The 141564-nt window shown below is 34.7% G+C and overlaps 18 protein-coding genes, 2 long non-coding RNA genes, 1 other non-coding gene and 3 pseudogenes across 21 annotated transcripts in view; 12 read left to right on the top strand and 12 right to left on the bottom strand.

The window, feature by feature from the left end:
• Positions 1-6211: 6211 nt before the first annotated feature.
• Positions 6212-11308, bottom strand: LOC107642806 (methyl jasmonate esterase 1). Its single transcript, XM_016346282.3, has 3 exons — positions 10820-11308; positions 6701-6841; positions 6212-6591 (listed from the first exon to the last, which is right to left on the bottom strand). Exons 1-3 carry the CDS (start codon positions 11207-11209, stop codon positions 6304-6306), a joined length of 819 nt encoding a protein of 272 aa, XP_016201768.1. The 5' UTR covers positions 11210-11308; the 3' UTR covers positions 6212-6303.
• Positions 11309-12723: 1415 nt separating this feature from the next.
• On the top strand, positions 12724-16773 carry LOC148563331 (uncharacterized). Its single transcript, XM_088489042.1, has 6 exons — positions 12724-12926; positions 13846-13998; positions 14640-14846; positions 15473-15625; positions 15712-15939; positions 16375-16773. Exons 3-6 carry the CDS (start codon positions 14652-14654, stop codon positions 16771-16773), a joined length of 975 nt encoding a protein of 324 aa, XP_088345168.1. The 5' UTR covers positions 12724-12926; positions 13846-13998; positions 14640-14651.
• Positions 16774-28827: 12054 nt separating this feature from the next.
• Positions 28828-30297, bottom strand: LOC107640084 (uncharacterized). Its single transcript, XM_016343640.1, has 2 exons — positions 29559-30297; positions 28828-29480 (listed from the first exon to the last, which is right to left on the bottom strand). Exons 1-2 carry the CDS (start codon positions 30295-30297, stop codon positions 28828-28830), a joined length of 1392 nt encoding a protein of 463 aa, XP_016199126.1.
• Positions 30298-32309: 2012 nt separating this feature from the next.
• On the top strand, positions 32310-33358 carry LOC107640085 (norfluorocurarine synthase 1). Its single transcript, XM_021123583.2, has 3 exons — positions 32310-32736; positions 32816-32938; positions 33006-33358. Exons 1-3 carry the CDS (start codon positions 32371-32373, stop codon positions 33303-33305), a joined length of 789 nt encoding a protein of 262 aa, XP_020979242.2. The 5' UTR covers positions 32310-32370; the 3' UTR covers positions 33306-33358.
• A 2123-nt stretch (positions 33359-35481) lies between these two features.
• LOC148563332 (putative GPI-anchored protein At4g28100) lies at positions 35482-36207 on the top strand (annotated as a pseudogene).
• Positions 36208-36504: 297 nt separating this feature from the next.
• On the top strand, positions 36505-37239 carry LOC148563333 (formin-like protein 8 pseudogene; annotated as a pseudogene).
• Positions 37240-37780: 541 nt separating this feature from the next.
• On the top strand, positions 37781-41777 carry LOC148563334 (Pentatricopeptide repeat (PPR) superfamily protein). Its single transcript, XM_088487660.1, has 3 exons — positions 37781-38441; positions 38875-39011; positions 39361-41777. Exon 3 carries the CDS (start codon positions 39381-39383, stop codon positions 41514-41516), a length of 2136 nt encoding a protein of 711 aa, XP_088343786.1. The 5' UTR covers positions 37781-38441; positions 38875-39011; positions 39361-39380; the 3' UTR covers positions 41517-41777.
• Positions 41778-41989: 212 nt separating this feature from the next.
• On the bottom strand, positions 41990-46892 carry LOC107640086 (hydroxyproline-rich glycoprotein family protein). The gene is made up of 6 exons (XM_088487661.1): positions 46231-46892; positions 46015-46129; positions 44251-44721; positions 43369-43897; positions 42617-42654; positions 41990-42424 (listed from the first exon to the last, which is right to left on the bottom strand). Exons 1-6 carry the CDS (start codon positions 46509-46511, stop codon positions 42386-42388), a joined length of 1473 nt encoding a protein of 490 aa, XP_088343787.1. The 5' UTR covers positions 46512-46892; the 3' UTR covers positions 41990-42385.
• Positions 46893-48050: 1158 nt separating this feature from the next.
• Positions 48051-49685, bottom strand: LOC107642807 (dof zinc finger protein DOF3.4). Its single transcript, XM_016346283.3, has one exon. The coding sequence runs from the start codon at positions 49192-49194 to the stop codon at positions 48442-48444; it is 753 nt and encodes a 250-aa protein (XP_016201769.2). The 5' UTR covers positions 49195-49685; the 3' UTR covers positions 48051-48441.
• Positions 49686-51953: 2268 nt separating this feature from the next.
• Positions 51954-53783, bottom strand: LOC107641677 (GDSL esterase/lipase At2g23540). Its single transcript, XM_016345151.3, has 5 exons — positions 53385-53783; positions 53173-53303; positions 52839-53087; positions 52504-52759; positions 51954-52364 (listed from the first exon to the last, which is right to left on the bottom strand). The coding sequence occupies exons 1-5, from the start codon at positions 53683-53685 to the stop codon at positions 52135-52137; spliced, it is 1167 nt and encodes a 388-aa protein (XP_016200637.1). The 5' UTR covers positions 53686-53783; the 3' UTR covers positions 51954-52134.
• Positions 53784-55761: 1978 nt separating this feature from the next.
• Positions 55762-58275, top strand: LOC107642808 (Zinc-finger domain of monoamine-oxidase A repressor R1). The gene is made up of 5 exons (XM_016346284.3): positions 55762-56201; positions 56340-56573; positions 56984-57067; positions 57423-57552; positions 57642-58275. The coding sequence occupies exons 1-5, from the start codon at positions 55789-55791 to the stop codon at positions 58104-58106; spliced, it is 1326 nt and encodes a 441-aa protein (XP_016201770.2). The 5' UTR covers positions 55762-55788; the 3' UTR covers positions 58107-58275.
• Positions 58276-58501: 226 nt separating this feature from the next.
• On the top strand, positions 58502-60996 carry LOC107642809 (cytochrome P450 CYP82D47). Its single transcript, XM_016346285.3, has 2 exons — positions 58502-59752; positions 59959-60996. The coding sequence occupies exons 1-2, from the start codon at positions 58799-58801 to the stop codon at positions 60577-60579; spliced, it is 1575 nt and encodes a 524-aa protein (XP_016201771.1). The 5' UTR covers positions 58502-58798; the 3' UTR covers positions 60580-60996.
• A 7655-nt stretch (positions 60997-68651) lies between these two features.
• On the bottom strand, positions 68652-71069 carry LOC110271742 (uncharacterized). The gene is made up of 3 exons (XR_015883236.1): positions 70930-71069; positions 70778-70832; positions 68652-68741 (listed from the first exon to the last, which is right to left on the bottom strand). It is a non-coding gene; the product is annotated as an uncharacterized LOC110271742 (long non-coding RNA).
• A 2163-nt stretch (positions 71070-73232) lies between these two features.
• On the top strand, positions 73233-75336 carry LOC107642811 (cytochrome P450 CYP82D47). The gene is made up of 2 exons (XM_016346287.3): positions 73233-74220; positions 74553-75336. The coding sequence occupies exons 1-2, from the start codon at positions 73288-73290 to the stop codon at positions 75180-75182; spliced, it is 1563 nt and encodes a 520-aa protein (XP_016201773.1). The 5' UTR covers positions 73233-73287; the 3' UTR covers positions 75183-75336.
• LOC148563335 (uncharacterized) lies at positions 74485-75578 on the bottom strand. The gene is made up of 2 exons (XR_015883328.1): positions 75349-75578; positions 74485-75266 (listed from the first exon to the last, which is right to left on the bottom strand). It is a non-coding gene; the product is annotated as an uncharacterized LOC148563335 (long non-coding RNA).
• Positions 75579-75635: 57 nt separating this feature from the next.
• Positions 75636-75832, top strand: LOC148563336 (U2 spliceosomal RNA). Its single transcript, XR_015885313.1, has one exon. It is a non-coding gene; the product is annotated as a U2 spliceosomal RNA (small nuclear RNA).
• Positions 75833-76253: 421 nt separating this feature from the next.
• LOC107642810 (extra-large guanine nucleotide-binding protein 1) lies at positions 76254-81621 on the bottom strand. The gene is made up of 8 exons (XM_016346286.3): positions 79730-81621; positions 79485-79622; positions 79273-79377; positions 78998-79183; positions 78707-78884; positions 78152-78393; positions 77855-78018; positions 76254-77174 (listed from the first exon to the last, which is right to left on the bottom strand). The coding sequence occupies exons 1-8, from the start codon at positions 80900-80902 to the stop codon at positions 76583-76585; spliced, it is 2778 nt and encodes a 925-aa protein (XP_016201772.3). The 5' UTR covers positions 80903-81621; the 3' UTR covers positions 76254-76582.
• An 8582-nt stretch (positions 81622-90203) lies between these two features.
• Positions 90204-91126, top strand: LOC110262733 (uncharacterized). The gene is made up of 2 exons (XM_021103456.2): positions 90204-90425; positions 90854-91126. Exons 1-2 carry the CDS (start codon positions 90204-90206, stop codon positions 91124-91126), a joined length of 495 nt encoding a protein of 164 aa, XP_020959115.1.
• Positions 91127-97843: 6717 nt separating this feature from the next.
• On the bottom strand, positions 97844-100039 carry LOC110271907 (protein FAR1-RELATED SEQUENCE 5-like). The gene is given in 1 exon segment (XM_021123584.2): positions 97844-100039. A coding segment is annotated over 1 exon segment (2196 nt).
• A 1759-nt stretch (positions 100040-101798) lies between these two features.
• Positions 101799-103094, bottom strand: LOC107640088 (protein JINGUBANG pseudogene; annotated as a pseudogene).
• Positions 103095-110746: 7652 nt separating this feature from the next.
• LOC148563337 (uncharacterized) lies at positions 110747-112157 on the bottom strand. Its single transcript, XM_088486744.1, has 4 exons — positions 111878-112157; positions 111508-111772; positions 110983-111239; positions 110747-110937 (listed from the first exon to the last, which is right to left on the bottom strand). The coding sequence occupies exons 1-4, from the start codon at positions 112155-112157 to the stop codon at positions 110747-110749; spliced, it is 993 nt and encodes a 330-aa protein (XP_088342870.1).
• Positions 112158-114589: 2432 nt separating this feature from the next.
• Positions 114590-115219, top strand: LOC107642814 (uncharacterized). Its single transcript, XM_016346289.3, has one exon. It carries the CDS (start codon positions 114727-114729, stop codon positions 115036-115038), a length of 312 nt encoding a protein of 103 aa, XP_016201775.1. The 5' UTR covers positions 114590-114726; the 3' UTR covers positions 115039-115219.
• A 20-nt stretch (positions 115220-115239) lies between these two features.
• LOC107642813 (uncharacterized) lies at positions 115240-116821 on the bottom strand. The gene is made up of 5 exons (XM_016346288.3): positions 116663-116821; positions 116500-116552; positions 115905-116096; positions 115721-115816; positions 115240-115618 (listed from the first exon to the last, which is right to left on the bottom strand). Exons 1-5 carry the CDS (start codon positions 116717-116719, stop codon positions 115450-115452), a joined length of 567 nt encoding a protein of 188 aa, XP_016201774.1. The 5' UTR covers positions 116720-116821; the 3' UTR covers positions 115240-115449.
• A 24677-nt stretch (positions 116822-141498) lies between these two features.
• Positions 141499-141564, top strand: part of LOC107642815 (wall-associated receptor kinase-like 14) — a 5002-nt gene continuing 4936 nt past the window's right edge. The window contains exon 1 of the mRNA XM_016346290.3: positions 141499-141564. This exon is cut by the window's right edge and continues 350 nt beyond it. The gene's annotated coding sequence lies outside the window, so the exon portion shown is untranslated.

Genomic DNA, 141564 nt, shown 5'->3' on the forward strand with positions numbered 1-141564 from the left:
TAATAGTAATTGGCTTAATTTTATAGGGACCAAATTGAAAAAAAAAAGAATTGGTATAGGGATCTAAATAAAAGGAAAAAAAAGTATAAGACCTAATTAAAAAAAAAAATTGGTGCAAGGACTCAATTAAAAAAAAAGGTATAAGGACCTAATTGAAAATTTCACAAAACTATAGGGATCAACAGAGTAATTAAACTTAATTATATCTCTAAGTAACCGGTGATATCGTCTATGGCTATGTAAAAATCCATCGGAATTGATGGATCAGAAGCATTTACAATCTAGGTATCGATATGGTGGGCCTCAACTTGTTCATATATACTATAGCTAGAGAATAATCCAAATTACTTTTTGTGTTCTTACACTATTTCTCCATTACGAAATGTTCTCATTTGACACCTGTTCTTATAAATTTTGACAAAGTTTATTATTATACATGTTCATTGTCATTGTACACAAAAATTATTACAAAGCAGTTATGAACACGTTCATATTAGTCTTACTAAGCTTTACCGTTGAAGCAGTCTATATATGCATATATGCCACAATGTTGGTTGGTAATGACCAAAGCTAAAGATATGAAACCAAGCAAGCTGCAATAATTAAGAATAATATTATGCTAATGTGAATCTCGTGCATTTCGTTTTTCTATATTTATGAACCATCGAGGAAATTGCTGGTTACTGAATGAAATGTCTACACAGAATTAAATCAGATAGATTATATATATATAGTGCATGCATCGAAGAACTTATGAGATATGTTAAGTTTATTAAATTTAAAAAGTGAGGATAATTAAAGATAACCAACATTATCACAGTATATATATAATTGAGCAGTAGTGAAATGAAGATAGGTGAGATCCAATGAGAGAGAAGGAAAGGTAGGTTAGGAGCATCCCAATAAGAGTGAGACAGAGAGACATAGGGCATATCAAAGGAAAGAAAAAATGTTATATAAACTAATTTTGTGTATATATTTTTTATATTTTTTATTTTGATATTAAAAATAATTGATAAAAATAGAAAATAAAAATAATCTTATTTATTATATTTTTATGTTTAGCAACTCTAATAAAATCAATTTTAAGTATCACTTTTGATCTCTAAAATAATTTAAAATTAAAATTTATATTTAAAATTATATTTAAAATGATACTACTATCAGTAAGAAGAGACGGTATCATTTTAAAGAAAGCTCAATAGTATGTACTATTTGTATAATCCATTAAACTCATTAAATAAATATTATAATATTGTTATCGTAACAAAAATTCAATCAGAATATACTCAAATAAATTAGATGTATTGTATTCATGCACTTTATTACTTTTTATTTATTATCTTCTTATCAATTTGGTAGAAAAATAATATAAATCGTAAGTTTTTTTTCAATTATTTATAAAATTTTAATTTTTTTTTCAATTCAAATGCACAAAATTCTCAATCTTCACATCTATAAAATTCTAATTTTGTTAATTTTTGAAATAACTAAAAAATAATTAAGGTTTAAATTGAAATAAAACCAAGCACATTGGAGTGACAAATCTCACGTTAGATTTTAAATTAAATTTTATGATATATGGTCCTACAAATATTTATGTGATACTTTGTAGACTCAAAATGAAATAAAATTAAGGTTTGGTTTAGTAACTTTTTTTAGAGAGGTATTTGTACTTTTCAAAAGCAGAAATACTTCATTTTATGTTTGGTAAATAAAAAGTTTATGTACTTATGTTTGTAACTTTTAAAAGGCAGGAGTGCTTTTAAAAGTTTTTAAGAGAGAGCTTTTTAAAGTTGCATTATACTTATTAAAATTAAAAAATCTAATATAACCTCATATATTAATTAATATTTAAATTTAATTCTTACATTAATGACTATTATAATATTTTTAAATTTATTTTAACAAATGTACTTATTGCTACTTATGTTTATTAAAAGTCATTTTTTATTTAATTTACTAAATACATATACTACAATTTTTTAAAAATAAAAATTTTACCAAACTAAATCTAAAATTAAATATTAAAAATGCCCTAAGTTATTTGAGCTATAACTCTTTAAAAATAAAGTTAAACTTATTTTTTCTTAGATATACTTCAACAGGAAAAAATATAGAATATAAATACTTCGACATTCAAATGGCGTAGACTTTTTATACTCATTTAAGAGGTTGCAACTTCAAATTTCTTTATCATTAGTAAAAAAAAAAAAATACAGATTATTAATTTTGTAAAATATTTTACGATAAAAATTAAAAGCTGTTGAAATTTTGATATTTTTAAATTATGGGATGAGAAGGAAAGGAATAATAGGAGAAGGGAGCATGGAGGGGGCAGGAAAGCAGAAGAAGGAAGGTGGAAAAAATGAATTATTGGGATCGATAATTGTGAATGAAGGGTGATGTGATATATGTATGTTGGTACAAATATAATAGTAGGTAGGTGTGGTACCGTATGGAAAGTGAATGAGTAGCACCCTGAACGCGCGTGCCGTCCGGAGAGGGAAAGATATAGAATTGAGAGAGATGAGATATGAGAAGGACATAATAGCTTTAATTTATGAAATATATAAACAAATTAAATAGTTGAGTTACAGTAGTGAGTGGTGTCGCATTCATCACTAGTTAGGAGTGCTAATAACACAACATACCTTTATTCTTTCTGTGCTCTCCGGGCAGACTGGAAAACGACGCTACCTTCACATCTTGGGCAACGCGGGCATTGCGGGCACTTCTCTCTCTTCCTCCTCCTCCTTTCTATTCTCTCTCTTTTCAATCACACCAAATATCTTAGCTTAAATGTTTTATTAACTTATTTATAATTTATTATTTCAAATTATAAAATTTGACTTCAAAGTTTAAGGGTTCAAAAATAATAAGGTAAAGTATTTTTTTTTATTTTTGAAGTTTGTAAGAAATTAAAAAAATTAAATTTTATTTTATTTTAAAAAATTTTGATTTATATTAAATATTCCTTGACAGTTAATTTTTTAGAAATTTAAGATTAATTCATCAAAAAATTCACAATAACAATCTTTAATATAAGTAAATCAGATTTAGTTGTCAAGTATTATAACTAGATTGATCCTAAATTTCTTAAAAATTTATCTGTCAAAGGTATAATTGATAAAATTAAAAATTTAAAAACAAAATTAAAACAACATAAAATTAAGAATATTTTTAATTTTTTTTATAAACTTCAGAACAAAGAATACTTTATTTAACATAGCACGGTCTTATTATTACATTGTATTTAACTAAAAATAATAAATCCCAGTACAAATCAAAATTAAATAAAAAATTTTCTGTTTTAAAAAGGAGGGAAACTAATGAGATGAATAAATTTACAAGGGCCAAAATTAATTCCAATGATAGATAATAAATAAATTGAAATATGTAATTGGTATAGATAGCATTATTTATATATATTTGTACTTATTTTGTGGTTGTTTCACATAATAAGGAAAGAAAGATATTCGCATTTTTTTACCTTAAACTTGTTGAAAATAACATTTTTAACTTTTTTTTTTTTCTCATCTTCTCTGTCTTTCTCCTCCATGCATGGCTTTACACGTTCACTTTGTTGGCGCCCAAATCGTTATATATCATGTACAAAACATTTTCTTCAAATGAACTTTTCAAGTTAAAATTTGACTGAAAGATCTATAGGAAGAAGTTAATCAAAATATGAATGATGATAAAAATTTCATAAATAGAACTAAAAAGAAAGTTTGGTGAGATGGACCTTCCTTCATTACCTAATGACAATTAATAGGGGGTTAGAGTATAGATAATCAGAAATGTTTTATAACCAAAGAAAATCAGTCAAAAACAGCCATAACTTGCCGTATTTAGCATTCATTAATTATTGTGATAATTAATTAATGCTAAATAAGGTAAGTTCTGGCTGTTTTTTTTTTGTCTATCTAGTATTATCCAGTGATAATAAGTACTATCATAATTAGGATAAGCAAATGAGAAATTAATCACATGTCCGGTATTCTCTTAATTAGCATGGGACACAAACACTAGTACCAAGTACATATTTAAATTTGTAGTTCTATATCATTAACTAGGGTATCTATTTCTTTTGTTTTTAATTTGAATCTAACTACTTTATATACACAAATCATCAAATACAACACTATATGTACAAAACAGTAATACCTATATATCCTATCTGTCAAGATGTGTGTATATATATGTAGTTCACAGAGAAGTCATTTTTTCAGTCTATGGTTTATACATTTGTGTAGTTTCTTAGCCTCAAATGTATATAGGTACAAAGTAATAATGTTGAAAAGAAGTAAGATCCATGATGTTTTGAAAGAAATAGAGAGGGGGTGTGATGTATATGGATGGTTGTTAATTAATTTTGTATATGTATAGGGTGATTGTAGCTTTTTATTCCTCATCAATAATCCTCACATAACATAGGAATATAGGATGGACCCTACCGTAAAAGCAGCAAAACATGCATAGTATGGTCATCCACGTTCCACAACAAGATTGATTGAGGAGTGAGAATTCCAAAGAAACAAGAAAGAAAGAGAGAGAGAGAGAGAGTTCAAAGCTGACAAAAGCTATCGTTGTTGGGCATACAAGATTCTTTATATGGACCAATATAGGGATTTAATTTTCTGCTTTCCAAATTAGAACTCACAAAAATACATGACCAACAAAGCCATTATCAGAGTTTTCCCCTTTACCGTTACCCCCCCAAAATACATTAAGGCTTTATTATTATTATTTTTCGGTGCATTCTATGGTGTCACTATAGAGCTTGGAATGGCTATGCAATTGACAAGTCACAACTTCCATGAGTTTCCATCTGCATCGGAGAATTCACTCTTATTATCTTAGAATTAAATTATGAATTAATTACATCGTAAAGATTCTAATTATAAAAACAATTATATTTAGTATATACTAAAACCAATCACTGAAATATAAAATGTATATTAAAAATAAATTAATTTATACATATCATCATATGTTTGATATATAAAAATCTTCTATCATGTGTCATTTTCTGATCCATCAGTCAATTCATAGTTACTATATTCATACTAGAAGAATTGAAGAAACTATTGTTATTATTTTGTATATGGCATGTAGGCAAGCACATTGTATGTTGAGCGATTGAGAAATGGTCACAATAATATCTGATCCGAAAGCTCCACTATTCAACTCAAAAACAAATGGGAGGCTATCACAATCAAGCTATTCATAATTTGATTATTATATATTGTCCCATTAGAGCAATTATGGTTACAATAATAACAAGTATATGGGCTACGTTTCAGTTAGTGGTAGATGACGTCTACTAGATAATAATGGGGGTCTAAGTTACATCATTTCACATCCTACTATACACAGATAATACAAATTAAAGAAGCTAAGACAAGTGAAGCATAGCAAATATGTGTTTAGCTTCTGTTTTTGTCACTTACATGATATAAAATATAATAATGTTAACTATATAAGACAATATAATAAGCATATAGTTTTATTTAACAGTTATTTGATCACAACCTTAATTTATGAATTATGAACAGACTGTATAGTATACCTTGCAGGGTGATGGCAATTAACATGTTATATAGAAATCACATACACCAAAATGAATAACATACGCATGTTAGTCCTTTCTATATGTGATCCTTTAGGACCATTACAGTGCATATCTAGAAGCCCAAAATTATATTGAAAATAACACCTCAAACGAAAAGATCTAACATACATCTATTGTTTTTCCAACATTCAAACATGGCCTCTCTGTATACTTACTGATAAAGGAAAAACGAATTGAGATAAAGGAAAAAAGATTACAACAATGGGTAAGCATGTGTATGTCAGATTCAAGACCATAAATTAATATCACATGATGCGGCTTTTGGGACCTGAGGATATCGCTAAAGCAAATTTGAAATTTAAACAGTACAATCTTCAAAGGAATCAAAACTTTGATCTTATTTAGAATAATTTAATTTTATATACTATGTATGCCTCCAAACTAAATTAATTAACTTTTAAAGAGGATATATATATATATATATTGAAAAAGACGTATATGGACACTCCTAACATACACATCTAGATAAAAACTTTATCAAACCTACTCGGTCTTGTGGGTCTATATGAATCAATATTCAATACTTTTTAATAAATGGTAGAAGTTTAAAATAAATTAAAGAGTCAAATTGTATTAGAATATCCCCACAAGGTTTTATTTTATTTTATTTTATTTTATTTCATTCTAGTTTAAATAAAGGGAGACATGCATTATTCAGATGCTAATTAATAAAAGGTGTTTGCAATGTGGTGAAGGTAAGAGAAAAGCTCTTGAGGTTTAGAGAACATGGGCATATGATCAGCTTCAGCAATATTTTTCACTTCGCTTTCTGGGTTCCCTTCAATCATTGACAGTTGAAAATCCTTCTTCAACACTTGGTCTTGTTCGCACACTATGTATATTTTGGCCACACTCCCATACTTGTCCCTTGTAACTCTTGTTTGCTCTCGTAACATTTCTTGGTCTCCATAGACACGTGTTGGTCTAAGCAATGACATTGCGAGGGCCATATCCTGCTTATGTCAAGGTTAATTGATTTCATTAGCTTTGTTTTCATTAAAATGAATCAGCTAATTAATTAGGTTTACGTGTTTTAAAACGTTTGAAAAATCAAATACTTACCTCAACTGGAGACAGTTGATATAACTTGGATGCTAAGAATTGAGGCCCAAATATCACAGATCCATTTGGGTTAATAGTATCCTGGGCGTTCTCGTCAAACATAATCTTCGAGTCCATATTAGAGTCCCTTCTTTGGTTATACTGCGAATTTCGCGAATGAAATCATTTTAAGGTTCGGTGAATTGATTCATGTACAAGTTTTCTTTCGCATCAAATAACACCACTACTCAAATTCATCTAGTTTAGCACAACTGAATACCAATTTTATTGATTCGTGAATAAAAGGGATATCAATACAAGAATTTTCTTTTTTTGGGTAAGAAATAAAAAAGCGTTTCTTGCATAGTACGACTACAAAAGTACGAAGGGTCGTGTAGAAACTAGAAACCAGAAAGCCAGTTTTTTTCTGTGCTAAGCAGAAAGGTAGAATGGACAAACTTGGTTAAGAGGTTACATAAGACGAAAGGATAATATTGGGTTGGGCTTTTCTCTCTCAAGGAGAGGCCCAAAGTATTTGAAAACCTACATGTCATATCTAAAACAAGGTCAATTGTAAAAAAATGTAATTAGGCCTGTGGTCCAATAAAAAAAGAATATGGTCAGTTTGGGTTCATTAACCTTTGTTTAACATGTTAAGCACAATTACTTTTGGGTTTTTTACTGTGGGGTTGAATTGTAAATAGAGAGATTTTCTAAGACTAGCAATGACAATTGCTCGAACGGTTATGTTCTGCTAAGAAATGATTGTCATCGGAGCATTTGTCATCGTAATGTGTTGATGTTGTGTTGTAGAGTGGAGAGCGGAGTTAATAGTCGTTATTCAAAAATAGGTAGTTGAAGGGAGTAAATTTCGGAAGTATCTATGGTTGGTGGTTGGAGATGCGGTGTCAATGGAGGTCGTTGGTCTCTGAAATAGATTGCGAGCTCCCATGTGAGAACTAGAAGTCACTAATGTTGTCGTAGTTAAATATGGAAGTAATGACATTGCTGTAGTTAAATCATTCGATCTGTCTTCATCGGTCACCGCTATCCAATCGAAGTCTGATCTTCTTTGACCACAAGTACCTGCTTGCCATTACCACGCCAGCTGCTACCGACAATTTTGACGGTGGATTTCCTTCGACAAGTGCTCTTTCTTTGAGTTACCCGAAATGTGCTCCAAATGTCCAAGCCCTGGTGCGATGCGCCGTCAACAACAAACCAAAAACCCTAACTTAGTCATACCTCATCCTTCACGAATTCTAGAATAAGATTAATGTTTTTAAATTTTTAAATTTTCTAGCATAAATTAATCTAATTTTGTAATTAATAATCTTTCAAAGAGTTTACCTTTTCTCTTAGTGTTTTTTCACCATGATTAACAATCCCAATTTGAAAGTCAAAATCCAAGTGATCCGTCGCCTTATAACTCGATTTTCATTGTGCATTTTGAGTCATAACTCGAGCTTAATTATCATTCATTCTTTGCTTGTAACCAATACCTTCATTACGACTTAATGACCATCATTTTCATCTTAATGACCAAACGGTCATAATTTTATGCCTTTAAAGAAACTTTCTAGATCTAATCTAGGGGACATGATAAGTTCTATTTCATGTCTTACATTCTATATTCATAGAATTATTATATACCTCTTAAACACTGAGTACACAATACTAACTTAAGTATCGAAGTGCTTTTTGCAGGTACACTCCCCCTTTGTTCACACCCTCCACGACGTGATCTACCCCCGGATGAAGAGCTCGGACTCTCGAGACCTATAACTCAGTGTTGAGGACAACAACTCGGCATCGACTCTCCAGAATCGACTTACACCCAGGTTATTCACGCAAGAACACCAACCACTCTTATATGTAAAGACCAAGTTTCTTAAAATTGGTTCGAATTGATCGGTTAAACCGATCAAATCGGGAACCGGTGAGTCGGTGACAATAACGACTCGGGTAATAAGAGAAACCTTCTCTTCCAAAAATCGGGCCAAAACTTTTTTTTTTTTTTTTGAAAGAAAGATCTCAACACTCAAGTAGAGCAAAGTAACTAGTCTAAAACATGAAAATTAACTCTTATGTCATCTCCGGCATAGCCATCAACAACATTGAGTTATTAACCACACCACTCTGTAGCACATGAAAACGACTGATCCACACAGTCTACAACCCGTGTTGTCTTGCTCTGAAAAATGGCATTATTCCGTCGTAGCCAAATAATCCATAACACAGAAAAAACCCAACTAGCCAATGCTTCCGTTGCTCCTTTCTCACTGGCATGAATCTCTAACTCTCAAAGTGCTCTTTCAAGTTACCTGGTGCAGTCCACTTCTGTCCAAAAGCTAAGATTCATACACACCACACCTGCCAAGAGAACTCACAAGTAACAAATAAATGTTGTACATTCTCAACATCTTTCTTAATTACACAATACACATAAATTATCATTCTATTGTAGAATTCTCAATCTGTACAGTCGGTCCTTTGTGTTGACCCTCCCTACTAACACAAACCAAGTGAACATATTAAACTAGCCAGAAATTAGTCAGTCTGACCAAACTAAAAATCGGCCGATTTTTAAAAACTACTCCAAATGATGCTGTTTCACAAATTTGAAATCTCAAAACCCTAATTTTCATTATCCCTAAGCTCTCTCTCCCTCCCTGGCCTCTCCACAGCACATAGAAAAGAAGCACGCAGGCGCGCAACAGAGGGGAAGACTCTATCTCGTTGCCGTTCTTCAACACCCAGCCATCGCCGTCCGCACTGCGCCGTCGTCATCGCAACACGTCTAGTCGCCACACTTGCCCGTGAGTTTTGAGCTTTAGTGTCTGTTCTGAGCTTTCGCCACCTCTGTATCACTGTGCTTCTTCCGCTGTGCTCCTTCTCTGTCGCTTGTTCGAGCTTCAGGCCTTCAACCCTCGTTTCTGTTCTAGCCCGCTGCTATCGCCACGCTTTGACCTTTATTTTGGCCGAGCTTCCACTGCGGTATCGCTGTGCTTTTGCGACTGTTCAGCCCTCATCTGAGCTCCCTCTCCATCTCGTGTTCGAGGCTTCGAGTTCCAGTATCATCCGTTCGAGTTTCAAAATGTCTTTATTGTATTTGGGTTGCTGCCAGTACTTTATTGTTATTGTTTCTTAGTTTTAATTGTTTTAAATTTTATTGTGGTGTTGATATGAGTTCATATTATTGTTATTGTTAATTTGTAAAATTGTTGTTGAAATGTTGATCTTTGATTCTGATTGTTGGGTTGCTGTATTTTTGTGCAATTGTTAATTTAAATAATTATTTTTTATCTTAGTTTATGTTTTTTATTTTGTTAATTTGGTATTATGATAAATTGTTAGAGGTGTTGTGTTTTGGTACTCTGATAGTTTGATTGTTGTATTTTTGTTTCATTATTAATTTAAATAATTATTCATATCTGAGTTATGTTTTTGATCTTGTTATTTTGTTAATTTGATGAATTATTGTTCTTGTAGTATTATTTTTTATTTTGTAATTGTTAATTTGTATAATTGTTGTGATTTGCTATTCATTATTCTTGATATTGGGCTGCTGATAATTAAAATTTATTGTTAGATAAATGATTTCGACGAATTAAATTACAGTAAATTTTTTGTATTTTAATTATTGATGGCAAATTTTAATGTTGGTATTTTATATTTGGTTATTTTTTTTAATTTGACTTTTGATTTATATTTAGATGAAATTATAATATTGTGGTTGATATAATATTTTTAATTTAAATAATATTAAATTATAATTATGTTTTAGTATATTTATTTTATTATTTTATTATAAAATAATTATTTCAGTTAAACCAAAATTAAACTAATTAAATTAATAAACCAATAATTAAAATGATTTAATGACGGTTCAATTTCCGGAGCCTTGCTATATACTTATAATCGGAGAACACCTGATAGCTATTGTAGTCATAGAAATATTACAGCCACCACAGAACGCACCTTTGTATATTGTATCACTGTGTTCTTTAATTTACTGCTGGGATTATTGTAAATCTCGCGTACAAATTATAATGATGTGTATTTGAGGAGATATTGGATGATGAAGAAATAATATTTGTATTATGAATGAAGGAATAAGAAGAGGGCAGTTATTATCACCTCTTGGTGGAGAGTGAGAAAGCCTCGGTCAGGAGAAGGCATGAAAGCAGATAGAAAGACAGCAGCTGCAATCTTTTTTGGAAACATTTCCATGGCCATGGATATGCTGATACCGCCGAAGCTGTGACCCACCAATATCACTCTCTCCTCTGACTCTGAAGGCAGAGATTCCAGCAACTCCATCAGTGGCTCCACATACTCGGTTATGGAAGCCAGCTCTTGAACCTTCTTTGGATGGATCCCGGAGGCAGCCATGTCCGGGGCTGTCACTTTGTGACCACCAGATTTCAACAAAGCAGATATCTTATACCAGCACCAACCGCCATGGCAGGCACCATGAACCAACACAAAATGCCTTCTCTTCTTGTTGCTCTCCTTCTCCTTTTCCATATCCGTATTGGTTTTCTAGTTACTTCTCCTTGCTCCGTCACTGTTGTATGATGTAAACCTTCTAATGCGTGCTGCCAAAAGTTCTCTTACCAATTCAATTACGTAATGATATAGGCTAAGACTATTAAGTATGACAGCTATAAAATATGAATTTAATTTTCTAGTTTTACGCAAATAAAATTGTGTACTATTATATCCATAAGAAAAAATGACTTATGTTATTAATAATTAAGAGTTGATTTTTTATATTTAGGATAAGTGAAATTTGACAAAAATTTTAAAAATATGTCTAAGTTTTATTTTGTTTCAATTTTGTCCAAAAAGTTTTTAATTTGTATCAAATATATCCTTCATGGCTAAATTTTTAAAAAATTTAAGACTAATCTAACAATAATGCATAAAAATTATATTTGATTTGCTTGTGTTAAAGGGTTGTTCTTATGAAATTGCTGTTGAATCGGTCTTAAATTTTTTGAAAAATTAGTCGTTAAAAATATATTTGATACAAATCGAAAATTTTTGAAACAAAATTAAAATAAAATAAAACTTATGAATATTTTTAAAACTTTTGTCAAATTTTAAAGATAATCTAGCCTCTTGAAAACATTTTCTGTGTATATACAATTTTTTTTCCTCTTGATATATCCGGCATTCGGGTGTTGCCGGCCACACAGATTTCCAAAGACAATTAACTAGTAACACATAGGACAATATTGAATACATTTATTTATGGATATATCTTCTTCATCATTCATAAAAAAGCTAGTTAAATATTTGTCAATTGTCATACATATTAAGATGCATGCTAATAAGAGGTGGTTGCAATGTGGTGAAGGCAAGAGAAAAGCTCTTGTAGTTTAGATAACTAAAGATCCTTCTTGATCGCTTGGTCTTGTTCGCACATTATGTATATACTTTGGCCACGCTCCCATGCATACTTTTCCCTTGTAATAACTCTTGTTTGCTCTCGCACCATTGGGCTTACTAGATTTTTGGCACCTCATCAAACATAATCTTCGAGTCCATGTTAGAATATTGCTTGGAAAAACTTTCAAGTGTACATCACACTGATTTACAGTATTTTTAACCGTTAATTTTAATTATAATATATATATATATATATATATATATATAAAAGATTAACAATTAAAATTTACTGAAATACTAATATATTGTATACTTAAAAGCTTTTTTATAATTTTTTCCTGTGCTGAGAATTTTCCCAACCAGCTCAATTAATTGATAACTATGGGGGTGTGTGGTTGGAGGGAATGCAACTATATTCCCAGGAATTTTGATATGGGAATGATTTATTTCCATGTTTGGTTCAAGATCTAGAAAATCATTCCTAAGTACATTTTGTTCTAGGGAATTGAATTCCCACCAATTTAATTCCCATCTCTTCCCTGGTTATCTTTCATTCCAATCTCATTGGAATGTATATAATGAAACAAAAAGACTAAATTACCCCTGCTATTTAATACATATTTCAGCTTCTTCTTCATTTCTCTCTGAAGAAGGAAACGGCGAAACCCTAGCAGAGCTTTGTTTTTGTCCCCAAATCAGTGAGACTTCACCAACGCTACCGCCACCGGAGCTGCGCCGGCGCCACCGTTACCCTAAACGGAAGACTGGTCTCCTTCTCTTCTTCGAGTTCATGTTCGCATTGCTTCTCTCTACGAATTCTCTTTGAATTCTCTTCGAATCTCTCATTAAGGTTTGAGTTTTTTTTATGCTTTCTACATCATATTACACTAATTTTCTGCAATAGACTGCTAATTTGATTATTTATTTTCTATTTTGCTTGATTTCTTAGATGCTCTCTGTGATTATGTTGCATGCAAACATGGTGTTTGATGATTTGCCTCAAATAAAGAGTTTAAGCTTGTTGTCACCGATTTTGATGATTTGATGATTTGTTTTCTGCCTGATTTATTAACTGCTTCTGTTGTATAGTTTCAGCTCTTGAACAAAACTTGAAGATCACTTTCTGTTTGTTGCCGTTTTCTTTGAATCTTATATAATAATTGCTGAATTTTGATCTTTTGAATTTGTTAATGTTTCTTTCTGTCTTGTTCTGATGCCTAACTTCTTTGTTACTTTGATGTTTCAAGAACATTTGATTAGCCATGGCATTGCCATTAGTTTCATATTGAAAATTGGTTTCATGTTAAACATATTTATTTAGAGTCAATAATAATTTTAACTAAACATATTTGTTATTAGAGGTATTTTAGTACATATTTGTTATTAGGGGTATTTTAGTACATATTTATTTAGAGTCAATGCTGTGTATTACAAGATTTCCTTTAGTTTTGTTTGTTACTTTGATTTTTAAAAAATTCTGTTGCTATTATTTGTTTTTCAGGAAGAACAGTACAAGCTGAAATATGTATTTCATGTGTTAAATTTAGAGTCAATAATAAGCCAATTTTAACTAAATTTGAAGCTGAAATATGTATTAAATATGTATTAAATATTTCATGTGTAAAAGGTTATTGGTTGTGGTATTCTTTAGTTTTTTCATGAAACAAGAAGCTGAATCTGCATCTTATAAGCCAAGTAGCTGTCCGATCTATGTTTCTGCTTCACATTTGAAAAGATTCAGATACTGTGCTTATGGTTTTATATCACAGTGTATTACACTGGTAGATCCACTGTCTGCTCATAATGCTTTTGCTGATATCACTCTGTGGAAATGTGAGAAGGACACACAAACAGGACTTCATGCTTTTCTACTTCTCAAACAATTAAATCAAGTGAAGCATATCAAATTTGAGGGTTCTCAGGTAGGCTTCTTCTCAAAAACCTCTTTTAACTTAGTGTTGACAACTTGACATGAAGGCCATATTGCATGTTATATAGTATCTTTGTAGTTTCTTTTGTAAAATATTGTTTTGTTTGGAATTTATTTTGTGAACATGAGCTGGAGCAAAAGCTTGTTTTGTATTAGATTCTATGTTAAAAAACTTGCAATTGATTTTTGTTAATAAGTATCATGCATTTGAAAATTACCATGAAACTAGTTTTCCAAAATAGAGCTACATTTTATGGCCTCTTTACACTTCTCAAGCAGGGGTTTAGATGCAAATGTTTGATTGAAATTAATCAAAACAAAATTAGTTTAAGAATCGTGTCACCTACTCTAAATGGGAGTTTATGATTGATACCATAAAACCAATCAAGCAATAAAATATGCTTCAATTGAGAACTTCCTGATATTAAATTGTAGTTTCCTATACCAATTGTATTAGATACTAGATAGTAACACTTTACTGATTAATTAGAAATCAATTATGTTATTATTTATAAAATAGTAACATGCATGAGTATTAATTCAGCTTGCTAGCATTAGGAGAAATATATGCTTTTATACATTTGTTTGTTTCTAGACAGAAATTTATTATTCCATCTTATTTTTATATCAAAGCTTTTATAGAAAATGGAAGAGAATACTCGACTTAATTCAAAACAAACTAAGCGTCAATGGACGCCACACGAAGATGCAAAATTAGTTGAGTGTTTGGTAGAGCTTGCAACTACTTCTTGGAAGTGTGACAATGGTACGTTTAAATCCGGTTATGGAAAATATTTGGAAAAAATGCTGCATGAAAAGATCCCTGGATGTGATCTTAAGGTACAGTTTTTTTACATAATACTTGTTTTCTTTGTTTATAATTCTATATTTGTGTTATAATTGTATAGTTTACAAAATATTTATGCTTCTATATTGAGATGCTTTACTACTGTGCTCTCATTTTATTTTAAGATGATGATGGGATAGAGATGAAAGGACCAGAAAGAATTTAGTTTGAATATATAAAAATTATAATTTAGACAAAATTGAAAAATCAAGGATATGTTAAGAAGGATGCCTTCAGATTTAGATACCATGCATGATCTATGAATGCGACTATATTATATTATCATCATTGATTTAGATTCAAATTATATGATCGTCAACTTTTTTATAAATGCATAATTTTAATTCATAGATGCACTTTGGTGATCTTTATGTTGTTGGGTTGTTGTGTTATTACGAATTGGTTCATATATATAGTCTTAAAATTGCAGTGTTAAATTAAATAAAGAAACTTTATATTCAACTTACATATAAACTTTACCTTATTCATAATAAGTTGGTTATTCAAAAACTGAATGATTATTACTGCTCCATACATTCACTATATTTAGTTATGCTTGGATGAATTGTGGTGTCATATACAGAGTAGTAATAATTCTAAATTGTTTTGCTATGTTTAGGCTAATCCACACATTGAATCAAGGGTGAAATTGCTAAAAAGACAATATTTTGCAATAGTTGAGATGATGGGCACGGCTGGGAGTGGATTTGGTTGGAACGACAAAGATAAAATGATTGTGGTGGAGCGACAAATTTTCAATGAATGGAAGAGTGTAAATTCTAAATAACTTTCTTAATACAAGTTTATTTATCTTAGCTTTTTAATATTAATTGCTTATTTATTTTCTTTTAATTTCAGTCTCATCCTAATGCTAATGGCCTCTATAATAAACCATTTCCACATTTTGAGGAGTTGGGAATAGCATTTGATAGAGATAGGGCTCAAGGAGGCAATGCAGAAAATGTAACTCAAGCAGTTGCAACAATGGAGGCTGAGCGCGAAGCAACCTTGAGTGATCAGCAAGTGAATGAAAACACCCAAGTAAATTTGGAAGAGACCGAAATGGAATATGAAGCTGATTCTCAAGTACGTAAGCAATTGACTCTAATTTATATACATAGATTTACTTATTGTTGATCCTATTGCTGTGTATTTTCTTGGATTTTAGTGTGATTCTTCATTAGTTCATTTACTTTAACCTGTGCCTGTGACTAGCCTTAACTATTCCCATCATGTTGATCATTTAGATAGAAATACTGGTCTTCATTTCTGTGGAGTATAATAATAAAGAAAAAAAGGATATGAATGTAATTATGCAAACATAATTAGAATCAAGGTAGTTAATATTCTATTAGGTTCTGTTTAGTTAGTTAATGTTGTTAGTCTTGCTGGCCAAGGCAGAGATAATGCTTGTATATACAAGTGTAGAGCATGTATAATCAGTTAGGCTACTTGTTCTTCATTTCTATAAATATTGAATAATCTTCTGATGTTCTTGCTGGTGTTGCTTTCAATTTTTAGGAGCCTCCAATTCCTGGTGTTCCTGCTGCTTCCGGTGCTACTGCTGCTCCTAGTTCTTCTGCTGCTCCTAATGCTTCATATATAGAAAGGAATAAAAGAAAAAGAGGGAGCAAAAGTGAGGAAGTAATTGACATAGTAGTAGACTCAATGAGAGATATGAAAGGTGCTTATCAAGAACACACAGCTGTTTTAGTTGATATGGTTTCTTGTTTTAAGCATGAGAAAGAAGGAGCTGAGCGCAGAATGAAGCTAATGACACTGTTGAGAGATGTTCCTGGTTTGAGCGGTGATGATAGAATGAAGGCTGGCCTTAGCATTCTAAGGGACAAGAGTCTGATTGACATGGTGTTCCAACTTCAACCGGAGGAACTTTTGCCATTTTTGAAGAAATTGCTTTAAATATTGCTATTTTTGAATTTTTATTGAATATTATAGTGACTTGATAGGAAAACATTTGTGCCAATTGTTGCTGTTGTTTTGTGAGGAATATAAGTAGCTAAAACCCTAGTTCCTGATGCCATTATATCAGGTTTTAAGATCCATGGAAAACTAGTTAAAGTTCCTCTTGAACTAGAATGTGTAGCAACTGGTGATGGCTTGATTCCAAGAAATGTTTGTTGAAAATTGATGGTGGATTTTGAATTTTTGTTGCTTTGTGTATAATTGATCACAGATTTTACATCTTTGGAAGTAATTACAATGCTAGGAGAATAGATATGTCGCCATTCAGTTAGTTGAGGATCATCTGAGATGAACACTGCTCCTTTTACATTGTCATAGTCACTAATTTAATTTAATTAAACATTTGTTATTAAGGGTATTATAGTAAATTTATTAGTAGAGATAAAATTTAGAGTCAATAATAATTTAACTAAAGATATTTGTTATTAGAAATATTTTAGTAAATTTTAAAAAATTTAGAATCAATAATAATTTAACTAAAGATATTTGATATTAGGGGTATTTTAGTACATTTAAAAAATTTTTGAGTCAATAATAATTTTAACTAAACATATTTTTTATTAGGGGTATTTTAGTAAATTTAAAAAAATTAAAATCAATAATAATTTTAACTAAACATATTTGTTATTAGGGGTATTTTAGTAAATTTAAAAAATTTTAATTTTAGTAAATTTAAAAAAATTTAGAATCAATAATAATTTTAACTAAGATATTTGTTATTAGGGGTATTTTAGTAAATTTAAAAAATATTTAACTTTTAGTCATTAATATTTTAATTTGAATGATTAAGGGTAATTTTGACATATTACATAATATGACCAAGATATTTAAACTCAACCAAACAAAAATTTAGTCATTCCTAGAATTATTACATAATATTCCAATGTATTAAATTTTACAACCAAATATAGAAATCATATATTCTAAGTAATCTCATTCCTAGGAATATAATACCTAGGAATGAAATTACTTGATAATAAAATTTAATCTTTAAATCACACACACCCTATAAGTCGTCGACTTCCAAGTAAAAAAATTCTTTGTTATCAGAGATTCATAACTCATAAGCACAGGAATCATGCACCCATCATAGATGTCATAGTGAATAAGTGAATCATGGATTGAGATTACGGATTACCTGTTCCACACTTCCACTACCGGATTCTTATACGTTTACCAATAAAAACTGAATATTTATTTAAAGAAAAAAAAAGCTTATAACATTATTAAATTATTAATATATAAAAATGTAAATAAACGCATGTCTAATTCTTATTAATAAGATATGAAAAGAAACATAATAGTGTAACAGGTGTTCTCTTTCCTTCCTACACCATGCACCATAGTTAAGGAGGTCCACGATAAGTCAGTTGCATTCAACATGTTAGTGATAGTTAAGTGAACACCCGTAAAATTAGCAATTGATTAATCTGTTATGATATCTCAGCAAATTAGTTAGATTATTACTCTCTCTAATAAACCACAACCACACCTTTCTCACTCCTCTTTTTATATAAATTGTAACTCTGTAAAAACTTAATAAACAATTTTTTTTATTCTTGAATCATAATAAATTCGTTCACTTTCTACTTTTTCTCTTTCAATTCTGCTTTCTATTTGGTTCTCTAACATAGTATTAGAGTTTTGGTTCTGATCCATAGAAGGTTTCACATCTTCCGCTAACCAACACTCCACTGTTCAAACTTTACCGCTTCAGTCAACAACAACAACAATGGCTTCAATTGCCAATTTTTCAGCAACAATAAAGCTGGATGAAGACAACTTCAAGGCATGGAAACGCCAAGCACTAGCATGCATTAAGGCAAACAAGCTGCAGAATCACATCACCACAAGATCGTCAATTCCAAGAAAGTTCAACTCAAATCAAGATCTAGCAGAAAACAGAATTTCTCTAGAATTCGAAGAATGGGAACAATGATCGATGAGTGCTTGATAGCATGGATGCTCTCCGCCATGACTGAAATCTTTGTCAGTAAAGTAGTAGAATACGATTATGCGTTTCAGATCTGGAATGCTCTAGAGGATTACTTTGCAGCAAGACTCAAGTCAAGGATAAGATCACTAAAAGTGCAGTTGAAGACAATCAAAAAGCACGGATCCACAGTCTCTGAATACATTAGCAAGATGAATAAGGTAATTAACTCACTCTCAGCTCTTGGAGCTCCTCTCTCAAAAGAAGAATACTTCGGATGTGCTTTAGGAGGATTGGATGAAGAGTACAGTGCGTTTATCACCATGATTAATGGAAGAATGGATCACATGACAATTAGTAAATTTGAGTCACAGCTCCTAGCACAAGAGGAAGTGAATGACAGGTTTAGAAAAGTAGATCTAACCATGGCTCATGCGAACCTGGTGCAAAAAGAATTAGATGCAAGAAAAGAATCTGAATACTTAACACCAGATCCATATGAGAACTACACAAGAAACTCATACAGAGGCCAAAGCAACAAAAGGAGTAGAGGTAGAAGCTTCATAGGAGGCAGATCATGGTGGCATGGGAATAGACCTCAATGTCAGCTTTGTGGAAGAGTTGGTCATACTGTCTGGCAGTGTTACCATAGGTTCAACCAAAGATACCAAAATCAACAACTTCAACATTCCAATTAAGCGCCTCCACCACCCAATGGTGCTTTCCATCAACAAAAAAACCAGGTACAACCCTACTACCAGTGCACTCAACAACCAAACCAGCCTAACCAAGTTCCACAAGCTTTGCTGACAATTCCAGCGAGCAGTAGTGACACAGGATAGTATCCTGACTCTGGAGCATCTCACCACATCACTTTTGATCAAATGAACCTGATCAACAGTTCAGAATATGAGGGACCTGAGCAAGTGTTTGGAGGTAATGAAAAAGGTATGAACATTGCTAACATTGGAAGGACTATCGTGCATGCATTTATGTCAAACAAGTTTTTTAAACTTCAAAATTTGCTTCATGTCCCATCAATTTCAAAGAATTTAGTGAGTGTCTCCAAATTTGTACTTGATAATAGAGTATTCTTTGAATTCTGGCCTTATTTGTGTGCTGTAAAATGCCAGAAATCCAAGAAGATTCTGCTGCAAGGCAGGCTTAGAAATGGATTATATCGTTTTGATAACATTCAAATACAAAGGCTAATATAAAAAATTGATAAAGTTCAAGATTTCTCTGCTGAAAAGAAAAAGAAATTTTGTGCTAATATTGCTGCTAGTGTGGTGCTTGCTGATAGCCTGAAGAAAGAAAAAGAAGAGGAAAAGAAAAAGAATAACAACATCTCAACTAAAGAAAAAGAAGAAGGGATTAGTAGCTTCATCAATAATAGCAGCAGTACTAGCAGCTGTAGTAAGAAAGTTAGTAGCACAGTTCGAAAGGCAAAAAATAGTCACAGCTCAATAAAAGAAAAAAAAGAAGAATTTAGCAGCTATAATAGTGATAGACAATATACTAACAGTTGTAATAGTAGTAGTCAAGATAGTAGTGTAAAAAATAATGTACAAATTCATCATGTCATTCCCAATATAATAAATAAAATTGCTGCCAATATTGTTCATCTGTCTCTCCTATCACTGCTAATATTGCTGATTACAATAATGCTATTGTCACTAACATACCTGAAATCAGCAGCAAGCCCTTAGGCAATCAAGAACCAAACTCCAAATCCAATAATACTAACACATTTGACCTCTAGCACCGTAGACTAGGCCACCCCTCACACAACATCACCAAAACTGTTCTCACCAAGAATCGAATCTCATTTTTCCAAGAACACAGCAGCTCCAACACACACTGTGAGCCATGCCTCACCAACAAAATCCATCAACTCCTTTTCTCAAAATCACAAACCAAATACAACACACCCTTAGAACTAGTGTATTCTGATCTCTGGGGGCCTGCACCAACCATCAGCAGGTCTGGCTTCAAGTATTATGTTTGCTTCATCGATGCCTTTAGTAGATACACCTTCACCTACCTCCTCCAAACCAAATCACAAACTTTCACAGCTTTCTGTCAGTTTAAAACCATGATAGAGTCCAAAACAAACCATAAAATTAAAGCACTTCAAACAGATAACGGCAGAGAATACATGTCCAAATTTTTCACCCAATACTTCAGAGAACAAGGAATCCAGCATAGGCTTACCTGTCCTCACACACACCAACAGAACGGCTGTGTATAAAGGAAACACAGACACCTAACAGAGACCTCACTAACACTACTGTCCCAAGCCAACCTTCCCCACTCTTTCTGGGATGAAGCTATATTGACCTCCACCTACCTCATAAACAGACTGCCCACCCCAGTCCTTAACCTCAGAACACCACTAGAAACTCTCTTCCATACCTCTCCTGATTACAATGCTTTGAAGCCCTTTGGCTGCACCTGCTATCCCTGGCTAAGACCATATAACAGACACAATTTTGATCACAGGTCCGTCAAGTGCATCTTTATTGGTTATAGTTCTGACCACAGAGGCTACAAGTGCCTAGCTCCATCAGGCAGAGTGTATATTACCCGCCATGTCCTATTTTGTGAACACGAATTTCCTTTTCCTCTCCTCTTCGGTGACCATCAAACCACCCTCAATCTAGAAAAACCAAAAATCATACCACCCTCCACCTATACAATTCAACCAACTTGCATAGGTATTCATGATCCTCCTTTCAATTTTAGCAATTCCATATCTAATTCATTGCCAACAACATCTGTTCATGTAACTGTTGCTGCATCTGTTAATGATTCTACTAATGTAATTGTTGAAAATGCAGAATCTTCCATAACTGTGTCTTTACAGGTTGTCGTTGAACCCAACAGTCAGGTTGATCAACCCAATGGTACCTCTCTCACTGCTCAAAACACTCATGCTCAAAACACCCATGCTATGCAAACTCGAAGCAAGAGTAGAATTTTTAAGCCCAGAGTGTTTGCTGCCACTCTAGTTGCCAAAGAAGACACCAACAATAATCTTCCACACTCCATTGCTCAGGCACTTGCAATCCCACACTAGAGGAAGGCAATGAATGAGGAATACTCAGCCCTCATGAAGAATCATACCTGGAAGCTGGTTGATCCACCTGCTCATTTAGAATCAATAGGTTGTCGATGGGTTTTTAGAGTAAAAAGGAACCCTGATGGAACTGTTCAGAAGTATAAAGCAAGGCTTGTGGCCAAAGGCTTTCATCAAAAGCAAGGAATTGACTACGACAAGATTTTCAGCCCCGTAGTCAGACCTACAACAATTCGAATCATGTTCAGTGTGGCTCTTGCAAGAGAATGGAAAATTCACCAATTCGACTTCAACAACACTTTCTTGAATGGAGATCTCTTTGAGAATGTCTACATGCAACAGCCGGAGATTTGTGTCATCCAATCCTCATCAAGTGTGTAAGCTTCAAAGATCTCTCTATGGACTTAAGCAAGCCCCTCGTGCTTGGTTCACAAAATTGAGCTCTACTCTCCAACGTTTTGGCTTCTCCAGCACCAAATCTGATGTATCTCTCTTCACCAGGTTTACTCCCACTTCATCCATCTATATCCTTGTATATGTAGATGACATATTGGTTACTGGCAGTTCAGAAGCAGAAATCAAAAGCCTCATGGCCCAACTAAATGACACCTTTTCACTAAAAGAACTTGGTGAGATGAACTATTTTCTTGGTATTGAAGTTACAAGGAGTTTGAATGGCACAGTCACTCTCAAGCAAACCAAATACATCAAGGATCTACTGCAGAGAGCTGAGATGAGCAATGCAAAATCAGTCCCCACTCCCATGACCTCCTCTCTCAAACTTTCTGCCTCGGGTGATGAGGTCTTCTCCAATCCTACACTGTACAGATCTATGGTTAGTGGCTTGCAATATGCCACTATTACTCGACCAGAAATCTCCTTTTCAGTCAACAAGGTAGCACAATTTCTTCACAATCCTCTCAACTCTCACTGGAAATCTGTAAAACAGATTCTCAGGTGCCTGGCAAGGACAACACACCATGGCTTAAGGTTTAGTAAGTGTACAAACTTTAGGATTTATGGCTTTTGTGACTCAGACTAGGCTAGTGACATTGATGACAGAAAATCCACCAATGGATATGGAATTTATCTTGGCCCGAATCTAGTGTCTTGGGCAAGTCGCAAGCAGGCTGCAGTATCCAGGAGCAGCACCGAAGCAGAGTTTCAGGGTATCTCTGATGCAGTAACTGAAATTATTTGGCTTCAAAATCTAGTAACAGAGATTAGAGTGACTTGTGCAACAAAACCAATAGTTTATTATGACAACCTAAGTGCAGTTCTTCTCTCAGCTAATTAATCCAATCCTACACAACAAATCAAAACACTTTGCCCTGGACCAGTCTTTTGTAAGAGACTATGTAACAAGAAAAAAATCTTTGTTCAACACATTCCGGTCCAGGATAAACTGGTAGACATACTAACCAAACCTCTCTTAGCTTCATCCTTCCTCAAATTCAAAAATCCGCTCAGAGTCTTCAAAGCAGAACCTTAGATGGTCCTTGGTTTGAGGGGGCATGTTAGTGTTAGTTAAGTGAACACTCTTGAAATTAGCAACTGATTAATCTGTTATGACAGCTCAACAAGTTAGTTAGATTGTTACTCTCTCTAATAAACCATAACCATACCTTTCTTACCCCTCTTCTTTTATAAATTGTAACTCTGTAAAACTCTAATGAACAATTTTTCTCATTTTTGAATTACAACAAATTTGTTCATTCTCCACTTTCTCTCTTTCAACTCTGCTTTCTGTTCGGTTCTCTAACATAACATGTGACTACTCATTTTTATTAACTTTACAAATTTTTCACAAAACACATAAGAAAAAATAAATAATTAAATGAGTAATTGTAAAACTTTTATGTAATTGCTGGTCACTGTGAACGAGTTATTATACTATTCAGGTATCCAGCAGTCCAGCACTAACATATGGAACCTTTTCTTTTTCTCTAATTTATATAGCAGATTCTCATTTAATATCTCAAAACTCTCAAATTTATTCATTTATTTTATATATAATAAGGCAATATACTAATTAAGGAGACAATAATTTAATATAAAATTAGTTTATTTATCTTAATGTTTATAATTTTATATATAAAATATTTCTAATATATATTTATTATCTTTAATATTATTTAATTATTCTAACAATAATAAAAAATATAAAATAAATTAAACAATAATTAAAAAATATAAAATAAACTAATTTAAAGTGATTTAAATAATTTTTTTATTATTCTTCAAATATTATGGATATAATAAAAGCTGTTATCCACCCTATTATTAAATGTGATTGCCAAACTCAAATCAAGTTGCATTGGAATTGTAGTTTTTATGCATGGGTACTAAAGTTATTATTATGATAAAATAATTCAACTAAAATTTATAAATAAAAAACAGATGAAACAAAACTAATAATTTAGACATTAATTAAAATAATATAATTAAATAGTAAAAAAATATAATATTTTAAAATATATAAAAAATTATACTACTCTTATATATATATATATATATATATTATGAAAATTATATTTATATAGAAAAATTACATATATAAAAAATATTATATTTTTTTTAAAATAAATATTTTATTTATCAAAATAAATGTAAAAGATATATATATTTTGTAGCATTTGTTAGCAAAATACGTCGCATCTCTTATCTCGTTTACAGTGTAAATAAAATAAAATTGCATGTATCTCGTTTACACTGTAAACGAGAACGGTAGATGTGTATATTTCGTTTACAATGTAAATGAGTACGTGCAATCTTATTTCGTTTACATTGTAAATGAAATACGTGGAGAATTATGACGTTTATAGTGTAAACGATATACGTTACGACAAATTTTCACCCGTTATAAAAGGATGTGTAATCCTTTATATTTTTCATAAACATTTCTCTTCTTCTTCTCTACTTTTCTTCTTCCGAAATCTCTAGTAGTAGTGGATATTTGGTTGTAAGTGTGTATCCTAATTGCCATATAAGAAATAGTGACACTAGGGTGATATTTGAGTGTGAGAATCCCATACGAAAAAAAAATGGATATTTGATTGTAATTGGATATTTTTTTTTAAATAAATAAAACAAATTTTATTTATTACTAAAATATTTCTTCACCCACCATGTCTCAGGACCACTGATAGTTGGAGAGCAGTTTCATCTGCAGCGTCATCCTGTCATTGATACAGTCCAACTCATTCTTTAGCATTTTTGTCCTACAAGGTGCAGTAAGGCAAAACTATCACTTCAAACCCTCGTACAGAAAGGTCTGGATTACGAAGTAAAAGGCAATTGTCCAGATATACAGAGATTGAAAAGAGTCATACAATAAAGTGCCAAGATTGCTGCAAGCACTACAGAGTTGTTGTCCCAAAACGATGTGTGAGATCAGTGCTGTACCATACTACGATGGACACCTTATGGTGCATGATTGCAGCATGTTTGATAAGGCATTTTGGGCTTTCCCTGCCTGTGTGGAGGCTTCCAAGCATTGCAAGTCGTTCGCCTCCATCGATGTCACGCATCTGTATGGAAAATATGGTGGTGTTTTGCTTATTGCAGTGGCATAAGACGGTAACAACATCCTTCCTGTAGCGTATGCTATTGTTGAGTTTAAGACCATGCAGTTTTGGTCTTTTTTATCAACCTGAGGTGACACGTAACCCCACAATAAGACCTGTTGACTATTTTTTATAAATCTCAGGTAATTAAGACTGCACTAAGAGCTGATGAAATATTAAAAATATTTATTTTGGTAAATAAAACATTTATTTTGTTTATTTAAATAAAAATCTAAAAACATTACTAGTATTCTCTCTATTCCTATGATACACGGACACTGACACGGACACGTGACACGACACGATACGGGACACGCCAACATGCGAATTTTAAAATCTTATAAGACACGGAAACACACATACATATAAAATATAAAGTATTTTTTAGATAAATCTCAATAATATTTTAATATTTTATTGATATTAAAATATAAATTAATTTTTTATTTATTTTTAATATCTTATTTTAATTATATCAAGTATTTAAAATATTTTTTTGTTTTAATACATAATAATACATACTATATCTAAATTTATTTCAAGAATATATATTAAAAATAAGAGTGGACACGTTGACACGTAATGGTATTTAGGTGTGTTTAAGTGTGTCCAGAGAAGAATTTTTTATTAAGACACGATTGGACACAGCAGACAAGCATGTCAGACGAATGTCAGTGAGTATCGTATCCAAAATGTGTACGACACACAAACACGACAACTCATCGAAATATCCGTGCTTATTCATAGCTCTATTCTCTAATTCTGCCCTCACTAGTTTATCCAAAACTTACCACGCCAAAATAACAGAAATTAATTTAGTAATGGATCAAATAATGGTGATAATCATCAATATGGGTGCATGGTGTGTTGTCCACATGTGGACATGCGTTACTCAGTCTTCTGCAAAATGCAGGTAACATTTTGCTTGGGACGAAAATCAAAACACTGCCATCTACTACAAAATGCAGGTTGCAATTGGCAGGGAAGGGAATCCAGAAATCGAAACGTGTCCGTTGGCTCCCTGCATGCAGAAAGGAGCAGCCTTTGACCAGCCTGGGATTCCCAAAACGCAGATTACGTTTGGCAGGTGTAAAAGGAAAGTCGCAGGTTGCGATTGGCAGTCTCCAGCCTTACATGCGCGACACGTGTTGACATGGGTGATGAAACCAGTCTTTAAAAACCAAAACGCAGGCAAGCAAGAGTGAAACATTGTGCTGAGAGTGAAAGGAAGGGTAAGTGAAACATTGTGTCGAGAGTGAAAGAGAGGTTAAGGGAGTTAAACATTGTGCTGGTGTGGAGGAAGAATAAAACGGTGAAGGGGTAGGATTTTAGTGAAGGAAGAAGAAAAAATGGTGCGTGATTTGACTAGACCTGAAGAACACATCATTGAATATTTGGATCATTCTCAATGAGTAAGTTTTTTTTTTAAATTTTATGGTCAATAAATAAATATATTTATTTGTATTTTATGTATTTGTGTTTTAATTAGTAATTTTATTATTAGTAGTTATTATTATTGTTAGTGACATTGTTATTATTGTTAGCCATTATTATGCTTAAGTCTCCGAAAAAAAATTATTATCATGGTTAATATAATAGAATACTGTTTAGGATAATAATAATAAATTATTTTTTTAATAATAAATAAATAATATTATTTAATAAATAAATGTTTATTACTTTTTAATAATTTGTTAATATTTTTCTAATAATAAAAGATACTGTTTAATAGTAGAATTTAAATAATTATCATTTTTCTTTTTGCAGCCTATCAGGAATTTGTTGTCCAGGAAATTCGATCCGCCAAATACCTTTAACGAGGTAGCTGCAGCGTCACTGGCCTTTACTGGGTTTCAACACGTTTCGCGAGTAGGCGAAATGAGAGGCCATTCTGCACTGCTGAGTGCATTGGTGGAACGGTGAAGGTAAAAAACTCACACGTTCTACCTTTTAGTTGGGGAAGTAACGGTGACGTTGGAAGACATTACATATATACTTGGCCTCCCAGTTAATGGGGAGCCCGTCACGGGTAGAACAAATAGCAGTCACCAGTTTCTGGTGGAAAACTGCATTGCTTGTTTTGGTCGGAAACCAGGTCCGTGGGATTATGTCTTGGGTAAGGTGAATCTTGCATGGGTTCGGCAGTATGAGCACCACTATTAGGTCCCGGCATATGAGCACCAGTATCAGATGCTGGCATATGAGCAGCAGTTTCTGAATCCAGCATATGCCCAACAGTTTCAGGATTCGGCATATGCCCAGCAGTTTCAGGCACCGGCCTAGGCCAACAGCAACAGCAGTGGCCAACATATGAGCAGCAGGCACCATACATACCGGAACCACAAGCACATCAGGCACCTGAGCCTTACATACCACAGTTGGTAATTTCAGCTGATGGTTAGTTTAGTCCGTTGGGTGGATCTGACACCCTCTGCTTGTCTCAGGTCCTGAGAGATACAGATTATCTATTTCCGATGCCACCGAAGGAAGGGCATGCTCCATCTCAACAGTCTGGTGGTCGTCGTGCCACATCAGGTCATGACAGTGACTTCGGCTTTGATCGATCGACGGGTCATGTAGATCCTCTCGGTCCTTTCGCACCATCGCGTACCTAGTTGTTTGACTTGAATGAATACCCGCAGCAGGAAGATGGAGATTTGGGGCATGACTTGCAGCACTGGTATGATCTTGGTGGAGCGAGTGCTCCGGGAATGAGTGGTTCCGGTTTGTATGACACTGGTGGTGCGAGCATGCCAGATTTTAGTGATCCTGACGTTGGCAGTGGTCTGGATGTCGGTGTGTCTCAAGGTCATCCGTAAAACTTACAGACACAGACTGCGTCTCTGGACAAATACACCCCATCCTTGTATTCGAAGAAGGCGCCGAGAAAGTAGTCTGTTACCGTTGATCTTGTACTGCTTGAGTTTATATTTCTTTTCAGTGTTGTATCTTATATTTAGATGATTCTGTTTAGTATTATTATTATTATATATTTAGCTTTATTGTCGTATAACTCTGTTTGAGATGATCATATTGCACTTTTGTAACGAAATATTTATTTATTATTCAGTGTTTACCGCATACATACATAAACTGCGCAATAACATAAAAAGTTACATAACGAGGTTAAAAACTTTATTTATTATAAAGTGTTAACTAGGTTAAAATAAATGACGAGATTACATAAAAAGTTACATTTAATTGTGAAGTAGGTCATAACAAAGTTACATTAAAAAGCTTAACCACTAATGACCTCTAGAGGAGCTTGGACCTGTGCGTTGAGGACATCGGCTGCGGCTATGTCCCTCGCGTCCACATATAGTACACCGGCAAGGACCACGCATATCCCGCGAATCCATCTCATTCAAGTAGCGGGTTGACTTCGGTCTTCCTTTTGTCACACGTCTCAATGTTCAGTTGGCGATCACCTTCTCTCCTTCATATCTATCCCATGTAGATGGGTCACCCATCGGAACAAACTCGCCTTTGTACACCTTGCAAATTTCAGACATCTTGTACATGTCGTGCACATATACTTGCCAATCAAGACGCTGGTTAGCGCAACATGCAAGAACGTGGCGACATGAGAGTCGCTCGACCTGGAAATGGCCACAGTCGTAGTGTCGTTGCGCAAGGTTAACAGTGTAAATAGAATCATCTTGCATTTCATGAACCTCAAACATCTCATTGCGCCTATCGAACCAATTGACCACAATGTTTCCTGCACGTCGAAAGCTTTCTTCAACTCTCTTTATTGCAAATTCTGAATACGTGAATCCGTTGCGGACATGCTCATGAGCCTCGGCACTCTTCCGAGTAAACAATTTATTCAGCCGATAGAAAGTAGACCTAACAATGGCAGTCACAGGAAGGTTGCGTGCACCCTTCAGGACAGAATTTATGCACTCTATCAAGTTTGTCGTCATATGTCCCCCAACGATGACCCCATCGAATGCCAACACCCATCTCTCAACACCGATGTCATCGCACCATTGAGTATATGCCTCACCCCACTCTTTAAGCCTTTGGTAGTTTTTGTTGTACTCCTGTTCCGTCCTAGAGTAGCCTGTTTAACAAACCATTTAATCACAAGCAGATGCCACAAAATTACTATGAATAGAACCATAACAGCAAAATGAAATACCTGTGTTCACCACGAGTTTATGCAAATACGGAGCCTTGAACCTCCTTAAGAAGTTGGACCCGATGTGCCTGATGCAGTACATGTGCCACGCTCTTGGTGGTGACCATGCACCATTACTACGAGCTATTGCAGCGTCGATGGAGGTATGGCGGTCAGAAATAATACCCACACCATCAATGGTAACAACATATCTCTGCAAATTGGTTAGGAAAAACTCCCATGCGTCTGCTGTCTCGCCCTTGACTATCGCAAATGCAATAGGCACAATGTTTTGGTTCCCATCTTGTGCAACCGCAACCAGAAGTGCACCTTTATATTTTCCGTACAGGTGCATGCCATTAACCTGCACCAATGGCTTGCAGTGTCTGAATGCTACAATACACGGATAGAAGCTCCAAAAAATGCAGTGCAACACTCTTACACCTTGAACCTCCTCACTCTCACGGTAAACAGAAAGCATTTTTATTTGAACACGAGACCTTGGCAACTTCGCAGTCATTGCTTTCAACCATATTGGCAGATTCTGGTAAGAAACTTCCCAATCACCAAAAATTTTTGCGACAGATTTCTGCTTTGCCAGCCAAGCTTTGCGGTAACTTACAGTGTAGTTGGACCTGGATTGAACTTCTGCAATAATAGACTTCACCTTTATCGACGGGTCTGCTTCGACCAACGGCCTAATAGCCTCTGCAATTGTGTCTGAGTCCAACTTGGCATGATCTTGCAAAATCATACCCATGGTGCACGTGTGTTTGCCATTGTATCTTCTGATCTCTCAGCAACCCTTCTTTCGAATCAAACTCGCTCGGATAAGCCAATCACACCCCGCACCATAACCCTTGCATTTCGCACAGAATGTCTGTGGCTCAAACTCATACACAGTGTAATCAACTCCTCTAGAGATAGTATAACTTTTGATTGCAGATATCACCGACTCTCTGGAACCAAATTCCATTCTGACACTAAACTCGCCATCTTCCGCCGGAACATTGCCTCCACCTGCGACGAACGAACCATTGTTAGTACAATGCAAGTAAAATTAATGGTAGTGGTAACTTTAATTAATAACCATAAAATAATATACCGATATTCGCATACTCAAAAAATTCTGGGGCATGCATGCCTTCAAGATCCAGAGTCCGCATAAAAGACGGAACGCCAAAGGAATGCTGACTTACAATCGCATCCGCCTCATTTTGTATCGCCGGATTGCTTGCCAAGTCTCCGTCATCATTTTCGTCATCGACTTCATAGTTGGCTTCAAACTCCTTTTCACTGTCATCGTTATCTTCTTCCCAATCTATATCCCCAAGCTCATCAACATTGACCTCCTCCCCAACCGCGTCCAACCCCGAATGCTGTTCGAACTCAACATACAACTCTATCATTGGCATGTGAAACCGGGTTTGTTGATAAATACCTAACATCTGCTGCATATTGGCATCGTCAATGATGTGCATTATTTGAAACTGTATCAACCCACCAAATACTTGTACAGGATTCCTGTATAAAATGTTGCTCACTTTTCGAAATGTGGCTTTGTATGTTATTACAAATCCCATTTTACAACTCTACAAAACTCATGGTACATGGAATAGCAAATGACAACGGACATTCACAAACAAAAATCACTCCTTCATGTGTGTTTGTTATAATCTCACCATTATAATACACTCACAAATTTGCAATACTTTCCATAACTTCAACCTCACCTAATCCGACTTTTTTGACACACCTAACTGCCAAAAAAACTAAGAACTATGACATATGTGCAAGAAAGAAGAATAGGATGAGTAGAAGTGAAGTGAGGTAAGTTGAACAAATCTTGCTTCGTATTTATAGGCAGGACTCTTGATTAAAATATTTTTTTTAAACAAAACGCAACCTACGTTTTGCATCTTCCAAAAAAAAGCTGACACAAAAAGCAAAAAACAAAACACAAGCTGCGTTTTGTTGCTTCAAAAAAAAATGCTGCCCATCACTAAACGCAGGTTGCGTTTGGGCTTAAACCAAAATAAAAAAAAATTTGAAAACCTTATAACAAAACCCAGGCTGCGTTTGTTTTGTTTTCTGATAAAAAAAAAAGGAGAGAGTAAAATATAGGTTATGTTTTGAGCTAATACTGTAGCAGTGAAAATTTTGTCCATATACCCATTTTATTGCATAACACCAACATGTTTTCCAGGACAAAAAAAATCAGCCCCAAAATAAACATATCAGCACCCCCAATTTATATATATGTTATTGGCGATACAAAATAAGGCTAATTATGGTATTTTTTAATTTTTGTTTAATTTATTTTTAATAACAAATTTTAAATATTTTAAATTTATTAATTTTTATATTTTAAAATTAAATATTAATTATTTAATTATTTTTATAAGTTAGACATTAATTTTTAAATATCATAACAAACATATTTTTTTAAATATCATACCAAACATATCTTTTTAATTTCTAAAAATAAAATATCTTTTTGTAAAAAAATTAGGTAAACCAAGTTGAAATTTGGAACATGTTTTAATTATACAACTTGCTCGTAGTTTTGCATACTTCAAGAAGACTTAAGCAAGTTTTAGTTAAGGTGATGTAATTATTTTTAGGTAAAGTTAATAGATAAAACATATGAAAACAACTCATTTAGAACGTTAGCTAAAAATTCTTCTTACATTAAAAAAAGCTTAGATATGTCATCATTATCTACAATTGTGAAAACAAAGTAAGATTTTTATATAAAGTATTATTAGGCAACAACCATAAATGGCAAATTATTAAGACGTAACCTAAAGCGGGTGCAACGAGTGAAGAAAAGATGGAGAGTATAAAAAAGCATTTCGTTGTGGTGCACGGAGTGTGCCATGGAGCGTGGTGTTGGTACAAGGTGAAGTCGGCGTTGGAGTCTAAGGGGCACAAGGTGACAGCCCTAGACCTAGCCGCATGCGGCATCAACACAAAGCAAATAGAGCAAGTTGAAACCTTTTCGGAGTATTCAGAGCCGCTGTTAGAGCTTCTGGCCTCGCTTGCTCCCAAGGAAATGGTTGTTCTTGTGGGTCATAGCTTTGGAGGAATAAGCATAGCCATGGCAATGGACAAGTTTCCCCACAAGGTAGAATTTGCCGTTTTCGTTTCGGCTTTCATTCCCGATACCATCCACAACCCTTCATATGTCTTACAGAAGGTATGAACTAAATATGATCTCTGCTTGTTTAAAATTTCTTGTAAGAAAAATTGGTTTTGATTTGGATTATTGTGTATAGCACACTGAGAGATATGGAAATAGGGAATCAGACAATGAGAGATCATGGTGTGGAGGCAAAACATTGATGATGCTTGGCCCCAATACCTTGTCTACCATGTTCTATCAACACTCTTCTGCTGAGGTACTTTCATTTTTCTTAATTAGCTTACTTAAAATAACTTATGATGATATGAAAATAATACTTGTAGGATTTGGAGTTAGCAAAGAGCCTAGTAAGGCGAGGGTCACTGTTTTTTGAAGAATTGTCAAAGGCAGAAAATTTCTCCAAGGAGGGATATGGGTCGGTTGAGTGTGCTTATGTTGTGTGTAGCCATGATTTGGCAATTCCAGTGGAATTTCAGCAATGGATGATCCAAAATTCTGGGGTTTCTGAGGTGCGACAAATCAACGGAGCTGATCATATGGTTATGATTTCAAAGCCCCAAGAATTGTCTTCATGTCTCCTTGTCATAGCGGAAAAAGCACAACTCAAGAAGAATATTTTCTAAATGATGCTTCTCTCCATGTATCACCTTCATCTTTTAATGGAATAGTTATATTATTGATTGGCGATGGTATAGAGTAAATAGTCAAATTTATTTTTAAAATATTATTTATTTTTTAAATTAGTTTTTAAATTTTTTTTAATTAAATTTGTCTTTTAAAGATTTTAAATTAGTCAAATTAATTTTTTTTGTCACTTTCGTTGTTGACGACAACAAAATTTACTAATATGAACATTAAGTGACACTACAACACATATCTATAGCAGTCCTAATTAACTGTAATATAATATGTTTATAAAATTATATAAAATCAATTTTAGATTAAAAAATTTCAATACCTCAAAATTCTCTTCAATTTAAGATTCATTTGATATAATTTTAAAAATTTATTATATTAATAACTAATTAAAACCATCAAATATGTATTATTATCAATGTAGTATCATAATTAATGTATCACATTAATAAATTTTAATATGGTCAATAACAAAAATAATAAAAAAATTAATATGACTAATTTAAAATTTTTAAAAAATAAATTTAATTAACTTTTTTAAAAAATAAATTTAATTAATTTTTTTTAAAATTAATTTAAAAAACAGATGATATTTTAAAAATAAATTTAACCATTTATTCCTCCACTATACATTGCCAATAACTTTTTGATAGAGCGCTAATGCCTTCCTATATTAAATAACACTACCTTTTATCGAGCAACTAATGCGGCTCATTTTTTTTTTGTGTCTATAAAAATGAAAAAAAAAAAAAAAGGTAATCTACTCAAATACTATGATTTTTTGTATTTTTAAAATTGTGGAAGATACACAAATTAAAAAATTCAATTTTCGTATTTCGAATTTTTTAATATTTTTAATACAAAAAATCAAATAATCTGATTTTTTTTATCCTAAATTAAACAATATTATATTTAAAATTAACGCACCAACCATTTATAATTTAAAAAAATACCATTATCAACTTAATATAAAAAAATGAAAAGTAACCTAATACAAGTAAACAAATAGCAAATATTTAATTGGAGTGGGTATCTGTTACTTTCACACGTATATTAAATACATAGATAATTTTATCTCCTGGATTAATAATTTCTTAATTTAACAAGACATGTTTGGAACTTTTATTTTTATATATTGAATTATGAGTGAGAAATTCTTTAAAGATTTTTAAATTATGTGTTATATATTGTTATAAGTGTTTCACGTTTTATCTTTATATAATTAAAATAATATTTTTTTTTACAAAACGTCAATAACGTACGTCAATAACATTTTGTATTATTATTATAGTAATGTAAAATACTAAAATGATCAAATATTATTATGTTTCATATTGAAAATATCCATATCTAAAAATTTTAACCAAATGTTTACCTGAAATCTATCATGGATTTATGATTAACTAACACTCATAGTTTGAGATCATTATAAACATTTAAACTTTTAAAAATAATTGGATCACAATTTGTTTTATGAAAAAAGTTTAAAGATTATCAATTTTAATTTTAAAAATATTATTTGCATACTAAAATCAATCCTAATATATTTATATACAAATACATATATAATTTATTTTATTTTTAATATATATTTTATATTTCAATCTAATATTATATTTTTAGTAAACATTTGTAAATATTATTAGCCAAAAATAATAATTTGTACTAATCTTATAGTACTATTGTATTTTTATATATAACAATTAAGTAAAATGATGATGAAGAGTAAGTGTTTTGTTTAGTTTATTTTAATTTATTCCAATTGGAGTTAAGAAAAAAAAAGTTGAAAGACTAGCATTTTTTATAATCAATTTAATATTTTTAGTTTAACAATATATTTTTAATTTATATTTTTAAATATTATTAATTAATTACTAAATAAAAATAATAAGACTAAAAGACAAATAGGTCTCTGACCTTTTAAAACAGGGACATTTTCGTCCCTCAAGATTGGAAAATACATTTCGATCCCCCACGTTTTAAAACGGGAGACAATTATACCCTTCCATCCGTTTTGGGCCAAAAACGGCAATGGAGCCAGCTGACATGGAGGGGCAGTGAATGACGTGACCGTTACAGTTGGTGAGGTGGATTGGGACGAAATTTTAGTGGACAATTATACCCTTTCTTTCTTTTTCTCTCATAAACATTTCATCAAACACCATGTCAGCTCCACTACCACTAACCCTTTTCCTCTTCTGCATTATCATCTTCTTCTTCCATTGCTACATGTGCAATGACTCATCATCAACAACAACCCTTCAAACCCTTAAGCCCATCCTCCCAAACAAAAGCCCAGGCCCAGGCCCATCTCATCCATCAACAGCAACCATCCCTGCATTCCCTGAACAATCTGATGTCAAAGGTTGCCCCTTGACACTCTAAGATGAACTCTTTGACGGTATAAAGAATGCTTGTGGAGGCGGTGGTGGTGGTGGTTCTGACATGGAGCTCCACCGCACACGATGCTGCCCTGTTCTTGCATCATGGTTATACTCTGCATATTCTTCCACTGCATTAACCCATAGCCATACCCACATATCATCATTGTCATATGAGATGCCATTGTTACCAGATGACTCAAAAACATGTGTGAATGACTTAGAGAATGCACTGAAAGTGAGAGAGATTCAGCTGAAAAGACCCAATGAGACATGTGATGTTGTGTTCTGTTTCTGTGGGATAAGGCTTCACCCTCTGAGTTGCCCAGATGCATTTTCAATTAATAAAAATGGTGAATTTGTTGGGGATAAAACTGTGAGAAGGTTAGAGAAGAATTGCATCAGTAGAACCAACAATTTCAATGGCTTTCCTGGTCTTGGTGGCTGTTCCAAGTGCTTGAACACACTCTACAACAGTTTTCTATTAATCTTTTCCCAAAATAGATAAAAAAAAAAAGAAGTTTTTGTTTTGATTTGGGGTTGTTTGATTCGCTATTTTGACTTAGAATTTGATGGATCTTTGTTGAATATGATGAATTTGAGTTCATTTTATTGATGTTGATCTTCTTCATGATTTGGTGATTTGGTAAAGTTGTGTTTGTTTTATCTTTCTGTTTGAGAGTTTGGTTACTCTCTAAGTTATCTTGCAATGTCACCATCCTTCACACGCCTTTGGAGTTTGTACGCTTCACGGAAGTCATAAGAACCAATTGAAGCCAAAGTTCTTGAAAAGGGTTACAAGGAGATGAGGGCTAGTGGCCTATTACTGAAGTTTCTTGAGGCAATTCTCAAAGCTGGAAACCGGATGAATGCCGGAATTTCTAGGGGAAATGCACAAGGTTTCAACGTAAGTGCTCTTAGGAAGCTTCCTAATGTGAAAAGCATTGATGGGAAGACTAGTTTGCTACACTTCATTGTAGAGCAGGTGGCTCAGTCAGAAGGAAGAAGAGAAGTTATGAATCAAAAGCATAACATTCCCAAAATCAACGGTGATATAAGCAACTCCAATGAAAACAATAATAGCCTTGTGCAACACGAGACAGAGAAGGAGTATCTGATGCTTGGTTTACAAGTGTTATTGGGAGGTATAAATGATGAGTTATCTGAAGTAAAGAAAGCAGCAATATTTGATCATCAGAATTTCATTAGGATGTTATACATTCTCAATGCTCGTGTTAGCGAAATTCGAGAGATTGTAACCAAATGTTGTAGCGAGAACAATGAGAGAGGTGGATTTGTTAAGGAAATGAAAGGGTTTGTAGAGGAATGTGAGGATGAGCTTAAAGTTGTGAAAAATGAACACCTTAGGATCATGGAGCTTGTGAAGAAAACCAATGAGTATTATCTAGGAGGTGGAGGAGGATCAAATCCCTTTGAACTGTTTCTTATTGTGAGAGATCTTGTGCATGAAGAACCCCCCTCGCTCATCATGGACGATCGCACAAGCAGCGGCCATGACTTCCACCTTGCGTTTGGATGAAATAGGGCTCACTGGTGGAAACGGCGTCGTTTGGCACTTCAGGGATGAATTTGTCCAGTTAAATTTCGTCCCAATCCACCTCAGCGAGCGTAACAGCCACGTCATTCACTGCCCCTCCATGTCAGCTGGCTCCGTTGCTGTTTTTGGCCCAAAACGGACGGAAGGGTATAATTGTCTCCCGTTTTAAAACGTGGGGGATCGAAATGTATTTTCCAATCTTGAAGGACGAAAATGTCCCCATTTTAAAAGGTCAAAGACCTATTTGTTTTTTAGTCAAATAATAAATTTTATTGTCTTACTAGAAACAACATATAATACTCAAAACAAAAGTAGCACAATATAATGTTTATAGGAATCGGGTACTCTTTAAAGTTTAAATACCATCCATAGTTTTAAAAACGGAATCAGATCTACGATTAATTTTGGTTAACCGAAAATCAATCTAATTAATTCGGTTGAAATAAAAAAGCATCAGATAAAAATCGATGAAAAAACCAGTTAAACCGATTGATTAATTGGTGAATTATTTGAACCGAGCAGGTTTTTTTTAACATTTTCGGTTTTTAATAAAAAAAAAAAAAAAAAAAAAAAAAAAAAAAAAACAGAAAACCCCCCTTCTTCCTCTGTCTCACAGAACCCTAACCTAAACTAAACCCTATCAGAGGCTCAGAGTTGCAGCCACCACTATCGCCGCCGGCGGTGACAGCCAGCGGTTGCCGTCGTCGCTCTCGAAGGTCTGCTCGTGCTCGGAGCTGTTGGCCTCGCCGTCTTTGTCCTTGTCGTCATATCAGACTCATCATCAACAAAAGTTCAAAACTCATTACCCAGCCCCCACCATCGCCGAAGGCAGCAGCCCCCACCATCGCCGAACTCCTCTCCTCGGCCGTGGGTACCGTCGCCGCCGGCATTGTGACAAGTATAGGGTGTCATCTCGCCGCCGAACGTCTCTGCCACTCACCCTCTTCTCGCCGTGAAACCTTTGCTCGGAGATCTTCTCTTGCCGTCGCGAACAGTTCCTGCTCGGCCGTATTCTCCTCGTCGTCGCGAACTCTGCGCCCAGCGTCACTGTCTTCAAGCTCTCTGTTACCGCCATGTTCCTCCGAGCTCACACTCTCTTGGAGATCACTCTGTCACCGCCGTTCCTCCCTCGCCGCCATGAGGATGATGGCTCTGATTTGGTTGGTTGTGCTCGCTCCAGTCAGGTATATGCCCTTATTTCTTAGCTCACATGCTCTGATCTGTTATTAATATTCTATTTTGGTTTGCCTGATTGGTAATGCTTCTTCATAATTGCATTTGCACGTGTTTATGTTTGTTACCGAATATGTTGATTTACCGAATTTCTGGAGTTTGAGTTTCAATTCAGTTCTGGTATGATAGGATACAGAAATTAATTAACATATTGGGAATTAGTGCGGCCTAAGAAAACCATGTCTGAGTTATTTGAAGTAATTAATTCTTTGGTGAATGGAGTCTCAATTGTGGCCTCGTATATATGACTATTAAGAGAGGTGAAATAGTTCCGATGCTATGCAATTCGATTTGGTTGAGAATTGTGTTTTAAAATTTAAACCTTTCTTCTCGATTGTGGCTTCGTATATGACTATTATGTTTGTTTCTTTTGTTGTGGATTAGGTGTATGTTGACTTTGAAGTTTGTGGTGGGGCAATGAGATTGAGTTCTTGTTGTTTATAATGGGACTCCATACCAGACTCGAGAGCAAGCTTAGGAGAGGTGTTGATATTATTGTTGGCACTCCAGGTCTCGTGAAGGTATTGCCTTTATAATATTTGGTTTCATGTAATGGTTTTTCTTTTGCAATATGATTAATACCTATTGGGTTTTGATTTTTTTTTATATTTAATTAAACTGGTTTAACTACGATTTAACTTCGATTAGACCATTAAACCAGTCAGTCGATCTATTTATTGACTGGTTCAGTTCTCGCAACCTTGCTAAATAGTAAATACACATATTTGTAACTTTGTATTATTGGGTTTGGATGTATATGTCCCCGCCAACAAAATTTTGTTAAGAGTAAAATATACTGTGTCGTTTTTAAGATACTTCAAAAATATTTTTGACTTTTAATTTGATTCTATTTGCTTGCATTTCATCTAGGCGATTGTTAGAACAGGTAAATGAACAAGGCATGTTGTTGTGCAACAGAGGCTCTTGCACTCTCTGCGCTCCAAAAATGCAGCACCGTCACCTCACTCAGAGAGGCGCGTCAACTTCACGCCCTCATTGTCACCACCACCACCACCCTCTTAAGCTCCAAATCTCCCTTTCTCTACAACAACATCATCTCTATGTATGCACGATGCGGTTCTCTCAGCGACTCTCACATATTGTTCGACAAAATGCCTCACAAAACGCTTGTTTCTTACAATGCGCTTCTTTCTGCTTATTCTCGGGCCCCGGGCCATGCCGTTTCCGCCCTCAAACTTTATACCCAGATGGGTTTTATGGCCGTCAGGCCCAGCAGCAAGACCTTCACAAGCTTGCTGCAAGCTTCTTCCTTGCTTGAAGATTGGTGGGTTGGGTCTTTGCTTCATGCCCAGGGTATAAAGTTTGGTTTTTTGAGTAATATTTGTGTCCAAACTTCTCTGCTTAATATGTACTCAAATTGCGGGGATTTGGGTTCTGCTGAAATGGTCTTTGGGAACATTGGTGACAGAGACGATGTTGCATGGAATTCTTTGATTATTGGCTATCTGAAGAATAATAAGATCAAGGAAGGTCTTAGTCTTTTTTCTGCAATGCTGAGGGATGGTTTTGTCCCTACCCAGTTCACATATTCTATGATTTTGAGCGCATGTAGTCGTCTGAAGGGTTATCAATATGGGAGATTGATTCATGGCCATCTGATCGTTAGGAACGTCTCATGTGATTTGCATATGCAGAATGCTCTTCTTGACATGTACTGCAATGCTGGCGATACACAAACAGCAGATAAGTTTTTTTGTGGAATGGAAAACCCGGATTTAGTTTCTTGGAATTCGATGATTGCTGGTTATTCTGAGAATGAAGATGGGAAGAAGGCTATGAGTTTGTTTGTCCGGTTGCAGGAATTTTGTTTCCCTAAACCAGATGATTATACCTATGCCGGCATCATATCTGCAACCGGAGCATTTCCATGTTCCAGTTATGGAAAGCCTCTTCATGCTCAGGTTATCAAAGCAGGATTAGAGAGAAGTGTTTTTGTTGGAAGTACTTTAGTGTCTATGTATTTTAAAAATTGTGAAATCGAAGCTGCTCAAAGAGTATTTGATTCGATCTCCAGGAAGGATGTTGTTCTCTGGACTGAAATAATCATTGGTTATTCTAAGACGGATGGAATGAGCGCCATCAAATGCTTCTCTGAAATGTTTCACAAAGCCCAAGGCATCGATGATTATGTTCTCAGTGCAGTTTTGAGCGCCTGCGCTGATCTTGCCATTTTAAGACAAGGTGAAATGATTCATTGCTACACTGTTAAACTGGGCTATGGTGTTGAAATGTCTGTTTCTGGGAGTCTAATCGATATGTATGCCAAGAATGGTTGCCTTGAAGATGCATATTGTGTATTTTCTCATGTTTCAGATCCAGATTTGAAGTGTCGGAACTCAATGCTTGGAGGATATAGTCGCCATGGAATGGTGGAGGAAGCATTTAAATTATTTGAGGAGATTCTGGAACAAGGTCTCATCCCAGATCAAGTAACGTTCTTGTCTCTGTTGTCTGCATGCAGCCACTGTAGGTTGGTTGAGCAGGGAAAATTCCTCTGGAATTATATGAACAGCATTGCTTTAGTTCCAGGGCCTAAACACTACTCTTGCATGGTATCTCTGTTGAGCCGGGCAGCATTACTGGAAGAGGCAGAGGAAATTATCATTAAATCACCTTATGTTGAAGATAATCTTGAACTATGGAGAACTTTGCTAAGCGCCTGTGTTATCAATAAAAATTTGAAAGTAGGAGTTCATGCAGCTGAGGAAGTTTTGAAGTTGGATGCAAATGATGGTCCAACACTTGTCTTGCTTTCGAATCTATATGCCTCAGCAGGGCGGTGGGATAAAGTTGCAGAGACTAGAAGAAATATGAAGGGATTGCTGGTTGAGAAAAGTACAGGGTTAAGTTGGATTGAGGCCAAGAACAACATTCATGCATTCTCTTCAGGAGATCAATCACACCCCATGGCTGATGAGGTGCAGGCTGAACTGTACAGATTGAAAATAAATATGGTCGGAACAGAAATTGATGAACATGAGGCACAAAATGCATATGCTACATAAGTTGCAGCGGCTAAGCATGTTGTGGATGTGGAATTTAAGTAAAATAAAATAGTGTATAGAGAAACTGAACTTATAGTTATGGGGATAGAACGACAAGCTTCTACAGATAGGAACGATAGTTTGTTATTTTCCATCTCCCCTTTGCACTATAGAGTCTAGAGTCTAGAATATAGATGTTTCCTATATAGTGTCCAGCTGGAAAATTGTTACATGCTCCTCAGTTCACGAAGTATTATGCAAAATCTGAGTTTCTGACCCAAATATTAACTGAGTAATATTTCAATCATTAACTACCTAGAGTATTATTGTTCTCTCGTATGGAAAATGAAGTTATTCTTAACTGCACATTTTTTGTTACACTAATACATAACTGAGTTGTGGCACTTGGAAATTTGAGTATAATGAGTAATAAATTAATAATAATAATAACCAAAAGTATTCAAGGAAAAAGGAAAAGGGTCAACTACTCCACGTTGTGTCCAAACAAACTGCTTAGTTAATGGCAATTGATATCTTTTACAACAGCGAACCATTTATGATCGACAGGCTTGCTACAATTCATGAGAATTTGGCAATCAAAATCATCTAACCTACAATTAATCTACAACGTTAAATGAAATGGAGCCAACAGTGACTCACTGAAAGCCTAATGGAAGAACTCAATGAATCAAAACGACCAAGAATCCAGAAGTGAATACATCAACATCTACCAGCGCCCTCACAGCAGTATCCATTTTCCCACATCACCAGATTCAGAGATGACCATTTTAGGACCAGACCTAACAAGAAAAACCATGCTTCATGCAGAACATCGCATGCTTGGATGCAGTAAAGGGTATCATCAACTTTATGATCTCAGCTCGCTTTTATTAGCGGCGAGCAGGTCGGGTTTTCGGCCGCGGATTTTTCTACAAGATCACAGGGAAACAAAAAGAAAAGACTTAGAAGATTCAAGAAACTGCAAAACAGATAAATCGCAAATTTGGAAGAAAACTACAATACTTGACTCTGTCAACACAGAAAGTACCCGATATTAGGAATTTTTTAGATTCATAATCAGACTTAATCTAGAAAGAGTAGAAAGGATAAAATTTACTTACAGATCCTCCAAAGCTCGCACCGGATCCTGTTGCAGCACCTGAATAGGAAGGAATAAATGGTTAATGTTGTGTGAACACAGGAATGAGAAATCCGAATAAAACTTCACCCCAACACAAAGCATAAGAGAAGAAACAATGAAATGGGAAAAGAAAAAGCTTAAATTCAACAATGCTCCATTTCGTGATTTCAAAAACCTAATTGCAAGCAAGAAATGCTTCTCCAGAACTGGTACTATCACAATTATAGAAATTTTTAACCATAAGCATACAGTTGTTCCATTACATAAAAGAAAACTTGAGAAATGTATCCAAAACAGGCAGAAAACAATTCGCCAGCTTCAATGAAATCATTGAATGTACCAAACTGTCACTGATTCAAGTGATTTGACACTTATTCTCCGTAGTAGGCCACCTAAAAAAAGGTCCTTGAAAAGCTTTATCAAGTTATCTCCATAGTAGGCCACCTAACTTGAATCAAATGCGAAGAAATCCGAAAGATAATACTGGTGACATAAACTAAACAAAAACTATCCAAAATACAAAAGATTACAGATCCAAAAATGGCAATTATTATTTATTTGGTTGGAATGAACTACTAGGATGAATAATTTCCTTTTTACAGGTTTTGGTCAACTGGTGTTACTTTGGTTAAACATGTAAATTTCAGCTGTCTTTTGTTGTCTTGCAACAGCCCTCAAAATACAATTGTGATTGTTAAATAAATTTAAAAGAACAATAACTCAAGAAGGTACCTGACACGAATGAACTTGAGAAGAGCGAATTTCCAGCTGGAGTTGAACTAAACAAGGGAGCAGTATTACTAAACAAAGAAGGAGTTGAAGCAGGACCAGGTAAGGAGGATGTAGAACCAAAAAGTGAGGTTTGAGGTGTAGCAGTAGATGATCCAAACCAAGAAGACCCTAGGGCAGGAGTTGATGGGGTTGCAAACAAAGACGATGACATAGAAGATGATGGAGCAGAAGAAGGTGTACTAAAAAGAGAGAGTCCACTTCCTGATGATGATGTAGTTGCTGTGGATGTCTGTGGGGCAGCCAATGCTCCTTGAGTTCCTGAACTAGAAAACAACCCTGCAACTTGAGTTGAGGGCTGTGAATTTGCAGGTAAATGCAACGTCGGGTGAACTCTTTTTGAGGCGGCTTCTTGTCTTGCAGTTTCTCGCCGGTCAGCCTCTAAAAATGGATCATTCACCTCCCCCCGTCGGCGTTGATCAGCTAGATATGCTGATTTCATAGATTCAATATATTGATGAATGCTCTCGACCTAAGTAATTAAAACCTGTTATTACTAATGTAGAAGAGAACTGGACAATAACATCTAGCAGTGACAGCAGTAATTCTATGTAAGAAATTTTTTAGCAAAGGGGCATACATGAATAATACTCTCTAGTATACCAGTTACTGTCCTTTGTTCATTACAATAAGGGAAAAAAATAGCATGGGATTGAGTATAGAATCACCATGACACCATATGAAGAATGGACAGTTATTCCAAAAATAACAGATGATGAAATGTTTTGTTTATGCAACTTAGCCACAATGCCACATGATGAAAACTACATAGTATGTTGTAAAATCAGGTAAGAACTAAAAGGGCTATATTTTTTTTCTCTTTACCTTTGCAGCCACATGAACAAAAAAATCATGCACATTTGTCATGACTTTGGGAAGAGATTGCAACAACGAGGATCCATTAGAGGAACCATTTCTCTCAGAGTCCAAAAGAATAAGCTGCTCCAATTCTTCAATCCACTGATGACATTCACCAAGATACTTCTCAAATCTTAAAACTGTTTGCTGTAAAAAGGGTGACGGTTTCTTTGGAAGACCACTATAGAAGTCAAAAACAGGCACTATAGATGTAGCAGTTGGTTGGCTACTTGGACCAGATGATGCAGTTGCACCAGCAGTCTGTGATGGGGCAGTGGCACTTGATGCTCCCCCACTGGGATGAAGAAACCTTGGACGTAGCATCATAAAGGAACGAACAGCTACCTCAGTGTTGCGTAACATATCCTTGACAACAGACATCAATTCCAGCAGCACAGTTTTCTGTCTTTCCATACCAGTGCTGATTCCACCAAGTTCCTGTCAAATGACAAAGTAAATAGCTATTGTTTCAACTTTCAAGAATGCAGCAACAACAACTAAGTCATGTCCCGCTAAGCAGGTTCAAGTATATGGATCAAATGATGCCACAGTGTTTTATGATAAAACATATTTATATTCAACTATTATCATCTAAATATCTTTCAATAGTTGATCTGTGATTTTTCTAGATCTCCATATATCTCTTATATTGGACTATCCACTACTTGATCCAATCTCCTTGTTGGGTCCTCCTCAGGTCTTCCACACATTTCTAAGCTGCTAAGGGAAGATTACAGCATCTTCTTACAATAGATAGCACCCCAACTTCTCTCTTTTTCCCTCCAATACTCATTGCCTATCCTATATTCTTTCGAGAGTAGATCACTTTAAAGCCTGAGCATCAAAAGTAATCAAGAATAGGATACTTGGTGTTTGGATCTCAAAGTTACCTTCTAAGATCATAAAAATCCTGAATTCTTAATTCAGCACTGATAAAATAGGCTTGCGAATTTCCAGAAAAGCTTCAATAAGAATAAGATTATATGCTGAGTCTAAGATGAATTACGAACACTAATGACTTGACGCTGCTTTTAGGATCAAGAAAATACATTGAAAGTTCACAAACCACTTGTGTTATTCAAGTATATGCCCTGCCTACACAAACTAGACAAAATTTATATGCTTCCTTTATTATAGAAGAACAGAGCAAACCACATATTGGCAAGTCTCAATTGGTAACCAATTTTGCAACATTTTTCCTACTTTAAATCTAACTAACATAGCAGAGATATCTATATTTCCCGTAGAGTCTGTGTTAATTGTCAGCAGAACACCTAAATAGCGTCCTGTTTATTTTTGCACTCAAACCATCAAAATCTATTTGTTTTAACAGTTTGACCTTTGTTTTTCTAGGTCTTCCTCTACTTCTAGCTAATGGACTGCTCTTCATCTAATATACTCTCCTTACTGTGGCCTCTCAAGGCTTTCTGTACACTTGGTTAAAGCAGATAACACGAGACTCTACCATATTTGAAAGTATCCCTTGAATATTGTGTCTCATATAATGCAACATCACCATGTACCCGCAACATCTGTAACATATAAAATACTAGCAAACCAAGCATGCCTTAACTTAAAAACACTTAACATTAATCCATATTCAATACTCCTCCTTTCCCCTCTTCTTCGTAAGAAATGCACTGCCTTTCTAGAACAGCTAAAAGTATACAATAACAATAGGGGAATGGATAGGATAAAGAAGGAACATAAACGAGAAAGAAAAAAGAGAACCTGAACAATGTGGCTTGCATCAAGCTCAAACCCATCATTGGAAACAGAAGAATCATAAAGACGACTACATTGATCAAGCCTCTGGCTTTCGTCCCGATACTCCAATATCCGCTCCCTTAAGTAACAAATTACAGTTAATACTACTAAAATATTTCAAACAAGAAGCACATAGCAACCCGGAAAAGACTCCAGACTTGTAGGGAAAGTAGGACATACTCGATCTGAAGGAGAAACTTCTGGGAATCAGGGTGTAGATCGGACCAGTTGGTACTGTAAGTAGCGGGAGTTTTATCATTGGTGAACAGAAACAACTGCTGTTGCTGTTGCTGTTGCTGCTGCTGCTGCTGCAGTTGTAGTTGTTGTTGTTGTTGTTGCTGCTGCTGCTGCTGCTGCTGAAATTGAAGTTGGAGCTGCTGCTGTTGCGGCTGCTGAAACATGCTACTCTGCTGGAAAGGCGATTGCTGTTGCTGCGGCGTTGAAAACAAGGAAAATGACATTGTGGTAGGTGCTATCGAATTGCTGAGAAGCCCTGCTTAAACCCTAGAAAGAGGAATTAGATTGAGTGTTGAGGCCTTCAAAGTTAGAGAGCCTTGGTTCCGGAATTTTGAGAGGGGAGGGAAACTCTAATTGATTCTGAATTACTTCTCTTGTGTTATCAAACTTTTGAGTTTCAATTTGGGATTTGCTCATTTGCATACGCACCCTCAGTTGGGGCTCAACAGTCCTTTCCCTTTTGCATTCTCAGTTGTCGCGTCCCGCGCCCAGCACCCCACGCCCGGAGTCTTACACGGGTTTTCAAATTTAAATGCTACGGCGGCCCATCAAAATATCAAGCCCATTTACGCTCTCTCAGAAAGCAGGCCTTCTTCTTTCGGCCCTAAGTAGCCCATTTAAACTCATTTCTTTTTATTTCCTATTCTTCTCCTCTTTGTGTGCTTTATTTCCGAAAAAAAAAAAAAGAAATGCTAATTTATTCAGTAGATAATGTGATTGATTGATTGTGAAGACTAAATTTGACAAGGCAGGTGAGCCCCACAAAATGAACATTTTCATGTGCGAAACGATTATCGAAGCAATCACATCCCATCTTTGAGAAAAATGTAGTACAGTATGTAGAAACACAAGAAGAATGGCGGCCGAGTGGAATTAGCTCCATCCACTGTACAGTAAACAACACCAGTATTATGCAATTGCATGGAAAATCCAGTTGTCAATGTCAATATAACCATTTTTTATGTAAGCTAAGATTTTAACTTGTATATACAGTTGCTCTAATTCAATTTAAATAAATAAAATAAAGCACTTTGGGTAAATTATTCCAATTCTTCCAGAGTGTTCTGAAAATTGTACTAGTTGATCAATAATACCCTCCAAAGAGAAAGAGTGGACCTTGAGTCTTTGATATGTTTAGTTAAACTAAATGGTAAAGCTAAGTCTCGAATTCTCCAAATTGAATACAATATAACCAAAGTAAATATGATGCACAGCAAGAGTAAAGAGATTAAATTCAGGTTGCAACGTACAATGGTAACACATACTCCTACTGCCCTACATGTATGGAGAACCACGACTTTCCTCACATAGTCACATAACATACTATTCGTGTCTTTCCAATAGGGAACAAAAACACAGCTCTGAAATTATATTAAAGAGGGTAGAGACTCACCTGAAATTTATTTCCTACAACATTCTCATTCTGCCTAGCGCCAGAAATTTATTTCATAATTAGTACAAACAATTAAGCTCATGAATAATAATCTCTTTATAATGACTAGATGGATTATGAATACTAGTTTACTATAGAAGCAACTTGCCAATAATTAGATTAGCTAAAGCTTTTTAATGCATGGAGATCGCCCATTATCGCAAAATGTTTTTACAGTAAAAACAACCAAAATGAAAGGTCGGTCCTTTAACTATTTAATTAAGCACTTAAATTTGCCTTTGGTTAGCTACTTTTTCTAACTACTCTAGTAAAAGAGAAAATTCATTTTGTAGCATATTTTATAATATAAAATACACTTGTTAGGAAGAAGTGATTATAGGCATATATCTCTTAAAAATTAAAATAATGGTAGAAATCAAAGAGCAAAAGACATTAACTGAGAAGAGAAAGACTAGCAAAGCGTAATACACACGCCAAAGGGAATACACACACACAGGTCAGGTCATCCGAAAGCAAACCAATACAATCACACACCTCATTTTAACTATCTCTAATAAGTTTAACATAAAGAGAAACAGGAGAGGAGTTAAATACAAAAGATTTTTTTTGGGGGGATGGGGGAAAGAGTAGAGTCGTGATTCTAATTCGAAGTAGAAGATATACCATGATTCCCTTAAACATTAAGTACGTAACCCTAGATTTAAACCTGAAGGGAATCAAACCAAAACAAAATAAACCAAAAAAGAGGTTTTTGTTTATCTTTATTTGAGACCATTTCCGGGTGTGGAAATGGCTAGTCCCGGCCAAGGGAAGCAGTCTCCAGAAACAAAGCCACCTTGATCGCCGCCTTCAAACTGCCACGTGTGCCCAACACCGGATCCCGCAACACCGCCGCCAATGCTGCCTCCGTCCGCCACCACGCCCGGGAAAGCCCAACCGCCTCTCCCCATCCCCATCCCAAATCCAACATCTTCGAGGCCAGGCCCAAGACCAAGCCCAAACCCACCCAGAGCCAGAAACCCACCAGGACCCTGCTGTGTGTTGCTCAGCAACGAAGTGAAGCTCCCACCGCACAAGCTCACGTTATTACCCTTTGCTTCACCATCCACAACTACTCCACCGAACTGCACGGGTGCTCCGGGGTGGTTGTTCCCGGCCACGGGAACCATGGTGAGCGGGGTCACAGAAGAAACCGAGGTGACGGCCGCACCTCCGGAGGAGGAGGTTGTGGCGGTGGAGGCTGAAGGAACGGTGCGAGAGCGCTTGGCGTTTTTACGGCTTCCACCGCCGACGGGGATGTCACGGAGAGTGCCGCCGTGGGTCCAGTAGCGGCGGCAGGACTTGCAGAAGTGGCGAGGCTGGGAGAAGTTGTAGTTGTTGTAGTAGCAGAACTTGGTATTAGTAGAGTCGCAGCGAGGGCACGGCAGGTGCTCTTGCTCGGCCGGCGGTGGGGCTAGGGAGGTGTTGTGAGGCTTGGCTGATCGACGGCTTTCGCCGGAGTCGGAGGAGGGCATGGCGTTGTGAAATGGGATGAAGGTAGAAATAGTATGTAGTTGAAATTGAAATAGTATGTAGTCAGAAACAGTAGAAGAGAATGGAATGAGTGGTGTGGTTGGGCATATGGGGAAGGGTGGGGGTTTTTATGGGGAACAAGAGAGAGAAAAGAAATGAGGGTGGTTTGGAAGAATGTAATGAGAGACAAAATTTCTGAGGGTTATATGAGGCAGAGTGGAATGCAGCTTTAACAGTGTTGTTGTGTGAAGCACGACATGCATTTTCAGTCGCCTACAGATAGAGACTTATGCTTCCTTGGGTCGGCTAATAGCCCTGCACTGTGCACACACCTATCTCCTCACCTCATTTTATTTTTTTATTATTGTGAATTTCGTTATACGTTCAATCTTGTACAAACAAAAAAAAAAGTGTGTATAAATATCGTTACTCGGATGTTTCTTTCTTTCTTATTCTTACTACTATTCAAAATGAAATCATTAATTTTGCTTGGCTTTAATTTGTTTTCTTCCCCTTTATTCCTTTTCTTATAAAGGGGTTGGGCTTTTTGGTTTTGGATCATTAGCAATTATGCATGGTGCGTAAAGTGAAGTGGTGGAAGCATCATCTTGGCATTTGCCCTTTGAAGCAATTATGGCATGTAAATCTATGGCCAATTGAAACAAAAAGCAAATCCAACGAGACATTATGTGTTGTAGCTTGTACGTGCTGCCAATTCCAATTACCACCAAACCCCCCATGGTCAAGCTAATCATGAATACGGTTAATTTATACGCATATTATAATAATGTCATGTCTCCTCCTCCTGTCATTTTCCTTATCCAATCGTCTCTTCCCTGAAAAACAGCCCCTAACTAAGTCGTGTTTTCTAATGCGATGGGCTATTTATGCATGCATAGAAATTTGGCCTTTGTTGTCATCAAGAATTTAGGATAATAATTGCACTTTAGCCACTAGCTAGGTAGGCCTACGATTTGATTATTGCATTGTAGGTATAAGGGCACACATGAAATAATTCTTTCTAGTAAAGTATTATTATTTAGTATGATACTGTAACTAACCGCGAGCTGGTTGCATAATTAAAGAATGAAAAAGTAACCTAACTTTGATTTAAATGATTAGTGGAGAAAACACAAAAGAGAGAGTGGAGGGGGGGAATTAGAATAATGAATTGATCCGATCCGATTTGGATTGTTTTCCCAAAGCGTGCGCCTAAGGAAAGTGGGTGCATGGGTTAATGGTGGTGAGATAGAGCCAAAATTTGAAGGTGAGTAGGGCGGGTCTAATGAGTGGGTGGGGACAGTAGAGACAATATAATGAGTGTCGGGCAGCGTGGGGAGCAATAATTGGGTCTACCCTCTGATTTCGGACGCGTCATGTCCGCATCAGATTCCTCCTCCGTACTACTCTTACTATCTACATCTCTAATCTCTCACCGGATTTACCGCTACACTGTACCCATTACCAAACAAACTGTTTGCTCCCAACAGAACACGCATCACTTCCTCACCCTTGGATCCTCATCGGACGGAGCCCAATGGGTGTGTGCTTTAAGACCCAGTCGTTGTTGTTTTGTGGGGTTTAGGTGAAAATGGGTCCGTCAGCCATGATCACTGACCACTGACACTCCTTCCTCCCGGCCAATTCCATGGTGTACTATTCCCTCCTTCTTCCATGCTTGCTTCCCTTCCAGTCACACTCACACCTCTCTCGCTTTTCTTTGAGCTCCACAAACATCATTATTCATTCATCCCCTCATCCTCATCAATTCCCCTCCTCCCACCTCCCATGTGTTTCATTTTCGATTCTTTCTTTTCCATCTAATCATCTTCACACCACTACTTCTTAAAACCAGGCAGCTTTTCATAATAATAAAACCAAAAAAAAAAAACCTTCCATTCTAAAACTCAGTTATTACTTACTAAACCAAACATATTTAATTTAATGATTAATTTTTCATATAAATATAATACGGTTGTTTGTTCAATTTATTGAATTGAACTAAGTTTTTTATTAAAAATATTGCATGTTTTGAGTAGTTTTTTGTCTCATTCTCATAACAACCAATAATAGTATAAACTTGTCTGTGATAGACTTACTAACGGTGTTAATAGAAGAATTCTTTAAACAAATAGTAACAACGAAGTTTTTTTTTTTTTTTTTTAAAAAAGGCGAGTGTATTACTATTAAGTAACAAATTTACAGGATTAGAAATTAATTGGATGAAAAATAATAAACCTAAACTTAGAACCAGTAACAACTGGGTTGATTTTATTTGATCAGCGTATAATCCTAATTGTCATATTATCATTATTATCAAAAATAGGTGAATGGATCTTTCTCCTAACATAAGTATGCTTTTTTTTATAAATCATTTAATTATGCATGCATTCTCACACACAAAAGGAAGAAATCTTAGTGTATCATTATTTTATATAGTAATGTAAAAAGTCTTCACATATATTGTGTTAAAGTAGTTAATGCATTAAAATAAAAATCCTTAAATATTCAAATTGAATTGAAGTGACAAAGTGATAAGTGTATGTTAGACTTTTAAAAGTAGCAAGTCACAAAAGTTGTTGAACAAGATGCTTCTGCTTATGACAAAATCGTGAGCATGAACCTACTAGAAAATGAAATCATTCCCATATGTAACCCACTTGAAAGTTGGAACGAATCAGTAATCACTATCTCTGAAAAGCTGAGTCAAATGGAACAGAAAGCTAACACAAATTGAATTACTTAAAACAAGGCGGTTACATGATCAATATATTGAAATTACACAACAAATCACAGGCATACATCTTGTCCAGAGCTACTACACACTACATACTGTTTATAATTTGAGGTAGAAATGAATGAATGAAAGGAAACGAAATTGGTTGCGTGAAGTAACAAAGTAGAAATATTGTTACATTATTAGTAGAAGGAAAATGGAAAGATTAAAGAGCGGAGAGTTGTCTAACATTGAAGGGGGATACGTATCTATTGTCTCCATCAAGGAGCTGTTTGGCGAGGATTAGGTTGGCAGCTTCACTTGGATGGTATGCGTCCCAGAAGACGTGCTTGTACCTATCTGAGCACAAGCTAGATGTAGGCCCACATGGAATTATCCCTGCTAACTGCGACTGGCCCCCAAATCCACAGCATGCACTGCTTCCTGTCCTCAACCCTATTTCCATAACCATTTAGTTACATCGCCTATTATCCATTGGTATATATAATATATTACTCTCTAACTAATCACAATCTTCCATCAGTTAATTCAATTAATTAAGATTATTATATGAAACAACAAGTCACTTATTTACCATATTTGGCGTAGTTTGTTATGAGTTCCATGACTAGATCATAAACATTGGCAAGGACGAAATTGGCTCCGGGTAGGTTGTCGTTTAGCTCAGCAAGCAAGTCCTTCAATCGACCATTGTATTGGACTGCAAGCTTGTTAGCCAAATCCGAACACTCATCTTCATTCAGCTGATTTATGGCCCTTTGGTAAGGTATGCATCCTATTGGCCCAACATTACTCACCACAAACTTTCTCGCATCCATTTCATATAGTCTCTGCCACACAACCAAGCCCAATTAACAAGAAGGCATTAAAAATGTACGAAATAACACATCAATATATTAATGTGCGTACAGTTAGTTGGATCCTAAAGTGGTTGATCATTTCGTCGACAAAAGCGTCTGGACTTTGATTAACTCTGGCTCCAACTGACACAAGCGGGAGAAGGTAGTTGTTGAGGAAGTCATTGGACCCAACGCTGATGGAGAAAATGGATCTCTTCATTATTAACTCCCTACCATTCGATTTGCCTAATAACTTGTCTATCTCTTTTCTTGTTATGTTGAAGTAATCTATTTGAATATCCATTCCCAGCCTGTTCACCTAAAAAAGTTTTAATTATGAATAACTAACGAGTGACATACACAAACATGCATGGAAAAATTACACATTAAATTATTATACTCACAAATATATTTCCTGTTGCATTCAGAATACCTCCTCCTCCCGAAGCATAATTCACTCCAGAGAGTATAGCTTTCCCGGTAGCATTTGGTGCGAGAAAAGGGACAGCATAGTTTGGTTGTCCCAATTCCTCTCCTAAAAGGCATAATAGTTTGTTAAAAATTAGTTTCTAAAATTTATCATTAAGCATAATTAGAAAGTCTCAGCTAAACATACCTACGATATCTGAGATGGTTCTACCGTTGGTGAAGCGGCCGGTGGGGTTTCCACCGGAGGCCTTAAAATCAATTCCATTTGGTGTCATGTTTGCCCTGGAAAGAGTTGAAAGATAGTTGTTGTTTCCAGCATCCACTAATGAGTCTCCAAAGATGAAAGAAGCTCCTAAGCTCTGTTTCTGAGCAGCATAAGTTCCATAGCTACTAACAAGCAAGAATAATAAAGTGGCCAAGGTGTTATAGTAATTCAAAGCCATGATGGTTTTCGTCATGCTGCATGAGCTCATATTAAGCAGCACCATATATATATAAATAGCCCCAAGTGCAAGAGGAAATCAAGATTCTTCTCTAATTTCTTCACTAAATTAAAAAGAAACTGCAAACATCTTTACTTTGAATTGGCCTCTGATCAATTACGTGTGTGTATATGTATATTTTTAAAATACGGTGTGAAGGAGTACAAATTTGAATAGTTTCGGATTGTCATGTGGTAGGTCATCAGCATATGAATAAGTTCATATTTTTCAGCATGTTATAGCCTTGGATCGTATATGTTTTAGAGGCTGATGAGACCGTTAATTAGGTATTGTTTGGTAACCTTAACTATAACCAAATTCCTTTGCATGGAGAAACAATTAGAAAGGGGTGCCTATTTGACTATTTGCCAATTACAATATTATACTATATTGTAACTTCGTTGTTGAACTAGAACTCGTAAAATTAACATTCCTCTGTCTTCAATAGCTGAGGAAATAATTAAATATTCAATTATTTCTTCCCTTGTACTCGCTAGATTATTATGAGTCGTTCTTGCCTTAAGAGTTTAGATAGATGATGTCAAACCGTATATAAAACTTGACGTAGATTTTTGGAAAGAACATTTTTTTTTATAGGTAAAAAACTCAACAACATTTATTTGTCAGTCTGGGTAAAAAGCACATTGAAAATTTGCTTTTGGTAGCCACACATTATAAAATATGAATAACAACAATGAATTTGGGCCTTGGCCCGCTAATGCAGTCTTAAAAACAAAATAAAAACACCACATATCGGTCCAAAAAAAAAAGACCAAAACAAATTTTTTTGTATTTATTATGACCAAAAAAAAAAAAAAAACAAGTATGTATTTATCAAGATTACTCGTAATAAAAAAAACTATATTTTTTTCTTTAATAAATAAATTAAAAAACTATTAGAGATTTTAAACTTTTGTTTTTCATTTCAACTATATATATTTAGCTAATCTAAAAATAATATGACTAAAGAATGTTTTTAAAATATTGATTAAGAGAGTTAAAGTAAAAAAAAAAAAACACCAAATTCTTAACTCTTTAGATTATGACTATGATATGTATATATGAAAAATTAGTTATTAAATTAATAATTTATATAAAATATATTAAAATAAATTAAATAGTATATATTTATTACAAATACATGGTAATTAATTTTACAAATGTACATGAACTTTTTGTTTAACATGTTATCAATGGATTCCATTATTCTATATATATATATAGTTTTTGGTCAAGCCATTCTATATATTTAAAATTTCTAAAAAAACATTTTCAAAAACTTCCTCTAAGACAATAGCAAAGTTCTAGAAGATAGACACAAAAAAAAAGATTAATCTCTACGTACAAGTGTTTTGCGCTTACAAGCTTTACAAGCTTCAAGAGAATAAAACCCACTAAACGCGTTGCTTATATTACGTACCTCTTTAGCAGACTTTTAAATCAATTCAAATTAATTAACGCGCAAATATATATCTTCCATCTTTTAAAAGATTTCGTTTCTTTTTTCGAATTTCTTACTAAATTTGTTGGATCTCCTTCTTGCTTCGTATTTTTTTCGATTTTCATGGTTTTTGAAATTAAGTTTCGAAATTGTTTTGAAGATAATGGAACTTCAGAAATACACTCAAACGATTACAGAAATACACCAAAACGATTACAAAAATACACCTAAACAGTTACATAAAGAATTACAGAAATACACCCAAACGGTTACAGAAATACACCCAAAGGATTACAGAAATACACCCAAAGGATTTAAGAAATACACCCAAAATATGGGGGAGACAGTATATTTCTTCTTGAAATCTTTTAATATTTTGCTGGTTAAGGATGAGACACATGACAGAGACAATCTAGAAAAAAAACCTAGAAGAACAGTAAAATAGTATCTTGAATAATGTTTCTTCGTTTTTTCTGGTAATTTTTTATGGAGATAAGAGTACGGCATAATGAACGTGTTGTGGAAGGGTGATTAAGGCGCGTTGGACGCTCGATTTTGAAAGAGTGGTGCGCGTATTTTTTTTTATTTGGACCAATTTGTATAAGTTGTAAGTAAAAAAGACTTGTATAGGTACCAGGCCTAAAAAAAAAAGCCTTTAGAAAAAAAAAATGGAGGGCTCCAACCTCTCGGTACTTTTCTCTCTTTTACAGAGGACAGAGCCAACTCACCAAAATCGAACGTTAGAAAAAACTCAAATTCTGAAAAACACCCTTCCATCTTCCAAGTTCCAACTCTCGGCAATGCCCGCTCTCAGGAAGAGAAACCGCGAACCGGATTCGTCTCGTGCTTCCACTGTCACCAATAGTCCTGCGAGCCATGATCACCAACACCAAATGTTGGAGTATGAGCTCAGCAGGGAGCAAAGAATCCGAGAAAACCAAGAGAGATTGGGAAAGCTTGGTATCTTGGATCTCTCCCTCAAGCTCAAATCCTCTAACCTTCCTTCTAAGCGCACTCGATCCTACACCCCCAAAACCCCTCCTACTTTCCCCCTACCCGGTCCTGTTCGCCGTTCCTCCAGGTTCTCCTTCCCCGAAATGAAACATGGCTTTCAAGTTTTGTGATCTTTTGCATCTCCTTTTGGCATCAAAATCTGATCTTTCTTATATATGATTCGTCCTTTCTAGTTTTCCTGCATGTAACTTATTGTGTTTTACAGATTGCAGAATGTGACTCCTGTTAGTTACTCTGAGGAGCCTGTGAAGAAATCTGAGTTTCGGGATCGTCCGAAGGTTGTGATCCAGGAGGGTTCGAAGCCTGAGGTGTACACTGAAGAACACGAGAAGCTGTTGGGTAATACTGATAAGAGTTGGACTCTGTTCGTGGATGGTGTTGGGAAAGATGGAAAACGGATTTATGATTCCGTACAAGGGAAGACATGCCATCAGTGCAGGTTAGTTCATGACTTCATTCTCCATATGCAACTGAAATGGAGTAATTTGTTTCTATGAAATTGTTTAATGAGTTTCCAGTGGTTTTAAAGGTGCATTTTCTACCATGATGATGTGCTGCTTTTGCTAGTTATTGATTGTGTCAATAGTGTTATCCTTTTCTTTTATGTAGTGCACACTTGTTAGCTGTTTTTTTTTTTTTTTTTTTTTTTTGGTATGTAATGCTTGTTGCTTCATCTGGAATATCCAAGTGATGAATAAGTTATCAGGGTTTTACATGTTTTGCTATGAGTCCATGATAACATTGTTACCATGAATTTCGTTATCTGGTCCATCTATTTGTCTGATTTCTATTCTGTTGCTATTTTTTTCTTATGGAACTTGCTTGCTACATGAAATTACTGTTCTGCAGGCAAAAAACACTTGGTTATCGTACCCGCTGTAACACATGCAACTTGGTCCAGGGGCAGTTTTGTGGAGATTGCTTGTATATGAGGTATGCTTTCTAGTTGATCTAACATTGTTTTTGTTGGTCATCTTGTTTATTAACAATGAAACTGCCTATTTAGGATTTATGGTGCATGATTTATTATGATGGAACCTTATCTGACAAATCCTAAGATTATTCTTTGGAATCAATATGAAGTTACTTATATATAGGCCAAGAGAGTTTCTATATCTTGTAAATTTGCTGTATTATTATTGCATTAAATATTGTTAAAGCATTCCTCGTGATCTGTTTTGTTGCTTGGTTTGATTTGAACGAGACCTGCCCAGCAATTTATGATGCCCTATATGGGACTGTACCTTTAATCTAACCTGATGCTGGCTTTATCTTATACTTTTTGTAGATATGGCGAGCATGTACTTGAAGCATTGCAGAATCCAAATTGGAAATGCCCAGCTTGTCGTGGAATTTGCAATTGTAGCTTATGTCGTCAAGCAAAAGGATGGGCCCCCACTGGCTCTCTATATAGAAAGGTTGCTCCTAATTCTCAGGCAAAATTTGGTTTTAATTTGTTTTTCCAAGGGTTTAGTTGGAGCTAAGCTCAATTTTCTCCATATTTTAGATATCAGCATTGGGTTACAAATCAGTTGCACATTACCTCATCCAAACCCGGCGCGCTGATAAAGATGTGGAGAAAAGTGCAGATTCCAACTCGATTTCAGCAAAAAGGACACTACCGTTCTCTGATGTAGAGGTCAAAGAGATTCCTGTTGGATTAATGAAGCCTCTAGCTAATACTGAGAGCGATGGAGATGAAGTTTTGACAAAAAGATCGTTGCTGAATCATGTACCATTCAATGAGTCTCTTGAGGTCAAAGAGACTCGTGTTGAATCACTGAAGCCCGTAGCTGAAACTGAGAGTCATGTAGCTGAAGTTTCAGCAAAGAGATCATTGCTTTTCTCTGATGTACAAGATCAGGTTGAAAAAGTTGAGTGTTCATCTACCATGAAGCCACCTGGTTCTTCATCCAGGCCTTGCTCAGACAGCATTGCTGGAAGACTTAGGTCCAGGCTCAAGAAACCCTGATGCCCCCCCTCCCCTCCCTTTCTTTTTTGGAATGTAATATGTATGCTTGATTTCTAAGAAACAATATTTTGAAAATCAGGAATCTTGGAACATTGCTGAAATGGAAAAACATTTGTCATGGACTGACAATTTTACTTTTAAAAGGGTAGTATTGTTATGCGCCTTCAATTCTTAAGTACACAGGAGTGATTTTCAGAATTTATTAAATCCTTTCCCAAACTCTTCCCTTAAGTTAGATGATTTGATTTGAATTTATTTAAGATGCCGGGGAAACAAAGCTAAGAAATATATATATTATATATAACGCACTTGAGTGTTGCATTGACTGAATACTCTAATCTCACTTCCTGCAGGAGCCGCCTACATTTACTTAAACTTATAAGTTGCAGAAAGTCAACCAAAGAGACAAAATGAACTCCAATCATACTGATCCATATGAATATCTAAAGCAATAAAAATATTGGAGTGATCCTCCTACAAATAAAATATGGTGGCGTTCATAATGTTTCAATGAAGTTCAAATTTGTCAATTTGTTTAAAGAAAACCTAGTACAGATGCATACAACCTGCACCAGTTCTTTATAAGATAATGCAAAATTAGGATTCATCAATTCTCTTATACAAAGGATCTTATCATATGTTTAGTATATACTAATTTTAGTTGCTTGGTTGCTTCAGGCATAACAGCTGTGATGGAGGATGTGCTTCAATCTTCGTCAACCTCGATTATTTACATACTTGCCTTGCTGATCTGCATCTTCATTTATTATCTTGGAAGATCAGTTACTAAAAGTGAGAGCAAGACCTGTACTGCACCACAAGCAGGCGGGGCGTTGCCGATTATCGGCCATCTACACCTATTTGGTGGAAAGAAACTGCTCTTTGAAACACTTTGTACCATGGCAGAAAAATATGGACCAGCCTTTACCATAAAGATGGGTTCAAACAGGGTCCTAGTTTTGAGCAGTTGGGAAATGGCCAGAGAGTGTTTCACTGAACATGATAAAGCTTTCTCAGACAGACCCCTAGTTACTGCTTCAAGATTACTAGGCTATGATGGTGCAATGTTTGGTTTTGCGCCTTACGGTCCTTACTGGCGTGAGATGCGCAAGATTGTTACAATCCATCTTCTATCAAACCATAGGATTGACCTGCTTAAGCACATACGAGCTTCGGAGGTGGAGATGGCAATGAGAGAGCTGTATGGCTTATGGTCAAGCAAAGGCTGCCCAGAGAATGGAATATTGGTTGAAATGAAGCAATGGTTTGGTGATTTAGCATTTAACATTATCTTGAGAATGATATCATGTAAGAGATACTTTGGAGTAAGCTCAGAAGATGGCAAGGCACAATATTTCCAGAACATAATAAGGGACTTCATGAACCTATTTGGGGTGCCTGTGATCTCTGATTCAATTCCAGCTCTTTGGTGGTGGGACATACATGGTTACAAGAAGAAGATGAAGGAGACGGCTCAAAAACTTGACCAACTAATTGGGGAGTGGTTAGAGGAACACAAGCAGAGAAGACTATTAGGTAAGGATGGAGAAGAAGAGCTAGATTTCATGGATGTGATGCTGAGAGTCCTACAAGAAAACCCTATTGCTTCTTTTGACACAGATACCATTATCAAATCTACTGTCCTGGTGAGTTCTTGAGACATCTTTGAACTTCAATGTATTTTATTCATTTGACTGAGTTTGAGACAACTTATAAACTTGGCGTTATTTCAAGATTCTAGCTACAAGATATACTGTGTTAGTTCATAGGAATCATGTCTGTATTTTGTAAGTCATAACTTGTTTTTTAATACTGCATTGGAATAGTTTTGAGTAGATTTTTGTCTCTGCAGAATATGTTGGCAGGAAGTGACTCCATTATGGTAGCTATAACATGGATCTTGTCTCTGATGCTTAATAATCCACAAGTACTGAAGAAGGCTCAAGATGAGTTGGACAACAAAATTGGGAGGAATAGACAAGTGGAGGAATCCGACATCAAGGATTTGGTGTATCTTCAAGCCATTGTGAAGGAATCTTTGCGGCTAAGTTCTCCGAGTGGTGTCATTTTTCCTCGTGCAGCAATGAAGGACTGCACGCTTTCAACTGGCTATCACATCCCAGCAGGCACCAAGTTGATGATAAACATATGGAAAATAATGCATGATGAGAACTTGTGGCCTGATCCATATAGCTTTCAACCTGAGAGATTCTTGTGCAGCAGCCACAAGGACATAGATGTGAGGGGCCAACACTATGAGCTTCTTCCATTTGGCTCTGGAAGGCGTTCGTGCCCCGGAATTTCACTATCTCTCAATGTTATCCATCTTATTCTGGCTGCACTGCTACATAGCTTTGAAATTACTACTCCATCCAATGAACCTGTAGACATGACAAAGAGCATTGGTTTGACAAATGTGAAAGCAACTCCACTTGAGGTTCTTCTTGTTCCACGCCTCAACTGTGTTTTATGATGGGGAAGGCTAAGGGCGCTCTATTTTTCTGCTGTTTGTGTTGTGCCTTTTATTTTTGTACTTAGATGTATTATTAGAAAATAGTTATTATCATCGTACTAAGATGTGTTGGAAGAAGATTGACAGAACATCTAGTTAGAAGGATGGATCAGATAAAAGATAAACAGGTGGTAAAACTTAGGAGAAGACCTAAGAGATCAGTATGAGATAGTTAAAGGATATCTAAATATAAATGGTCTTATTATAGACATGATATATAATAGGACTTAATGGTGTTGTTTCATTCATGTATCCGACTCTACCTAGCGGTATAAGATGATAAGACTTTGTTGTTGTTGTTGTATCGTACTAATGTGTAGACATACCATTTATCTTATAGTAAATGAGTGGTATGTATAATCGAAGCCATGTTTAACAGACATCTCTCTTTAGCATTTGTTATAGGCTGTTAGTGCTTCTTGCTAGGTTTGTCATGTCAAGTCTCCTCATTGCTTCCTAAGTGATTCATTATCACAATCAAATTATCAAGTTTTCAAAACAACAGATGCAGCTGTTATTGAGGTCAAAAGCAGAAATGATACAATTCAATTTAATCACACCTCACTTCACTTATAATTTTAGCTATGAATAGAGCATCATAGAAGAACCATATAGTAGAATAAAAAAAAAGGACTTCTCAGAATTCATCAAATTCATCAAATTCTAGCACCATATGCGGTGCACCTTGCATAATCCTTTACTTCAATTTTCTCCAAAGTTGATCCACAAGCAGATTGGGCCCTCTAACTCCATATGTGGCCGGCAAATGATGCATAATGAATGACATTAATACTCTATAGCAAGTATCAAATATGTATACCAATTTATCCTTCTGCCATATGGATAGGTACACTGAATCAACATTGGTCAAATGCTAAGAAAAGTAAAAGGTAAAACCAAGGTTAGGTTCATGTGCACAATGCTAAAGTTGGAGGGACAAGGAGTGATTTGGGGTGAACATAGCCTGTCCATAAAGTTAAGACATGTTTTTTCAGTATGCCTAAAAATACACATTTAATAAAATAAAGTGATAATTAGATCTAATGAAGATTTTAATTTCGGATAAATTAGTCCTTAAAAAATATACCAATTAGATCCTCTACAATAACAAATTATACTCTTTTGTCAATTCACCATGTAAACTTAATAACGATACTTTTATGTATCATTGACTACAATGACATTTATTTATGGAAAATTGTCAAGGAGATAACGATTTTTGGAACAAAACTTCACTTTCCTGATTAGGATTTCTAGTAAATAGAGAGTAATTGATGAGAATTATATAAAAATTTAGAAGATAACAAATTAAATGTTTCATTGTCCAAAATATTCTCGTCCCCAAGCTCATGTGACAGCAACGGGACACGCCACATAAATGAAACACATGGGCAACTTTATTTCATTTCACATTTTCCATAGACAGAAAGACATAATTTGTCCACTATTTGCAATTGTAAAAGATGTAACATCCTACTACATAGAGTTTTACATTTAAACCATAAAATAGAGGTGGTGAGATATTACGACCTCTAAGATAAAATATATACACATAGATATAGTTGAAGGAATTCAGAACTAGGAGCCTTGAGAAAAAGTTTAAGCAAAAACCGCAAAAAGAAAAGTACATCGCACACGTAAATGGATAGTCAAATAAACAGAAAGGATAAAGCTTATATACATAAAGAACAGGATATCAAAAGAAATAAAATATCAAGCTCCAAACTCGATCTGCGAAACCAAGGCCGGTCGGAGTATAATATACATACATATATATACAACCTAAAATATCCCAAAACAAAAAACCGACAACCTGTTTCTCCAAGTCACCTCTAAGAGGGACAAACATAAAATATATACAGAAGAGAATCTATATACATATATACATAGTATAAGTACAAAATGCAGCCTCCAAAAACTCCAAACTTTGCTTGCACAGAAAACTCCAGAAGTTCAGCGAGGTGTCTTTCAACCTATATCTGAAAATAAAAATATATATATATGGAATGAGAACTGGGGGTTCTCAACATGGTAATGGTGCCAACATAGATAATATATAAGGTCTTGGAAAAGTTAGAGGCATTCTTAAAATTCCGACACTCAGAATTAAACTTAAAGGAATATACTAAACCAGAAATTAGGTAAATTATCTAAGGTATTCAAGTTTTAAATCAAACTTTAACTCAACACTTCACTTTCTGCCTCCTCCAACCCTCCAAAACACCTATGGAACTACCCTCGTCACACCTCCGCCAAACGAGGGTCTCTCAATTGCAAAGACATACAAGACAAGCAAAGAAAACACAGATAGAATGCAATTACAGCAAGTAGAACAAATAGCAGATAAGCATTGCTATTCAATTAGGCAATCCAAGTAATGCACACTCAAGCAAAACAAACAAATGTATATGATGTATGTCTGTTCTATGACTGATGAGTCTCATCTGTCGATTATATAGCCAAATTTGATATGTCCGGTAGCTAACCCTGGACAGTCCCTCCATGTGCGCATCCTTAAGAGTCTATGCATATACTCACAATCATTCATTTATCATCTCATTTGAGAAATTTCCGAGGAGTTAAAGTGTCCGGCTACATCTTGCGATGTAGGATCAACAAAGTATCGAGTCTCAACTTGGAGCAAGTGGTGGCAAGCAACTGCGTCTACCTAGAAAAACTCGTATCTCAGATAATAGAAGTGCAAATGCCATTAATCATTCAATATCAATCAATCATCATCAATACGGCTTTCATTCATTTCATATTTAGCATTTTCGCACTTCTCAAACATAAATCATCATTTCATAATCTTTCTTCACTGCCAATTTAATTCCCTCTTTAGTTTCACCCCTCTCCCTGTAGTTAGAAACTAGGTAATCAGACCTGAGAAGGTAATTATATGGGTTTGGAAAGTTAGAGAATTGTTTAACGTTCAAAAATCTCATTTCTGTCCAAACAGAAATTTCGCGTACACAAGGGTATGTCCGCATATGCGGGGTATGAAATTAGAAATCTAGCGTATGCAACCCCTGATCCGCGTACGCGAGCTTGCAAAACAGATGAGAATTCCCGCGTCGCATGTGCCCTACTCGCGTACACGAGCGTTCAAATTGACAGGTTCGTGTACGCAGCACCATGCCCGCGTACGCGAGATCACCAACAAAAGGAGAATTTTCGCATCGCGTGCAATGGTTTGCGTACACATGCACCCTTTTCTTTCAAAAATGCTAAGTTTGCAGAAAATCATATTTTTGCACCAAACTTTAAACGCGTATAACTTTTTCGTTTTAAATAATTTTTCATCCGTTTTCCAACGTCATAAACTTCACTGTAGAGCCTTTAAAAGAAAAAAAAGAACGATGGGCCAAGCCCATAACTTTTTCTTATTTTTCTTCCCTTTCAACGACATATACACACACAGACACCATGCTACACCCTTTCTCACCGCCATAATAGGTCTCCCTCCTCTCCCTCATGTCACTTTTTCAACAATAATTCCATAAATTTTTATTTCAATTCATTTCACTACTCTTCTTCTACTCCAACTCTATTATACCCTATCAAGTGTGCTTTCTTATGTTAGTATTGTTCTAAAACTCCATTGAAGTAGCCTAAGTTTGAAGAAGAGAAAAATAACCTTTAATTCAAGTATTATCAATTATTAAGACATTTTGGTGATTCTTTAGTTTGATAATTACTTATATCTTTAATTTTTTCATGTATATAATTATGGGTATTAGCAAATCCGAAAATTTAGGGTTAGGATTGTTAGGATTTGGTTGAATTAGTCCCACATTACTCAGGATAGCAAATGGAGTGGGTGGCCTAGGCTATAAATATGAGGCTAAGTTCTCCATTTGTTCTTGCACCAGTCAGAAACACTTTAAGCTTGTATCTGATTTTTCTTTTTCTCTGTACTTTTTGATTAGAGAGTGTTGTGAGGTGTAGTTAGATATTTGCTTTGAGAGAGTGTGGGTGTACTGGGGTGCCGGTGAGAGAAAGAAGTCTATGTGTTGTAACAATTTTCACATAGTGATATTCTCTGGTTGCATTTGACAACGGCCATGGTTTTTTCTCCGGTAATTAGAGTTTCCACGTTAAATTCTTGTGTTGAGATTGTGTCTATTTTATTTCTCTGTCAAAGGTGTTTTCTCAAGGGGGAATGGTGTCTTATTCCCAACAAGTGGTATCAGAGCTTCGGTTCGGTGGGATTGAATTTTGTCCTGTGGCTTGAGGTTGATCTTTGGTTGCTGTTGTTGTTGCTGGAAGGCAGTGTGACACTGTGAGAGTGCTATTTGGAAAGGTTATGGCTAAGGAAAGACTTGGTATTTAAGTGTGTCCATTGTGACCCACCTCTCTTTCCTGGGGACCCTTCCTAGTGCACAGTTGAGTTATACTATTCCAGTATACGGTTGCAACAATGTCAGGATATTCAAGTGCTGTGAAGCTTGAAATAGAGAAATTTGATGAAAGAATCAATTTTGGCTTGTGGCAAATACAAGTCAAAGATGTGTTGATACAATCAGGTTTGCACAAGGCGTTGAAGGAGAAGATCTCTGGTTGCTATCTCTATGAGAAAAGATGATGTTCTCTAGAAGACAAGAAGTATCCTCATGGTATTACCGCACTGCCATGGATAAGGATAAGTTGTGGCAATCGGGTCCACAATTGCACACGGGCATTGGTTGGCGTTGAGATGCAAGGTGTGTGGCGGAGTTAGGTCGATGGCTGAAGAACTTCCAGGAAAAGCCAATTTGGAAGTTGCACCATGAATTTTCAGCAAGGTTTCGATCTGTACCAAGGCGAAATACTTAGAGTGGTCTAATTCCAAGTGAGTATACTTTCATGGTGGAGTATGATAGTTCTCTGAACTATGATTGTCGGTATAGACAATGGCAGCAAAGAATTGTCGGTGTTGACAATGGAAGCTGAAGATGTGTGACTATTTCAATCAAGGTGGAGATTGTTAGGATTTGGTTGAATTAGTCCCACATTGCTCAGGATAGCAAATGGAGTGGGTGGCCTAGGCTATAAATATGAGGCTAAGTTCTCCATTTGTTCTTGCACCAGTCAGAAACAATTTAAGCTTGTATCTGATTTTTCTTTTTCTCTGTACTCTTTCATTAGAGAGTGTTGTGAGGTGTAGTTAGATATTTGCTTTGAGAGAGTGTGGGTGTACTGGGGTGCCGGTGAGAGAAAGAAGTCTATGTGTTGTAACAATTTTCACATAGTGATATTCTCTGGTTGTCATTTGACAACGGCCGTGGTTTTTTCTCCGGTAATTGGAGTTTCCACGTTAAATTCTTGTGTTGTGATTGTGTCTATTTTATTTCTCTGTCAAACGTGTTTTCTCAAGGGGGAATGGTGTTTTATTCCCAACAAGGATAAGATAGAATTTGAGATTTTTTGGTATATAAGTTTTATTATATCAATTGATGTTAAGATTAACTTATTAGAGTTTTATTGTTATGTTTGTGGTATTAGATACTCAAAGGAATTACTCTCCTTACTTGTTAAAACCAGTGGAGTAGAAGTCCCTCTCTTGGATTTTAGTTTATGAGTAAACTTTGTATTTATAGTTAAATTTTAGTATTGTATCATTTTTATAATTATTAAAAATAATTTTAAAATTAATTATTTAGTTATTTATTAACTTATTTGTCAACATGATGTTATATTAAATATTTTACAAAGTAAAAAAAAATTCCACTTGAGACATAGTATTTTGTGTTGAAATTAATTGTCATTTGAGAAATTAAATTACAATATAGATATTATCTTACGTATACACTTTGAATGTAAATTTAGTATTGAATTTGGATAAAGTTATTACATGAATTATTACTATTGAATTGATGATGCACTAATTGATTTGTTTGACAACTTTTAGCTTGATAATAATTTGTATGTCAAAATATTTTGGAAGGTTCTATGACAGAAACTGCAGCTAGCAGCAGTAAGCGCTAGACTTGGTGCACTTTGTCAGTATATAATTACATTTTCAAGACCATATGAGATGAAATAGTTCCTGTTTATTTCATGTCCACAAAACTAGTGGAATATGTCTGTTTCAGAATTCACACAAAGAAAAATGTAACACCCTACCACACAGAACCTTACGCTTAAATCGTAAAGTAGAGGTGGCGAGGTATTAAGACCTATAAAAGTAAAATACGCACATAATTATAGTAGAAATAATTCATATCTAGAAGCCTTCAAGATTAAGCTAAACAAAAGCGACAACAGAAAATCATTTCACATTCGCGTGGATAATCGTAAAACGGATAGATAAGGTCAAAAGAAGGCTAAAAAAAACATAATATATAGATCAGAGTTCCAAAACACAGATATCAAGCTCCAAACTCGACCTGCGAAGTTAAGGCCGGCTAGAGTATATAATTATATATATACATACAACTCAAAATAAAACTCAAACTACATAATAAATACCTGTTTCTCCAAATCAACCTTTAGGAGGGACAAACATAAAATATATACAGAGAAAAATTTATATACATATATACATAGCATAAATACAAAATACAGCATCCCAAAATAATCAAACTTCGCTTGCACAAGAAACTCCAGATGCTCAGCAAGGTGCTTCTCGACCTACATCTGAAAAATAACAGAATATATATGGAATGAGAACCGGGGGTTCTCAATATGGTAAAGATGCCCACATAGTTAATATAAAAGGTCTCGGAAAAGTCAGAGGCATTCCTAGAACTTCGACACTCAGATTTCAACTTATAAATCCAACTAAACCATAAATTAAGTAAGTTATCTAAAGTTTTCAAGTTCTAAATCTAACTTTAACTTAATACTTCACTTTCTGTCTCCTCTAATCCTCCGAATAACTAGTGGAACAACCCCCTCTCTCACCTCCGCCAAGAGGGATTTCTCAAAAAACATACACATACAATTTAAGCAAGGAAAACATAGATAGACGAGCAATTACAGCAAGTAGAACAAGTAGTAGATAAGCAAACCAAAACAATGCACACTCAAGCAAAACAAACAAATGTATATGATGTATGCCTGTCCTATGGCTAATGAGTCTCATCTGTCGGTTATAAAGGCAAACCCGACATGTCCGGTAGCTAATCCGAACACAGTCTCTCTGTTGTGCATTAATACCATTAGAGGGAATACGTGCCATGTCATCATTAGAGGGAATATGTGCCCTGTCACCATTAGAGGGAATATGTACCCTGTCACCATTAGAGAGAATAGGTATCCTGTCACCCTTACAATCAAAGAGAAAACACAGACATACTTGTCATCAATCATCCTCAATCATGTCTCATTTATCATAATCATTCAATTTCATAATCAAAATCAGTTTTCATCATTCTTCTTCCTCATCTCTTTCTCGAAGCAAGTGGACAACGCCACTGCCTCTTACCCGAGGTCTCAACTTTTAATCAAATTCAATTTCATTTTCAAATTCATTTTTCAATATCATTCAGTTCATTCAGAAATCATACTTTTGAAATCAAATATCATCATCCTTCCTTCAAATTCAATCATCATCATTCCTCACATTTCGTTCATTAATAATTCAAACTCAAAACATAATTCATTCTTTCCTAAATAAAACAAACTCGAAACGTAATCCTTTTCTTAATAACTCAAAATCAAATTATAAAATCCTTAAAAAATCTAAATCTTTCTAAATAACCACCTCAAGTCAAAACTCCAATTCTTATAGAAATTTTGGCAGTATCTCCTCTAAAACTCAAACTCCTACCACCCTTTAAGGGTCCTAACCATCAAACCAAACACCTCTCAGTCATTCAAATCATTTTCAGTATCAAATTATTTCAAAATCAAACAAATTTCAATATTAAATCTTTTCTCAAAACCAACCAACTCCAATAGCAAATTATTTACAAAAACCGAACCACACATCATATACTATATACATAATCTATCAAAAATTCATTCAGTTCATTCTTATCTTAAGGTCTCTAGCCTAAGTTTTCACGTGACATTAAACATTAACTACGAGAAACCAAAACCATACCTTAGCCGATTCCTCCCTGAGCTTAGAACTCCTCAAAAACCTCTCTTTTCACAAGCTCCAACCTTCCAAACGTCAATTCCTTAAACTTAATCACCTGGATTTCGTTTCAAACCGCCCAATTGAACTCCAAATTAACAAGAACACAATCTAATTCACACAATATCACTATAATCATCATAGGGTTCACTAATTCAATATTTCACAAGGGTTCAACAATTCTTTACCTTACCCACAGATTAATTGAACAAAACCCAGTGATTATCCGTTGCTAGAGTTCACTTAAACCATCAAAATCATTCAATTTCTCAATACCCAAATCCTAAAATTATGAAATTTAGGAAGGAGAGAACTGGGAGAGAAATGCTAATCTCTTACCACTTTGTTCAGATAGAATTGAAAAAAATTTTGAGACAAACACGTGGTCGCTGACGACTCATCAATCAGAGCTCCGGATTGAAAGTTATGGACGATTGAATTTTCGGTGGCGAGAGTTAGGGTTTTAGCATTAATTCCCTTTCCTCAATGCGTTTGCATGAGTGAAATAGGGAAAAGAAGCTCTCTGCCTGTTTATAGGGTGGGCTTTGGGTTCTCGGGCCTGGTTCGGGTTCGGTTCAGCCCGTTTGGCCTAATTTTGGGCCAAATTCTTTAAAATTAGTGTCAAAACTCATATTTTAATTATTTCTACTTTATTAAACTATAAAATTTAATTTCTTAATTTTGTTAGTTAATAGTTAATTTATTAGTTAATTATTTACTAATTACCCAAGGTTTACAGAAAACAATTTAAGTATGATTTCTGTCTGTTATTTTGACTTTTCTAAATTAGATGACATTCCGCTTATATTTATATAAAATAAGAAAGTTTGAATGTTTGATATCTATAAGTAATTATCCTTGTGTTTGAGTATATTTCTGTCACTATTATTAAAATGGATTTATTTTGACTAAAAGTTAATTATTTATAGAATTGTCTCTCGTGGGGTTATGGATGCTCTATTTACTAACTGAGTTGCAAAACTCACTCTGTTGTTCGTTCATTTTTTTCAGATATGGGCTTGATTCTAATCCAACTTCATCAGTTCCGCTCTAGTTTTGTTTATGTTTGTGAGTCCTTTACTGTTCAAGGGCTTGATGTTTTGTGTAAATAACTTTAAAGCTCTTTAGAGTTGTTAAACAGCTCTATGTGACACAGGCATGATCCGACTTTAGTGACTTGAGTATGTTGCTTTGTAAATATTCTAGTAAATGAAACTAATAGACCATGTTTTGCTATAAATATTAAAGTCAAATTTTATGAAATATGCTGAGTATGTTTTAAATATGATGTTGAGAATGTGTTGCCTTTTAGTATAATTGGAAATTTTATTTGTTATGTTTTCTGTAATATTGATTTTTGAGGCTTGCTTTGGAAGATTTTCCTAAGCGCCAGTCACGGTCAAATTGAGTCGTGACATTCACGGGCCCAACTTTCATTTGAAACAAGTTTGACTAGATTTAGAAATCCGGAAGCCAAGTTATGACCCGCCGAAATTGATCAAAAATAAATTTTTTACCAAAAAGTTCAAAACCTCATTCTTTCCGAAACTAACCAAATTATTCCTACTCTATATCACACATTCATTTACTTACATAATTAACATCCCTTCCACTTGATACATTAATTTAACACAACATCACACAATTTCACCAATATCATTCATATACACACCAATCATCTTAAACATCACCTACATGAATATATAACATTAAATTCATCACTCCAACTATTCAAACCATTCACAAAAACCAACAATAATCACCAATCCTGAACAATTCATATAATTCAACTTATCCTACGGTCAATTAGTCTAAGTTTTCACGTGACATTATATATTATTTATAAGAAACAAAAATCATACTTTGGTCAATTATTCTCTAAGTTCGAAACACCTCAAAATCCTCAACTCACATGCTCCAAGCTTTCACCAAATAGATTTTCAGCTCCCAATACTCAACTCAATCTCAAACTTCATCAATTTTGTTCTAATTCACATATATACCACCTAATTTCACATCATTACATACATATTCACAAATTTAATACCTAATCTCACATAATTAAAGAATTCACAAGAATTTTGAATGCCTCACCTTACCAATGGACGTTTGAGACAAGACCCAATAATCTGCCAAAGCTAATTCAACCCTATGACATTAAACTCACATAATCCTCAATACAACAATCCAAATTTTCAAAATTGAAGGAGGGTAAGGAGCTGGGTGAGAAATGAAATTTTTTTTACCATTTTGTACGGATGAATTTGTAGAGTTCGACGCGGTGGCCACGTAGCTACAAACGGTGCAGCGACCGGAACTCTGAATTAAAAGTTGTGATGAATTGAAATTGAAGAACAAGGATTTGGAGCTCTCTTGTTCTTCCCCCTTTATGTTTCAATGTGGCACTCTAATGATTTCGGGCAAAAGAGCTGAAGCTCTTTCATCTAAGGGCAAGTGGGTTTGGGCCTTGGGTCTAATGTGGGCTCGATTCAATCGGTTTGGTTCGACGGCCTAATTTTAAGCCAAAATCTTTAAAATTAATATTAAAATTCATATTTTAATTATTTTTTACTTCGTTAAACTATAAAATTTATTTTTCTAAATTTTTTAAATAATAATTTATTTATTAGATAATTATTCATTATTTTCGCGAAATTTACAAAAGACTTAACTGATATTATTTTTTTTTTCACGGACTAATTAGTTCGAGGTTAAAATCCTCGGACATAGTAAGTGGTGGTGTGTACTATGGTACATTAGATGGCCTAAAATCCTTTAGATTACACATGAAAAGTAGAGGTGTTCATGGATCGGATCTGATCTGCATATTTACAATATTTATCCGAATCTGATCCGAAAAATGCGTATATCGATCCGATCCGCAAGGTTATTGAATCGGATTGCGGATTTTATATAGGTATCTGCATATCCGCGGATCCGCAAAAATAAATAAATAAATAAGTAAATATTATTTTTATATTTTATTTTAACTAATAATTATCATATATCTTGTATTATTTTATTTTTATTATGTAAGAAAAGTATGTTTAATTATATTTTAAGAGTAAACATGTTTAAAATATTAGAAAAATAATATTTTATTGATATTTTTTAAATAAAAATAAGTTTTTTAAAATATTTATATATTTTGTGAATATATCCGAGATCCAATCCGATCCGATCTGCAAATATGTGGAGTGGATTAGATCGGATCCAAGCGTAAAAATTGCAGATATTGGATCCGATCCGTTAATTTTAGTGCGAATCGGTTCGAGATTTTGGTTATATACGAGTCGATCCGATCCTCCTTCACCCCTTAATGAAAAGCAAACAAGAGGATTTCTAAATACAGAACTAAGAACACTTTAACTGAAAGAAGATATGCTTTGGAAATTAGGTTTGATATTCTTGGCAAATCAAAAAAACAAAATAGGGATTGACAGTTCCATTCTGATAAACAAGTTGATTTATGATCAGATCATCACTGTATCTTATACTACCTACATCGCAATTCATTAGTGAATACAGTAGACAAACTAATCATTTTGTATTATGGAAGAGAGCATAGTGTATTAATTTTCTTGTAACAAGTAAATGGAAGTGCTACTGATTCTATTTACCTGTAAACAATGCACATTAGAGCCAATATAATATTCAGAAGCAACTAATTACAAGTTGCATTTAGAAGCCAAATGAAGACAAGAAAGTAATTAATCCATGCTTTAGGACACATAATCATGTGAAGTTTGTGCCAACAAGACAAAAGTGTAAACAAGAACAGAATCTTGAGTCAGCAAGAAAAGTAGTAAAACATACAGAAATCTGATTTCCTGTACCTGTTTGTAGATAAAGCAATAAAATAAGCTCAGCTTTTCTGGATCAAATCGTTGTTGGATGATTTGATTACAATAAATTAGTGTGACATATAAGAGAGACATACCAAAATTTTTTTTATGACTTTTCGTTATCCTTGGGAGTCATTTGTATAAATTCAGTGAGAATGAATCATCTCCAATCAAATTTTCCCTTTGATAAGTATAGTTTTTCATCATACAATTTTTAAAAGGGTTCAAACAAAATATGTGACATTATAACTGTATGATGAAATATTACTGTTAATATTAACAAGTAGGAAATTCAATAGAGAAGATTCGAAATCTTGGTGCAGATGCCAACTTGGTTTAATGATTTGGCCTACCCTCTCCTATCTTAGGACCACCTTTTATTTACTATAATTTCTAAAAAGATAGTACCAACCAAATACGTTTGAAAAGAAATTTGAATGTCAAATTCAAATGTAACATAGTTTTTAACCAAGCAATTCACTAATTAACTGGTCAAGTAACTCGTCAATTTTACAAAATACACATTTATAGTATTATAGAGTTGATATTTTAACCATGAAAATTGTACAAATATAAAGTTTAATTTATATATTTGTTATATTGAGAGCCACTGACATTATCCATGCCGAAAATCTCCTTATCCATACCTGCCACCCATTTTCTCAAGTCGGTTAGATACATTGCTGAGGTAAGCAAAGTTGTATATATAAGTGCTTTAGCATTGGAACATAACTAGGTCATGGTTAAGAATCAAAGATCATGGATACCTCAATGCTCAAAATTCTCGTTTCAACCATTCTTTCCCTCTTCATTAGTGCTTCCATTTTGTATTTCTTAAAGAAAAAACACACTACCAACAAAAAGAAACAATGCAGTGCCCCTCAAGCAAGGGGTGCATGGCCTATTATTGGCCATCTTCACCTCTTTGGAAGCCATCAACTCACACACAGAACACTTGGTGCTATGGCTGAAGAACATGGACCAATCTTCACTATTAAACTTGGTTCATACAAAGTTCTTGTGTTGAGTAGCTGTGAGATGGTGAAGGAATGTTTCACCATCCATGACAAAGCATTCTCCACAAGACCTTGTGTTGCAGCCTCAAAGCTAATGGGATATGACTGTGCCATGTTTGGTTTCACTCCTTATGGACCTTACTGGCGTGAGATTAGGAAGCTAACTACTCTTCAGCTTCTTTCAAACCATAGACTTGAACTCCTCAAGAAAACAAGAGAAACTGAGTTGGATTCTGCAATAAGGAAGCTTTACAAGATAGAAGGAGGGGTTTTTGTTGATATGAAGGAGTGGTTTGGCGATTTGACACACAGTGTTTCTTTGAGAATGGTGGGAGGGAGGCCATACTATGGGGAAAGTGGTGATGGCTATGAAGAAAGTGAAGAAGCAAGGAGGTATAAGAAGGCTATGAGAGAGTGTGTGCGTTTGTTTGGGGTGTTTGTCTTGTCTGATGCAATTCCATCTCTTGGTTGGTTAGATTTCAATGGACATGAGAAGGCTATGAAGAAAACAGCTAGTGAAATGGATACCCTGGTGAAAGGGTGGCTTGATGAACACAAAAGGAAAAGAGCTTCCAATAAGGAAGAGCAGGATTTCATGGATGTCATGCTTAATAATCTGCAGAATGCTCATGTTTTTGGTTATAGTGCTGATACCATCATCAAGGCTACTTGTTTGGTAAGTAAGTAATTCATTCAGCTAACCAACTGCTTTTTGCGTTTGCTTCTGTAACATGTCTCATTTGATCAACCATTTTACGTTTAAAAGGATTTGTAATAAAAAGAACTGTTCCAATTTCTAATAAAACTTGCATCTTTGGAATTTGGTTAGTCTATGTTGATCTTCTCACAGTTTATAGATAGAGAATTGTGTTATTTTTATGCCATATAATCTGATTCAACACTAAGATTAGTTTAGTAAAGGAATGGAATAATATAAGCCTTTTGGTAATGTTATCTTTTCAGTTTGGCATTTAACTTAAATACTCCTACTATGAATATTGTTTGCAGAATCTGATACTAGCAGGAAGTGATGCTACCATGGTTACTCTAACATGGGCGCTATCTCTGCTACTCAACAACAAAACAGAACTGAAAAGGGTGCAAGAAGAGATCAACATTCACATCGGAAACGAGAGGAAGGTAGAAGAATCAGACATAAGCAAGTTAGAGTACTTGCAAGCCGTAGTGAAAGAAACTCTAAGACTATATCCACCAAGTCCCATCATAACCTTTCGTGCAGCCATGGAAGACTGCACTTTCTCATGCGGATATCACATCCCTGCAGGCACACACCTAATGGTGAATGCATGGAAGATCCACAGGGATGGTGATGTATGGGAAGATCCACAGAATTTCAAGCCCCAAAGGTTCTTGACAACACACAAGCATGTTGATGTGAGAGGTCAGAACTTTGAGCTTGTGCCTTTCAGTTCTGGAAGGAGGGCTTGCCCTGGTGCCTCCCTGGCTCTGCGTGTCGTGCATCTAACGCTAGCTAGGTTGTTACAATCTTTTGAAATCGATTCTCCTTCGGATGAAGCTGTAGACATGACAGAGAGCTTTGGCCTCACCAATTTGAAAGCCACCCCACTTCAAGTTCTCCTAACACCACGTCTACACCCCAAGCTTTATGAATTATGAATTCTGAGAGCCTTTGGAATGTGATAGGTTTTCAATCTTTAAATGCTTTACTTGTTTAATCATTACTGGTGTAGCAACTACAAGCTGTTGCAATAAAGTAATCTGTAAGTTGTTACAATAAATTGAGATGCTAGTGGAAGTTGGCGAAAGAAAACATAAATGACACCTTAAACAAGCAAACATGTAAAAGCACGCTGCTAAGCATTTACAAAGTTCATGCTTCTTCTGCAGCAAAGAGATTGACGGAGGGTGAATCAAATTGGGACTGAGCGGCGTTGGATTCAACCAAAAAGAAACTGACAAGAAACAATGTTTGTTAGAGTAGAGGATGGTTGTACTTTCACTCATGTTGTAAAAGTAAAACAACTCACAATGAAGTCTCACATTGGCTAAGGCAAACAACAGAGAACTAAGGTGTCAATATAAAATAAACATATCAACACATGTCAAGGCATACCTTTCTCGGCCTTTTGGCTAAGATCAAGTGTAGTATCTGTTCTTATCAGTTTAATATCTGATATGTGAGCCAATGGCTCACACGGTATTAAATTAATTTATTCAGGGTGAGAAGCCACCTCAATAGCTTGCTATTGGGCTTCTTCTGCGTCGCCCTTTGTGTTGCACTATTGCAAGGGCCTGGCGCAACCCACCAATTTAGTTTGAAGATTTGTGGTCTCTTGTTCCTAGGACTCTATTTTTCTCCTAACTGTATGGCGCGGGGTTGTGGCGGTAATCTTTTTGGGGGTTTGAAGGTTCCTGTTTTCTGGTCTAAGGAAGGTGCGTTGTTGGGGTTGGGTTTAATTTTGAAAGAAGCCACGTCGTTGGCGCCATGCTTTACGAGGACGGTCTAGGCTATAAGTCAAAAGAGCCTTTCATTTTGTAGATTACTTGATTAGTGGTGCCGAACTGTAACAAGATAGCTGCTGCGTTTTGTTGTTCTTTGCAAGTGATTCCGTACCAATGGTTCACTTTTATGAGTTTATCAAATTCTTTACTCTCAGCTCCTGTTCACTAAAATATAAAATGTATCTAACACATGGGCTCCTCATATAACCATTACCTGCCATCCCATTTCTCCTTAAAAAGACAAAAGTTTGATTCCAATTCCAACTCAATCTTGAAAGGATTATCAATGTACATACAAATCCAAACATCCAGATTCTACTTTAACATGTGGGGGGAGGGAAAAAAAAAGAAGAAAGAATTTGACAATTACACCTTGATCTGTGTGATATGTGCTCAAGCCATGACATAAACAAACCCTAAAGCCTGAATCCTAGGACTAGTGCAAGCTTGAGGAAGGAATATGCTCCTTGTTACTCCTAGTTAGGTATATATGTACATCGACAGAATTCAAGTCACAAACAGGTATGACCCAAAAATCTTGTCTAAATTAGAAATCAATGAGAGAAGGAACTCGCTTCCATGCTATACATTGAGTACTCACTGGAGCTAAAGTTTGGTCTCTCCTCGCTCCACTTCAAAATTTCCTTTGCATATTTAAGTGCTGCATCAACACTACCAGGCTCCAAGCCCTTCACCACAGACACGTACAACTTTCTCCCTGTAAGAGATGAATAAAGCCTCTTGAACTTAACCGCTATGTAATGAGAACCCAGCTGACCAAGGGAGGGGTTGTGATTGATGCTGTTACTGTTGCTATTGGGCCGAGGTCGGCTAATTGTTGGATGAAAATCAGAGAACCAATCACACTTGGTCAACGGAACTTGTTCGATCTTCTCCTCAAACTGATCAACTTTGTTTAATATCAATAAGAAGTCCATATGCTCAAAAGTTGGGTGAGTGACAATGGCTTCGAAAAACTTCCTACTTAATACCATCTTATTAGTGGAACAACCATTTCCATCAACGGTAAACTGATCATAGTCACTCAAGGAAACACAGAAAATGACCATTCCAACATCCTCAAACATCTCCAACCACTTGCAATTTTCTCCTAGCCCCCTTGCATGCACCCTAATAAGTTGATACCTGCTAGCCATCCAAAACAAAAAGATGCATCAGAAACATCGTAATAATGACTTCGCCCCTAATGTAATATTCCTTTTTCCTTTCTGAAAGAGGGTAACATGTAGACAGGCATTTGAAGAGGGGAGCAAATCAATTTAACATTTCCTTATTTGAGCCAAACTTACATACAAGAAATTTCAGCAACTTCAAATAAATCCCGCAATATTTACATATCATATAACTAAAAAGCTAAAAGTTTTTGCCCATAAAATTCATGAGTCCTTGCAATTCTGGACCATCTCTCTCCTTACTAATTATAAACCATCAATATCCTACTCGTCATATTGTTAAGTGGAAAGAATTGTCTCTATAGACATATGAAGTTCTTATGTTTCTTCTGCATGCACTAAACCCTACTGCATTTGTCAAATATCATGACAGCAGGGACAGACAAAGAAATTTTCATATAAGCATTCCAATAATGTGTAGTGGAAAAATATTTTTCAGCTTCATAGGCTACTTACTACATCAATATGTACTGTATTTATTCTCCATCATATCGCATATGCTGGTCACAAAATTTACCGAGGAAAAAAAAAACTAAACAATATATTAACCAAAGGGAAAAGGGCACAATTTTTATTTTTGACAGAAAGCCACAATATTTGTTTGGCAGGAGACAGGCACAAATATTGACGTACCTAATCAATGAATCATGTAGATCAGCAGTTTCACCAGTTTCCTCAGGAGATGATTGGGGAAATGAAAACTCCACACAAGCCAGACCATTGGATGAAGTAACTCCCTCAGCATAGAGGATATCCAAATCCGAGGGTTCATAATCAGTCCTCAATATCTTAACAGCCTAGACATAGAATTGCCATGTTATAGACATATGCAGAATAAGAACTAAATTCGTAAAACAGTAATATACAATATACAATTAAATTATAAGAGCACACATATAAAATACTGATGAAAAATAAAAGTTATCTTACCCGCTCTAAGAAATAATTCGCGACACTAGGCAACATTTCTAGTTCACTTCTTCTTGCATATGTGGCCTTAATGGCTGCATCATTCCACAACTCCTCAATCAATGGCGCATATTCGCGTGTAGCAGCTGGAAAGATGGCATCAAGTTTGCCCGATACCATAGTTTTCAGCAACCAATCAGAGAATACTTTCAGCCTTGTACCAATGGAATACATCGTCTTCTCATCAGATTCTGGTCCAGGCCCTGTTGTGAGCCATAAGCAAAATCTTTCAATACAAATGGCAAGATAAATGTTAAATCTGCATACCTCTTATCATCTTATTCAGTAATCACTATCCAACTAATAAGGGGGGTTTTGTGTTAATTTTGGAAGGAATTATCAACCATGTGACACCTTAAACAAACATCTAAGCATGCTGCTAACCATTTAGATTTTAGACCCACAAGTACAAGGCGCACGTTTGATGGACAGTTGAACACTGGGCCATGTATTTTTCGGTGCTGAGCCAAACTGTGGCAGGAGAAGTGTATAGAAAGGAGAAAAATGGTCTCATACCTGTGTTACCAGGAGTAGAAGACTGCCATTTCTTTAAATGCCCCAAACATTCGTCTTCAAAACGCTCACGACCCTCCAGGAGTACGCCAAGATAGGCATAGACATTGCTCTGGATGGTTAACTTTATATTTTCACGCTCATCATCTGAGAAGGGGACACTGTTGTACAGAATCTTGGCCTGTCATAATTATTTAAAATTCTATGAATTTGTTGACTCTTGCTATGCATTCTTTGACACTACTGAATTAATTATTAAGAAGGACTAGATTAAATTATGAAATAACAAATCACCTGCTTGAAAATGGTACTTGTTCCAGATCCACTACAACCAACTAAGAGAAGCTTCTGAATTATTGCGTGGTCAAGGTAGTCAGGAACTGCTTTGCTAGACAGGTTGGAGTGTTGTTCTCCATAAGAATTTGAAGATTTAGAAGGTACTGGAAGGGACAGGAAAGCACATACAAGCTTGGTTCCAGCCTAACAAATGAAATAAAAGAGTAAGAAGCAAAAATTGACAGAGCAGAATGAAATAAGAGACAAATAAAATCCCATGGGAAAATGATCACCTTTCCCCATATATACCCTCGTGTATTCTTCTGTCCCTCTTCTTGGTATGAACCATCCTCATTGACCCAAAAATGTGGGTTACCAGCACATTGAACTCCTGCCAACTGCATTGTCAAAACAGGATTCTTTCAACAATTTTTCTTCCACGACAAACAAGAAATAGTTATTAAGACCTCTAAAAAGATTTTTCGCTTTATATTAAAATTTCAACCTGCAACATCCGAAGCTCTACTTTTGTTATTTCCCGACCATTGATGAAAACTTGAGTGTTTCCATTGCTAGCATCAGGCTGGATGGGGCCTCCAACATTCAGATGGGGACTGATAATCCTGGAAGGCTTTTGCCCTTCCTACAAAATTACAAGCCAATCAGCATCCATAGCAAAGCACTAAATTTAGAAGTCATGTAAGATACAAATCAAAGAAAAAAAAGGGGAAAAAATAAAATAAAGAATACCTTCCCCCAAAGACCAGACACTTTGTCATACCAATAGTTTCCAGGCTTCAGCTTCTTTGGAGGGTTTGGACAGTTCTGCAAGGTAACCAGCTCCTCATACGCAAGGGGCTTCCCATTAACAAAAATATATTCAGGTGGAAGCTGATTCACTTCACAAAACTTCTCCGCCTTCATTATCTGCCGAACCTCCAATTCATTAAGCAATCGCTTGAGCATCCGTGAGCATTTCCCTAAATTCCCTCGTTTTGACTCATCGATGGGGAATCCAATACAGGCAACACATTTCCTACCCTCCGGCATGGACCCCATAGCTCGGAGCACACAATTACTACAATACTTTGCATCACAGACAAGGCAAACCTCCTTCTCTGTGAATCTATTCCCCTTGAAGCATCTATAGCAAGACCCTTTCTTCCCCTTTGTGAGAGGCTCCCTCTTAAGAGGTCTAGTCACAGCTTCCTCCTCACCACCAAAATCCCCATCCAAAGCATCATCAGAATCCACATCGAAGGTAACAACAGGGGGGCGCCTAGCATCACCACAATCCTCAGCCTTCAGGGAAGAAACCCGAGTGGAAGGGTACTCCAAACTCAGAACAGACTCAGTGGAGGCCCATTCGTGCTGATGCAACTCGTTCGAAACCCTCAACGCACTCGAGCTTCTCCCTGACTTGTCAAAACTCTCGCAAAACTCCACAGTGCCGGAGCTTCCAGCTCCCCTCGATTCCTCCAGCATCCTGGAACTCCCACCCTCATCGGAAAACTCGCCGGAGGCATAGTTCACGTTAGAGAACTCGAACGCACCGGAGCTACTCAACTCACCCGAGAGCTCACAGACGTTGTTGCTCTGCGAAACTCTGTCCTCGAAGGCGATGACAGAGGTGGGAGACACCGTTCTCTCCGAACCTAACTCGACCTCCTTGGAAACCCTAGCTTCGGAGCCGAGAGTCCGGAGCTCCTTAGAGAATTTAACGGTGGGGTTTTTGGGCGCCACGATTGGTTGCACAACGGGTAAAGAGAGAGTATCGGAGAGAGGTACTTGAGAGACGACGGAAGCTACCGGAATGTCGTCGACGCTGATGGGAACCGCCCGGGGGAGATCGAAGGGGAGCGGCGGGCCGTCGTACTCGAGGGCGAAGGAATACTGGTCTCCGTGATGCGGCGCCGGCGACATGGTACTGTAGGGAAAATGGGGAAAAGGAAGGGGAAATAGTTAAAGAGAAAAACCATGAAAGAGGAAAATTTGAGGTTTGGTTAGAGAGAATAACAGGAATACGGGTGGGCCATTGAATAGGGGAATGTGAGAGTGAAGGGACAAAAAGATTCCTAATTTTACAGCGGAAGGAGTGTGAGATAGTGGGAATGAGGGAACACGTATAGCTATGGTGGTTGGAGGTGGCGAGAATGGGTAGCTGCTGCGTGCGAGTGAAAGAAACAAGAGTGGGTGGTGAATGCAGCAGAAATGGCGTGTTGTGACTACTACTGTGGCCTGTGGGAGGGTGAAGATATGAAAATGACAGCCATTGCGGAATCTCTTTTACTTTTGTGGGCAGGGCTCCCTGTTGCCCACCACTTTGTCTTTTTACACTAGCAACCAACTTTCCCTTTTCTTTATTATTTTATTATTCAACCAATGTCTAAAATCAAAAAGTGTGGTCGTACGGATTAGGCGAAGAAAAAAGAACCGACGGCCAGCAACGCCGGGGGTGCCATGATAGTAACGCCATTGGTGACTTCACTGGTGATTAGGAGCGGGTAAGAATAAGGAGGAGATAATGTTAGGTTAGCAGAGTTAGCAGAACAGAGTAACGCTGCCAAAATTTGTAGAGAAAAAATAGACCGAATTGAATTAAATAGTTTAGGTGTTATGGCGTGTTTTTGTTTTTTCGAGTTCAAGAGTTACTTTGTAGAGAGGAGGATGTCTTTATTCTCCTCTTATTTTAAATTTTTAGTGTTTTAAATTTGTCATTCTAATAGTGAAGTGTTTTTGCTAGGATTTTGATGCTTAAGCATGGATCATAAAAAAAATTAAGTTAGAAATTATATTCGGGTGCACTATTTGAAATTGTGCATATATTGTGAGGTTATGATATTATGAGTTTTTTTTATATGAGTTGTTTTGTTCATGAATTATTCTCATTATAAGATATATTTGATGTTTTTTGTAGTATTTTTTTATATAATGTTTTAGACTTATATATAATTAATGTTATAATATTTTTTTTTAATAGTAGAATGATGGTTATAATATAACAATTAAGTTATTATTAGTCATTACTCATTAGAATGAATTATGAAGAGTTAGTATTCTCTTTGTAACATATTCTTTAGAATCCAAGAAAATGTTTAATCATCAAACCAGTTTTTTAGTATTGGGCTTATAGAAATGTTCCATAACAAATTCTCAAATTCGGTATGTCTTTCTTTCGAAAAAGATTTTACGAATTTCAGATCTCAATCCATGCATCTTATCTTTTAAGGGGAGCCTTTTATTTTACTTACTTTTCTTATGAGTTCGAATTCTAACCATAACTTCTATCAATTGTAGGTTATCACTTATCACCTTGAATTTTGAGTTTGGGAGTTAGATTTTTTAATCAAAATTTATATATTGTGATTCTAGGATCAAGAGTCCACGTTTTCATTCTTTAAATGTCAAAATAATTTTTTTTATTTTTTTTTATTTTTTGTTTCATGAATTTTCCGTGGTAGGTACCTCTGACTCGTAACTTGTACGCTCGAGTGTCCGAGTTTTCGAGATTTCGAGAAAGACATATCAAAATAAATTCAAGTTATCATAATCAATATTTATTACATTTATTATGCTTGAATAGTAATTCAATCATAAAAATATTGAATTTAAAATAAAAAAATTATTTCTCTTAAATAATTGTATAATGAACTTTTTTTATTTTAAATGTAATCTATCTAAATGAAACTTTCTTCGATTTAAAGTAATTATTTATCTAAAATAATTGTTTGGACAATTAAATGATGGATTTTATTGGTTTAGATGAGTTGATTCATAAATTTTTTTTTCAATAAACAATTATTCAAAAACTATTCCTTTATTTCTACCACAAATTTTCATATTATTATTTTTTAAATAATAATATGCTTTAAAATATTTTATAAAAATTTAAATAAAATAAATCATATCTTTATGTATCTAAATATGAATGTGTTTGGCTTTAAAGAGTTTAGTTAAGATTTTTAACATGAGAATGAGTTTTTATCTTCTGACTTTGTAAATTTCGATTTCTTAGTGTCAAGTTGTATTTCTTGTGATAAATTTATAAAAAAAAATTATTTCTTACTTCACAACTTTTACATTGTTACTAAGTCTCTAAATCATTAACTATCTAATTGGTTTAACAATTATAAGCATTTGAAGCATATGGTGATATACTCACAAATTTAAATTTGTAAACATTTTCATCTCTTTAATGAAATTTTTGTATTATGTATTTTAATGCTTGTCTTTTGTAATCATGTATTTTCTGTTCTTTTTTTTACATTGTTCATCTTATAAACATGTCTATGCTAAACTCATCTCGGGGTAGAACTTAGAAAGAAGAGAATGTGACAAGCGACGTGTCTCCACAGACGGCGTCATTGTTCAAAAAGTGTTTTTTCTCTTCCGAGTTTAAGAGTTATCTGAACAAAATTGTAGAAAGTAGGTTGGAGACACGATGTTGTCATCGTCCTCCTATTCCAAATTTCTAATATCCTGATGGTGGTGGGTGTTCCTACAAGGACTCCGACGCCCAAGTTAGCATGGGTCACAAGAAAAACTAAGTTAGAGATCATACTTTAGTGCACGTATTTGGAATAGTGGATATATATTACGAGGTTATGATGTTATGAGCTTCTTTTATGTGGGTTGCTCTTTTTCACGAGCTACTCTCATCATAAGATACTTGATGTCTTATTGTGGTCTCTCTTCATATGATACTCTTAGGCCTATATATAGTCAATGTTATAATATTCTCCTTTAATAGTAGAATGATGATTACAATGTAACAATTAACTTCATAAACTTGAGTTGTTAGGCATTAGAATGAGTTATGAAGAGTTAGTATCCTCTTTGTAATATATTATTTGGAGTCTAAGAGAATACTTAATCATCAAACCAGTTTCTTAGAACTCCTTATACTTTTGAACTCGGTTTTTAGTATTGGGCATATAAAAATATTCCAGAACAAACTCCTAAACTCGGTATATCTTTCTTTCAAGAAAGATTTTTCAAATTTTAGATCTCAACTCAAGCGTCTCATCCTTTAAGGTGGAGCTTTTTATTTTATTTACTTTTCTTATAAAGTCCAGACTCTGACCATAACTTCTATCAATCGTAGGTTACCACCTCAATTTATGAGTTTTGGAGTTAGATTTTTTAATCAAAGTTTGCATATTGTGATTCTAGAATTCAGAGTCGATGTTTTCATTTTTTGAATGTCGAAATGATTTTTCTTAAATTTTTTTATTTGGTTTCATGGACTTTCCGTGGTTGGTACCCTCAACTCGTAGCTTGTAGGCTCGAGCGTCTTAATTTTTGAGATTCCGATGAAAACATATCAAAATAAATTCAAGTTGTCAAAATCAATAATTATTAAATTTATTGTGCTAGAAATAGTAACTTAATCATGAAAATGTTGAGTTTAAAATATAGAAATTATTTCTTTTAGAATAATTGCTTGATCTTTTTTTTATTTAAGTGTAATTTATCTAAATGAATTTTTTTCGATTTAAAGTAATTATTTAGATAATTGAACGATGAAAATTTTCAATTTAGATTAATTGACTCATGATTTTTTTAATAAATAATTATTTTGAGATTATTTTTTTATTTCTACCACAAATTTTTATTTTTTAAAATAATAATATTTTCTAATATATTTTATAAAAATTTAAAAAAATATATCATACATTTACGTGTTTAAGTATGAATATGGTTTGCCTTCAAGAAGTTTAATTAGGATTTTCAAAAAAATTTTTTTTAATAGAGAACAAATATCCATCTTTTGTCTTTATAAACTTTGATTTATAAATATCAAGTAGTGTTTTTTTTTGTAGTAAATTTGCATATACCTTTTTTCCGAATTTTTGCCTCACAAATTTTAAATTGTTACTAAACCTCTAAATCATTGACTATTTAATTGGTCTTATAATTATAAGTCCTTGAAATATATAATGATATGATCATAAATTAAAATTTATTAATATTTTCATCTGAATTTTTGTATTATGTGCTTTAATGCTTGTGTTTTGTGATCATGTATTTTTTGCTCTTTTTTCATATATATTGTTCATATTGTAAACATGTGTTGTGCTAAACTCAATTTGGGGTAGAACTTAGAATGAAGAGAATATGACAAGCGACGTGTTCCCACAGACGGCGTCATTGTTCAGACGTGTTTTTATTCTTTCGAGTTTAGGAGTTATCTGAACAAAATTATAGAAAGTAGGTTGGAGACACGATATTGCCACCATCCTCTTATTCCGAGTTTCCAATGTCCTAAATTCATCACCCCAATAATAAGGTGTACCTGCAAGGACTCTGACACTCAAGTTAGCATGAGTCACAATAGGAACTAAGTTAGATATCATACCTAAGTGCACTATTTAAAATAGTGCATATATTGTGATTTGTGAAGTTATGACATTATAAGCTTCTCTTACGTAAGTTGTTCTTTTCATGAGCTACTCTCGTTATAAGATGCTTGATGGCTTTTGTGATTTCTTTTTATATGATGCTCTTACACCTATATATAGTTAATGTTGTAATATTCTTCTTTAATAATAGAATGATAGTTACAAGATAATAATTGACCTCATAGAATTAAGTTATTAGGCATTAGAATAAGTTTCAAAATGTTAGTGTCCTCTTTATAATATATTCTTTGGAATCTAAGAAAATACTTAATTATTAAATTGGTTTCTTAGTATCAGGCTTATAAAAATATTCCAGAACATTAGACAATAATAAAAATATTATAACTACGTGATAAAAATTATAGTTTTTTAAAATATATAAAAAAATTAAAAAATTTACTTATATATTATAAAAATTTATGAAAAAAATAATAGGTACGAGATAAATCTTATTAAATTTTTCTCATATTTTTAGTCATTAATTCTATATAGAATTTGGCATTCATTAGAATATATTTTAACCATCTATATATAATTTGTTAATGGGAGCCACTCAGATAAAGACGTCTAAAACGTCTTTTTTTAAAGATGTTTTTTTTTAATTAAAATTTAACACATATAATCGATTAAATCATGTTATTTTTATCAAAATTAAGCTAGACAAATTGATTTGACCGAAAAAATAATGAATCAAATCTTAAACTGATCTAAATTAATATTATTTTTTATGCAAAATGACTACAACACCCTATTATAAAAAATTGCTAAAATATTTCTATTATATATATATATATATATTGATTTTGAAAATTCTAAATTCTAGTCTTTTACTTTTCTGTTGTCATTGAGTTTGGATTTAGAATTTTCAGAATTAATTAATATATATATATATATATATATATATATATATATAATAGAAATATTTTAATCATTTTCTATAATAAGGGTATTGTAGTCATTTTTCATTAAAAATAATATTAATTTAGACCAATTTAAAATTTGATTCACTATTTTTTCGGTCAAATCAATTTGTCTAGCCTAATTTTGATAAAAATAACATGATTTAGTTGATTATGTGCTAAATTTTAATTGAAAAAAAAATATCTTTAAAAAAAGATATTTTAAGCGTCTTTATCTGAGTGGTTCCCTTTGTTAATAGTAGTGATATGAAAAATAAATAAATCACTAATTGTTTAATATCAATTTAATATCATCAAATTATCATCTTATATAATTTTATCAAGTTGTAAATATCAATTTAATTTTATCATTATATAAAATTTATTTTCAACACATGATTAACTAATAACTTATTTTTGGAGGAAGTCAAAAATCTTAACTAAATTAGTCTATCCAATTTAAATGAAGTCAAAACTTACAAGTTAGTTTATCCAAACTACCATCTTATCAATTTATTTTTTCTAAACTTATAAAGTTGTATGTTTAGTAATTTTATCTTTTTACACTTGTTATTACTTATAGCTATAATTTTTTACTTCAAAATAAAAAAATTGCATCTTTTCGCATAGAAGATACGTAGGAACTTTAATTTAGAGTAGAGAAATTAAAATAAAATTTAATTTGTTATTTAAAAATTAAAATTTTAAAAAATAATTTGCATATCTTTCATATTTTTATTAGCATCCAATCCTCTTAAGAAAAAATAAAATAAAATGTAAGGTTACACATTGAGATTATGACATCGATCTGGTCACATTCTATTTAGCATTTAGCACCGTATTATTGAATATGAATATATGATCGAGAGACTATTCATGATCCAGACTGTATTCAATAATGAGACTATGAGAGGTATATATGTACACGTCACCCAAGGTATAATAGCATACTGTAATATGGTTAAATAACCTAATCCAAGTTGAGGAGCTTGTTTTGTTTTGGCTATGTTTTAGTTACAGTGTAATCATTAAATAAGCACTAGGATGGTCGTGCTATTGTGTTATAGTCATATGATATGACCAATCATGAAAGGATCTGCTGCTGCGAATATACTAATCTTAGCAGCTCCAGAATCAGATTCCACGTTCCCGCAGGAACACCAAGCATAGCATAACTTGTCTTTTATCACCACTAGCTCCTCAGCAAAACGGAATTGCCTTTCTGGGTTCTTTCTTTCTTTCATTTCATCCGCTCAATATTTTCTCCCACTATTTTCTTTCTTGAGCACTTTAATTATCAATGAGACTGTGAAAGTATATATCCTCTTCTTATTATTGAAAAATCCCGAAACTCAGATTACTTACCAATTCTTGTTGGTAAAAAAAAATAAACCCATATCATTTGCCCCACTGTTTATGCATATTTTAATTAAAATAATTGATAAAAAATAAAAATAAAAAACTTATACCATAAAAAATATATAACATAGAATAAATATAATTTCTGATAAAAGAATTGTAGTTGATTATGACATTATTTACTCACCGCAGCACGTGTTCCACCATCGCTTTCTTGTTTTGTTTTTATTTTGTTTGGTAAATCCATCACTTTCTCGTTTTATATATATATATATATATATATATATATATATGGTAAGTTCTAGGGTGGCATGGAGATAGGTGGCTAAGAATGACTTATATTTGACCGTCCAATAGTCATATGACACCTATAGAATGGTCAATATATTTAATGAGTGTATGAAACTTTAGTCAAACTTGAGAGTTATTGTAGTGTGCCTGTGTGGTTTACCCTAGAGTTTGAGAGATTTTTTTTTCTTTGGGTTAGGTGGATTTTTTTTATTTTAAATTTTGAATTTAATTTTGATACACGGTGTAAAGTGTTTTACACAGTTCTGTTATTACATTTATTTTTTTGGATGACTATTTACGCAGTCAATTTGATAGTTATTTTTGTTAATCTAATATTATGTGATTGGATGCACATGTAAAACAGTTTTATATTGACAATATATAAAATTTTACACCGTCGTACAATTACATCTATCCTTTGAATGATCATTGTCGCCGTCAATGAAAATAATAATTACTTTTAATAATGTGACGTTACGTAATTAGATATACGTGTAAAATTGCTTGACACTTACTGTACATATCAAAATTATTTTTAGATAGTTGATGTTTTTATCAAAATAATGTGAAAATGTGTGTTATTAGTAACACTTGTATGGAATCATTCAAATTTTACGAGTTAGAATTTTTTTTTTTATAATTTGTATAATTGTTTTAATAATTTTTTTAAAGCTTTATATTTTAATTTATTAATTTTTATTGCTAATTATTTTATCTTTAGTCTAAAAATTTTTATATATTTATGATTTTTTTTAATAAAATCTACCATAAAATGAAGATTTTGAAAAAAAAAATCATTTTGTATCGATTTAAGAAATTTAATGTTATTTAAATTAATATTAGTTAAAAGTATTTATTTATAATTTATTAATTTAGATAATTTAATTATTTTTTATTTTAAATTTTTTAATTTACTTGTTGAGTCAATTTTATTCATAATTAATATTTTATTATTAATCAACTTTTGTTAAAACGATTTTTATTTGTAGCCAAATAAACAACTTATGAGTCGTAGTCTTGATTTTTGTTTTTCTTTTTAATTTATTTTAGCTGAAATTTATTGTTTCAAAAAATATTATGTCAATAGATACAGCAAAATATTTTTATAAATATTTAAAAATAGACATATATACCATTATGATTTCGGTTGATAACTGAAGGCTTAGCGAATTCACTGTATCACCAGAGTCAATAGAGTTAGTCTTCTATCCATTTAGACCATGTGTCATTCACAGGTTGGATCTTTCACTTTAGCCACAGTCATGAGTTCTCTTCATTCACCAGAGACGTCACTTATATATATATATATATATATATATATAGAGGTGATTTCTTCCAAACCCATGGCAATTTTGTGGGTTATCCTTGCACATGTGTCATTATCTCAGCCATTGATCAAGAAAATTTTCAACCTTTCATTAATTGATTCATTAAATGCTTTTACACTACATTGTATTTTATAGTATTTACATTATACCACACTAAGTATTTATACTGTAACATAAATGGGTACAATATACAAATAATTGATTTTACAAATCCCTCTCCAAATACCATACAAATTAAAACCTTCCCCAAATACCATTTCAATGTGTACAACTTCTTCTTCAACCTCACTGCTTCTTCTACCCTTGTATCCACTACTCCTTCTTCTCTACCCTTCCTATAGATGATGGGTGTGATTTTTCCGGCGATCCACTCGAAAAACCTTCCCCTAATACCCCTATAATATCCACAGATTCCTCTTCGACCTCACTGCTCCTCCAACCGTTCCTGTAGGTGAAGCGTTTGATTTTTCCAGCGTCCCACTCGCAAAACCTTCCCCCAAAAACCGCTTTAATGTCCACAGCCTCTTTTTCTTCCTCATTCTTCTGATTTCTTTGGTGACTCATCGTTAGTGAACCGACTTTTTCGAACCCCATCGAAGATCCTGCCTACTGGTTCTTCGTCTAGGGTTACGCGGGTGTCCTTTATTGTGACTCACAGGCAGAGTGAAGTATTTACGAAACCGTTGAAGAACGTAACTCATCCCCTAGGCGGAAAAGGTTCCCGCGACCCACGAGGAAAACCCTCTCGGAAAACCATTGTAAGGCCTACTGTTTCTTCCTGTAGCTAATTCGTTTGTTTCAGTTGTCAATTTTAACAACCAAATTTGCATGATTTGTTCTGTTATTCACTTTCTTTAATAACCGTTCATCGAGGTAGATTGTTTCAATTTTGAATGCAATAGTTGAGAATATTTTTTCATGGTTGTGTTCAATGTTAATCAGATTGATGGCTAGTGATGCATGCTCCTCAAACACGAGACGAGGCATAGTCGAAGCCGGCAGACAACAGGAACTGATAGCTGGATATGCAAGTTCAATTTCGCTGCAACCTAGGGATGTAAAAGATGGTGTGGCCCCAAAATGCTTCTGCGAAAAATATGCCATCTGTTACATGTCTAAGACAGACACTAACCCGAATAGGCTATTTTTTGGATGCCCATTGTTAAAGGTAAGCACGCAATTCTTCATGTATGATCACTAAGTTTATGCTAAATTTTGGTTGATTTTGAATTTTTGGAATGGAGGTTTAGAATATAGATTTTGGTTATTTTCCCTAGCTCAAGTTGTTGTGGATGTGATTTTGAATTGTTTGGAATGGCATGCCTATTGGTTATGAAAATGATTTGATTTTGTAAGCGATTTGCTGTTAAATTGGGTTGATATTGTATATAATTTGATATTGGTGCTGGTTAATTTTGAAGAATGATTGAGGCATGAATTGACATAGAACCTTATATGATATACAAAAATTGCTTTAAAATTTGAAAGGATTTTTAAGATTTAGCCTTTAGGGATTATTTACAGTCACATATGTGGATTAGATTGAGTTGGAGTGTTTTGTACAACCATACATTCATTGTGTTCTATTTGATTTAGGTGACAGAAGCACATTGCAAATTCTTTCTCTGGGTTGATGACCACATTGTAAGGGTCAGAGAGGGGGAGGCTACAAGGGGATCGAGTGATGGGAAGCAGAATCATGTTGAAGAACATTTGGGAATGGATAACCTGATAGTACATGTAGAGCAAAGAATAGTAAACCTAGAGAAGCTACTGAACAGAAAAAGTATACAAGGAGAGTTGAGGAAGAAGACTAGAGAAACAGCTGCAAGAGAGAAGGAGGCTTCATCAACAAAGTCTAACCATTAGATCAAAACTGGAACCTGAAGCACCTCTATTAGGTTGAGAAACTTAAGAATAATTTCCTTCTTTCAGAATTTTTTTGCTAGAATATAGACACACAATTGCTTGAAGCTTTTAAAGCAAAAATTGTCGATGTCGTTTATTTGATATGGGCAACATGGTTGGAATTTGATTATGTTTTACCTATAGATACGTATATGTTTTATGGTATTTATTTTTGTGACTTAGTTATCAAAGTTTCCTACTAATTTCAGTAGCATATGAAGGCTAATATGTTGTAGTAAGTCAGCCTGAATACCAGAAAATAGCAACCTTTTTATTAGTGAAACGAATGCTTAAGATTGCAGTCATGTTATAACTCAATCTTCGGCAATTCTGTAAGATTAGGAAGGAGAAGGGCATGACAATATACACCGATGATTTGGTGACTTCCATGACAAATCATGCAGCCACCACAATAGATAATTGACAAGATCTGTTTTTGTTCTTATATACTAGTGTGCAGCATAAATTTTAAGTTGTGAGAGAATGAAGAAGTTGAAAGTAAACTAGAATGTTATGTTAGGCTTTGGTAATTTGTTGAATTGCAACTTGTTAGTCAAGTTTAATTGCTTTTCTTTCAGAAAATTTCCTGCATAGGTTTCCAAATTCCTAATCCCTTGAACCTAAATAAATCTTAACACTTGTAGTTTATTTGATCATGATGAATGGCCACTGCTTTGTTCTAATACACATCAATTGTTCAGCAAAGGAGAGCAGCTATGATGCTTGAAATAAGCTAGCCTGTCTGTTAACATAATGGATTTTAAAGGCTTCATCTCATCAGGTATTGAAGTTGTAGATCAGCATCTTTATACCCTTGCACATGATGTATAATACTCCAATTGAAAGATCTGACTTTTTAAAAAACCATAACTTTCCATTATTGCTGAATCCATTGTTTGCTCAATTTGTTTGACTTTATTCACCCCTTCATGCACTTGATTGAATTCCTATTACTCTATAAGCCAAAGTAAATGAACGAGTGCTAATGGGTTGATCATTTCAGCAACGTGGCCGTGGAGGTAGAGTGCAACCTGGAGTTTGTTTATGGAGAGCTAATGGCTTATTGCAGGTCTTACCAAGTTACCATGTACTGGGTTGCTCTGTTTTTCTTCTTATAAAGTAATATTCAACGAGTATATGGCTTATTGCAGGTTTTACCGTGCACTGGGCTAGGTTCTGCCATCGTCCAACAAAGCAGTGGTGTATATAATTGTTCTCCTGAAACCCAGGGCCATCATGTAAGTTTGTCTTGTAACATTGCCCGTTTATATGTCTGTTTATATGTCGTCTTTTTTGGTCGAATCGTGTTACATAGGAAAACTTTGGTCGAATTATAGGTCGAATTGTCTCGATTCACGATTATCCCGGATGAGTTCTGGTTAGGTATTAAGGTGTAACATAGTATATGATCAAAGGTCATCGAAATTTTTTTCCCCAGCGTTTGTTACTTTAATTAACTGAATATTTAGTCTTTCTGTCATACTTGGGATTGGGCTCGGTCAACTAACCTGGAAAGACATTTATTTTTTGGTAGTTCAAGTCTATCTAAAAGTAAAGTGGGCTATCTATCAATTTGGGCCAGCTACAAAAACAAGTAGTGGATAATTCAAGTGAGGATTAATGCAGTAACTGGCTTGAAATCTGTTAAGCCCAACTCTCTCCGGAATTTTAAAAGAAAACCAAGTTTTTTCAGGTAACTATTTTTTCCATTCATGTGTGTGTTAACCGTTAATTTTATCAATCTTTTTTTGGAATAGCATTTCTTGATTGAATATTCACGTAAAATGTTAGTAGGTTAACTGATATTTCTCACATACTCCCTATACTAGGATGGTTAGAAACAGAATAACACCATTATAAATCTCCTGTACATGAGGAACACTACATGACACATCGAATTAGATAGATTGAGGTTGTTATGCAACCATTTCTCTTAATTTTGGCTCTTTCAAACCAATGTAAAACATACAATTATAAAAGACCAACTGAAAGAAAAAAACAATAGGAATTAACCAGTGTCATAACAGTTCTGGGGATTTCATTAACAAAAAAAAACATAATTAACATCAACCGGAATACTAAACATAGAGTTTCAACCAAGTTCCACAATACATGTAGTTGGAGTAACAGAACGACGAGAGGGCGATTGGCTCCGTATCAGTGGGTGTCCAATCGGCTAGGGTTCTTTCGGCCGAACGTTAGACCAAAAAGAACAACTGAGGTAGAGATGAGTAGGTTGTGGTCAGGGTTTAGATTTATTAGAGACCCTAATTCCACAAATCGTCACAATTAGCGGTAGTATCGTGGATGCCCTGTATCGTGTCACAGGATGGGTTGTTTCTCACTAAATCAAAGTGGCTCTATCATGGATACGATGGTAAGTTCTTCTCGGTTTATGGAATAATTTGTGAAGTAATTGTATTAGGTTGTGTCTTTGGACATGATTTTGTTGGAACATGGTTGTTAATGTATATAATTCATTTGATGAATGCCGTATTGAGTGTTTTATACCTGATGTGTCTGTCTGGGATTTCAGATTGTGTTCGGAAAGCAGTGTTCATTCCAAGTGTTTCTGGGTGGACTTTCGTGATCCAAGATGCACGTTGGTCGATGAAATTGACAGCCATGGGGTTGCCGTCGCCGTTCGGATGCTGGAAACTGCAGTCACAGGTGTCGCCGGAAGCAGTCGTATTGAAGGAAGCAACTCAATACCCGAACCCAAAGCAGCCGACAAATCTGACTATGAAGGTAAGACAATGGCGTGACACATTGTAACATGGAATTTGGTCCCAGGGCTGTGCTTCTGTGTCCTGTTTTTGTCAGGGTGAACCGGAAACCCCGTAATAAGTAGCTGTTTTTTTCCTATTCCAGGTTAACTTCGTAGCAGAGTCATTAGCGTGCCAGATAACTGGGTAACTGTGCATGTTGTGTATATTTTGGTGAATGCTGGTTAGTGTGTTTATTGAGGAGATGTTACCGTTATATGTAACCGAAGCAATGTTTTTCATTGCAGGAGTTGAGTCGATAGCACTTCTGCCGCCCCCGCCGTGCTGTTCAAACGCACTGTTGGGGTTACCAAGCATGCCACGAGACACGACGCAGAGAGCAAGTTAGAGTTGAGTTGCAGATCAGTTTCTTCAAGTGTGTCGCCTTCATTTGTCGTCCTACTCCTCCTTACACGGTACGTGTTGTTATGTTGATAGTTGCGTACGAGGTTATTGCCAATGTCAATTTTTATTTTCGTCTATCAAACATTTTGTCGAGGGAACGCAGGCCGATAGTTAATGATGTTGTTGTTTTCGTACTGCGGGGTGCCGATGACAGTTAGTGTAGTTGGTGTCGCCGACCACAGAAAGTAATGTGAATAAAATTTTCAGAGTTACTTGGTTAGGCTCTTTTAACACAATATTGTCGGAGGTACCAGCGGGTGATAGGAAAAAAGGTTAGACGGAGAAAAAATATAGATGCTCGTGTTTGTTTGAATGAAATTTGGTATGGAGTTGTTGGTTTCTTAGCGTTAAGGCATTGGTATTTTGTTGTTTTTTTTGTGCACTGGTAAATCCATGATGAATTCCTTGTGACCCTACTGAGTGAACCGATGATTGAATTTTTGAGGTTGATCCGTTTCCATCACGAGCACCGGGATATGGAAAATGATTTTTCGTATCACTTCCTGCTGGTCGTTATGAAAACATATCAAACTTGACTAGTCATTCTTTGCTTCAGTCAAAGTGGATCACAATTAATTCGTATACGGATTCAGCATTGTACTTGAAAACCACAAAATATCCATGCTTTAGTCCTAAGAACTCAGGAAGTGCATACCAACCTTCATTCAACCAAACACTATCATCTACCTTCCTTCGTCTGACTTTTATTCCATCACCCGTTGGTAGCTCCGACAAAATTGGAGTTGATACTCCTTCCCACTTAGCCGAACAAGGAACGTCTTCTGTAGTCGGCTTCACACACTAAATTAAAGTTCGATAACATGTCATCGGCTACAGACCTCGATAATACTGCATTGGGTTTTGTCTGGAGTAATTCATAATTTTCATACCTAGCGAAAATCCGTCTATGTTTCACGAACGGTTGTACTTACGACCGCTGTACCTTTTTCACATACTTCTGCACGGAAGAAAAAAAGAAAAATATTAACTAACGATATCTCATCTCAATGCACGACGAGGATGCGCAAAGGGAACAGATGACGTTGCTTCTCCCCCAAGAGTTCAGGAAGATGGTGAAAACGAGAAGTACCATTCCCAAATCAACTTAGGCACTTGTGCTGCGGTACCGATTCATTTTTCCACAGAAGATATCCATCTAGAGGTAAAAAAAATGCTTGTTGTTGAAATTTAGAGTACAAGTGTCCCGGATGGTGTTTGGGTGCATGCAGTAGAGCAATTAAAAGAATCTGACTAATGGATGGTGTCCGTCATTTACACGTATTTAAATTATCTGTATAAAAATGTTGTTACGAGGTAATGCGGTCTATAAAAACCAATGTAAGCGGTTTGCATCTCTTTGCCATCCATCGGGTTCCTATAACGTGTCGGTTTTGCCTCCAAATTTTCTTCAGATATGTTAATTTCGGTAATGTTCGATGCGGATGGTTGGTCCATGTGATGTATTTTTTTGAATTTATATACTTATATTTAACATAGGCTGTTGTTGTGTATGTAGGTGATGAGTGATGCAGACCCTAACCGATATAGTGTCGTTGGTGCTTTGTTACTTCAATGAGATACGGAGTGAAAGCTAGTTCTGCATGAATCCGATGTATGAAATTAGATTTTTTAATCAATTTGAAATCAGATTCAAATGTATGAAACATTGGAAACACCAAGGAAGTAGGTTGTGTCCACTGGGAAAGGAAATTGATGAAGAACCTAAAACCCAAAGGCTAAAGGGTAAGTAGCAGTTTCGTGGATCCTTTTTTTTAGGTTTACTGAATTAATTGATTTTTTTGATTCACAACTTTTGTGTATAGTTGTCGTGCTGAGTTTTCTTAATATCAGGTCATAATAGTCAACAATGTTACGGATGCTAGATGACTACATTTTGGAAATATCCAAGCTCTCAATCCCAGGAAGCAAAACCCTGCCTATCAAAGTAAAGTCATGCTGTAGTCAAATAGCTGATAACATAGAAAGATTCGCTATTGTACAACTTAAAGGAAATGTCCGCAGTGTTTCAAACATTTATTGTTCCTAGTGTTAAATTCTGTCAGTATGTAAGACTCTAACAACTTCAAAATGTTATTGAACCTAATAATCGAAACTATGATATGAGCGAATAAAAATTGTGTTTGTGTTTACGAATTTTCTGCTTCATATATCTATATATATTTCAAACTGCTTTCATACACAGTGTGCCATTTCCCCTTAAATAAAATTTTCAATGAATATAGGAAATCCATAATAACAAAGTAGATTCACAACCTCAACGTTACAAAAGAGATTTGAAACCATCTATGAACAATTCAACCTTGGAGACTACAACCCATTCAATCTAATAATTTGGTTGATAAATCAAATGCACTAAGAAAGGAAAAAAATCAATTAACACAGCTCTATTTTTTCAACTGTATTGCATAACCACAATGGTAGGAAGTCCTTACCCCAAATGCAACCACAATAAACTGCAACTAAAATACAGCAATGTAAGCAAAACACATGCATATTATTCAACATTATTGTCATCATAATGGACTAAGTAGGGGAAAAAATTAATTTACACAACTCTAATTGATCAACTGAATTGCATAATCACAATGGTAGCAACTCGTTACCCAAAAGTCAACCACAATTTACTCCAACGAGAATACAGCACTGTAAGCAAATCACATACATATTATTGAACATAATTATCACCCTAATGGACATATTCATAGTTAACGTAAATAACTACAACTTAAAACTCCTCAATACCAAGCAGTGACAAATACATTGCGGTCAGTAAATCAGGATAGATGATGCTTTTAGAACCAATTATACTTGCATTGCACTAAATTCAGAAGACTAATTCCTTCAAATGGTCAAAGTGTCCTATGCATCGACGCGAACAATGCCATGTACGATCCTTGTTTGTTGCCACAAGGCAGTGACGATGGTAACGGATCTCGGACATCGATCTGCACATGTCGCGTGTCACATTTATCATCAATGACATCATTAACGCATTCATAGTTCGTGAATGAATGTCTCTTGTCCTGCTGTGACTCCTTCACCTGCTGATAACATCATAATCCCCAATCAGAAACTATAATCATGCATAAAATCATAATGGTCATTCATCGCAAAGTGGTTAAGATGAGTTTTACGCATCACACCTGTGTTAACGAGTAGAGATTTTTATTGAAAATACCATTCGTGGACGCGATGTCAATGGATTCGCTGCTTTCATGGAGGCTCCGCTGTTTTATAAATTTTTTTTTAGACAAGAAGAACGAGATCTTCATTAATTTACCCAGTTCATGACACGGAAATTAGATGTTTATATTCAAAAAAATTACCTCAACAAAAGTGTTGTCTTTACCCTTCCGGTTCCTCATACCCGTCGCCGTAAACTTCCTTGTTCCACCCTTTTTAAAAGGTTGCGCAAACAGAGGAGCATTCACATAGTTTAATGGTTTTTAAAGGGACACACACCGAACAAGATTTTCACAGCAGGAGCCTATTTAGAATAAACAAATCGTACCTTGGTATTAGGTCCTGAGTGGTGTTCGGACTTAATTGAGAACGACCTCGAAGAATTAGCAAACCTTTCTGGACTAAAACCTGAGTCCTTGGCCGATGCATTGCCATATGATTGATCGCGAGGGTTACCATCCACACTATGCTGCATCAGATCTGGACAGTGCTTGTAGTAATGACCGTACTTGTGGCAATTAGAGCATGCTCTCTTCTTCCTCCAAGAAGACCTCTTGGAAGGGGCTCCTTTACTTTTGACAACAAAGGGATCGTTGATGCCTTCCACGTTAACATTAGGAGTTGACTTGCCTTGTTTGCGGGACTGCAGGCGGATAACTAAATTGACAAGTTCAGACTGGACTTCATCAAAGTCTGCAAGATCCTTGCAAGCAATATCACACAGCTTGTTGCAATTCGATGCCAATGCTCCAACTCGAAACTTTAAGACCCTTTCGATGTCATCATTCACAGGCATTTCTGTGCTAATAAATTCGTTCTTTGCATTCTTTGTCCACCTTTTGTATATCAACGAATCTGGAAACTCAAGTATGTTTTCGAACTTCATGGCACAGAAGATATGACTACAGAGAATACCACGTGATTCAAACAGCTTGCACGAGCACGAGAACAGATTCTTACCTCTATCAACTTCCATCCGTCGATCTTTGGCCGGGTCTCCGAGAGCAGTCACACTGAACTCTACCTTGTCCAAGGTTGTGCTTAGTACCGTTATATTCAAAGCCCCTGCCCTCTGAATCTCATTACGAATTTTCTTGAAAATGTTTTGCGTGAAATAACATGATGCATATCTTTCATATACCTCCAACGAGGTAATCATCACTGGCTCTGAGCACTGAGACTTAAAGTCAGCTATTAATTCGTTGTTTTTATACTCCTTTAAGGCCCTATCCAGGTTATGCATGAAGTCAATGAGGGTGTTCTTGCGATTAACATAAAATCTGATGAGAGAATTTGTACCTTCACACTGTGATGTTGTCCTTATGTAACCGAAAAACTTATCTCGGAGGAAACAATGGGACCACATCTCACGAGTTTCGTACGTCTTTTCCATCCAGGTACTGCCAACAAGCTTGTGCTTATCCAAAATGGCCGCCCATCTCCGATCAAAGTCTCTCTGGTCGTTGTTGTCGTATATAAGACCCTTAAAATCGCGCAGGAAATTAGGATTCTTTATATTTTCACATGCATTTCTCTACAGATGTCATCCGCATAACCGATGGGTCGCATCAGGCAGAACATTCTTGATTGCATCTCGCATGGCAAGGTCTCCGTCAGTTATTACTGCTTTTGGACTTTTCCCACCCATCGCTTCAACAAAGGTTTCCAACAACCACTTATACGTCTCTGTGGTTTCGTCGGATAGTAGGCCGGGGCCGAAGATAACAGTCTGCCCGTGATGATTGCATCCAGAGAAAATGACCAAAGGCTTGTTGTATTTATTCTTCTTGTAGGTTGAATCAAAGGCAACAATATCTCCAAAGCAGAGATATTTGATAATTGACTGCCCATCTGCCAAAAAAATATGCTCCAGCCTTTCGTCACTAGTGAACGTATACTTTCCAAAGAACATCGGATCGTTGTTTGACTTGCCAATCAAATAGTTTATTGCCGCATTGGCATCCCCGTTTTTAACTTTTGCCCGATGATAGCGATCGATGTGGTTGTACAAATCTTTCCGTGTGAAGCCAGCATGACGATATCCACCCTTCTGGAATGCAATATACCCCATAATATGGCAGCTCTTGACACCAAAATTATGAAGATTTTCCACTTGGACTCTATCAGTGACAGTTAGACGACGATTGGCCGGTACCAGATGCGCAAATTGGGGTGGCGTCAGATCGTGGTTGTGAGATTCCACAAAACATGATACCTTCCATCTACCGCAGCTGTAGTCAAGCTTTACCCTAAGCCGAGCTGGACACTTGGTTCGCGTTAGTGACCTTGACTCCCTTGATCTATCATCCATATCAAGATACCTCATATTTCTCCAGCCCTCTTTGTTGCAAACAAGTTGCCTGCTAATGATTCTACCTTGATTATCCTTAACCACGTCGTCCTTCCTCATTACAAATCCATGCCAACAAGAATAAGCGTTATAAAATTGGCAAGCCTCATCCTCCGTCCTAAACTCCAGGTTCCAAATATCCTCCACCATTAAATCCGCTATTCTTTTTACACCACAAACTTCTTCACTCTTGCTAGTGGAATCCAGCGAATCCACATCGTCGTCATCAGCATCATCTTCTGCATTCGGTTGATAATCGAAATCATCACCCAAATCATTATCAGAATCATTCTTTACATCATCCTCCTTTATGGACATAATTTAACCCCTACCATAATTTTACCCAAAAATGTCAATAAACAGAGCCAATGGCAGCAACTACGGGAAGCTAAACTAAGCTGCATGTAAAATTAAATGAACCAAAACCAATTAAACTAACCCAATTATTTTTGACCCCAGTATTAGGTTTTAATTTGAATTCCCCAAAGCTAGCCACAGCATAGAACTGGATAATGTAACTTAATTTTCAAATTCAAGGATAGCAACCTAACACCCTAAACAGAGAACCGTTTAAAAGGCATAGACTATCATCTAAATTAAACTAACAGAGAACCGTTTAAAAGGCATAGACTATCATCCAAATTAAACTAATCTGGATTAAGTGAAAAACTTAATCGGACATACCTTGATGACAACCAGAGGTTGAGCTTCAACGGATAAAAAATGCACTATCGGAGTCGGAGGGAGGTGACCTTTACCTAATCCGACGCACCTAATTCGAAGGCAGCCGAAAAATGAATGTTGGTAAACCAGCTTCCAGCAGCCACAGCTTCGGATCTAGCAGAAGTTCTGCTACAAATTTCTCTACTGGAGCCACATCAGTTTAGCGTTCGCCCTCTCCTCAGTTGATGTCAACGCCAATCCGACGAAAGCAGAGTACCAGTTCCGGAACCTGTTACTCGAAGGAGATCATTCTTGCTAAATGGACGCTGGGTATAGAACGAAGGCAAAAAAATCAAACAGGGTTGGGTAGTGGGTTCTAGGATAACAAATTTCAGGGTTGGGTAGTGGGTATAGAACGAAGGAGAAAAAACCAGTGGGCAGTGGGTTCTATGCGTTTTCCAGGAAGTGAAACATGAATTAAAGGCTTCTGAGACATGCATGTTGAATTTCAGAAAGTGATGGAGGGTATTTTATAAAATGAAAAACAAGTTAGAGATTATAAATTATAATTATAAATGTTCCCCAATACACTATATAATATATGTATACAATAATTAATGTAGTATTTGTTATAATATATATTCATTAAAGGCTTTTGCTATTATCAATGAATCAATTAATGAAAGGTTGAAAATTTTCTTGATCAATGACTGAGATGATGACACATGTGCAAGGGTAACTTATCCACAAAATTGCCATGGGTTTGGAAGAAATCACCATATATATATATATAGGTTTTTTTTTTTGGGTAGGAGTTCGAAAATAAAATTTACTAACGTCACCGAAAAATGGGCTTGTATTGTCCTTAAACCCAAGAGAATGCCCTCTTCATCCCTACTTCGTATGTGAAGTTTAACCCAAGGGAAACTCATTGATTGATCAAATAAAATGAAAAGCCCACAAAGATAACTTATTGAGATAGAATTCATGCAAGCACATCATACACGTACATAACTAATCCAATCCAATAAACCCTAAAAGCAGACACATCATGCATAATCCATATTCATCAACCTTCCAACCTAGCATTATCATATTAAAAGGGTTCAGACAAATAAAAATGGCGGAAAAGAGAAATTAGAGAAAATAAAAGTCATATAAATAATTCACATACTATACCCCTACAAACAAGAGCTTGAGAAATCATGCATGCATGATGTTCCCATAAATGTAACTAACTAATTTATTAGTATCTTCTGGAACCCATTTTCCTCAAAGAAGAGACTCTGGGGAACTCGGAACTAGTACGAGATTGCTGGTGGCCGTGTTGGGAGGGCGGCGCGTTCTCGCAAACTCTCCAAACCTTGACGGATTTGTCCAAGCTGCCGCTATACACAATCCACTTCTTGTCATTCAACATGGCCTCCGGGTCCTTCTCCACCGCCAGACACTTCACCGGTCCAGTGTGACCGGTCAACGTCGTCAGGCAAACATGCTCGTTGCTAACCGTCCTCTTCCACACGCAGATCCCCATATCCGCCGACCCACTCAATATCAAGTTCCCCGCCGTCGCCAAACACAGCACCGCCAGTTTATGCCCCCGAAGTATCCCCATGTGTTCGTACTTTGTCCCCCTCACCCAGAAGTTCACCAACCCGTCCGACGAACCGCCGTACAGAACATTCCCGTCCGCGTTTATCACCAGTGCCGTCACCGCACACTCTTGCTTCAGCAATGTCTGCTGGAAGAAGTGTTTCGTTCCTTTCGCTTGCATCTCGCGCCGCCAGATTTTGACAGTGCCATCCGCGGACCCCGAGAACACCAAGCCTTCCGGCGCCACAACCAAGGAGTTAACGGCGTCGTCATGCGCCACCACAGACTCCAAGCACTTGAAGTTGGAGGCTCGCCAAACCTTGAAGGTCTTGTCCCAAGAAGCTGAGTATATGAAGGCATAGTCCTCCGTGACACTAAGGCAGGAGATGGCGTCGTAGTGCTTGATCCAAAGCACATTGCGGTTCTTTCGAACCTCGATGTAGTTGCTGGGTCTCATGGAGCACTTGATGTAGTTTCTGAGCGTGGGAAGAGTGGCAATGCGTCTGTGTATTTGTTCGTTTCTCGAAGACACCTTCCAAACCCTAATCCTGCCGTCTTGGTGGCCAGTGATAATCTTTTCACCGGCGATGACGATGGATTTGACCAAGCCGCTGTTGGATTTGAAGCCTGCAAACTCCTTCTGGTTCTTCCAAACCCTAATGTTCTTGCTGTCGGAGCCGGTGTAGAGAAGGTCCCTGGTGGCAGCGAGGGAGTATATGTGGCCTTCTTCGCGGACGAGGGAGCCAACGAGAGCTTCATCGTTGGGGTTGGTGAAGCCATCTCCTCCAATGTTGGTGTTGTGGTTCATGTGAGAGGACCATGGAGACTTGGCAAGAGGAGAGAGTAAGGAATCATTGTCAACGGCCATTTGAGCAGTTTCTAATAAATGTGGGGCGTCAATGGTGATAAGGGGTTTCCTAGTGTTCCCGTCGGAGTTGTAACCGTCCATCTCTTCGTCTTCTTTGTATTATTATTCCAAACATGTAAACATTGTATCTCATTCTATGCTTCTTTCTGTAAATGATGCCAACTATCCGCCAAACAGTGCTTCTATCTTCATTTTCTCTTTGCCTTAATTAAGCTCATTTCTGTAAACCATAAGTCTATAACTAATTGGGTCATCATTGTTCTGTGGATGGATAAGTGGAATCCCATAATTAGATAAAAGACTAGACCAGTAAAAAGGACGTCTGACTTTTCTTGTCGCCCCCTAAAAGTTATTTTTGATTTGGTCAATTCACTAAATTTGGCCGCTTTTTTTTTTCTACAACAAGAAAGGTTGCAGCGTTTTAATACTATGTTTTTCCTAAAGACGGGCAACGCCTGTATAGAAATTTAGAAATGTGACGAAGGAGTTTGAGGGTTACTACTTTAGCAACAAGAAATACATGTGACCGTAGAATAAGGAAGGAAAAAAAAAAGGAAAAATCCAACAATATTGTGTATACCAAATTCATTGAAAAGTCATAACCATTTTTAATTCAGTTTTTTTAAAGGATCGAGACTCATACCATTATCTACAAATAAAGTTAATAATTGGTCATGGTTAGATAATTTAATATATTTAATTAAATTATTTTATAATTATTTTTAATTATTTAACTTTACATAAAAATAAATATTTTTATTTAGAAAAAGGGTAACAACTTTTTAATCAGGTAATAAAATAGAGAATAAAAGGTGAGAGGTATTTAAGGGAAAAAAATATTAACGAACTAGCCATGATGAGAAATTGATAGATGGAAACCTCATCGAAAATATATAGATCATAATCAATCCCTTTATAGCAACATTCAAATCAGGAAGTATACTGTATTTGGTGGAGAGATAGAGATTGAAAGAGTGACAGAGATTGAAAGATTGAGACTGAAAGATAGAGACTAAAAGACAAAGACAGAAATAAATTTCAGTATTCTGTTTGGTGTAAAGTGAGAGATAGAAATTAAAACAAAAATGAAACTCTAATTTAATTTATATAAAAGGTAAAATTGAAATTAATTAATTGAAATAAGGGTATTTTAGGTATAAAATATTATTAAAGTTTCAGTCTCTGTTTCTAAAAATTTCAGTCTCCTGTGTCATATTTTTTGGAAGTACTGAAATATTAAAATTTTAAGAACAGAAACAAAAATTTTAGTACCAGTTTCTGAGTCAACAAATATGATACTAAGTCTCAATCTCTCAATTTCTGTCTTAATACCTCAAAACAAACGCTATAGATGTGAGGGTCTCGTGGTTTTACTTGGAATATAGAAACAACTCTTTATAGCCCATTATTTCCTTTTTCTTTTCCGTTTAGCTATATCATCTCCGTGCAAAGAAAGAGTAATCAAACTATCCCTGCAAAATTGAATAACCTACCAAAGATATATAACACGTGCAACTTCTTTTCTAGTACATAGTCTTTCGATTAGGTTCGTAGAGCATACTCAATCTTTGTGCGGCTTCGAACTGTTCGGTAGTTTGTTAAACATTTTTTTTTTTGGTGACGGTTTTTTTTGTGTGACTTTTTTGGTGACGGTTTGTTAAACATTTAAAATAGTGTAATTTATACTTAATGCACAAATTTTTTTATTGAAACCACTCGGATAAAATGTTTGTTTGAGTACTATTAAATCGATAATTTTTTTTAATTTTTTAATATGTTTAAAAAAAATTTAAATAGAAAGTAAAAGCATCAAAGAAATTGAAAAAATATTTTTTTTGAAAAGTTATAATTTATATTTTTTTAAAAGATATTTTTTATTAACAAAGAAAGGTATTTTTCACATAATAAATGAATAAGAAAGTATTTTTATATCTTATTTTACTCAAACATAATTGATAGATAAAAAGATCTTTTTACATGAAATATTCAAACATAAAATCACTTTTACTTTTGTAAAAGATCTTTTTTGAAAGTGGCGTCCAAACAAACCCAAAGATGTCTAAAACATCTTTTTTTAAAAATATTTTTTAATAATTAAAATTTAACATATATAATCGATTAAATTCTGTTATTTTTGTCAAAATTAGGCCACATAAATTAATTTAATAAAAAAATGATGAATCAAATTTTGAATTAGTTTAAATTAATATTATTTTTTATAAAAAATAACTACAATACCCTTTGTTCTGGCAAGGACACTGCGCTTGATCTATACGTCGGTCTGGGTGTCCGGTGAGTACTCCTGAGCCGACGTTAGCCTGGGCCGACGTTATCCTTGTGAACTCGAACCCAAGCGTGGTACCTGCAAAAAGGATTCCGACGCTCAAGTCAATAGCAGAATAAAATATAACTGAGATCGAATATATGAGGTTGGGAATAAGCAGCTTAGGGCGGACTGAATAGCCTTATTGAGTGAAGGTATTTCCTTCGACGTGCCTTGTTCAATTCTCTTCTTCGGATTTATAGGCTCAGCGTGTAGCCTGATCGGTCAGTGTGATCCGAGATTTTAGTGAGTGGATTAACCAGATATGCTGGCATGCATATTGGTTCCGCGATTCGAGTATATGGGCGGTTTTGAAAAGCGGCCGTTGCGTCGAGGTATATCTCGGATGTGGCCGAGATTCTTGGGTGCAGTACAGAGTCTCCAAGCTTGACTTGGTGTATGCAGCAAGTTGAGCTTTTTTATTGAAAGTATACCTCGGTGCAGAGAGGTTGAATAGCTGAGCCCCCAAGCTCAACGAGCGTACAAGCTTGGGCTGAAAACTCAGATGGGGTTTTCCAAGAATGAATTTTGACATACCCACTTTATTATTAATTTGTTTTGAAAAAGTAATTTATGTTGCTTTGTTAACTGGGCCGCAATTAATGTGCACGTTCGGCGATATTGGAGTCCAACCGTTTCCTCTCGTACTTTAATTGTTTATCGAATTCCCACTAAAGTAGTGGGTTGTAATTGAATGTATATGTTTTTCAACACGAGCCTTCAGTTTTTGCAAAAAGGTTTTTGGTGAGTTAGGGACCATGTCTTCCAGAGGTTAGTCTTCTTGTCTTCTTTCTGTCTTGTGCATTTTCTTTCGGGCTCCATCTTTCGTTGTTTTTTTCTAGGAAAAATGGTTAAAGAAAAAGAAAAAGAAAAGTTGAAAGTTGTCGAGGAGGACAAGGAGAACCCTTACCATTGGGTTCACGATGACGTAAAGACTCGGGCTTCTTCCTATTGTAATCAGGAGTCGGTTCAAGTTTTGGTGCTTGCAAGATTTGTTAGACCTGGTTCTGATGTCGGTTTCGAGTTCCTCCCTTGCTCCGGTCAAGATAGGGTTTGTGAGAGGAGAGGAGACTGTGGTTACTTTTATATGTATATCCCTTATTTAACTGAGTTGCATGTAAAATTTCTGTTTTCATATTTTGAGTACAAGATTTTGATTCAGCTTAACTGTGCCCCTTCGCAGTTACACCCGAATTCATGGGTATTTTTGCGTGCATTTGAAGTTCTGATGAATTTTTTAAATGTTGCTCCTTCACTGAATGTTTTCTTTTCTCTCTTCCAGTCTAAAGGGGTTCGGAAAGGGCTTTGGGTTTTTCTAAGTAGTTTTCCTGATCGCTCTCTATTTTTACTTTACAAGTCTTCCTTTAAAAATTTCAAGTCCATGTTTGTAAAAATTCGTGCTTTGGAGGCCGTGTATCCCTTTTTCCTTGATGAAGAAATGATAGAGAAGTTCCCTTTGTACTGGTGTTCGGAGCAGTTACAAATTCTTGAGACTGACGGTATGAGCGAGGAAGAGGACTGTTTGTTAGAATTTCTGATTGAAAATTTTGCCGCTGGAGAGTGTTTGCTTATCCCTGATTTATTGAAATATGATGCATAAAATGATTTTGAAGGGCAGAAATTGTATATAGGTACTGTTGTTTTTGCAAGTCTTTGTGTTGTGCTGCTATATTTTTACTGACTTTCTTATTGTTTACAGGTAGCAAGATGCCCAATCTGAATTCTGCCAAATTTCAGGCTTATCTGAAGAAGAAAGGTGAGAGGGGTGGTAGTGTATCTGGGGTTATGAAGGAGGCTGCTGAGGATGCTGCATTCTCTACTGCTCAGGCTCCTCCATCTCCAAAGAAAAGGAAAACTGTTTTGGAGAATTCGCTAGAAGTGATTTCCGAGGGTGATCAGAATGTTGTTGTGAAATCTGTCTTTGATCGGCAGTGTCAGCTGCATGGTTTCCTGCCTAGTGCGAACCCTCACTCAATCTGGAGTGATTAGTTCTCCCTTGCCGAGCTTGCTGATCGTGTTTCCCAGTTTCCCGGGGATATGGCACTTACTCGTCGTGTAGGACTTGAGGGAATGGGCAAGTTTATCCAGGTGTATTTTTTTGTTTATGGCCTTTTTATTTTTATTCATTTATAAGTGTGCTGAAGATATTTTGCTTTATGTAGATTGTTGCTTCTCGGCTGCTGTGCGTTGGCCGTACTACCGAGCTGTTAAGTTCGGAGCAGCAGGTCCTGATTGAAAGGGCTGCATCCTCAGAGCGTTTGTTAAAAGAAAAGGAGAAAGCTGTAAGTGATGTCACCGCTAAGGTGAAAGAAAAAGAAGATGAAGTAGAGGACTTGAAGGAACAGATCAAATTATTGAAGAAAGAGAAGGAAGACGAAGTGGGATGTCTTCAGGAGCAAATCAGGCTACTCCAGGCTGATTTTAAGGAGAACGATAAAGTTAAGGGTGAAATGACTGCTCGTCTAAACGAGCTTGAGGAGGAGAAGATGGACATGTTTGTGGCCGGATTTGATCGCGCTGTCAGCCAGGTTTCATTGTTCGCCCCTGACTTTAACATTGGGAAGTTGAATGTGGCAAAGATTATTGTTAGTGGTCGGCTTGCTGACGATGAAGGTGTCGAAGACCAGGTTGAGAGTGTTCCTCCTCCTTGATGGAAATTTTATGTTGTACTATTGTATTTTCTGTTTATGTTGGAATGTTTTGAACTTTGTTTCCGACTTTGTTTGTCGGTGGTTGTATGTTTTGTGAATACTTGTTTAGCTTGTATGTTGCTGTTTTTGTGAACATTGAATATTTCGCAAGTTTCATCGACATATCCGACTTTAAGAGGTCGGTTTTGTTAAGTTGATATGCTTTGAAGCTTTGTATAAGATGGAAAATTTTGTTGAACTGCTTAGTGTATGAGATGGTCGGCCTCGTTAAAACCTGTCCGAGTAAACCCTCCTTAGGGAAAAACCTCGTGATCAGGAAAAAGACTACCTGGCCAACTCACAATTACATTGAAAAAGATTTAACTGTAATACACTTTCAGGGACGAAATGTTCCAAGTGTTGGGGAGGGGTGTTCCTTCTATCGTTTCCAGGCAGTACGCCCCCCTTTTGACAACTTTAGAAATTCGAAAGGGGCCTTCCCAATTCGCGGCTAACTTTCCCTTACCTGGTGGTTTCGTATCTCTTCCATTCGTCGCATGACTAGGTCTCCTTCTTGTAGTGTTCTCGGCCTTACTCTTTTGTTATATTGTTTCCTTATCATCGTTTGCATTGCTTGCTGCCATAGTTTAGCTAAGTTGCGTTCTTCATCGATTAGGTCGATCTCGGTTGCTCTATCTGTCGAGTTGTCTTGTTCGTTGAAGTATTTGGTTCTGCTGGATCCTTGGCTGATTTCGACTGGTATCATAGATTATGCGCCGTACACTAGTCGGAATGGGCTTACATTCGTTGTTGTGTGTGGTGTTGTGTTATAGCTCCGTACTACTTCTGGTATGAACTCAGCTCATCGCCCTTAGCATCTGTTAATTTCTTTTTTAATGCCTGCAAGATAACTTTGTTAGCAGCTTCTGCGAGCCCGTTGGTTTGTGGGTGCTCGACAGAGGAAAAATGATGTTTAATATGTATATCTGTAAGATATGATGCAATTTTCCTATTTGTGAACTGCCTGCCATTATCAGACATGATTTCCCTAGGTAAACTAAATCTGCATATTATTGACTTCCATATGAAATTCTGTACCTTTTCGGCTGTGATTTTTGCGAAGGGCTGCGCCTCTACCCACTTTGTGAAGTAATCGATGGCTACAAGTAAAAATTTTACCTGCCCCGTCGAGATAGGGAATGGGCCGAGTATATCCATCCCCCACTTATGAAATGGCCAGCTGATGTTTGATGTATGCAGGAGTTCGGTTGGGTTGTGGATGAGTGGTGCGCACCTTTGGCATGCATCACAACATTGTACCTTGTTGTTGCAATCTTTTTTCATTGTTGGCCAGTAATAGCCGGCTCGTAGGGTTCTTGTGACTAGGCTCCTACTTCCAGTATGATTTTCGCAGATTCCGCCGTGTAATTCGTTCAAGGAAGTTTCTGCTTCTGCTGGCCCGAGACACTTCAGAAGGGGTATGGAAATCCCTCGTTTATATAGTTCGGCCTCCAGTAGAGTATACTGAGCTGCTTTGTATCTGAACGACCTCGGTGTCTCACCTTCTGGTATCTCTCCGTTTCTCATGTAGTTGATAAATATATTTCTCCAGTCTTCTTCCTCCTGTGATATGCTAAGGACAGATTTTGTATCTAAACTAGCCTCTGTTAGTGTAATATGGTGGAGATTTTCCGTTTGTTCGGTCAATCTATGCGTGGCTAGTTTCGATAAAATATCGGCTCTATAATTTTGATCTCTAGGTATGTGTAGTATTTCAAATTTTTGAAAAGACTTTATTAGGATTTTGACCGAGTTTAAATATCTTTCTAAGAGTGTATCTCGTACCTGAAATTGGCCACTTACCTGTTGCACCACGAGTAGTGAGTCACAGTGTACTGTTAGAAAAGAGATTCCTACTTCCTTAGCCAATCGTAATCCTGCCAGTAAAGCTTCATATTCAGCTTGATTGTTTGTTGCTTGGAAGAGGAATTTAATCGATCGCTCGGCCTGGACCCCTTCATCATCCTTTAGGAGGATCCCTGCTCCGCACCTGTTTTCATTTGACGCTCCATCTACATACAATTCCCCCTTTTTGTTCTGTTCGTCTTTGTACGCGAATTAGGCCACAAAGTCGGCTAGTGCCTGAGCTTTAGGTGATCCTCTTGACTGATATGATATGTCGAATTCAGAGAGCTCAATCGCCCATTTTGTCATTCATCCTGCTAAGTCGGGTTTTGAGAGTATTTGTCGCATGGGGTGTCCCGTGCGTACTATGATCGGGTGCGTCTGGAAATAATGTCTCAGGCGCCGAGCCGTAACCACCAAACCAAATGCTAGCTTCTTTATTGTTGGATATCTTAGCTCGGCGTCCTGTAGGACTCTGCTTACGAAGTAAACTGGGTGTTGCTCGTTCTCTGTTTCTGTTACGAGCACAGAACTTATAGTGTTAGCTGAAATTGAGAGGAACAGTAGTAGTGGTTTACCTTGCTCTGGTTTCTGTAATATAGGCGGCGATGCTAGTATTTGCTTGAACTCGGAAAATGCTTTTTCGCAGTCAGTCGTCCATGTGAACTTCTCTGATCTTTTTATGGTTTTGAAGAAATGATAAGATCTTGTTGCTGCAGCTGGTAAGAATCTTGATAAGGCGGCTAGGCGCCCTGTCAATCGTTGCACTTCTTTGATTGTTGTTGGCGATTGCATGTTTAATATGGCTTGGCACTTGTCTGGACTAGCTTTTATACCTCGGTTTGTTAACAGAAAACCGAGGAACTTTCCTTGTTTTACTCCAAACGCGCATTTTCGGGATTCAGCCTCATGTTATGTGTTCGTAGCTGTTGGAAAACTTCTTTTAGATCAGCCTCGTGTTGTTCTTCAGAGCTGGATTTGACGACCATGTCATCGACGTATATCTCAATGCTTTTTTTGATTTGGTATTTGAATACTTTGTCCATTAGTCTCTGATAAGTGGCACCTGCATTTTTTAGTCCGAAGGGCATTACTTTATAACAGAAGTTACCTTGATCGGTTATGAACGTTGTCTTATCCTCGTCGTTCGGGTGCACTTGGATCTGATTGTATTCCGAATATCCATCCATAAAGCTTAGCACTTTGTAACCTAAGGTATCATCTACAAGTCTGTCGATGTTCGGCAGTGGATATGAGTCCTTTGGGCAGGCCTTATTCAGATATGTGAAATCTTCACACATTCGCCAGCTTCCTGTGCTCTTTCTGACCATAACCACGTTGGCCAACCATGAGAAGAATCGGACTTCTCTGATGAAACATGCATCGAGAAGTTTTTGTGTTTCTATTGCTGCTGCACTTCTTCTTTCGGCTCCCAAATTTTGTTTTTTTTTTTATGTATAGATCGGGCATTCGGGTTAACTGCCAGCTTGTGGCAGATAAAGTTTGTGGGCATGTCGGCCGGTGTCCAAACAAATAGGTCAGCATTATCTTTCAAGATGTTCTTCAAATGTTGCTTTCTTCCTGCAGAAAAAGCTGATCCAATGTTAGTATATTAATTATCTGTATGTAATTCTACCTTTTCCAGATCATCCGTCGGAGACGGCGGCCATGGTCATCTCTTGGATCCATGTCAGTTAGTCGCAGGATATGTTCCGAGTTATACACCGAGTTAATTCCCGGGATGGGTTCTTTTGCGGTCTTCAGCAAACTCGCATTGTAACATTTTCTGGCCTCTTTGTGATCGGCGTGAACAATCGATATTGTGTTGTCCTGCAAAGGAAATTTGACGCACAGGTGGATGGTGGAGACGATGGCTCCGAAAGAATATAGGGATGGGCGACCTAAGATGATGTTGTAAGGGTTGGCGCAGTCAACCACTAGAAATTGAATGTCCAGGGTCTTGGAGTTTGGAGGTTCTCCTAATGTTGTTCTCAACTAGATGTAACCTGATATGGGGACTCTTTCGCCCGAAAAACTTGCCAGCTCTCCTCCTGATGGTTGTAATGAATTGTCGCTCAATTGCATCTTTTTGAATGTGGAGTAGAACAAGACATCAGCGCTACTTCCTGGGTCGAGCAGCACCTTTTTCACGGTCAATGGTCTCATGCTCACTGAAATCACGACTGGGTCGTCTAGGTTTGGAGTTCTTGATTTGAAATCAGAAGCACCGAAGTTGATGGCGGCCGAGGAGGTTGGTGCTGAGGAGTCTTGTTGAATTCCCTCCATCGTCATCATGGCTCTGTAACTTTGCTTCCTTGCTGTGTTCGTTATTCCTCCTCCTGCGAAATCCCCTGAGATGCAGTTTATGATTCCTTTGGTAGTTGGGGTTTCGACTGGGTCTCGCCACGATCCTTTGTCTCTGCGTTCTGACTTATACTTCGGTTACTTGTATCTGCGTCCTTCTGACTCCTGGAGCCGATAATAACCCATGTCTTGCCAGTCTCTCCAGCAAATCCTTAGCAGCTACACACTCGTCGGTGGTGTGACCGAATTTCTGGTGGAAGGCGCAATGCTTCCCTTTGTCTACATACTTCTGATCCTGGTACGTTCCGGCCTTGACTGGCAGTTTTGTCAGTCTGTTGTGCAGTATGTCCTTTATGATGTCCTCCCTCCTTGTGTTAAACCTAGTATATGAATCAAATATTGGGGTTAGTTTAAAAGATTTTCTATGGTCTTTGGCATTGGACCTGTTTGACTTGTCCTCGTCTTTTCGCGAAGGTGGCCTTTCGTTCCTTCGTGTTTCACGCAGTTCTTCTATTTCAATTTGTCCCGTGGCTTTGTCTCGGAATTCTTCTAGCGTCTTTGGTTTGGCCACAATTATGGCTTCTTGGAACTTCCCTGGTCGGAGCCCACTTTTGATGGCATGCAGTTGCACTTCTGGGTTTAAGTCGGGGATTTCCATGGCCGCCGTGGTGAAACGCGTCATGTATTCCTTGAGACTTTCATGCGGGCCTTGCTTGATTGTGCTGAGATAGTCCGAGTCTCTGACATATATTTTTTATGCTGCGAAATGATTGATGAACATCTTGGCGAATTCGTCAAAGCTAGTTATGGATCCTGCGGGCAAGTTAGAAAACCATAGCAAAGCAGCTCCATCCAGGAAAGTAGGAAAAGAGCGGCACAGAATGGGGTCGCAATCACTGTTGAGGAACATCATGGATTCGAACTTGGTGACGTGAACTTTTGGATCCCCGATGCCTTTGTACGGTGCCAGGGTTATCGAGAGTGTGAAATTCAGAGGCATTTTGTAGCTCATTATCTCTTCGAAAAATGGATTAGCTCGTCTCCTCCCATATTTGGGGGGAGTTTCTGCTGTTTTAGCATTGGATTCTGACTGATGCTCTTCGTTCTGCTCGGGATTTGTCTTTTTACTATGCTCCTTCTTATCTCCGTTGTTTTGTATTGCCGCCAATAGTTCGGTCATCCGTTGATTTTCTGCTAGTAGCGCGGCATTCGCGGCAATGAGAACGGTGTTAGCTCGGGGAGAATGATGAGTTTCGGAATGATCCGTCATCGTCCTTTTCCTGCGAAGAAAGAGAAATGTGTAGCAGATATGGGTAAGCTAAAAATAGATATATCCTCAGGGGGGAATTAACGCCCGGCCCCACGGTGGGCGCCAAATGTTCTGGCAAGGATACTGCGCTTGATCTATACGTCGGTCTGGGTGTCCAGTGAGTACTCCTGAGCCGACGTTAGCCTGGGCCGACGTTATCCTTGTGAACTCGAACCCGAGCGTGGTACCTGCAAAAAGGACTCCGACGCTCAAGTCAATAGCAGAATAAAATATAACTGAGATCGAATATATGAGGTTGGGAATAAGCAGCTTAGGGCGGACTGAATAGCCTTATTGAGTGGAGGTATTTCCTTCGACGTGCCTTGTTCAATTCTCTTCTTCGGATTTATAGGCTCAGCGTGTAGTCTGATCGGTCAGTGTGATCCGAGATTTTGGTGAGTGGATTAACTGGATATGCTGGCATGCATATTGGTTCCGCGATTCGAGTATGTGGACGATTTTGAAAAGCGACCGTTGCGTCGAGGTATATCTTAGATGTGGTCGAGATTCTTAGGTGCAGTACGCCCCTATTATAGAAAATTACTAAAATACTCTTAATATATATATTAATTTTGAAAATTTTAAATTCTAACTCTTTTCTTTTCTACTGTCATAGTGTTAAAATATTAATTTATATCAACTCAATTTAATTTATTGATTTTTTGACTAAACTAATTTTTTTGATCTAATTTAAAAAAAAAAACAATTTTAACACCTTTATCTAAGTGACTCCTTTTATTTCCTGTTTACTAATCTTCTTTTGTTTGCAGTATACTAGTATACTGTTAGAAAAATTTTCAAATATCCTATAATAACGAAATTCAACTAATTTTAAAATCGAAATTCTAAAAACATTTGAAATTCTTCAAGTTAATTAAAGTTTCCTTCCTTTCTCTCTAATTTCTATCGTTTGACATCACACTGTACAGCCAACCGAATTCATTGGTGGTTTCATGATAATGTATTGAATCACGATGCATTCGCAAGTTTCCACGCACTCTTTTGTCCCTACCACCACACTTTCGTTTGCACTGCATCCCCTTTTGAGAAAAAACAACGGGCTTTGGCCTTGAAGAAATAAATAATCGATCCCCTTAAGCGAAAACCACTAGCTATCCTATAGTAGTAAAATTAAAACAGCGGAGCTCAAATGCATTTATATCTATGGCATAGAACTACTTTCTATAAAATATTTGAGCTTGCTCTGTCATTTCAACTCTTCTTGAGCAGAAAACAGAGAAAATGGCTTTCATTATTTCCAGAGGTGAATCTACTTTCTCAGAGACTGAGAAATCAAGTCTTGAAGAACACTTAGAGGGCAAGGACTCTGCAATAGTGGACAAAATCTCATCCGAGCTCCAGTTGAAGTCATCTTTGTCATCCAAGGCCTCATCTCAAAGCCTGAGCAAACAAGCTGTTCTTCAGCGCATCCGTCAGCGAAAGCTGCTTAACAAAATCAAAAGCACTGTTGAAGGTTTTACCAGCAGCTCCGAAGGCAATACGGCCACGGAGCAGAGGTGGCTCCAGCAAGAAGACTCTTTCTCTGCACCTTGACCTTAAGCTACCAACGAACAAGTGTATACTATACATCCCGATATTAGACATAAGACTAGTGAATTATTGATTAATTGTGGGCTGCTAACGTTAAGGTTGCATTTGCGGTCGAGTACCAAAATTGTAGCACTAGATTTTCATTAGCAGAACTGAAGTTGTATTTTGTTATTTTGCATTCAAATGTCTTTGGGCTGTGTTCTAAACGGGAAATTCTTTCATAGTTATTCCTTCATCTCAATGTATCTCAAGGTTTGGGAAGCCTTTTCCTTAGAGCAAAAAACACTCTGGATAAATAACTATAAATATATCTTGGATATCCTATTTTAGTACAATTCTCCCAGTACAAAAATCAATAATATCAAAGATGAAACGCTTGCACCTATTGGCAATAGAAAAGAAGCAAAAAAATGCTCACTTCTGTAATATCACACCAGACTTAGAAAGGAGCCGAAATGCTCTGTTGGAATTGTTCAATGAAGAGGACGATCTCTGGACTGACATTTTTCTTTTTTTCAAGAACTCTAAGGCACCCTGTAAACATTGAGGAGGGCCTAGTTCGCTCAAAATAACAGGTTCCAAACTGCAAACCATTATCAGAATAGATAATATTAGAAATTAACAAGCAACATGATTAATACATTAATTGCTCTTAGAAATAAATAAAGGATGAAATCCCCCTCACCCTGAGTTCTTTGATTTCCTCTTCTTTGAAGTGGCAAGCTTTGTTTTAGCCTTCTCCTTCTCCTTCTCCTCATCAGAGTCAGGCAAGAAAACTTGTCTGCAAATGAATTATGCACTCTTACATACATATCTAAACCATTATGCACATTAACATTGCACAAGAGAGAAAGAGAGGTGACACATACTTCTCACGAGCTGCCAGCATTTTCACTATGTCATCTGGAAGAAACCCTGAAGCTGGATTTGAATTATGCTGAGGCTCAGAACCTGATACATCATCTTCTTCACCTTGAGCAGCATCCTTACTTTCTTTGGATTGTCGAGGTGTTAATTTCTCAGCCCATTTCCTCCTACGTTCTTTCCCTTCGCGAGCAACCCTATTGAGCAAAGTCATGTTAGACAACATTCACAACCGCTTAAGTTGACAAATTTTTTATGACTCCAATAATAAATCCTGGAAAGTAACTTGAACAAAGCTGAATAACACACAATCATATCTCATGAATTTGTAAGTTCTCATCATAAAAATAATGTTAGTCCGAATGCCTTCATAGTTTTATCACTTTATGCATACACTTAACATACCAGATATGTAGAATTTACAAAGAGATTTATTTTTGAATAAAATCGTCTGAAGCCTCGCATATTTCAACCGAACATAGTTTGTGGATTTAACCAAATAAATAAATAAATAATTTCTAGTTTCACTTGGGAGGGAAACAACTGAAACTGAAATTTAGGTAAGCATAGAAAATAACAAAGCAGTAAAGCGTTTCATACCTAGCTTTACTTTCTTTTTGAATTTTGCGAATCTCCTCGTCTTGTTGTATACCCTGTGAAGCGCAAGCTTCGATTAAGCACAAACTACTTATCCAATAACAAAAAAGGATTTTAATTTTGATGAATTGAACGGAGAGAAAAACAGGGTGAAATAAGGAAAGACCTGCAGAGCTGTGAATTCCTCAGGGGCGTCGGAATCACTATCTTCTCTGTCAAACATTATTGAATATTGATGCAATTTCGAGTTTGAATCTCTTCTCTCTCTCTCTCTCTCTCTCTCTCTCTCTCTCCTGTGGAATCGAATTAACAAGAGCTAGGGTTTAAGCTTGTTCCGCATGTTTTAATTTTTCCGTCATTGTTACCCTTGTGAGGAATTGGGCCTGAAATTTTTTATTGGGTCAATAGACTTATTGGCAGTTTCTATGGACACTATCTAAACAGGATATTCAAGACAAAAAAAAAATATATTCAACGCACACAAGGCCTTGACATGTAGTAGTAGTAGGGGTGTTCATGGCGCAGCTCGGCCCTAAACATTTTAGCCGGCTAATTTGGTATAATTTACTGGATATAGGGTCGGATAAGGGTTTTAAAAATAAATTCGACCATTATCTTAGGTCGGATCTGGATCAAGACTAACCCAACTTCACTCGACCCATGTGCATCATAAGGGAACTGAAAAAGATATATATGTTTTAAATGAATTTCAATATTATGTTATATTTATCATAAGTTTCTTGTTTTATTTTTAATCATACTTATTGAATTAGAAAATAATTCAAAGAAGCATCAAATTAGAATTTATGGACAAATTCAAGTTCAAATACGAATATCAACTTTTTGGTAACAAGTTTCTTCTTTATAAATAAGTGTATCATAAATAAGTTTCTTTATAAATAAATATTTTTATAAATTATTGTTAAAGTTTTAAAGACTTGATTTTCACCCAATTTAGACCCATATAGTTGTGGCTCAAAAATATTTAGATTTTATTGGGTTTATGACTCAGTTAGAGTCTAAAAAATAGATCTAGTGTATATTTAGAATCGAGTCTGGACCAGAACAAACTCGATTTCATATGGCTATGAACATTTTTAAATAGTATTAATGATCTTTGTTTTGCAATATGTGCATTTGGATTTGAGACTCCTCTAAAATTAGGAGTGGATGAAAAATTTTAATGTTGGATGTGTGAGTGTTGTGATGTTAATAGCTAAAGTTAAGAGCTATCCAATCTATTCTCGAATTTCTCTATTAAGGTGTAGTCAATTAGCCATTTTTTTATTTTTTATTTTTGAATAAAATATGAATTTAAATTATTATGAAAGGAATTCAAAATTTAAATAAAAAGAAATATCTAAAATAAAAAATATTTAAATTTATTTTTAAAATTCAAAATCATTTTAAAAATTTTAAAATTATTATAAAAATTCTTAATTAAAAAAACATCTAAATTGTACCCAAAAAAAATCCAAAACCTAACAAAAAAAATAACTAAAATTATTTTAAGAGTAAAGTATTGTTTTTGTCCCCAACGTTTGGGGTAAGTCCTATTTATGTCCCTAACGTTTAAATCGTCCTATTTGTATCCTTAACGTTTATAAAGTGATTCAATGTTATCCTACTGTCAATTATACTAACAAATCAGATTATATTTTTCAATTATTCTCACTTGGATGTATTCATTTTCAATTAGGTCTCACTTGGATGTGTTCGATTTTAATATTATATCCACTATTTGTTTTTAGATTCAATTATGTCCCTAGAAAAGTGAATTATGTAAATGTTGTAGGAATTAGTTTCAACATTTGATGAGCTATTTTCGGAGTAAATCATCGATTCTAACCTAGACATTTGTATTCTAATTTCAAGAAGAGATTTTTAAAACTCAAACTAAAGCGTTCATGATGTGTAATTGACGGCAGGATAACATTGAATCACTTTTACAAACGTTAGGGATACAAATAAGACGATTTAAACGTTAGGAACACAAATAGGATTTACCCAAAATGTTGGGATAAAAACGATACTTTACTCTTATTTTAAAAATTTTAAAACCTAACAAAACGAAACATTCAAAAAATATTGAAAAAACAACAAGCAAAAACTAAGTAAAAAAATCTAAAACTATTTAAAAAGTCCAAAATCCAAAAAGAAAAAACATAAAAAACATAAGAAAATGAAATATCTATCGAAACTTAAGAGAAAGAAACATCCAAAACTAGTAAAAAGAATAATCCATGAGAATTGCTGTGTTTGGGAAGGTAGGACTGTAGCGGTGATCGACGAAGCTGCGTTCACGAGGAGAGGACAACAGCGGGGCGTTCGTGAGGGGAAGACAGTGGCGGTGCTTGACGGTGCTGCATTCGCGAGGGGTAGGGAACGTCGGTGGTCGGTGGGGATATATTCGTGAGGGGGAGGGCACTACGGTGATGGTCGGCGGCACTGCAAGTCCTGTTGTAAGGATTGTCGCATGCGATAGTGTTGGACGAAGATGGAACAGCGCTGCCCAAGACACGCAGTGGAGAGAGAGGACGCAGGAGCAGGGACAGTTCCAAGTATAATGTTGTGGGGGCAAATGCCCCTACTATAATTTAGAATTTTTTTGAGTAGTACATGATATTAATATTTATTTGTCTCTATTAAATTATTAGATTTGATCCGATAATAATTTTTACTCAACTTTCGGTACTTAACAATTAATTTAAAAACTTTATATTAGATGTTTGTCAGAATGATCAATTCTCAAGTTTAAACGAGATTAGTATTCTTTCTTAGAAATCGACTCAAAAGAGTATTATTTATCTTCTTTTAAAATTAGCTTTAGTTGTTCTATAGTAACTGCATTAATTGAAAAAACTTTTCTAACTATGAATATCAATAAATAAGACTCGGCTTCTAATTATATTGGGAAATGAATTTTTAAATAATTATTTAGTGATATATATATATATTAAAAATATAAAACTTAAAGAAATAGAATTTTAAATTATTTGTTATTATTTAAATTACTATTTTAGTGTTTTAATTTGTAAATTATATATTTTGAAGACTAATCGTATTTTACAATAACAAAATATAATCATAACAACAATCATGTTATATGTACATAAAAAAAATTATATCTGTATAAAATACATATTAAAATACAAGATACACATTGAAAATAAATTAAATAATGTATGTGTTTATATATAAATATATAATGCTTAATAACTACTTGATTTTTTATATATACATAATATTTTTATTATAAAATTATTGTCATGTTATATAAATTTTACTTTTATTGTCAACATTTTTTAGATTTGTTATTGCGCAGGAATGACTGGCAGGCACAACAAAGATAGATAACACATGGACAAGTAGCACACATGTTGGATGGGAGACCATGGAAACAACTCATAGATATGAGGGACGACGGAGGATGCAGTGGCAAGTGACCCAAATGCGGTGGAGGGAATTGAAGGATGCAGGTGAAGGGACAGAAACTATCAATGGAGGTCGCAATTTTGGGAAAGAGTGATCGGAGCGGAAGGTCAAAGTAAGGATAAATGTTATATAGCACGTGTTTCTAAACCTAATTCTAATTTTTTTAATTTTAAAATTAAATTTTTAAAAAATTATTTAAGTTGGCTGCATGTATAGTTAGTTTTGTAAATGTTTTTTTTATCAATTAATTAAAATTATTGTAAAAGAAAAATAACAATTGACCATAGTAAACAAAACCTGAGCCCAAATTACGAAAGTTTTACCATAATACATTAGTAAATAGCGAATTAGCGATCATCATCATATTGTGTTGCGTGGACATATAATGTTAAACAGGTGTTTAGAGTTAAGTTTGATTAGTTTTCTATAATTAAAGTCCAATCTTCACGTCAAGTATTGATAAATCAACAATCATCAACTATTATTTATCTATATATAGAAAGGCTTATGTTAGCATAGTAGAAATGTAGGCATTAGAGAAGAAGCTTCGATTGGATGGTCATGATTCAACCGTCATCCGAAATAAAATGTAGATACGATGACAAGGAGCCTAAATTGCAATTGACCAGTCACATGATGATAGGCTTAACCATCATTGGAGATGCTGATTCACAAGAATGAATGATATGAATTGACATTCATTTTATGCGAAAGGAAAAAAACGGCATGCATTTATTTGTCCAATCTAAACATTTTCAAAAAGATAGCGTTAGGGAGAGAGAGAAAAAAAAATAAAAACAAAATTTATTTTATTTAATTTTTATTAATTACTGTAAATTTAATTTAAAAAAAATTTGATAAATACAAATAAAAAAGCATAAATATATATACATATCTAATATACTAATATATAAAATATATAAAAAAATTTAGTATATATTCAATATTCTATTTAAGATAAATTATTTAAATAAAATAATTAAAACTCAAGAGGATTAGATTGCAATTTTTTAAACTGAAGATGCAATTACAACTTTCTTATATTTATACAAATCGCTATTAATAGTAGCGGATTCAAAATTAACATAAATTATTACGATCAGCTGTGGTTTACATGAAGAGATGCTGAAACAGAAACTGCTATATGTAGCAGCAGTTTCTAAAAAAATATTAGAATAAAATATAGACGGCTATAAGCAATAGCAGTTTATGTATCATACTCATTACTCTCATCAGTTTTAAAATCAGAACTTATCTCATCATCATCATTGATACTTATCACATCGTTTTCTGGCCATTGTCAAAATCACTGCCTACAAAGTAATCGGAATCACCAATCTCCTTATCATAATCATTATGTACAATATACAACAACTCAGCACTAGGAATATTAGTTGCAGCACTAACTTCTTCATATGTTTTTGGTCTTACTTTACTTACCGACATGCACCAGAAAAAAAAAGGAATAAAGAGGATAATCACCTCCTTGAATAAGCCAATCAGAGATCGAGCTGCTACTACTGAAACGGCCTTCTCACATGATTTCTTATACAAAGCAAGCTCTCGTAATAAGTGTGTGTTTGGTTTAGCAAAAATTAAACAAAAATAATAAAATAAAAAAAATGAAGATAGAAAATGAAGAAGGATAGTTAAGAAATAAAATGAAAATGACCTTGTATGTAGAAAAGACGAGGAAGGTGAAGAAAGATAATTGATATAAGAAATGAAGATGACCGTGTATGTATAAAAGTAAGAAGGTGAAGAAAGATTGTTGAGAGAATAAATTTTACAATTAATTCTCAACGATAAGGATTGAAAGCAAAAGCTACAAAATGTTGCTTCAAATAAACATACGTTTGAGGGTAAAAATCATGTTAAAAAAATTATCCAAACAAATTTGGTCCAACGTTCAAGACTTTTGAACATACGTTCATGCTTCTGAATGCTAAACCAAATATACACTAAAGCTTGGATAAACAACTTAATTAATTTTTTTAAAAAAATAGCTTAAACAATAAATGTCTATATTAAAAGTAGCTTATAAATAAGTCATTTTGTGTTTGAATTTTTAGTTCTAAAAGTGCTCATTTTAGAAAATGTGATAAAAAGTAATAGTATTATGAGAAAAGTCATTTTTTTAATTTCTCTATAAGCTCTTAAATAACTTCTTAAAAAGCTACAATTTTATTTTAAAAATTATACCAAACATTACTACTACTATTTTTCATAAGTCAAAAACTCAAAAAATTACTTTTAAAGCTACTCAAATGGACCTTAAGTCTTTATTCATTAACTACATTTCAAAATCTATAATAAAAGAGAAACTTAACCATGCACATGACATTGGTAAGAGAAGTTCAAGAATAGAAAGAGCATTCTTCAATTCTAAAATCAAAATATGCAATAATACGTAAATTACTGTTGTCTCCAGCTGTTTACATTAATCCTCATTTTTACATAAACTACTACTATTTATAATTGTTTATGTTTTATTTTATTATTTCTTTAAAAATCGCTGTTGTATATAGTGATTTTTGCTTCCGTCTCTCTTCACATAAACTGTGACTAATAATAATAACTTGTATTGACTAAATAAAAATTAAATAAAATAAATTATGATTATTTTTTATTTTTTATTTTTTTGCTATCAAACATTTTTATTTTTAAAAAGCAAAAGCCAATAGACAAAAAGCCAACGCATGTGAAGAGCTGCACATGATGGCTAAAATTCTGGATGGGTTTAGTTAATATTTATTTTTACGGTTTCGCTACGTTACCAACAGCATATCTGCCAACTTCTGCCAACTCTTATTTATAATTGTGTTTTATGGAAGTGTCTTCATGGATGTGTCTAATAAAAATGTCTTTCTTATAGCCGTGTTTAATAGAAGTGTCTTTATAGATATATTTTCTGGATGTGTCTTTTTATATATGTATTTAAAATATATTAATTATTAGACACATCCATGAACACACTTCCATAAAACACAATTATAAATAAGATTTGGCAGAAGTTGGCAGATAATATGTTGGTAACCTATACTTTTCCTTATTTTTAGGATGGGCCATACGATAAACTCATCACTAATAATAAATTTTAAATATTTTTATTTAATAAATATAAAATAAATATATTAAAAATTTAATTTTTTTATATTTTTAATAAAAAAAATTTGTTTTATAATCTTAACCCATTTCTTTAAACCCGTTCTGAATATAGGGGAAACATTAATGAACATTAATAGTGCTTTGATTTCCCAATTGAAATAAAAGATTGAGAAACTTAATTCTCTCATTCCCTAATTAGACTAGCCTAAGCATCAGTACTATATGGTATTAATGCATTAATTAATAAAGAATTTTGTTTAAGAGTGTGGTAGGAATACTTATCATCAGTAGAAAGATAAGTTCTTTTTATAAATACATTAAAAATATTGAAAAGTATATCAATATTAAATTTAATTTTGATGCATTTAATTTTTTGATCAAATTCGTATATTTATATGACTTTTAAATAGTAAATTGAAAATTAGTTGATTTTACTAATATGACAAATAATTGTGTAAAATTTGTTACATTGTCATTGTATAAAATTTAAATTTATATATAATAAAAAAGTTTAAATGCACACCACTTCATCCAATTGAAATAAAATACAAGATACTAAAGTACTAAGATTAGCTTCAACTGCAGAATTCTTCGTCTGTTGCTATGTCGGTTTAGATCAAATTATATTGTGCTGAAATTGAATTGACTTTGGCAATTTGCATGCAGCCTCCATAGCCGAATCCCGAATACTGTGTGCCTTTTTATTGCGTGGCCACTTGATCATGCATATTCCTAATCCTACCCATATATATCATTATTTGAATTTGAATTGGAATTGCGTTTCCAATTTTAATTTGTTGTGACACCAAACAAACACAAACAAACATGGTAATAGTGGTGAGGTGCTGCATATCCCTCTCGTGCTCTGGTCAATGCTATTTTATAGGAACTCATGGTGTCATGGTTGACCGTCACCACTGTATCACTATATAATTATATTTTCAGTCTCCATTTGGTTTCCCTTAAATATTTTCTATCACTTTAGTCATTTACAGTCTTATACATCTATTAAAATACACAAATTTAAGATTAGATTATAAAATTATACAATTATTTATCACAATATTTTGTTCTTAATTACTATTATATATATATTGTTTATTGTATTCAATATTACGAATAAAAATACTTATAAATATATTTGTGTAAAATATTTTTCCAACATATATATTGTGAACCCAACGTACTAATAGAGTAGTACTACCTAGTAGTATATATTCATTTAACCTTCATTTTAGTATGTGCATCAGATTTTGGGCCACACCTTTTGTTAATTATACCATTGTGAAAGATATGCCTTAATTATTTAATGGGTAAAGTATATTTTTTATTCTTAAAGATTGACAAAAATTTTAAAAATATTCCTAAATTTTATTTTGTTTTAATTTTGTCCTAAAAGTTTTCGATTTGCATCAAATATACTCTTGAAGGCTAATTTTTCAAAAAATTTAAGATCGATTCAACAACAATTTCATAAAAACAACCCCTCAACACAAGCAAATCAAGCATAATTTTCATGCATTATTGTTATATTGGTCTTAAATTTTTTGAAAATTTAGCCTCCGAAGATATATTTGATGCAAATCGAAAATTTTTGGGACAAAATTAAAACAAAATAAAACTTAAGGGTCTTTTTAAAAATTTTACCAAATTTCGGGGACAAAAAATATACGTTACCCTTATTTAATTTAATTACCAGTTTACCACAACATTTATGATTGTGTTCACACAGAATGTTGTAACTAACTAACTACTAATAATGAGTACTTTCCATTTTCTCTTCTTCTGGGGTGCATGTTGGTCACTGCAGTCCATGTTATAATTGTTAATTATTGTACTGTTAAGGGAACATCATAACAAAAAATCAATTTTAGTTTTCTATTTAACCACGGATAAAATCAAATTTATCCGCTTTAAACAGGCGCGTTGCCAATTAGCTATATATATATAGTATTTTGACCATATTTATCCACTGTAATTAATTTGTAATTACACGCTTCAATTGACAGAGACAAGTTTTATTTTTAAACATATCAACAAAGACAAATATCAATGCATGATGAGACTGAAGAATATTCTCCTCCTCTAATATTGAATATAATCCGACACATCCACACGTATTATAGTCAACTATTTTGGCTGTGGGTAAACAAACCCAATAATAGTTAATAATTAATAATTAATTTAATCAATCAAACAGCTCCTCTTAGTCTTTGTTCTGCCACACTTCGCCACCTTATAACGAAAATCCACCGACCACCGCCACGGCAACACTGCAGAAGATCAGAGTCCATATCCTCACATGCATGGCTGCTCCCAATTGAATCTTCAATTTGTTTTTCATTTAGTCACATGTTGTTCGTGTGCCACCAGGTTATGTAGCACTTCATATATTGGTTTAGAAACGAAAAGAGTGACTTTTTATTTTTTGTTTATATTTTATTTGCTATGGGTTGACTGAAAAGAATACACTAATTAAATGATTTGTCATACTTTTATATTCCTTTAAAAGATAATAATCAAAGTAATTTCATTTATATAAAATGGAAAAAAAAATTGTAGTGACATCTAATCACGTTGTCATATAAACTAAAAAAAAAATTTGTTAGATTCATTCTAAAAAAGACAAAAAAAAAAAAATCTTTATCTACATATAATAGCACCTGATTAAATCTATTGTCTATTATTAAAATCATTTTTTTAATTAATAGCATAACTGATGCGTCATGTTTTTAAAGAGATTTTTTAATTTATTTAAATATATTAACTAATTTAATTCATATAAATATCAAATTATCTAATATTTTGTTTGACCATAATAACTATAACTATTAATCAATTATATTAATTATTTGATTTAAATAAAAAAATAAATTGATTGTGTTTTAATTTTTATTATTTTTTTTATTTTATATATTTTAATTAATAATTTTTAAGAGTGTCATAATGATCATTTATTTGATTTGATTGAGATAAATATTAAATTATTTAATATTTTGTTTGACCACATTAATTATAACTAATTAATTATATTAATTATTTGATTTGCCTAAAATAAATGAATTGATTTTGTTTTAATTTGTATTCATTTTTTGCCTTATATATTTTATTAATAGTTTTTTAAAGTGTTATAAATTTCACATGATATATTTATAAGATATTTTTTATTTATTTAACTTATTTTTTTGAGACAAACAATTATAATTAATTTAAATATATGTTATTTGATTCAATTTATTGTCACGTTATTAATGTTTGAGTCATTGTTTACCAAACATTTTTCTTTTTTTCATCGATTTTAAATATTTTTATTTTAAATTTTAGATTTTTATTCCTTTTTTTATATTTTTTTATTTTAATGTCAAATATAATATTTCTATTAGTATTTTCTTGTAATTTATTGTCTAATGGTTATATGTCTACCATCAATTATATGATTATGAATATTTTTTTAACTTATTAAAAAAATACAATTTCATTTCTTTCTTTTTTATTTTATCTATTTCTACATTTCTTAACTTATTTATTGTAAAAAGTCATATATGCTAAAAGAGAATCTTATTTTGTTATAGATTGCTATTCCATTCCGTGATATTTCTTTTCCTATGATGCATTATTTACTCTTGAGTTTTATTATAGATTATAAAATATTATTAAACTCTATCTCTTATCTTTCTTTTATTTTGTTCCTATTTATTTAAATTTTTATATTTTTATTATAAATTTTATTGCTTTTATCTCATATAAGTTAATTTATCATAACTCTTCATATGTTAAGTATTATCGATGTTTAAATTATATTTCTTACGTGTTTAATTTTATTTTTGATTTGGGAGATTAAGTAATGAAATAACATCGATAAAGGTTGTACATTTTTTTCTTCGTCTTTTTAACTTACCTCCCTTTTGTAGGAATTCTAAGTAATTATAATATTATATATATACAATAGTTTATGCATAAAGAGTAAATATAAATTGTATCCTATCTTTTTTTTTAGCAATTTTTTTTTTATCTATCTTAAAATAGAAAAAATATTATAAATTACTTTCAACCAATAATTTTGTCATCATTGAGACAATATATTGTACATTCAATTATAGATTTATCTTATCTTTAACAGTTTTGTTAATTGTTTAAACAAACTAAAAGACATGAAATCGTTTCTAAGTACAAATATACGTACTTTAACTCAAAAATAGATAAAATATATTGGTAAGTTTCAACAAGTAACAACATTAGTCATATTAACAATGTTCTAAAAACCGACATCATAACTAATTCGATTAAAGTGAAAAACCTCCTTGCAAAAAATCGACAAAAAAACTGATAAACCAATTGAATCAACCAGTTTTTTAAAAACATTTTTCGGTTTTTGAATTTAAAAAAAAAAAAGAAAAGAAATCCAACCGCACCTTCTTTCTCCCTCACAACTCACGAACCAAACCTACCCCTTTGATAAACCTAGGGGTGAAAAGCGGAAAAACCCGCCCCGCCCCGTACGTCAAAAGCCCGCCCCGCCTGGCCTAATGAGGCGGTCACGAAATCTCATCCCGCTCCGCCTAACAGCGGGTTGGCGGGCCAAATCTGCCAAATCTCCATTTTTTCATTTTTTTTACTATTAAGTATTAAATAATAAAAATTACCAAAAAAATATTAAATAATCTATATAATTTCACAACCATTTTAATAAATTTATAATTTCTAAAAATATAAAAAAATTATAATATTTAAATTCACAAACATTAAAGTATTTATAATTATAAATATGTAATAAACATAATCATAAACCAAGTTTTTTGAAACAAAATAATAAAACCAACATTGTCCAAAGTAAAATAAATATTGTCCAAAATATATAATTAAACATCTACATACAAGTTTAGAACATAATCGATCAAACGTAAAATATAATCCAAAACACTAAATTAGAACATCTTCAAAAAAACCCTAAGTCCGGTGGAGAAGCACGCCCCGCCCCAAAGCCCAAGGTTTAAGCAGTGTGGGATAGGCGGACTTTTGATGTGTGACGGTCTCAATTTTTTATCCCAACCCGCCTTTTTTAGCGTGTTACGCGGGCCAGCTCGGTGGGTTTAGACCCGTTTGTCACCCCTAGCTAAATCTATCAGAGCTGCAGCCGCTGCCACTTCTATCACCGCAAGCAGTGATAATCAGCAGTTGCTATTGTCGCCTCTCAAAGGTATACTCAACCCTTGTCTTCTCCTCGACGTCGCTAGAAGTTGTGTTCTGAGCTGTTGGCGTCATAGTTTCTGTCGTCGTCATCAAGCCAGTCTCTGTCGTCGTCATCATTGGCCCTGAAATTGTCGTCTTTGTCCTCTTGACAAGCCTCTGTCTTCGAGCCCCTTTTTTCTCTGCTCGAGGTCACATCCTTCTTCCCTCATCATCACTTCTCTTTCTCCCTCACTGCCGGTAAGCATTGTTGTTTCAATTTGTGTTGTTGTTGGTTTTCTGAGAAAAAGGGTAGCCATTATTTTATAAGTGTTTTTTTCTGAAATAATGGTTAATAGTTGATTTGAATGATTCTGTTAATTTTTTTTTGCTGGGTTAACTTTGTTGGTAGAGTTATGAGTTGGGGTTTATAGTTGATGTGATTGTTGTTTTTAATTTTGTTAATTTTGTATTCTGAGCTCGAGTTTGTTGCTAATATGATTTTGAATTTAGTTTGGATGTTGAGTTTGGATTTTTTTGTTTATTTTTTTTGTTTTTGGATTCTCTTGGCTTTGGATGTTGAGTTGTCTGTTTTTGGATTGAGCTTTTGCTGTTGAATACTTGATTAGAAGTCTTTGTTAAAATTTGTTGTTATTTTGAATTATGTTGCTGATGGTTTGATTTTCTCAATAAGTTTGTGTTTTTCATTATTGCTGACTATTTGATTATTATAAATTATTGTTAAAATTTTTCTTATTCTAAATTTTTTTTGTTGATGTGATGAATTTTTTTGCTAATTACTTGATTAATAATGACTTTATTAGAACTTAGAAGTTATTTAAAAAAAATTATTTTATAAATTTTTAATAATAAAATATAAACAAGTTAGTATGTAAAATTACAAAATTTTAAATTTTATTAGTTTAGAAATCATTAAATTTGAATATTTGAAATTTTATGTTAAATTTTTAATAATTTTATTTTATATATAGTTAAAGTTGTTGAACTCCGGTTGAATTTTTGAACCGTTAAACCAGTCATTCTGCTAGTTCATTAACTCATTTGGTTCTCGCAACCTTGCATATTACTTTAATTCTAAGAATGAATATAGTACTAATTTAATGACAATTTTTATCTCATGGTATATTGTATTTTTTCAAATCGGTTTTAACATAAAATAATAGAATTTAAAAGTTTTACTCATAAATTATGAGAAAATATCTACAAATTTAATTGCAAATATTTTTAAAAAATTAAAAAATAGAATTTTAATATAAATATTCAATTTAATTACAAATTATATACTACTATTAATGACTAATTATTATACTTTGAAAATAAATAAAAGTATTACTTATTGATTTTATTATTTTCAATAAAAATAGTTAAATTTTAAATTTAATTAATTTTATAAAATTTTTATAACAAACATTACTATATATATTTTTAATTAAAAATTAAAAAATTTATATATTATTCCTTGTATGGCCAGACACATATACTAGTACTATTCAATGAATAAGTATCTATTCTATCTATTTTGTTATATATAAAAATTGAATTTCTGCACTTAATGATAGAAATTGATGTGTCATGCTTCTAATAGTGTTTTTTGATTTGTTATAGTAAACTATCCTTTCTGCCCATAAAAATTGAAAACACTGACATATCTACCCATAGAAGACGGAAATCACCATTTGTATCCATAAAAAATGACTTTTGCAAGCAAAATGATCCAAACCCTAAAAAATGAAATAAAATTCTTAAACTACCATTCTCTCCACCACTACTACCATCGTCTCTCCCCCCTCTCTCGCTCTCTCAATGTTCTCAGCTACTCCAATCCCAAACTCTAGCTACCACCATTCTCCTCCTCAACTACCACCATCACTGCTGCCATTACCATCACCACCACCACCATCACCACCCGTCCTCCTCCCTCCACCTCTTCGACTCCGATCTCAACCACAAGCTCTGCTTCCCCCTCACCTTCTACCTCTTCCAAAACTCCAACCCCGTCTTCTCTCCTACCAGCATTGAAAGAAACTGGAAGAGTTTGAAGGAAACCATTAACCAGCAAAGACTGAGTCACTGCAAATTTCAAACAATTGGTGTAAGAAGAAGATCCATCACCCTTCTTATCCACCTCATTACCATTCACATTCATATTCTCATTACCACCCACTGAGTTCTATGAGAAAATATTCAAGAAAGCCTTCAATGGAACCTTCATTGACAACCCTCTCTTCTTCTTCACATCACAGATCTGAAATTCACCATCTTGCTTCACTTGTGCAATTAAACAAACATCTTTCGTCTCCTTATTCTTGTGCCATGACAGGAAGTAGTGCTCAAGATCCTTTGCAGCTTTCCGAATACTCACTTCTAAAGGGGATAGTGACTCCTTCACAACCTGAATGAAATTGAAGAATAACTCAACTGGATCGTTCTCAGACACCATTTTTTGATCAACCCTTGAAAAAATTGCAGCCTTTGAGTGTGTATGCAGAGAAAACACAATCCAGTTCTCTAAAACCCGATCCGAATCATTGAATGGTAGAAGCAAAGATGCGTAATGCAGAAGCCTTTTCACGCACTTTATAGATTCCATTAGGGTATTGCATTTCGAGGCCAGATAGTTAAGCTTGACGATGATGGAAGACGGCGAGGATGATGAAGTTAACGGTAGTGACCGTTTACCCATCCCAACGGATCACTCACACTGCTCGTTGAGCTTGCGTTAGATGATTATGCTGGTGATGGTGGTGCTGGTGCTGTTGAGTCGTGCCGACGCCGATGGGGAAGTGTGCGGCGAAGGGGTTAGGGTGACGGTTGAGGAGGAGGGTGAGTCGGTGGTACTGAACGGCGATGTGATCTATGTTGGGATTGGGTCGCTGAGAACATTGAGAGAGAGAGAGAGAGGGGGGAGGGAGAAGACCACGGTAGTAGTGGTAGAGAGAAGGGTAGTTTAGGAATTTTATTTAATTTTTTAGGGTTTGGATAATTTTGCTTGCAAAAGTCATTTTTTATGGGTACAAATGGTAATTTTCGTCTTTTATGGGTAGATATGTCAGCGTGTTAAACTTTCATGGGTAGAAATGGTAATTTACTCTTTCTTTTAACTTATTAAATACAATTCATTATGATAAATTAATTATGTTAACTAATTGATTTGATTAGATATTTAAATATCACATAATTATTAAAATTTATATCAATCAATAAATTATAATTTATTATATCAATTATTTTGATTCATTAATTTATAAGGTGCATAATAAAATAGATGATTTATTATTTATTTAGTTATTTTAATTGAATGCAATAAATACAGATTAATTTAGTTAAAAAATTATTATCTCTTGTATAAAATAATGAATTTATAATGATATTAATTATGAAATAATGTTGTTATTAATTATTATTATATTGTTATTGTATTATATTAGTATTAGATATTATTTATATCACACACAAATCATATGATTTACGTGCGTAGAGATAGCAAAGGATGGGGTGGAGCGGAGCAGGGAGGGTGCGTAGAGATAGCAAAGGATGGGGGTGGAGCGGAGCAAGGAGGGGGCGGGAGATACCTTTTCGTTCTCCGTTTTCGCCCTTAGATTTGCTATTTGTTCTCGTCCCAATCTCCACCATGGAGAATATTGTCCCATCTCCATTCCTCGCAGATTCTCATTTTTCGCAGAATCCCATTCTCCATCTTTGTATATTGATCATTTATATGAAAGTTCTAATGAAAATTTTAAAAAAAATAAAAAATATTATTACAACATACAAGGACACTGTCACACTGCGGTCAAAAGAGAAAAAGATGCCGCGATCAGAGACAATGAGGCGGCGAGGGGTGACGACACAATGAGTACTAAGCAGGAGAGATGAGGGGTATGGTTATGACGCTATGGGAGATTGGAATTTGCGAGTTCTGGCCTTCTGGAGTGACTGGGGAATGGGACCACGCAGTGTTAGTGTTATGGAAAGAAGGTTATATATATGGTATGTGAAATGACTAAAAAATTTATATTAGAAATAAATTATTAAGGGTATTTAAGTAAATTTAATAATTTGGAGATTAGTGGGGACGGGGTGAAGATTGTAAGACCCATAACTTTTGAAAAGGTTTATTATAAACTAATTTCAAATTCAATTATTTATTTATAGCTTTAGTTTCAGAAATTACTTTATTAAAGAATATTTAAAGCAAGTTTTGATTAATTGAATTTGAAATAGATTAAGATTCTTATCCAATTTTAAAATTATTGATTTATTTTCTATATTTAAATTATAACATTAGTAGTTATGAAATAATAAGAATTTTGTATGATTTAATTTAAATAGTTGATATTTTTATAGTTCAATACTTTAAGTTTTAAAAATAAAGAAAATTAATCTTATTATCTTATAATTTCAATTAAAGTATTTGATTTTTAATTAATTAGTATTTTGGTGCAACAAATAATATTTTTAAGTAATTTTTAAGGATTTAATTAGAGTTCAAATTAATATCCTATACCTCAATTTTATTCAAACTATCCTACTCTAATTAAACCCAAAAATTCCCAAATCAAACCCTATTTTTCATCTAAACCTAATCCTAATTTGATCTAACCCTAACCCTAGCTACCCCATCCCCTCTCACCCATGGCTCACACACACGCACACCAACAACACACACATAGTAGCAATTGAAACTGAAAAGAAAGAAAGAAAGGGAAGAAAGAAAAGGGGAGCTGTGGGAACGGGAAGGAAGGAGAGAGGATGAGGGAAAAAGAGCCTCGCCGTCGGAGCTATGCGTCATTACCGCTGTCGTGTCACCACTAGGAGGGAAGAGAGGGAGAGCGTTCATGGAGAGAGCTGTGAGGAGAAGGAGTCGCGCCACCCAGTCGCCGTCCATAGGGAGTCGTCACTAGTCTGCATGCCGCTAACGTCGCCGGCGTTGTCGCGAAAAGGAGAGAGAGCCGCGTCGGAGGAAAAGAACCGTTGTGGAGCTGTCCCTGCCGCTGTGTCCAGCTGTTGTTGTGAGCCTCGTCGTCGTGGATGGGGGTGCGTCGCCAAGCTCCTGCGCCGGAGAACCCCGCTGCCGTCGCCGATGACCACTGCCGGTAAGGGTTTTGAGTTGGTTTTTCTTTCCGTTGAGTTTCTGGGAACTTCATTGTCGCTGCATGTTGTTCAGGTCGCCACTGCTGCATAAGGTGGCTGCCGGGGCTTCCGCCGAACCGGCTCAGGACCCGCCGCTGCTTTGTTTTATCATTACAGTGAGTATTTATATTTTGAAAACCTCCGTGTTAGTGTCCTGTTGCGTGTATTAAAGTCTTTGTGATATTAATGTGTTAGGAATTAGTAACCGAGCTTACATGTAGCTATTGAGGCTACTTCTGATATTGAGAAAGCAAGCGGAGCTGAGGTTTTGGTTGCAGTCGATTCGGATTCGGGTCGAGACGAAAAGAATTCTGTGAGGCGTTTGGGCTATATAGTTTTGACTTATCGAGGTAAGGGCATTTTCTTAAACTTATTTTACTTTCAAGAGTTGTTATAAGTCGATAAGAGTATGAAAAATGTATTTTTATAGTTACGTGAGTTTTATGAATTGAAGTGAACTATTTGGATGGCTGTGATTATTTATTTGATTTATTTGTTGAATTATTGAGGAAGCTGGTTATTCTGATTTATTATTTTAGTTTGTTAAGTTGGTCATTGTTGAATTAATTTTTCTTGAATTACTGGAAGAGGTTTCATGTTGGAATTTAGTTTAATTTTAGAAATTTTTGTGTTGAGTTAAGAAATTAACTAACATAATTGATGATGACAAACATTAGATTATTGGGTTAATTATCCAATTAGTCTTGATTATTTTAGTTTAAGTATTGCAAGCCAAAATCAATACACTAAGGCAGCCCAATTTGATTGAAAACAAAAACAAGATAGATGGGCTATATAAACAAATGAAGCCCAAGAGGGGATTCAAAGCAATGAAATTAGCTGAGCCAAAGAAATCAAACGGGTTGATTTATGGATATCCGATCCAAACCCGTTAGCAAGCAAATCTCTCCAATTTGCCTTTACCAAAAGTAACGTTCACTTTTTTGTCTCGATCAGAACTCTGAGAAAGAGAGAGAGTGCTTAGTTCCTAAGCTATTCACAGAAGAAGAAAGAAAGAGAAGGTTAGGCAAGAAAGATTAAGGTCAAATCAGCAAAATCAAACCTAATCAAGCTAAGATAAAGATTAAAGGTAACACATTTCCTATTGCATGCATATTGCTTTATTCTCTTCTTCTCAACTCTCTGCTAGTTCGAAATGGGATACATGGGAAAGATGATTTATGCTCTTTACTGATGTGTATCTACGGTCATAAGTGAGTCTTGGGGACCAAGTTGTGTTTCAATGGCCAAGATCTGGGTTTACCATTGATGATATATGTGTCGGCAGTCATGTGGCTTTCGGTCAACAAGTGAAGGTCAGAATCAAAGTTCCTATTTTGAGGATTAATGGAAAAAAGTGAGATAGTGAGTTGGTGAAGCACAAAGCTCTAGGGTTGACCTAGGAGACAGTAACTCAGCAACATGCAAGGAGATACAAAAGAAGAGTTTTGATCATTCATAAGCCAAGGAGAGATAACCAAGTGTATTGAGGTTTTGTTCTGTGAAGAGCTCTCTGAAGAAGTTCATCAACTTGGATAGTACTTCCTAGTCAAAGGGGCATTTCGCCATAATGAAGACTGAATCAGAGGCTAGCAAATCTGGTTTATCACATAGCAAAGAGGTTGTTGAAGCATTAATCTCCTTCATATTTTACAGATTGTAATTTTCTTTTTTTATGTTTATCTTTTTGTAATTTCTTGAGTGAAAAGGCATAATAAGAGAGTTCAAGTAAAAGCCAATGAGTGAAAGAGGCTGAGTGATACACTTGAGAGAAAATTCTAGAATTATTTCAGATTTTTTTAGGTTAAGTCTGTGTCTTGTATCTTGTACATGTGAGGTACTTCTTTCTTAGTTGAGTGAGCACTAAGAGTGAATAGTTAGGTATTAGTATTACCAAGCCAAGTTAGGTTAGAACTTGAGAGTGAAAGGATTGTGTCAATCTTGTGGAATTGGTGTATGTAATAATTTAATTATAGTGAAAATTCCACCACTGTTTGTGGTGGAGACTGGATGTAGATTGCATTGTACAAGGCAATTGAACCAGGATACATGATGGTGTCAGCTTCTCTCCTTCCTACTCTGTCCTGTTTTCTGATGTTCATGAGACAAAAATAAATTCTCTCATAATTTTTTTTCCTGCTGAGTTCAAACAGAATCAGATTATAAAGTTGTTTTAAAAGGGTTAAATCATTAACATAAAAGAATGTCATAGATTCAACTCCCTTCTTTAAGCCTTCTACAACCTTCAGTTTGAATTTAGAAAATATTCAAAATCGGAATTTTGTTTGACTTTGGAAAGGATTGATATTTGAAGTTAGTTGGAAATGGGCTGGAAAATGTGGTTTTGATGGGACCCGTAAGGGTGGCATAATCCGAATTTTAGAGGAGATGCCGCCCAAATTTTTATAAAAATGGGAGATTTCATTTGAAATGGTTATTTAAAAAGATTTAAATTTTTAAGGATTTCATAATTTGATTTTTGCAGTTATTAAGAAAAGGGTTATGTTTTGAAGTTTGAATTATTCAAAAATGAATGAATTATGTTTTGAATCTGAATTATTGAAGAAAGTAATAAGAGGTATGACGAGAACGAGTGTGAGAATGAAGATTGAGTTTGAACATGATTTTTGAATAATTGAGTGATAATGAGAATGAATGAGAAAGTGAAATTGAGTTTGATTGAGATACCTGGGTATTAGTAAGGATGGTAGTTCGTCCCTCTTGCTCCAGGTCAAGACTTGAGATTTGATAATAATGGTGATTGTTTTAGATTGAATGAATGTGTATTTGAGGTACCTGGACAGTAGCAAGGATGGTGGTTCGTCCCGCTTGCTCCAGGTCAGAGATTGTAACGCTTGGGTAGTAGCGGCAGTAGTGGTTATTTCACTCGCTCCAGGTTGAGCTTTTAAACACTCGCCTGGGTAGTAGCCGCAGTAGTGGATATTCCACTGGCTCTGGGTTGAGCGGGTAGTAGCAAGGGGGTTGTAGCTCAAACCCACTTGCTCCGCGATAGGTGTTTGAGTCCATGGTTAGCTACCAGGACGTGTCGGGTTGGCTATATAACCGAAAGATGATATCATCAGCCATAGGATAGACATTCATCATATGCATTTGTATGCTTTATTTGGTTTTGAATTCGTTTTGGTTTGCCTAACTGCTTAATTGTCTTTAACTGCTATCTGAGCTACTTGCTGTAACTATTATCTATACCTGTATTTTCCTTGTCTGTTTTGTCTGTGTTTGTTCTGGCATGGTACTTTGAGATTAAGTTTTGGTCTTGAATTGATGATACTGTTGGTTGATGGCGTGATTGGCTTTTGATTGAGATTTAGTAAAGTATGAAAAATCAAGCTAGTTCAGCATAGACTTAATGAACCTATGTTTGGAACAGATTGGTCATTCATACCATTAGGAAACTTTTAATTTTCTTTTATAGGATAAAATAAATTTTGGGATTTCTAGTTACTTAATCACTCAGTTTGAAAAACAATTTTTTTCTATTAAATATCTTCTTATAATAAACTCTGAAAATTAGTGGTGAGACCATGTGTTTAGGTTCTCATCCCCCTACAGATTTTCCTTTTAAGATATGGACGACGAAGTTCGGAAGAGCTTATTTATTTTGTTTCTGTTTAAAAGATGCATTGCGTTGTACTAGTTACTTTTTCCCTCGCCTTACCTTTAGAAGTTTTTATAAGAGGGTTAGGAGTTTGATTATGTAATGCTTGTAAATTAATAATATGTATATATATGTATATATTCTTTGTAAGTATGGATGTATGTTTTAAAAAAGTTCGGTTTAAGTTTTAAACAGAGTCATATTTTAGTATTAAATATTTTAAGAGTTGTCGTAATATCTGAGCTATCAGAGTAGCGCAGCCGGAAGTGTGATATTTTGATAGTTAGGGTGTTACAGAGATCTCCGCTCGGGTCCTCACGTCTGCCTCATAAAAGTTTTGGCCCCCCATTTCTATTCCTGCAGAAAAAATTTTCTATCTTTGCGTTTTCATTTGGGGCAGTCCCTACGAGGATTCCCGCGTTTCGGAGAGTTTTGCCATTCCTAGATTTACGTTGAGAAAAAAATCATAAAATTTATATAATGAGCCAAAATCAAATTATGTAAATCTAAGGACTAAATTAAAATAAGATAATTTGTTACTTTTTAAATTGAATACAATAAATACATATTAATTTAGTTAAAAGTTTATTATTTTTCAGTCTTCTATATATAAATATGAGCTAACAAAATTGTAAAAATCATTCTTTTATCACTTTTGCTATTTTAACTCTTGTTTCTTTGTTTTTTATCTTTACGTGTAACTTTGTTTTACTTTAACTTTATTTATCTAATAACAAAATATATTTATGTTAATTTTGTCATATAATAATCTATTTTTCTCCTATGTATTTTAATTTGTATAGTTACTATTAGCATCATTGTTTTCGTTTTCTTGAATTATTCTTTAATTTTTTTATGACTTGACAATTGAAAGAAAAAAGCAAGGAAAAAGAGAGAAAACACGATGGTCAGAAGCAAAAGTTAGGAGGCTAAAGGAGTAACGTCATTCCTCAACATTATTATTATTAATAAGAACTTTATTATTTTTTTTTTAACATTTTTTAATATGAGCTTCATTTCTTATGTTTTATTATTATTAATACTTTTATTATTTTCTTTCCCAATTATAAATCTTTTTATAATATTATTTGATAAAATATTTTTGGTCTAATAGATTTAGTTTTCCTATTCTTTTGCCAAAAATAATATATATTAAAAAAAATATAAATTAAATTTTAATTAAAATTCAAATTCAAATAAGATATGCAAAGGACAACTATTATTATATTGAAATTTAAAATTTATTTTGATAAATTTAAATTCTTTATATTATTGTTATTAAAATTTTTAAATACTATTATAAAATTTTAGATTTTTTTATCTTATTGTTCTTAAATTATACATTATACTGTGTATTTGAAGAATTTTATTTTTTTAAAAATTCGTGTGACATTATATACTTTTTTGGGTACAAAGTGTCTATAAAGTTGAAATGAATAACAAAATTATTTATACAATATACAAACTCTTAAAAATTTCTAACACAATTGATAAATTTTGGTTTCAAAACAAATTTTTACTCTACTTTTTATATTTTATTTAATTCTTTTTTTTATAATTTTTTTCTTGATTTTATTAATTGTCTATAATCATAATAATTCATCACAGTTAATTGTCTACAATCATATTAATTGTCTATAATTTATAACCATTTATGAGCTAGAATCTAACCAAAACATATAAGTTGTGGATGAGATTCAAAGCTACTATAATTATAGATATATATTAGCATGTGAGGTTGCTTGAAAGTTATTTGATTATGAAATTCAAGTTAAAGAGGCTACTGTCATTCATCTACCATTTCATCTGCTTAGTGAACAATCTATTATTTATCAGGACCTAAAACATGTAGAGGACGTTGTTAACAATGCAGAGGGCCAAAATATTATGTTTTTTGCTTAGATGAATGCTAACAAGGAATATGCATAGAGAGTCACCCTAACATATTCTGAGTTTCTTATAAAGTTTGTCTGGCAAAAAGATAGAAAAATATGAACACTAAAAAAAAGGAAATTTTTTATTAGTGAATTGACACATGTTTCTATAGGAAGTGGAGAAGACTATTACCTTTATCTTCTACTGAATATTCAAAAGAGTTGCACTAACTTGAAGACATAAGGGCAGTGAATCGTGTAACTTATGATACTCTTAAAGATGTCTACTTTGCTCTTGGGTTATTGCAAGATGATACAGAGTTTATAGATGTCTTAAATGAAGCAGAAACTTTGACATTTGTATCATATGTGAGGAGGCTATTTGTAATTTTATTAGTATCAAATAGTCTTTTGATACCTGACTTTGTCTAGGAGAATTATTGGCCACAACTTTTAGATGATATTCTACATAGACATCGAAGGCATTTAAACATAAATGGTATAATCTTACTATTTTATTTGTGTATTATAGAACTTCAAATAATATTTTATAGTTAGATATAATTTGTTGACCTAAATTTTTTTAAATCGTGATAGATTTAATATTGTCTGATGAGATATCAAGAATATTACATTGTCAGACAGAAAAGATATCATGCATTCTTATGGAAGAAGCTTGCAAGAATAACCTCCAATGCTAATTTCTTCTGGTAGTAACTACTCATTGCAAGATGAGCGACTAATAATAGAGAAATTTAAGTATGGCAGATATCAATTAGAGACCTTAACATCTTCGATGTTATGCATGATGACTATAGAACTGAAGGAAGCTTATGACATAGTTATAAGGGTTGTGAATGAATTCGAGGGAGGACTTTTTTTTCGTTATGGTCACGGTAGTTGCATTAAAATATTCCTTTTCAATTTGATGTCAGCAAAAGTTAGGTGAGAGGGTAAAGTAGTGCTTAATTTGACTTCTAGTGGAAGTCTCACTTCTCCTACCAAACGGTAAGACTGCACACTCTAGATTCAAGATACCTTTTAATTGTAGATGAATATTCTACGTGCAATATCCGACAAGACTCACCCCTTGCTAAATTGTTGATAAGGACATATTTAATAATTTGGGATGAAGCACTGGATAGATGTTTGAGGGATATTATGAGGGAGGAGCGTCCATTCAAGGGGAAGGCAGTTGTACTCGGAAGAGATTTTAGACAAATATTGTCTATAATTACAAGAGGATCTCGACAAGATATGGTATATGCAACCGTAAATTCTTTGTACCTTTGAGAGTCTGTTGAAGTTCTACGATTGTAAAGGAACATGAGGCTAACTATAAGATGCGAAAATAAAAACAAATAGAAAATCAAGAAATTTAGTTATTAGTTGTTAAAAGTCGGTGATGGACTAATAGGAGATAACCTAGATGGAGAGTCAGAAATTAAGATTCCTATGAATATGATAGTTTCAGATTCCAAACAGACATTTGATGAGTTAATTGACTTTGTCTTTCCAGGTTTGGTGCATAGCCATCTGTCAAGCAATTACTTTAATGATCAAACAATATTAGCACCGACCTTAGATATTGACAAAATAAACAGTTAACTACTATTAATTATTCCTGGTGATAAAAAAGTTATATCTTAGTTCAGACAATGGTGTTGAGAAAAATAATATGAAAGGCCACTTGGAATTCTTTAGTCCAGAAGTATTAAATGTTTTTAATTATTCTGGTTTTTCACCTCATAAACTCACACTTAAAATTGGTGTTCTGATGATGCTACTTAGGAACACAGACCAGTCAAATAGTCTATGCAATGATACACGATTACAGAGTAGGAGATTTAGAAATCACTTGGTTGAATGTGAAATACTAACAGGGACTAAAGTAGGAGGAATTGCATTAATTCCAATCATGAATATGGTTCCAAATAATGACAGCTTTCCAATCAAGTTTCAGAAAAAATAATTTACATTGATAGTATTTTTTGGTATGACAATCAATAAAGTTTAAGAACAGACGTTGAAAACTGTAAATTTGTACTTACTAAGATCAGCTTTTACGCACGGACAGTTATATGTGGCACTTCTAAGAATTAATAGCAAGTAAGGGATAAAGGTTTTTAATTCAAAATCATGAGGAGGTCTTTGAAAATTACATGATTAATGTTATGTATAGAGAAGTTTTTAATAAATTAAAATTGAGATGATCAGGTATTGTTTAATCAATTAGTATCTCTTTGTTATTAATTGTATTTTTTATTTTTTTTAGTTGGATATATATTTTTATATAAATAATATTTAAATTTTATTTAATATAAAAACAAATATACAATTTATAAAAAATAACAAAAATGTGTACGCACATTCTTTCATAAAAATTAAGACATTAATTTATTATTTTTTTCTTAATTAATTCAATTATTTTATGAATTTTTTGTCATGTATATTGTTTAGATTTATTATTAACTTCTGTGTAGAAATGAAAAGATTTGGATTGGATCTTCCGCTCAACATCGGACCAAATGGAGTGAAAAATATTGCTATGATGTAATGATGGAAGGTTAGCAGTGAGAACCTAGAAGAGCATACACGGTGGAGTGGACAATTTGAAAAGCGAACAACATCATTCTGTATTCCTTCATTGATTCACCGGATAATTAAACTCTCCCCAGTTAGTCAAACATGGTATAATAAGTGCAGTGCATG

Source organism: Arachis ipaensis, chromosome B5 (genome assembly GCF_059453495.1).
Source record: "Arachis ipaensis isolate K30076 ecotype BB chromosome B5, ASM5945349v1, whole genome shotgun sequence".
Taxonomy (NCBI): domain Eukaryota; kingdom Viridiplantae; phylum Streptophyta; class Magnoliopsida; order Fabales; family Fabaceae; genus Arachis; species Arachis ipaensis.

Coding starts and splice junctions, on each gene's coding strand:
- LOC107642809 (XM_016346285.3), top strand. CDS start 58,799: ATGGAGGATGTGCTTCAATCTTCGTCAACCTCGATTATTTACATACTT. Junction 59,753..59,958: donor TTATCAAATCTACTGTCCTG/GTGAGTTCTTGA, acceptor TTGTCTCTGCAG/AATATGTTGGCAGGAAGTGA.
- LOC107642807 (XM_016346283.3), bottom strand. CDS start 49,194: ATGCCCTCCTCCGACTCCGGCGAAAGCCGTCGATCAGCCAAGCCTCAC.
- LOC107642806 (XM_016346282.3), bottom strand. CDS start 11,209: ATGGAAAAGGAGAAGGAGAGCAACAAGAAGAGAAGGCATTTTGTGTTG. Junction 6,842..10,819: donor TTCTCACTCTCCACCAAGAG/GTGATAATAACT, acceptor CGAAATTCGCAG/TATAACCAAAGAAGGGACTC. Junction 6,592..6,700: donor ATCAACTGTCTCCAGTTGAG/GTAAGTATTTGA, acceptor TGACATAAGCAG/GATATGGCCCTCGCAATGTC.
- LOC110262733 (XM_021103456.2), top strand. CDS start 90,204: ATGGCTAGTGATGCATGCTCCTCAAACACGAGACGAGGCATAGTCGAA. Junction 90,426..90,853: donor TTGGATGCCCATTGTTAAAG/GTAAGCACGCAA, acceptor TATTTGATTTAG/GTGACAGAAGCACATTGCAA.
- LOC107640086 (XM_088487661.1), bottom strand. CDS start 46,511: ATGTCATTTTCCTTGTTTTCAACGCCGCAGCAACAGCAATCGCCTTTC. Junction 44,722..46,014: donor ATGCAAGCCACATTGTTCAG/GTTCTCTTTTTT, acceptor GTCATTTGACAG/GAACTTGGTGGAATCAGCAC. Junction 42,655..43,368: donor CTCAAGTTCATTCGTGTCAG/GTACCTTCTTGA, acceptor CTTCCTATTCAG/GTGCTGCAACAGGATCCGGT.
- LOC107640084 (XM_016343640.1), bottom strand. CDS start 30,297: ATGGGTATGATTTTGCAAGATCATGCCAAGTTGGACTCAGACACAATT. Junction 29,481..29,558: donor TAAACTCGTGGTGAACACAG/GTATTTCATTTT, acceptor TTTGTTAAACAG/GCTACTCTAGGACGGAACAG.
- LOC107642813 (XM_016346288.3), bottom strand. CDS start 116,719: ATGTTTGACAGAGAAGATAGTGATTCCGACGCCCCTGAGGAATTCACA. Junction 115,817..115,904: donor ATGCTGGCAGCTCGTGAGAA/GTATGTGTCACC, acceptor ATTCATTTGCAG/ACAAGTTTTCTTGCCTGACT. Junction 115,619..115,720: donor AGGAAATCAAAGAACTCAGG/GTGAGGGGGATT, acceptor AATGGTTTGCAG/TTTGGAACCTGTTATTTTGA.
- LOC148563331 (XM_088489042.1), top strand. CDS start 14,652: ATGGAAGAGAATACTCGACTTAATTCAAAACAAACTAAGCGTCAATGG. Junction 15,626..15,711: donor TTTTCAATGAATGGAAGAGT/GTAAATTCTAAA, acceptor TTTTAATTTCAG/TCTCATCCTAATGCTAATGG. Junction 15,940..16,374: donor AATATGAAGCTGATTCTCAA/GTACGTAAGCAA, acceptor TTCAATTTTTAG/GAGCCTCCAATTCCTGGTGT.
- LOC107641677 (XM_016345151.3), bottom strand. CDS start 53,685: ATGGTGCTGCTTAATATGAGCTCATGCAGCATGACGAAAACCATCATG. Junction 53,304..53,384: donor AACCATCTCAGATATCGTAG/GTATGTTTAGCT, acceptor TATGCCTTTTAG/GAGAGGAATTGGGACAACCA. Junction 53,088..53,172: donor ATGCAACAGGAAATATATTT/GTGAGTATAATA, acceptor AAACTTTTTTAG/GTGAACAGGCTGGGAATGGA.
- LOC107642811 (XM_016346287.3), top strand. CDS start 73,288: ATGGATACCTCAATGCTCAAAATTCTCGTTTCAACCATTCTTTCCCTC. Junction 74,221..74,552: donor TCATCAAGGCTACTTGTTTG/GTAAGTAAGTAA, acceptor TATTGTTTGCAG/AATCTGATACTAGCAGGAAG.
- LOC107642810 (XM_016346286.3), bottom strand. CDS start 80,902: ATGTCGCCGGCGCCGCATCACGGAGACCAGTATTCCTTCGCCCTCGAG. Junction 79,623..79,729: donor TGTCTGGTCTTTGGGGGAAG/GTATTCTTTATT, acceptor GTAATTTTGTAG/GAAGGGCAAAAGCCTTCCAG. Junction 79,184..79,272: donor GAGGGTATATATGGGGAAAG/GTGATCATTTTC, acceptor TTCATTTGTTAG/GCTGGAACCAAGCTTGTATG.
- LOC148563337 (XM_088486744.1), bottom strand. CDS start 112,157: ATGGAGGGAATTCAACAAGACTCCTCAGCACCAACCTCCTCGGCCGCC. Junction 111,240..111,507: donor CGACGGATGATCTGGAAAAG/GTAGAATTACAT, acceptor ATGTTTCATCAG/AGAAGTCCGATTCTTCTCAT. Junction 110,938..110,982: donor AACGTTCATAACCGATCAAG/GTAACTTCTGTT, acceptor TAAAAAATGCAG/GTGCCACTTATCAGAGACTA.
- LOC107642814 (XM_016346289.3), top strand. CDS start 114,727: ATGGCTTTCATTATTTCCAGAGGTGAATCTACTTTCTCAGAGACTGAG.
- LOC107640085 (XM_021123583.2), top strand. CDS start 32,371: ATGGAGAGTATAAAAAAGCATTTCGTTGTGGTGCACGGAGTGTGCCAT. Junction 32,737..32,815: donor CTTCATATGTCTTACAGAAG/GTATGAACTAAA, acceptor TATTGTGTATAG/CACACTGAGAGATATGGAAA. Junction 32,939..33,005: donor ATCAACACTCTTCTGCTGAG/GTACTTTCATTT, acceptor TAATACTTGTAG/GATTTGGAGTTAGCAAAGAG.
- LOC107642808 (XM_016346284.3), top strand. CDS start 55,789: ATGGAGGGCTCCAACCTCTCGGTACTTTTCTCTCTTTTACAGAGGACA. Junction 56,202..56,339: donor CCTGTTCGCCGTTCCTCCAG/GTTCTCCTTCCC, acceptor TGTGTTTTACAG/ATTGCAGAATGTGACTCCTG. Junction 56,574..56,983: donor AAGACATGCCATCAGTGCAG/GTTAGTTCATGA, acceptor ACTGTTCTGCAG/GCAAAAAACACTTGGTTATC.
- LOC148563334 (XM_088487660.1), top strand. CDS start 39,381: ATGAACAAGGCATGTTGTTGTGCAACAGAGGCTCTTGCACTCTCTGCG.